Source organism: Bos indicus x Bos taurus, chromosome 8 (assembly GCF_003369695.1).
Source record: "Bos indicus x Bos taurus breed Angus x Brahman F1 hybrid chromosome 8, Bos_hybrid_MaternalHap_v2.0, whole genome shotgun sequence".
Taxonomy (NCBI): Eukaryota; Metazoa; Chordata; class Mammalia; order Artiodactyla; family Bovidae; genus Bos; species Bos indicus x Bos taurus.
The window spans coordinates 77,034,848-77,152,749 of NC_040083.1; the positions used below are offsets into that span (position 1 = coordinate 77,034,848).

The following is a 117,902-nucleotide window of genomic DNA, read 5'->3' on the forward strand; positions in this document are numbered from 1 at the left end:
TTTTAAGAGAAGGGATTTTTAAAAAGGTATAAACCCATAAAGACAAAGCAAACAGGAAAAGAGATCCCTGCTGAAGAAGGATGTCAACAAACTTAGGAACATGGAAACAGATGGATGAGTGATAACTAGTTTACCCAAACTGAGAAATTTAGTACCTAAGCTTTTGGGAGGGGTTTGAGCCAGCCAAGGTGAACCTTTTCACATCCCAGACCCTGGAAAGGCTCTGAAACTAGAGCTGCCCCCACCTCTGAAAGCAGTAGACTGGACCTGAAAATGAGAATATATTATGAGTTTTGTATTATGTATTATTGTGAAGAACAGTGGGATCCTTCTTACCCCCAGTCCCTATATCCACTCCCTGCTGCCTTAACTCTGCATTCAGGAAGTTTGCTTTCTGGAGGGTTTGACTCAGAACTCCTCTGGATACCAGGCAGAGCTGAGGGCAGGAGTGACTCACGCCTTAGAAAAGCAGAATTAAATGAAGTTGTGCATATTGAATTAGGAGACATATTCCCATCACCCCACCCCCACCAGTTTCTTTTCCAAATTCAGATTCATGCTGTGATACTGTCAGGGAATTAGAAGCTTCCTCTGGGTGGAGAACCAACAGGTCACAAGAAAAGGCACACAAATACTGATAATTGAGAATGGAGAATGTGGCTCTTCACCTCTTTACAGTGAAGCCCGACAGTAGACAAGTCTTAGTCCCACCCGCAGAGACTTTCATCAACTTTTAATCATCTCATTCTTAAACATGGGTGGAGTCAAGGGTCTCCAGCTATTTGAAGACACCTCTTTACATGAAAGAGCCTGAAATGAACAAACAGGAGAAAGAAAGAAAAATAGAAAAAGGCAGAGAGAGAGGCAGAGAACAAAGGAAAGAAGAAAAAAGAAAAGAAAGGAAATAGAACCAATGCAGGGAGCAGAAAAAGATGTCAAAGCAAAAATTTTCCTTGCGTGTGCTCAGGAATCTACTAGAGAGAGGTGTGTGCCAAGTTGCTTCAGTCATGTCCCACTCTTTGTGACCCTATGGACTGTACTCCTCTGTCCGTGGAATTCTCCAGCCAAGAATATTGGAATGGGTTGCCTTGCCCTCCTCTAGGGGACCTTCCCAGCACAAGGATCAAACCCGCATCTCTTATGTCCCCTGCATTGGCGGTAGGGTTCTTTACCACTAGCACCACCTGGGAAGCCCCACGGAGAGGTACCTCATCAAAATAAGGGCATAAACCAAGAAAACCTACCTGGTTTTCCTCTTAACCAGGAGCACCAGCAAAGGAGAAAGCAGGGAGAATTCCTGAGATAAAGGTGAAGGGAAGTTCGAGGATGACAACTGTGGAGCCAACCTGGAGCCAAACCATCTGCTCTGACACAGAGAATGGAGGGCTCCAGGAGGGATGTCTCCAAGAGAAAAAGCAGTGGCAACCGAAGCCCCCCACACACCATGATCAGTTTCCTAACGTGTTTGAACCTTATGTTTCACAGCTCTGGTGGAACATAGATGAAATGGTGATACATCTAGAGAAAACTAAGCAACCCAGGAAAGAAGGGACTATAAATTCCAGAGGAAAAAAAAACAAGTGTGGTGGACCGTATGACTGTTTGAGAATACCTGATGTTACTTCCCTGGAGGAGAATTATACTTCCCTACCCACTGATGTCAGACCTGGCAGTGTGAATTATGGTAACTAAGGAAATAGGATCACAGGTGAATATGTCACTTTGGGGCAGAAGCATTAGAGCCCTGTCTCTTAGCCTGCCACAAGGTAGACACGTGTTAGAGGCTGTCTCTGGCCGTCAGAGTCCCAGGTGCTGACACTCTAGCGTGAACTGCAACTGGCCTGCTGCTGACGTGCAGTGTACATGAGAAGTTACCCTTTATTGTTGTAGGCCACCGAGGTTTTTGTGGTAGTTTGTTAATGCAGCATTACTAACCTGTCTTGACTGACAGAACATGGGATGCGGTGGACAATGTATAAAATAGGGGTTAAACCTATACAGTAAACACTGAACAATATGATATATGTATACTGGGAAATTAGGAAAATGGCATAAAATGGCTAAAATGGAACAACTAAGACATGGCAGTGGAAGGATGCTCTTTAGAAACATGGAGTTAAATAGCAGGACAGCAGTCTCCTTTGGGAAGCGGGCATCAGAGTGATGGCCAATGAAACAGGGCCTTCTGTTTCTTGTATGAACCTTGTAATTATATGACTCAAACCGTATCACTGTCACATTGAAAAAATTAAAATTACATTTCTTTAAGAAAAAATTAATGCCAAGCAAGAAGAGGGAAAGGTTGTAGTTTTATTGTTTTTAATTCAGTTAGTTTAATTGTCTGATCATGAATCATCCCACAGTAATATTAAGATTGTGAGTAGAACTACTCCTGATTAATACTTTTAAAAAATACCTTTTCCAGGAGAATTAAATAAATCAAAGCACTAAAGGCTAAACTTTCTCATTCCACCTTCACACTGCCCGCTACAAAACTGAAATGTTAATACGGCTTTGATAGTATTTTGACTCAGCTACCTTTTTCCCTTGCCCTTACTGTGGTGTTATTTATAGTGTACTATTTATATGAAGTCAAATGTCACTAACTTGAAAAATGACCTACATGAATATGGAATTGTGTCATGAAAGGCTATTTTATACTTCAAATATAATTTTTAAAATACCCTCTCTCACACTAGACCCCCCAAAAATGTATTTTCCTCAGGAGCTTTGCTTGGAATCAATGTAATATATAAATATAGACATAGATATCACCTATTAGTTATTTGCAAATAATTAGTTCTACACTCACTGCAGATGGTGATTGCAGTCATGAAATTAAAAGATGCTTGCTCCTTGGAGGGAAAGTTATGACCAACCTAGACAGGATATTAAAAAGCAGAGATATTAGTTTGCCAACAAAGGTCCATCTAGTCAAGGCTATGGTTTTTCCAGTAGTCATGGATGGATGTGAAAGTTGGACTATAAAGAAAGCTGAGTGCCAAGGAATTGATGCTTTTGAACTTTGGTGTTGGATAAGACTCTTGAGAGTCCCTTGGACTGCAAGGAGATCCAACCAGTCCATCCTAAAGGAGATCAGTCCTGGGTGTTCATTGGAGAGACTGACGTTGAAGCTGAATCTCCAATACTTTGGCCACCTCATGCGGAGAGCTGACTAATTGGAAAAGACTCTAATGCTGAGAAAGATTGAGGGCAGGAGGAGAAAGGGACGACAGAGGATGAGATGGTTGGATGGCATCACCGACACAATGGACATGGGTTTGGGTGGACTCCGGGAGTTAGTGATGGGACAGTGAGGCCTGGCGTGCTGTGGTTCATGGGGTTGCAAAGAGTCGGACATGACTGAGCAACTGAACTGAACTAAATGGGTTTTAAACTCTCTTCTGGTATTTTGTACATCATCTGTATTGTCTAAAGAAAAAAGATTTTGGGCAGCAAATTAAACCAGTCCAATTGCTGTGTAAATTGCACAGAATAAATGCAACAGGCTTTCCATAGCCTTTCAGTTCTTTGGTATGGTCCTTCAGTGATTTCAGCCACCTTCCTATCCTCAGCTCCAGCCATCTCTTACATCCAGTGCTAAATTCAGTCACTCAGCAGACCCTTATTTGGAGTCTCCAATATACTAGGACAATTACTTCTCTGCTTACAGTTCCCTGAGTATATGATCATGTCTTAGCCTTTGCAGTGAGGTTTCTTGGTCTAAAATGCTATTCCTCCTGTTCTTATACCTTCTAAAAGCCAACTTGTCCACATACAACAGGCAGCTTCTTAGGGACGCCTTCCCTTACCCTTGAAAGTTAAAAGCCCTTTGTCCATATTCCCATTGTGCCCTCTCTCTATATTTTTTTTACCAGAGCCATTATATTCTCCTTTAGATTGTGAACCCCATTAAAATAGAAACCTGGCCTTTAACTCTCTTGTATGTCACTACACAGTGTCATGCTCCTTTATGCATTCAAATGGTCAAAATGTTACTGTCTTTACTCAGCAGACTATGTGCCCCTTGGTGGATGGATTTGTGATTTATCAAACTATGTTTTCTTTGGGCTTCCCCAATGGCTCAGTGGTTAAAGAATCTGCTTGCAATGCAGGAGACACAGGAGACTCAGGTTTGATCCTTGAGTTTTCTTTAGCACTTAGCACTTAGCATAAGACCTAGAACATAGAAATCAGTTGAATAAATTAGCTTTCTCTGTATCACCATTAATCTTTACAATATATAGCACTGAGGAATAAATAGAACGTATCCTCATGATACAGAGAGACAAGGTGCTGAGGATTGTTCCTTTGGTGTTTTACTTAAATAGGAAAAATACATGTGAACGACCTGAGACTATAGACAGCAAAAGCCAAATTACCTGCCTGTGCTCTATGCTCTTACCACTCACTCCTCACCTAGCAATAAGAAAAACAGAAGTAGTACTTGAAGGAATAATCTTAAAATAATCAGTTAAAAAGTTATCATCAACAACAATAAGTTGGATTTCTGCTCATTAAGTCAGTTTATGGGTGAACATTACCTAAGTTCCTTGATTCATGTGTTTCTAACCCAAATTTACTATTTGCCACAAATTGTGATCAATATAGAAAAATTAGTCATATTTCTACACACTATCAATGAAAAATCTGAAATTGAAATAAAGAAAACAAGCCCACTTAAAATAGCATCAAAAAGAATAAAATATTTAGGAATAAATTTAGCCAAAGAAGGGTAAGACTTGCACACTGAAAACTACAAAACATGGTTGAAAGACACTGAAGAAGATCTAAATAAATGAAAGATAGACCATGTTTAGGGATTGGAAAACTTAATATTGTTAAGATCTCTCCACATATGGCAACTGATTCAATGTACTTCCTATCAAAATTACAATAGGACTTTTTTGCAGAAATGGATAAGCTGTCCCTAAATTTATGTTCAAACTCAAGGGACCCCCCAATAGCCAAAACAGTATTGAAAAAGAACAAAGCTGGTAGACTGACACTTCCCAAGTTCAAAATTTACTGCAAAGCTACAGTAAACAAGTGTGGCCTTGGCATAAGGACACAAACCAATGGAATAGAATCAAGACTCCATCAACAAACTCAAACATGTATGGTCAACTGGTTTTTAACAAGGGTGCTAAGATAACTCAATAAATTAAAGACAGTTTTTTTCAATAAATGGTGCTGAGACAACTTGATATCCACATGCAAAAGAATGAAGTTGGACCTGGACCTCACACCGTATATAAAAATTAATTCAAAATGGACCCAAGGCATAAAGGTAATAACTAAAACAATAAAACTCTTAGAAGGAAAGATGAGTATAAATCTGTGTGATATTGAATTAGGCAGTGGTTTCTTAGATATGATAACTAAAGCACAAACCACCAAAAGAAGAAAATAAATAGAATTTCATCAAAAGAAAAAACTTCAGCAATGCAAAGGAGACCATCAAGGAAGTAAAAAGGCAACATAGAATTGGAGAAAATATTTTCAAGTCATATATGTGATAAGGGACTTACATCTAGAATATATAAAGAGCTCTTACAACACTGAAAACACAGCTCAATTTTAAATGGGCAAAGGGTTTGAATAGACATTTCTCCAAAGAACATAAACAAATGTCCAATCAACACATGAAAAAAAAATCATTATTCATTAGAAAAATGTAACTCAAAACCACAGTGAGATACCACTTCACATTCACTAGGATGGCTAAAATAAGAAGACAGACAATAACAAGTGTTGCTGAAAATGGAAAAACTGGAACCCACTGTAACTGCTGGTGGGAATGTAAAATGGTGCAGTTGCTGTGGAAAACAGTTTTTCAGTCTCTTCAAAAGGTAAACATAGAATTACCACATGAATCAGAAATTCCACTCTTAAGCATATAACCAAGAGAACTGAAAACATACTCACATAAAAACTTGTATACAGATGTTTATAGCATTCCATAGCATGTTATTCATAATAGCAAAAAGAAACAATACAAATGTCCATCGACGCGTGAATGGCTAAACATAGTTGTGGTATATCCACACAATGGATTACTATTCAGTCACAAAAAAGAATGAAACACTGTTTTAGGCTACATGAATGAATCTTGAAAACACCCTAAGGAAAGAAGTCATATGCTAAAGGATACATGAAATGTCAAAAATAGGCAATTCCACAGAGAGAAAGAGGTTAGTGGTTGCCAGGGGATGGTGGTTATTCAGTCGCTCATTCGTCTCTGACTCTTCGTGACCCATGAACTGCAGCACATCAGGCTTCCGTATTCTTCACTGTCTCCCTGAGTTTGCTCAAACTCATGTGCATTGAGTCAGTGATGCCATCCAACCATCTCATCCTCTGTCACCCCCTTCTCCTGCCCTCAATCTTTCCCAGAATCAGGGTGGGGAAAAACAGAAATTAGAGCTGATTGCTAATAGATACACTTTCTTCTGGGCATGATGAAAATGTTCTGGAATTAGTAAGGATGCACAACATAGTGAATATGCTAAAAATTACTTAATTATGTACTTTAAAATAGTAAATTTTATGTTACACAAATTACATATCTATTTTAAAATTTTTAAGTGAAATGTGATCCTGAATTTGAAATAAGTCCTAAGCAACTGTAGAGATCAAAGACTAGATCTAGAACAGTTCCTGTTTATGAAAGGACAAAATGGCTCAGCAAAATCAGTCAGTGTGCTGCCCCTCCCACAAAAACTGGCTAGATGTGATTTTTGTTCAGATGCAGTTTATGATACTTGCCCCTTTTGAGCATGCATGAATTAGGTCAATTGAAAAGCAACCTTTAAATCAGTGAGCTTACATCTAGTTTTCACAACTTTGTGTGTTTGCCTAACTCAGAAACAATTTCCATATTAAAAAAAAAAAAATCGTCCTTGATTCTGTTCCCTTACTCTGCTTTGTTTCCTCCACAGAATGTTGTCACCAGAATGTAACTACCTTGAGTGATAGAACTTTTAGTTCCCAGTTCTATCCTCAATAATAAAAGGTTAATAGAAAACATACAGCAGGGAAAATGCTTATAAATTAAATATCTACAGAAAATTTCCCTCTGTTGTCTGTAGATGCTTTTGTGATGTTTTCAGAATATGAGTCACTTTATCAGCTCACCCACCCTTTGAGAAAGGCATAGATTCTTCCCTAACATGAGAACTAAACCCTGGGGTACTGGCCTGGTTCTGAAGGGTGTTTTGGTTTGCTATAGCCTGGTGCAAGAGAGTAGGACACAGCTGAGCGACTAAGCACAAGCCTGGCCAATTAAAGTCACATATTCAGGTCCTTACATCTTGTTTCCCTTCTCAGTGACTAGTGAGATGTAGTAATAATCTTTGTAATAGATTTTTTTGTAATAAACCTTACTAAGAGGACCTCAGTACCCACTGAAGGTAACTCTTTCAGGAAAAGCATATGTTAGTATTCTTCCCCTCTGATTTATTTGTTCACAATCCACTGGAATACTTCTGATTGTAGGTTCCATTACTCTTAAAGTCTTGGCCTTCTCTTTGACTACTTGGCTGCACAGGTTATGGGTGCTTTGATCAAATTAGAGACAAAATATTCCTTAACATTGGCACAGATACTTGCAAACGAAGGGAAATGAACTTTCCTCAGGATATTAACAGAGAAGTTCACCATTGGTAATGTCAGATTTAATTTTAATATACTTCTCGTATATAGTAGTTAAGAGTATCAGTCCCTCAAAAGCCTGACTTTGCTGTTAATTTGATCACATACTTATTCACGTACCAAAAAATTAACTTCTTCAGTTTCCCAGAGTGAAAAATTGAGCTTAAAATATTTACCAAATGGAAGGCAGACTTTTCAGCTTAAGGAAGTTATTTTCTAGCCAGAGAGATCATCAATAACTCAAAAATGTAATTGTTACTAAAGAAATAAGTAACAAATAGCCCAAAACTGGTGGCTAAAAACCCAGAAAAAAAAACATATTTTTTGGTCATAAATCAAAGAAATAGTCATGAACTACTTCTTGTGCTGTGCTTAGTCGCTCAGTTGTGTCCGATTCTTTGCGACCCCATGAACTGTAGCCTGTCAGGATCCTCTGTCCATGGGGATTCTCTAGTCAAGAATACTGGAGTGGGTTGCCACGCCCTCCTCCAGGGGATCTTCTCAATTCAGGGATTGAACCCAGGTCTCCCACATTGCAGGTGGATTCTTTACTGTCTGAGCTACCAGGGGAGCCCATAAGAACTACTTCTTAGGCCTATAAAAATAGACAGCCAAATCTTTAAAATATTTTCTTGTGAGAATAGAATTCACACGAAATTTTCCACAGAATAGTTACTTCTGCTATTGCTAACATATATAATTAAACCTCTGAGAGTTTAAAATATTTAATATAAACAACCACATTTGTCCTAAAGTTATTCCATTTTGATAGTCAGCTCTATGGAAAACCTAATAATTATACCATAAACATATATGCTTTAGTCTTCAAAGGGCTTTTATATATTTAATTGATAAAGCAACAGGCTATTTACATATAGTAAAAATAGTAGTTTTGCTCCCCATTTATTAAATAGAGTTGCATTTGAAAAAAAAAAGATTTTGATTTTAAATGTAAGGAGCGACTCATAAATTGCTTTTTCTAAAAAAAAAAAAAAAGTCTATTTGGTGCTTTAGAAAATTATTTAATGTACTCCATTAATAAGATTATAACCTGTATCACTCTGATCGTGTTCTGGTCATCTTACAGCCAAGGGACTCCCAGTGCTGGCTGGGAAAATGTTCTGTAAAACAGGCTTAGTCTAGTCCCAGGGTTCTAATGGAACAATTCAAATGCTGCCTAATCTTACAATTTTAATACTTATAAATTACCAAAATTATCAGTCAGCTGAGTTCAGATTAATTCCTCACTCCTTTTCTGGGTGGATACTGCAGTGATACACCACTGCAGGCCACAAACAAAAATAAGTTCAGTCTCTCAAGGAAGGCTAATAGCTGATGGTTTGTAATCACGAATGGAAGCCTTTTTTTCAGTAGAAAATTTAGGGATATTTTAGCAGAGAAAAATTAAGCAAAATGGTTAAGTATTGTTTTATGAAGATGAATTCTGTAAATTCTGCCTCCAGTGCTTGCTTTGGGATACTATTTGTGGTTCTTTGGTGGTAATCATCTAAGTCCTAGTCTTCAGTTTGTTATGGCTGACAAAATTTATCCAAAATAATGTTTCTTATAATTCTCTATTGAATGGCTCCACAATTTCCATTCAGATTCTGGCTAGAGTGTCTTTTCACATAATCCTGAATAAACAGTATTCATAAGAAGAGGAATTGGTGTAAAAACCGGGATGTGTCTATTTTCAAATGGCAAATTCAGTACCAACTTGAGTATTCTTCAGGGTTTATTTAGAGATAGCCCATGATTGAAGTTAAAAATTTGTGTTGTTGCAAGAGAGATAAAATATATTCTCTCAAAATATTTCTGAAAATTCCTTGCTGGCCTATGGAATGCTTTAAAATAAAGCTCTTTTTTCTCCTGTTTTTATCAGAGCTTTTTGAATCCTGGAACTCTGTGGGGAGTGAGGGGTAAGTAAGCTATAATTTACCTATATTTTGTTGTTACTTGGGGTAAGGTTCAAAAAGTGGTTCTTTTTTTTGGGGGGGGCTACGCTGAAAGGCTTGAGAGATCTTAGTTCCTTGACTAGGGATCAAATCCAGGTCCTTGGCAGTGAGAGCATGGAGTCCTAACCACTGGACTGCCAGGGAATTCCCAAGAAGTATTTCTTTTAAGATATCTCTCAAATCAAATAATTTTGCACAATATTTACCACTTTGGACTTGAGAAATCATATTTTGCTTTCCCTGGTGGCTCAGTGGTAAAAGAATCTGCCTGCAATGCAGGAGATGCAAGTTCTATCCTTGGGTTGGGAAGATCTGCTGGAGAAAGAAATGGCAATCCACTCCAGTATTTTTGCCTGGGAAATCCCATGGACAGAGGAGCCTGGAGGGCTGTAGTCCATAGGATCACAAGAGTGGGACATGACTTAGTGACTAAACAACATATACTGTAATAAGCTTGAAAACACAATAATACAGTGTGCAAGTATTATTTCACTTCATTGATATATTACTTTTGTTCTGCTTTAATCACAAGTATTTTTAAATGTTTAGTTTTCTAGTCTTCTGTTGTGAATGGTTTTGTTCCTTGGGCATATAAGGATCTTGCTCATTATAACAAAGTGTGAGATTGTTGTATTTTTCTCTTCAGGTAGTACAGAGGTAACTCAGTAGTAGTGTGTTGTATAATAATTTACTAACAGAAACCAATACCTAAATCTAAGTCAATATATTTGGGTTCAATTAAATTACACTGCTAGCATTTCAAATAGTGGCTATTCTTTGGGATTCTGTTATTGGCTATTCTGTTGATGCACCGTGGAAATTCCTAGGAAAAGACATATTAAAAAGGGACAAGTAAGAACTATGTAAAATATCAAAAGCCAATACTAAATATCAAGTTTTGCCGAGCTTTCTTTTTATAATTTCTCGTTCTAATTACTGCCACATTGGGGTACTGTTGGGGTCAAAATGGAAATAGCATTATAAAAGTCAAACACTACTCCAGTATGTGGTGTCATGCATGCTCTGCATTCCAAAGCAAGGAATGGAAGTAGGCACCCCTGTTGCAAGCACTGAGGGGTGCATTATTTGGAGAGAATTTAAAACCAATAAAACTTATTAAAAGTCAGTCTACTTTTTTATTATCAGCATCAGGGAAACAATGACAGCAATAAAATACTTCTCCCATTAGACTGATGCTCCCATACACACTCTTTGAACACTACTGCCCAGATGAGCTCAAAATACTGCATACCCAATGCATTTGAAGTATTTATCATGGAAGGATCTCACTCAGCTTCACTCTCAATTTTTGAAAATATAAATGTTTTATCAGTACTAGTCAAGGGAGCCTGGTATATCTATAAATGTGAAATACACATGAGTACTTTAAAAGATTCCAGTGAAGTTGAGAGAGGAATTATGTACATGAGTGGACAATGAACTTTCATTATTAATACTCCAGTGTTTTATAAAAATCTTAAGTATATGCCTAAGGAAATAAATGAAAGAGCAAAACATGTCATACTTTAATGACATATGTCATGTCATTTAATGTGTAAGAATTTGTGCCTACAGAACCAAAATCCCATTAAGGACTTGACCCCTTAGCAATTCATTCTAAGACTCTGTATAAGACCCTTTGTTTTAAAATATAAGACGCCCATGCTTAAATTAGCATTTATTACTTTATTGACCTGGGCTGTTACAAACAAGCCAATGGCAATCAAGTCCACATTACAGAAGATCATATATATATATATATATATTTTTTTTTTTTTTGCTGACTTCTTGGTCCCTGACTTCATGAAGATATGAAGAACTAAGGGGGAAAAAACATTAGTAAAAGAAAACAAACATTAAAGCACAAAAGCACCTTCACTGATTGATGTTCTTGCTACTCACGGTTCCCATATTCACAGAGTTCTCCAACTCCGTTATCTACAACACTCTGGAGTTAGGGAAGGAACTTGTACTTTATGGAGGCAAATATGTTTCTTTCCAAACGCTGTTATAGGTGGAAAAAATATAATGAACAAAAAACCCCCCACATATTTCATACACATCCAAAAAGGCAAACACAATGACAAAATGTTCAGACTTAAGGACAGCATGTGAAATAAGAGTAAAATTTATTAGCGGTATATGTAAGAAAACTTGTACTTGCTTTTGGGGAGGTGCCTTAAATTTTTTTTTTTCTTTTGTAAGTGCACTGACTAAATAGAAAGACAGAAGTTTCATTCCTAGAATATATTATTCAGGACATTCTTAACATATGTGTGTTTGAGTATTTACATGAAATCCATCATAGCATATAAAGGATATATGTTTAAACAAAAAGGGGAAAAATTATATATTTGTTATTTAGAAGTCAGTTCACACTTGTATTATTAAATCTACTCATTGCTGGTTTAATATAAATTTTATTGTTTTGTTAGTGAGCTGGCTTTTAGAAAATGCATTTATATTTCCACAGGTAAAACAAGTATGTGTCAATTTCTTGGGCAGGCAGTAGAATTCCAAAGTCAAAATACATTCTTATATGAATTATTTCTAAATATTAATCTTATAAGGAATTTAAAATTAAGACCTTCATTAATAAACCTGTACTTATTATTAAATATATGATTGATATGCTTTTTTAAGACCTGGCCTTGTGCCATTTTATACACATATCAGGCTTCTCTGTGGCTCAGTGGTAAAGATTCTGCCTGCCAGTGCAGGAGATGTGGGTTCAATCCCTGGGTCAGGAAGATCCCCTGGAGAAGGAAATGGCAACCCCTCCAGTATTCTTGCCTAGAAATCTCATGGACAATGGAACCTGGTGGGCTACAGTCCATTGGGTCACAAAAGAGTTGGACATAACTTAGCAAAACAATACACATATATCACACATTATATATGGTATATATTAAGTATATATCATACGAACAAAGACAAAAAAAACCAAAACAAAACCTGGCTTAAAACCAGTCTGGCTTCAAATAGTCCCTGTTACAAATAAAATTTCTAACTTTGTTTGTAAATTTGCTGGATAAAGCAGTTTCTAATTGGCTGATATTATATATTATGGTTCCATTCCCAGGTAAGTCCACAGCAATCTATTTAATCCATAATTTAAATTATTTTTAATACCATACTTTAGAGATATAAAAACTATTCACCAATTTAGAAGTTAGTTTTCGTTTGATTTTCTTTTCCTATAAGAACTGGTTTTTACCAGTGGGACCAAGGAATCCTACTCCCTAGGGGCTAGAAATTAGAAGTCTTTGAGCACAGGGCAACAGTTTGGGTGCCAGGTAAGATGGTCAGCGTTGATAGCAACCGAGGAAAGAACAAAAGAAAAAATTAGCAGCATCAGATAAGAAAAATTGGAGTCAGTAAGAAAGTGCGTTACTCTAACAGAGCAGATTTCCGTAAATCAGGGTGGTTTTGCTGCTGTTCCACTCAAACATTAATTAGTTTAAGAAAAAGCTTTATTTTACAAGTGAAAGTGTGGAAAAGTAACAAAAATAACATAAGTAACAAAATAGTAAAATGGGATATTTTCTGTGATTGAAAAATATGAAAATGTACAAACTGTATTTGTTGGGCAAATCAGTATTTAGTTCTTAATTCCAAACTGAAGTTTATATTATATAATAATATTTAGAGCAAACAAATCTTGGAAGAAAACACACATTCACAGTATACAAAAGGATTCCTTCCTCCCCTTCTTTATCCTGAGAGAAGAGCTAGTGAACTTAAACTTTTTTAACAGGTTAGAAAAAGGAATTTTACACATCTTTTAAATTAAAGTTTTTCTTATTAAATGCCTAAGTTTTTAAGTCACTCACTTTCCTAGCTACTTCAAGGGAATCAGCAGTCATAGATCCGACCGCAACTCCAAGATTGGAACGTCGTAATGATAGTTCCAAGGCAGAAATCTGGCGTAACTCTTTGCGACACAACTTTACAGGTGTGACACCATGCAGCTGTCCCACATTTCCGACTGGCTGAATGTGGGATGATGGTCGACTGTTAGATTTTGTAAACTGATTTTCATCTATTTCGGTTTTGTCCTCATTGCTTAACAAATGCCCACTAGTGGGTGCTACAGAGCTATACATTGGAGCTAATTCTGGGCCATCTTCCCAGAGCTTCTGAGGATTTGGTTGTGTTCTTAAACTGCTTGTGGAACTGTCTAATGGTCTTTCCCTTCCACTTAATTTCATACTTTCAGTTCTGGATGCCCATTTTAATTCTTCTGAAACCATGCCGGCCTTTTCTGGGTTCTGAACTCCATCTCCAGCATCATGATCTAAAAGTAATCAAAAAAGCAGAAAAATAATTAGAGGTTTCCTTAAAAACAGGTATTTTAACCATAGTATATCGTGCAATATAAATTATGTCTTCCAGCTTGTGTTGTTAAGTGACTTAAGTGTAAAAATAGATTATTTCACTTAGAGGCATTTGCATGTGAATAACTCAGAATTCTTTATTAATGGAACAAAACTGAAAGAGTTTTCTAGAGATTTTGGCACCCATAGAAACATAGGAGTGCTTTCGGCCTCTGTGGAGCCCTTGCACACCTGCCTCTGCTGGGCTTGCCACTGGTGGATTACGTCCCAAATCCTGGTCATATTTCCAGGGAATCTTCGGACTTGGCATATATGTGTGAAAATCTAGTCTGGGTTGGGACTCCAATCAAGAGAGCAGGGTTCTTCCATCTGAGTGTACTCTGGGGTACATACCACAGCTCCCAGCATCAAAATGGAAATGACAGCATACCCCTCAGAGGGGACCATCGTGCTGGAATGAGTGATAGGAGTGAGTGAAGATAGCAAAGCTTGAGGCCGTCAAATCACAGAATCATCTAATATCAAAGACAAAACTTAAAGGAAGTCCATATAGTTACTAGACCTAACGCAAAGAAAAATGCCAAGTGTAACATATGTTGATGGTGCAATTAGTACACTTCTGGTCCTGTGTATATCAAGTTTAAAAACAGAAGGTGCACACTGGCAGCTCCAAAGCCAAATCTGGCCCACAGAATTGTTTTACTTAGCCTATAAAATAATATGTGATGGAAAATTTAAAAAGTGGAAAGTTTCACATAAAAATACAGATTTCCGGATTTTATAGAAAAAGGAGAGAAACTGACAATTTCTGCCTAGCAACAGCAGCCGGAGCAGAGCTGCCCCTGCCAGTGTGGATGGCTGTTGTAGCCCCACTGCTCACTCTGGCTTCCTGGCTCCTGCAGCCATTTTAGTTTGTATATAGGTTTTAAATATAATTGATTTTAGGTTTAAAATATAATTGATTTTCTATATAACCTTTAAAAATTGTGAATAACTCTGTTGTACACCTGAAACTAACATCATACATCAACTCTACCTCAATTGAAAAAAAAAGGATTGATTTTCTAGTTTTTAAAGTTCTCAAAAACAAAAAACCCGAACTGTCTAATGACATAGATCCTCAAATGGAATTAGTAGGTACAAAGTTGATCACAGTGGCTTCCAAAATTTGCTGCACATTAGTGTCACCTGGAAACTTTTAAAAGTCCTGATGCCTAATAACCTATAACGGGAAGGAATCTGAAAAAGAGTGTGTGTGTGTATATAAGTGATAGGTGAAAGTCACTCAATTGTGTCTGACTCTTTGCGACCCCATGGACTATACAGTCCATGGAATTCTCCAGGCCAGAATACTGGAGTGGGTAGCCTATCCCTTTCTCCAGCAGATTGTCTCGACCCAGGAATCGAACTGGGGTCTCCTGCATTGCAGATGGATTCTTTACCAACTGAGCTATCAGGGAAGTGTGTGTGTGTGTGTGTGTATCTGGATCACTTTACTGTACACCTGAAACTAACACAATATTGTAAATCAACTATATTTCAATGAAAAAAGAAATCCTGATGCTCAGGTCATAGTATTTGGCAGAGGAAGCCTGGCATCTTAGTTTTTAAAGATTGTAAGAGAAAGGGCAGAGATGGGTTCATTGGAAATGTTCACTCCCAAGCCCACTTAGATTCCTCACAATACAGTTTCCCTCTTCCAGAATTTCACCACTAATGGAACAGACTAAACAAAAGATTTAACTCATCCATAATTACACAGGCAGTAAAAGAAATTAGAATACCAACCAGATCTTCTGACTCTAATATCCTAACACATACAGTTTTATAAGTGACTTAAATTGATATGACGATACTCTGTCAATATCAATTGCACCAGGGTGGCCATCTCTTCCATGAAGCCCACCTTAGGCCCACTGAGGAAGACTATGGTCCTTAGACTTTAACCTCTGGTCAATCATTTACTGGCTCTGCTCTAGTTTACAACTGAACACACCATAAGACTATCAGCTCTCTGACAAGGACCTGAGTTCCATTCAGCTTTAGGTTCTCCATCACTCATAGCTAAGCCTATTAGATTTTTAATTAATGGGTGACATTTAAATTAATTAACTGATACAAGGATAATTTTAAATAGTTAAACAAGTACATAGATTGCATGTCCATATTAACTGATTTTATCCTCACAAAATGTTAGAAAACAGATGCACTGAGCCAGAAGCATGATCAAGAAGTAACCAAGATATTTTAGTCAAAAGAGTAATTCTTTGCTACTTGGAAATACTAAAAATATTCAAAGCACATAAAGTCTGGCAGGCAGGCAATGAAAAGATGACTACTGAAACCCAATCAACTGAATAGTAAAACAGTTATGTGTTAACTAAGATACTGATTATTAAACATGTAATACTTCATTCATATAGTTTATATATAGAGAGAGAGAGTTATATATATATAACTCTCTTTTTTTGTGGCATCTCTGTCAGGTTTTAGTATTAGGGTGATGGTGGCCTCATAGAATGTTTGGAATTTTACCTTCCTCTGCAATTTTCTGGAAGAGTTTGAGTAGGATAGGTGTTAGCTCTTCTCTAAATTTTTGGTAGAATTCAGCTGTGAAGCCATCTGGTCCTGGGCTTTTGTTTGCTGGAAGATTTCTGATTACAGTTCCAATTTCCGTGCTTGTGATGGGTCTGTTAAGATTTTCTATTTCTTCCTGGTTCAGTTTTGGAAAGTTGTACTTTTCTAAGAATTTGTCCATTTTTTCCAAGTTGTCCATTTTATTGGCATATAATTGCTGACAGTAGTCTCTTATGATCCTTTGTATTTCTGTGTTGTCTGTTGTGATCTCTCCATTTTCATTTCTAATTTTATTGATTTGATTTTTCTCCCTTTGTTTCTTGATGAGTCTGCTTAACGGTTTGTCAATTTCATTTATCCTCTCAAAGAACCAACTTTTGGCTTTGTTGATTTTTGCTATGATCTCTTTTGTTTCTTTTGCATTTATTTCTGCCCTAATTTTTAAGATTTCTTTCCTTCTACTAACCCTGGGGTTCTTCATTTCTTCATTTTCTACTTGCTTTAGGTGTAGAGTTAGGTTATTTGACTTTTTTCTTGTTTCTTGAGGTATGTCTGTATTGCTATGAACCTTCCCCTTAGCACTGCTTTTACAGTGTCCCACAGGTTTTGGGTTGTGTTTTCATTTTCATTCATTTCTATGCATATTTTGATTTCTTCTGTGATACCAAAACCTGACAAAGATGCCACACACAAAAAAACTAAATATCACTGATGGCCAATATCACTGATGAACACAGATGCAAAAATCCTTAACAAAATTCTAGCAATCAGAATCCAACAACACATTAAAAAGATCATATATCATGACCAAGTGGGCTTTATCCCAGGGATGCAAGGATTCTTCAATATCCACAAATCAATCAATGTAATACACCACATTAACAAATTGAAAAATAAAAGCCATATGATTATCTCAATAGATGCAGAGAAAGCCTTTGACAAAATTCAACATCCATTTATGATAAAAAACCCTCCAGAAAGCAGACATAGAAGGAACATACCTCAACATAATAAAAGCTATACATGACAAACCCACAGCAAACATTATCCTCAATGGTGAAAAGTTGAAAGCATTTCCCCTAAACTCAGGAACAAGACAAGGGTGCCCACTCTCACCACTACTAGTCAACATAGTTTTGGAAGTTTTGGCCACAGCAAAAAGAGCAGAAAAAGAAATAAAAGGAATCCAAATTGGAAAAGAAGAAAACTCACTGTTTGCAGATGACATGATCCTCTACATAGAAAACGCTAAAGACTCCATCAGAAAATTACTAGAGCTAATCAATGAATATAGTAAAGTTGCAGGATATAAAATCAACACACAGAAATTCCTTGCATTCCTATACACTAATAATGAGAAAATAGAAAGAGAAATTAAGGAAACAATTCCATTCACCATTGCAATGAAAAGAATAAAATACTTAGGAATATATCTACCTAAAGAAACAAAAGACCTATATGTAGAAAATTATAAAACACTGGTGAAAGAAATCAAAGAGGACACTAATAGATGGAGAAATATACCATGTTTATGGATTGGAAGAATCAATATAGTGAAAATGAGTATACTACCCAAAGCAACCTATAGATTCAATGCAATCCCTATCAAGCTACCAACGGTATTTTTCACAGAGCTAGAACAAATAATTTCACAATTTGTATGGAAATACAAAAAACCTCGAATAGCCAAAACATCTTGAGACAGAAGAATGGAACTGGAGGAATCAACCTGCCTGACTTCAGGCTCTACTACAAAGCCACAGTCATCAAGACAGTATGGTACTGGCACAAAGACAGAAATATAGATCAATGGAACAAAATAGAAAGCCCAGAGATAAACCCACGCACCTATGGACACCTATCTTTGACAAAGGAGGCAAGAATATACAAGTGGTGCTGGAAAAACTGGTCAACCAGTTGTAAAAGAATGAAACTAGAACACTTTCTAACACCATACACAAAAATAAACTCAAAATGGATTAAAGATCTAAATTTAAGACCAGAAACTATAAAACTCCTAGAGGAGAACATAGGCAAAACACTCTCTGACATAAATCACAGTAGGATCCTCTATGACCCACCTCCCAGAATATTGGAAATAAAAGCAAAAATAAACAAATGGGACCTAATTAACCTTAAAAGCTTCTGCATAACAAAGGAAACTATAAGCAAGGTGAAAAGACAGCCTTCAGAATGGGAGAAAATAATAGCAAATGAAGCAACTGACAACTAATCTCAAAAATATACAAGCAACTCCTGCAGCTCAATTCCAGAAAAAAAAAAAAAGACCCAATCAAAAAATGGGCCAAAGAACTAAACAGACATTTCTCCAAAGAAGATATACAGATGGATAACAAACATATGAAAAGATGCTCAACATCACTCATTATCAGAGAAATGCAAATAAAAACCACAATAAGGTACCATATTTCACTCCAGTCAGAATGGCTGCTATCCAAAAGTCTACAAGCAATAGATGCTGGAGAAGGTGTGGAGAAAAGGTAACCCTCTTACACTGTTGGTGGGAATGCAAACTAGTACAGCCACTATGGAGAACAGTGTGGAGATTCCTTAAAAAACTGGAAATAGAACTGCCCTATGACCCAGCAATCCCACAGCTGGGCATACACACCAAGGAAACCAGAAGGGAAAGAGACACGTGTCCCCCAGTGTTCATCGCAGCACTGTTTATAATAGCCAGGACATGGAAGCAACCTAGATGTCCATCAGCAGATGAATGGATAAAAAAGCTGTGGTACAAATACACAATGGAGTATTACTCAGCCATTAAAAAGAATACATTTAGATCAGTTCTAATGAGGTGGATAAAACTGGAGCCTATTATACAGAGTGAAGTAAGTCAGAAAGAAAAACACCAAAATAGTATAATAAAGCATATATATGGAATTTAGAAAGATGGTAATGATAACCCTGTATGTGAGACAGCAAAAGAGACACAGATGTATAGAACAGTCTTTTGGACTCTGTGGGAGAGGGCAAGGGTGGGATGATTTGGGAGAATGGCATTGAAACATGTATATTATCATATGTGAAATGAATCGCCAGTCCAGGTTTGACGCATAATACAGGATACTCGGGGCTGGAGCACTGGGATGACCCAGAGGGATGGGATGGGAGGGAAGTGGGGGGGGTGGTTCAGGATGGTGAACACATGTACACCCATGGCGGATTCATGTCAATGTATGGCAAAACCAATACAATACTGTAAAGTAATTAGCCTCCAATTAAAATAAATTTTTATTTTAAAAAAGAGCTTAAAAAAAAAACTCTCTATAGCTTCAGTTCAGTTCAGTTCAGTCGCTCAGTCATGTCCAACTCTTTGCGACCCCATGAATCGCAGCATGCCAGGCCTCCCTGTCCATCACCATCTCCCAGAGTTCACTCAAACTCACCTCCATCGAGTCAGTGATGCCATCCAGCCATCTCATCCTCTGTCATCCCCTTTTACTCCTGCCCCCAATCCCTCCCAGCATCAGAGTTTTTTCCAGTGAGTCAACTCTTCACATGAAGTGGCCAAAGTACTGGAGTTTCAGCTTTAGCATCATTCCTTCCAAAGAACACCCAGGACTGATCTCCTTTAGAATGGACTGGTTGGATCTTGCAGTCCAAGGGACTCTAGAGAGTCTTCTCCAACACCAAAAGCATCAATTCTTTGGCGCTCAGCTTTCTTCACAGTCCAACTCTCACATCCATACATGACCACTGGAAAAACCATAGCCTTGACTAGACGGACCTTTGTGGGCAAAGTAATGTCTCTGCTTTTGAATATGCTATCTAGGTTGGTTATAACTTTTCTTCCAAGGAGTAAGCGTCTTTTAATTTCATGGCTGCACTCACCATCTGCAGTGATTTTGGAGCCCCCAAAGATAAAGTCTGACACTGTTTCCACTGTTTCCCCATCTATTTCCCATGAAGTGATGTTAGGGAATTCAAAATTTGATAATATTTAAACAGCTATATTTTATAATTCAAACGGTCTCATTTAAAACATCTCATGCCAGGCCATACCCGTATCTGCAGCAGGTCTCCAAGGTGAACAGCCTCTGGCATGTTGGAATGTGGAGAAGGGTTCCATTATATTAGAGCAGCATTTTGAAATAGGATATAGTACAAGCTATTTCACCAATATGAATTCAAATGAATTTTCTTAAAGCATAAGGAGATAACTGAAAAGAATTATGCTGAAATATTAATAGTTTTGGGTAGGATTGTGGGTTATTTTTTCTGATTTTTTTTCTATATTTTCAAAGTTTTCTATAATGACTATATATTATTTTTTATAGCTAAAAAATAAAGATATTTAAGATAGTTCTAGGGGAAATAGCAAATTAGCTGAGATAACGTCTTCAACATCATTAAGACGTCTACCTCCAGGAATTCCCTGGTAGTCCAGTGGTTAGGACTTTGAGTTTCCAATGCCAGGGGCCTGGGTTTGATTCCTGGTCAGGGAACTAGGATCCTGCAAGTTACAAGGTCAAAAAAAAAAGACTAGACTTCCCAGGTAAGTTGGTAAGATATGAGTTATCCTCACTTTATACATCTCCAAGATTATTTAACTTTTTTTTTCATCTTTTTGTGTTTGTTTCATTAAAGAGCATGATGAAGATCTAGGTTTTTTAAGCCTGTTTACCACCATATACCACACTGTCATTTTAAGAGATGTTTAGTGGACTCAGGAGTATAAAAATGGGCCATTTAAACAGTAAACAGCTAATTTCAGATATCCAAAATTTGAAAGTATAATTGTGTCCGACTCTGTGCAACCCCACAGACGGCAGCCCACCAGGCTCCGTCGTCCCTGGGATTCTCCATGCAGAAATACTGGAGTGGGTTGCCATCTCCTTCTCCAGTGCATGAAAAGAGAAAAGTGAAAGTGAAGTCGCTCAGTTGTGTCCGACTCTTAGTGACCCCATGGACTGCAGCCTACCAGGCTCCTCCGTCCATGGGATTTTCCAGGCAAGAGTACTGGAGTGGGGTGCCATATGGGGTTACGCTAATTGCTTTGTTCCTACTTAATATCTGTTTACACTTTACTTTTTGCAGATAGCATTTCAAGTAAAAGGTTCAGCTATATGTCACAGGCAGAATTTCAAGTAAATGTTTTAGTTATATGAGTAAATACCTCTGTATTACTACCCTGAAATCAGAAAGGTTGGTCTCTTTGGCAGAATTGGTTATGTTTGTATTACATCTCTATCCTAAAATGGCTTTTTACTAGAACACAGAACCAGGAGTTAGAAGACCAGGGACCTCCGACCATGTTCCATTTACTGGTCTATTTTGGAGTCACTGGGCCACGCTAAGCTTTAATTTCCACATCTAAAAATGGGGTTAGCATATACCGGCTTACCGAGTTTAGGACTAAATAGAACTGTTTGGGAAAATGCCTATAAATGATATAAATGCCTATAAATGATACCTACAATAAATATAATGTAGCATTAGAACTACTTTTCTAAAATATTACTGAGTTTTAACCACAATCAGGTACCATCTCACGCTGGTCAGAATGGCCACTATCAAAAAGTCTACAAACAATAAATGCTGGAGAGGGTGTGGAGAAAAGGGAACCCTCTTACACTGTTGGTGGGAATGCAAACTAGTGCAGCCACTATGGAGAACGGGGTGGAGATTCCTTAAAAAACTGGAAATAGAACTGCCTTATGACCCAGCAATCCCACAGCTGGGCATACACACTGAGGAAACCAGAATTGAAATTCGAGACACATGTACCCCAATGTTCATCGCAGCACTGTTTACAATAGCCAGGACATGGAAGCAACCTAGATGTCTATCAGTAGATGAATGAATAAGAAAGCTGTGGTACATATACACAATGGAGTATTACTCAGCTATTAAAAAGAATGCATTTGAATCAGTCCTAATGAGGTGGATCAAACTGGAGCCTATTATACAGAGTGAAGTAAGTCAGAAAGAAAAACACTAATACATTATATTAATGCATGTATATGGAATTTAGAAAGATGGTAATGATGACCCTATATGTGAGACAGCATAAGAGACACAGATGTAAAGAACAGACTTTTAGACTCTGTGGGAGAAGGCGAGGGTGAGATGATCTGAGAGAACAGCACTGAAACCATGTATATTATCATATGTGAAATACATCTCCAGTCCAGATTCAATGCATGAGACAGCGTGCTCTGGGCTGGTGCACTGGATTGACCCTGACGGATGGGATGGGGAGGGAGGTGGGAGGTGGGTTCAGGATGGGGAATACATGTACACCCATGGCTGATTCATGTCAATGTATGGCAAAAACCACCACAATATTATAAAGTAACTAGCCTCCAATTAAAATAAATTAATTAATTTAAAAAATAAAATAACAGCAACAGAAAAATAAAATATTACTGAGTTTTAAGATTTAAAACTGTTAATTCTGCTTACATTATATATTCAGCACACATCTTTTCATTGTACACATGTATCATTCTCTACTGGACTCTATTTTTTATGGTTTCAGTTTTTATAATTATCTTTTTAAGTTGAAATATAATTGATATGTAACATTATATTAGTTTCAGGTGTACTCTTTACCTCTTGTAATCATCTTTAAGTACTGGGTTGGGCAAAAAGTTTGTTCGGGTTTTTTCATAAGCTGGTACAGAAAAACCTGAACGAATTTTTTTAACAACCCAAGTTTACAGGTACAAAATAGCTGTGTTCCTAAAAAAGACTGTAAAGTCAACTTTCAAAACTGTACTTAACTTATTAGAAGAATACTTTCTCTAAAGGAAGGCTAATTCTTTCATAAAAAGAGAATATATTATTTTAGAGATATGGGTTGCTCTCTACTGGTGGGCTTAAAGACAATATGTTTTAATCACAGATATATCACCTTCATGGCAGTTTTTGCTTTTGCAAAGTTCTTTGTCATGTTTTATCATTTCATTGAGGAAGGTGGTATTTCTACATATCTACATATAATTATGCAAGAAAACATCCTGGTCTCAACAATGGTTTTATTATATTTTTGAATTTCCAGAGGTCACAATATGAAAAACGTGAGTGATCTTAGAAATACATAGGATATTATTTTACCTTTACTTTTGTTATTCTCTATTTATTTTACTTTTTTATGATAATCAGAAGGCTTCATTTCCTATAAAACAGGAAAAAAACAGCTATCCTATATTTAGGGTTATTTTAAGAATTTTAGTGAGTCAGAGAAGGCAATGGCACCCCACTCCAGTATTCTTGCCTGGAAAATCCCATGGATGGAGGAGCCTGGTAGGTGGCAGTCCATGGGGTCGCTAAGAGTCGGACACGACTGAGCGACTTCACTTTCACTTTTCACTTTCATGCACTGGAAAAGGAAATGGCAACCCACTTCAGTGTTCTTGCCTGGAGAATCCCAGGGACGGGGGAGCCTGGTGGACTGCTGTCTATGGGGTCGCACAGAGTCGGCACGACTGAAGCGACTTAGCAGCAGCAGCAGCAGAAAATATAGGAACCCCTGGTACATGGTAGACAATCCAGTAAATGATCATTTCCTACACACATATACATTTGTTTTTTTATTCTTTTATCCAGTGGTTCTGTCTTACACATAGACTAGACAACTATTTTTGTTACAGAGACAGAATTCTAAATAATCCAATCAGTTGGGAGAGGCTCCACGGCAAACCGTGCTATGGTGTTGGCGCAACAGGTAATGCTAAATCTCTTACTTTCTGATGGTAGTAGTTGCCGCCGAATTGCTTCCCCTACCAGTTCCTTGAGTTTCTTCTTCAGATCTCTGCTGGTTTTCTTATAGAAATATAGATCTCTTTCCAGCTGATGGATTTTATCTTCATAATTTTTTAAAGTTTCCACAATGCCTTCCCCATCTCGCTCTATAAAACAGAAATTTACATTTAAAATCAGTTTAAAATAAATGACTGAAAATCCTAACAGCGCTCCCAGACTCTATTTAAAGGATGAGAAGTATGTTACAGGTGTCTGTTCCTTGAATGGATTTGTTTTCAGCTACAATATGGATTCTTCTGCCTGTAAAATGTTTTCAAAGTAGGATGAGCCCTTCCCCATCCTAACCCCTAAAACTATGTATTTTTCATGTTTCATAAGCACTTTTTGAGTGGTTACTAACTAAATTTATCCTCAGAACATCAGAAGTAAGGTCTACATTTGGAACCCTGTCCAGCTGCATCAGTGTCTTAAACGTTTGTATCAGGAACTGTGGATATATAAAAGTCATAAGCCTAAGGTTTATAGGCCCAAGAAATATACGACCAGGGAACTTCCCTGGTAGCACAGTAGACAGGAATCCACCTGCCAATGCAGGGGACGTGGGTTCAATCTTTGGTCCAGGAAGATTCCACATGCTGAGGAGCAACTAACACCATGCACCACAACTTCTGAGCACGTGCTCTGGAGCCTATCAGCTGCCACTGCTGAGCTGGTGTGCTGCGACTACTGCAGCTCCTGCACCTACAGCCTCTGCTCCACAACAGCAGGAGCCCTCGTGATGAGAAGCCTGCCACGTCACAATGAAGAGTAGCCCCTAATCTTCGCAACTAGAGAAAGCCCGTGCAGCAACAAAAACTCAGTGCAACCAAAAATAAATAAATAGATTAATTTTTTAAATAAATGCAATGCTTTAAGGAAAAAAAGACTGGGCATGGGTTCCATTCCTTGTCAGGGAACTAAGATCCTACATGCCTTGTGGCATGGCCAAGGAAATTGAAAATAAAAAAGAAATATACAACCAGAAAAACCAGAAACCTGTCAGAAGAGGCTGAAAGATTAAATTACAAAGGAAAAACCACCAGAAAAAGAGAAGTGGGGAAAAAGCCATAAGTAAACCTCTAGTTTATGCCACAATATAACTTAAAACTTCTAATTAATATTTAGTAATGTTTACAACAGTTCCCTTTGAGTTATGTTCTACAACAAGTAAAATTCAGTTTATTGATCTTCAGACCTACCCTCTCCTACTGGTAAATCTAGAAAATGGTCCTGAGCTCAGTTGCTCAGTTGTGTCCAACTCTTTGCGACACTATAAACTGTAGCATGCGGGCTTCCTGTCCTTTACTGTCTCCTAGAGTTTGCTCAAAGTCATGTCTGTTAAATCAGTGATGCCATCAAACCATCTCATTCTCTGTCACCCCCTTCTTTTTTTGCCTTCAATCTTTCCAGTGTCAGGGTCTTTTCCAATGAGTCAGCTCTGCATCAGGTGGCCAAAGTATTGGAGCTTCAGCTTCAGTATCATTTCTTACAATTAATATTCAGGGTTGATTTCCTTTAGGATTGATCTCCTTGCTGTCCAAGGGACTCTTGAGAGTCTTTGCCAGCACCACAATTCAAAAGCATCAGTTCTTTAGCACTCAGCCTTCTTTATGGTCCAACTCACACATCCATTTGTGACTACTGGAAGAATCATAGCTTTGACTATATGGACCCACCCCTTCGTCAGCAAAGCGATTATCTCCGCTTTTCAATAAGCTGCTTAGGTTTGTCATAGCTTATCTTCCAAGGAGCAAGCGTCTTTTAATTTCATGGCTGCAGTCACCATCCACAGTGATTTTGCAGCCCAAGAAAATAAAGTCTGTCACTGTTTCCATTGTTTTCCCACCTATTTGCCATGAAGTGATGGACCAGATGCCATGATCTTAGTTTTTAGAATGTTGCATTTTAAGCCAGCTTTTTCACTCTCCTTTTTCATCCTCACCAAGAGGCTCTTTAGTTCCTCTTCACTTTCTGCCATTAGAGTGGTATCATCTGCATACCTGAAGCTGTTGATATTCCTCCCAGCAATCTTGATTCCAGCTTGTGCTTCATCCAACCCAGCATTTTGCATGATGTACTCTGCATATAAGTTAAATAAGCAGGGTGACAATATACACCCCTGACTTACTCCGTTCTCAGTTTGAACCAGTCTGTTGTTCCATGTCCACTTCTAACTGTTGCTTCTTGACCTGCATATTGGTTTCTCAGGAGACAGGTAAGGTGGCCTAGTATTCCCATCTCTTTAAGAATTTTGCACAGAATGTTTCCTACATAAATATTTTCAGTTACAACTTAGTTATGAAAAACGTGTCCCAGCTATAGTAATGAATGATTTTTAAAATGTTCTCATTTGGCTAAAGCATGAGCTTTTTTGTAAAATGCCAATCACTTGAAAAAACATATTAAAAATTCTATTAAAATATCACTTTTAGAGATGTAAGACAGAATAACATGATGTAAAGAGCACGTGTTTGAATGAAATAACTTGTGGAATCCAGTCAAGGAAGTCCTGTCATCAGGCAACTAGTTGCTAATTAACTGGTTATAAAATTTAACTTACAGGCAGACTGCCTCAACACTCCAATGCATAGATTTTCCAATTTTCTGCTTACTTGGGTTGCTTCTTCCAGATCCCTTTTACCACATTTCCAGCTCTAGATTCATGAGAATGAAGACTCAACAGCTAAGCTGCCTGAACTGAAGTATTCCAGGCATTGAAGTATCGCCAGGCAGTGGTTCTGTTGCCATAGGAACTGTTTGTGTACCAGTCATAAGCCCAGGTATTGTGAAGACCAACTGCTATGACAAGTCTTTCCACACCACAGTTGACAGTTGAACTAAACTACTGTGTGCTAAGGAACAGTATGTGCCCATCGATGGTAGACTAATTTTGACCTAAGCTATAATCTTTAATGATATAACTAAAAGGAGAACTATAACCAGACATCTTACAGAACCTATCACTTTAATTTTATAAAGGTAAAGTGACTTAAATATCAAGGTTCTATATCCTAGAAATGGGGACCTTTTCAGCTATATATCACCAAGCCAGATGTCATCCCACATTCCTACACAGTAACTAGACAACTAACAGGATTGCAGCAGTTCTCTGTGTGTTGCTGGGGACAGGCAGACGAGATGGCATTTCAGGCATGAAGTGCCTTACGTCCATAGAGCTATCCCAGCATGTGGACCCAAACACACAAAGCACAAAACACGTGTTAGTAGTAATTATTTATGCATGTTAGGCTTTAACTGACCCAATTCCTCTCCTGATCCCCATCCTCTACATCATCTTTACACAGCTGATGAGAAGGGGCAGTTACCTTTGAAATGATGTAACAGCAGTTGCATTTTTTGCTCATGTTCCTTTTGCTGGAGGATCAGTCTCCGGTCACACTGAAATTTCAGATGTTCCAGTGCAGATTCTAACTCACGAACCATGTTATCCCGTTCCAGAACTTTCATTTTAATTTCTTCATTCTGTAACTTTAGTTTCCGTTCAACTTCTCGCAAATTAACCACCTAGCAAAGACATTTTTTGACCTTTTAACTGTCTTAGACAGCCTAATATAATAGATTAATTTACTTCTCCTTAGACTTCATAAAGATGAACGCCCTTAATCACCATGGTATAACTAGGCAAATGCTTTGTAACAAACCCACAAAATAACTAGCCTTTTTTAATTTGTTGGGATTCTGAATTGGTAACAACTTCATTTTAAATATAATGTTGGTCTAACCATCACCCCACCATCATTTCTTAGACATAATCTTTGTAGTTTACATTTGTAATCCTATAACTATTTTCCCGGTCTAAAATATCAAGAATTCTAAAGACTCTTGTAACATCTAGATAATTCTCATTTTTAACTCCAAAGTGAATGTTATAAATAAGTGACAGAATTTTTTCAGCTATAAACAGAGTTTGGCCTGAGACTTTACTTTTAGTTCAGTGGGTTCCTCTTTGCACTGATATAAAAACACTTCAGACAGTATCTGTGTCACAGTAATTGTTAATAACATAAAGACCTTCTCTCCAGAAAAATACTAATCTCTATAAAGGGTTCTTAAGATCAGAAAAATCCACTGACCTTGGCCCTTGCACTAAGACCACCACAAAAGAGTTATGTGTATCAAAGCCTCAGACAATATGCACCATCACTTCTGCCCTCCAAACACCCAGTGATGGGATGCACTCACATCAATGACAGAAATGTACTTCTGATAGTCATTATCCAAGAGGAGGGCTGTGTATAACACTTCTCTTAATTTGTTCATCTTTATTTCACTTGTCTCACAGAATTAGAACTTTATTTTAAAACTTCAGTGTTTTATTTTTCATTAATTGTCTATTATCTTAAACTGAATATATTTTTCAGAGAGCAAAAGTAATCTACTTGCTTAACATTTCATAATATATATCTTAAGAGAAGACATTGGAGAAAAGATGGATATAATTTTCAATGTTATGAAACATCTCTATCAGTAAACTGTCAAATCTGTATAAAATATCTTAATTTATATTAAGCACACCCAGGTTAATGCCAAAATCGATCACTATCTTTGTCACTGATGTACCATTTCATCTCTATTTCAGTTCATAGAGTATGATGAGAAAGTACAGGTACCCCTACCCAGCAATGAAGGAAAGGGAACTCAAACCTGGAGGGTCCCTTGCTTTTTCATGAATGCTAAGTAGGAACAACCAAATTTAGAAAACATCCAACTAATAGTGCCTGAAGAATACTTGGATTAAATTCTTTGGATTTTAAAACTATTTCAAAAAGCGTCCTCCTTTCAAGAAACCCTTCAATTTTAAGAACCTCACTAGAATTTAGGCCTACAATACTTGGATAAGCACAAAGATTTCAGATGACAACATTCAGTACTGTAAAGTCTTCATATATGTGAACTGTATACCCATCTTGATCCCTACTTATAAGAAAACCCTCTGTCCCTGAAAAACAAACCTTATTGAAATATCTGAAAAGAACAGCTCTAATCTCAACAGGACTCAGGCAAATTAGTTTTTCTAAGACATTTGCTTCACTATGAGAGAGGTTTTGAAATGAAGCTCTGAGCAAGTTTTGGCGACTCTGGATACTTTCGTTCTTGTATTCAATTGCGGCTTCCAAAGCTTCAATCCCTTCTTCAAGTTGGAAAAGAACATGTTCTTCCTAGATATAATACAATAGAAATCACTCATTTTAAATGAAATAGTATAACTTAGACTTTGTCATAATCTAAGATCTTACTATGCTATTTGGGTCTAATGGACATTATCATTCTTCTACTCTTCCCTTAAACCAATCCATGGTGGCTGCCAAGTAAGTATCATGAATTGTGCTGTATTTTCACCACAAAACATTACAGCATTTTTAGTTACAGAATTCCTCATAATAGAAACTCAAATGTTTCTTGAAGAACTGACCCTCTAGAATCCATATGGCCAACAGGTATATGAGAAGATAGATGCTCAACATTGCTAATCATCAGGGAAATGCAAATAAAAAACCACAGTGTGATACACACCTGTCAGAAGGGCCATCATCAAATAACAAATGTTGGTGAGAATATGGAGAAAAGTGAATTCTCATACACGGTTGGTGGGAATATAAATTGGTTGCAGCCACTGTGGAAAACAGTATGGAGGTTTCTCAAAACACTAAAAAAGAACTACTATATGACCCAGCAATTCTACTCCTGGGTACATATCTGGGAAGAAAAACTAATTTGAAAAGATACATGCACCTCAATGTTCATAGCAGCTTTATTTACAATTGCCAAGGTATGGAAGCAACCTAAGTGTCCATCAACAGATGAATGGATAAAGATGTGGTATATATACACAAAGAAATACTGCTGCTGCTGCTAAGTCACTTCAGTCGTGTCCGACTCTGTGCGACCCCACAGATGGCAGCCCGCTAGGCTCCCCCATCCCTGGGATTCTCCAGGCAAGAACACTGGAGTGGGTTGTCATTTCCCTCTCCAATGCAGGAAAGTGAAAAGTGAAAGTGAAGTCGCTCAGTCATGTCCGACTCTTCTCGACCCCATGGACTGCAGCCTACCAGGCTCCTCCATCCATGGGATTTTCCAGGCAAGAGTACTGGAATGGGGTGCCGGAATACTACTTGGTCATAAAAAAGAACAAAATTTTGCCATTTGCAGCAGCAACAAGGATAGACCTGGAGGGCATTATAGTAAGTGAGTCAGACAGAGAAAGACAAATGCTGTATCACTTATACGTAGAATCTAAAACTTACAACAAACTAGTGAATACAACAACAAAAAAAGCAGCAGACTCACAGATACCGAGAACAAGATAGTGGTTACCAGTGGCAGGGCACATAATAGGGGCTGGGGAGTGGGAGGTACAATCAACTGGGACTAAGACAGGCTATAAGGACATATTATACTACACAGGGAATATAGCCAATATTTTGTAGTAACTGTAAATGGAGTATAACCTTTAAAAATTGTATTAAAAAATAAATAAAAATTAAAAATGGACACTCTACCACTCTGCAAACACAATTTGCTCATTCCTATCTCTATGCCTTATTTAACAATGTTCTATCTAAAATGACCTTCTTTCTTATATCTATCAATACATACCATGTTTTTCATAATCCAGCTCAAGATTCTGATTCACCAATGCTGCCTTAATTCAATCTTCCACCAAATGATCACTGCATTGCTTTGGATAAATAATGTATTAAGTATAGCTTTATTAGGTTTCCCTGGTGGCTCAGTGATAGAGAATCTGCCTGCCACTGAGGAGGCGTGGGTTTAATCCCTGGGTGAGGAAGACCCCCTGGAGAAGGAAGTGGCAACCCACTCCAGTATTCTTGCCTGGGAAATTCCAGGGACAGAGTCTGGTGGGCCACAGGCTGTGGGGTCGCAAAAGATTTGGGCATGACTTAGTAACTAAACAACAACAAAATAGCTTTATTACATTATCTATAACTTGATTTTTATATTCATCAAGATTTAGAGTTTTCTCATCTTTCTGTCTCTTCTCAGATGGAGTAGAATTCCTCAGAAGCATAATGTTTTCTACTTTTTTGTTTCTTCCATAGGGCCCAGGAACTGTCCTGGGCACTCAAGAATTCCTTAAATGCTCAAATGTTTTGCTGAATTTTAGCCTCTCAGACCTTTAGATCTGCAGGGCTGGGAGTTGACTTTGACAGCCTTGAGGGGAAAACCTCATTCTGTGGTTCTTGGCAAAGCTACCCAAATTAAATTATAAAATAGGGCAGTAGAAGCTCATGATGTCACATAACCTCCAGTCAAGTTTGTCTTCAATTTCTTTCATCAACTCAATGAACAATGTCATTAAATCCTCTCCCCTGTTCCTTCTTAACTAGCCGCTTCAACTTCTCATACTTGCTCAAATCTAAAACACTACAAGATACAGCAAGGTGATTCCCAGCCACTTACTTTTTGTTAGTAATTTTCCCTTACTTTGGACATTGACCATAAATATTTGCAGAGAAAATCCAGGCTCAAAAGTTCATCTTTGTCTGATAAAATAATAAGTTATGGTTACCACTGCCAACTGAAATAAAATTTTGAAAAAAAGTCTGGGACAATTTGGGAGCCAATAAATGCAACACCTTTTACATAGTTAAAAAAATAATGATGAAGAGAAGCCACTGCTGCTGTTGCTAAGTCACTTCAGTTGTGTCCGACTCTGTGCGACCCCATAGATGGCAGCTCACTAGGCTCCGCCGTCCCTGGGATTCTCCAGGCAAGAACACTGGAGTGGGTTGCCATTTGCTTCTCCAATACATGAAAGTGAAAAGTGAAAGTGAAGTCGCTCAGTTGTGTCGACTCTTAGCGACCCCATGGACTGCAGCCCACCAGGCTCCTCCGTCCATGGGGATTTTCCAGGCAAGAGTACTGGAGTGGGGTGCCATTGCCTTCTCTAAAAGAGAAGCCACATGTTCCCTTAAATGAAAACTCCTAAAAGGTATTTCTATTGGGGGTTGAATTTTGCATATCTACTTGGCTAGAACTTAGTGTGGAACAATGCTCCCGTACTTTCTAAAACAACCCTTAATGCTCTAGGCCTTTGTTATAGATGATGAATTACCAAGTATCACACAAGAAAGATGCATAAAGAAAAGGTGCCCTCTTTAGAAGAAATGAGAAAAAGAGTCCCTCAAATCATTTTCTGTGTTCTGTGAAAACCTCAGCTGAGAAAGGCCATACTCAAGGCACGTGTGAGTCTCCCTATCCCTGGCAATGCTAGGAAGGGGACACATTCATGGACCTCCATGAGAGGACATCACAGTCTCTAGTCAAGCCTGGCTCATGGCACCAAACAGGTACCAAGGAAATTCAGTACATCTGACAAAGTCTCAAGGAAACAAAGTTGATCAGGTTTATCATTTTTATGTTTCGGTAACAAAGGTGAAGGAAATCATCCAAGTGATCCATCATACAGTACTTCCAGTTCCAAAGCATACTGACTTACTTCAGGTGACAACACGCTACCATTTTTAAGTTTCTCATCCACGCTGTTTCTTTGTCTCTGCAGCTGATCCTTTTCTCTCTGGAGGGCTTGTACTTGTTCTGAAATCTTTATTTTCTCCTCAGCTGTGCTGCTCTGGAGCTGCACATTCTTTTCAGACAACTCTTGGTCCAACAAGCTCAGGCGAGTTGATATTTTTAAACTGTCTGTGTTCAAAGCCTAAAAAGATAATCAACCAGACACCCTAAGGTCAATTATTAGAAATACAGACTATAAATAAATCAGAAAAAAAACAGAGAGAAAACTACTATGTGAACATATTTTTAGCTCTTACATTATTATTTTCTCCCATGGATTTTTTTGGGGGGGCTTCATTTTCTAAGCCTTAAGTTGAATGTCTTTTTTTAAGTGGAGATTTAAAAATAAAGTTTTTATTATTTATTTGGCTGTGCCTGGTCTTGGTATTTCATCAAAATAATTACATGTATATACTACCTTAAGGTTTATAATTTTTTTAAAAAGAAGTCTCCTACACCACCCTTTCTCTGATTCCTGCTCCCTAGAAATGACCATCTTTAACCTTTAAAGCTATGTCTTCTGGTTTATGTCCATGTTTCTAAATAACATTACCAATTTTAGATACTGTCTACTGGTTGTCTATTATGAAAGATAAGGATTTGGCACTCTTATGCCTCCTTGTCTGTATTTCCCCTCCTTGTATTCTCCCAACTTAAGTTGTATTACGGTTTTTATTTAAATCAATAGTTTACATGACTTTGTGAATATTATTCATAACTATCTAGGACAAAATGATCATATTTCCATCTGGAACAATTTTTTTTTGTTACCTTGTAACTAATTCTTTTCCAATAGAACTATAAAATTCCTCTCAACATTATTTTTTCAGTTGATCAAAACTTAATCAGGGAATATTTTCATTCTCTTCTCTTCTGGAAACATTTTGCCTAGAGTCTCCATCCTCCTGCTCCAAACTAGACTATAGTTGTTCCTGGACTTCCTTTGGTACTACTGAAAATCTCCAGTTAGAGCACATTTTCTGGGTCCCAAGTCTTTCTTTTCCATAGCTTGTGTCCTCATATTTAAGGAGCACATCCTCTAGTAGTTTCCTGAGACAGGCTAGGCTATAGATAATTTTTTTCACCTGAAAATGTCTGTATTCTACCTTACCATTTCATTTATAGTAGTCTAAAAAGAGAATCTTTGTTTGGATACCATTTTCCTTATGAGTTTTAAGACTGCTTCAGGTCTTCTAATGAAGAAGGTTGAGAACTCCAGTGCCATTCTGACTCTCAAGATTTATACAATGATATGCTTTTGGTAGTCTTTGCTATACCCTTGATAAACTATTTCAACCCAGAATTTCATATCTTCAGTGTTGGCAATTGCTTGTAATATGTCTTTGATAATCTCCTCTTCTCCTGTTTCCTCTGTTTTATCTTTCTGGAATTCCTGTTACTTGGATGATAGACTTTGTGTGTTTATCTGTCAATTAAATTTTATTCCTCTTATTTTCTATTTATTTTTTATTTACTTTTTGAGATGTTTCTTAACATTATCCTTCAGAGCTTTTTAATTTCTAAAAGTTCTTTCATGTTTTTCATAGCCTGCAGTTCTTGCTTTATGGATGGAGTATCAGCTTTTACCACCTTGAGGACATTAGGATTTTTAAAGTCTTTTCAGCTCCTTGTTCTATCTTTAATTTTTCTGATCATCTTTTTTTTTTTTTTTCTTTTGTTTTGGCCTCCATCTTTAATGTTAGTAGCATTCCTGAGATCTCCATCATACTTAAGAGTCAGGTATTCAAATGCTGAAATTGTGGTGGGTTAAGATTTATGACAGTACGAGATACCTGGAACCTGGACACTTAGTTGGGAGCTCCCAAATGTAAATTTTTAGGCTATTTTTTCCTGGGACTGTTTCAGAAAAATCTACCAATCTTCTGCTGGGAAGTATAAGTCTGGCTGCCTGCATTTTGGGATATATGAAGGGGTTAGGAAATGGGTATCTCAGGATTCAGACTTCCATTCATTCCCTGTTTATTTTGACATACCCCAGCCCTCTGCTGTACCTGGTTCAATCTTCAGAAAATAAATCATCTAGTCCAGAATTAGAAAAGGATGGTTTCCGAACCATGCCCTGTTTTCATTCTCAGGCCTCACTCCTCCCTTCTAAAATTCATGGTCCCTTCATTTCTGAGTTTTTTTTTCATGTTTATGTGAATTATAGCTTGTGAAGCTGTTACTAAGAAAGCTAAAGATAAAGGCTTGACTCTCACTGGTGTCCCTCATCTAGGCACTTGGATTTCAGCTTTTTCTGCTCTGCTAAGCCAGTAACCACTTATCTATCTGCTTTCCAGCTTACATTTTTTTGGTAACCTTTTGTCTTCTGTTATCTCCCCTACTGTTTTTTCCCTTTATGTGTTTATAGGTTTTTTTTCAGTAATAGCTTTACTAAAATATAGTTCATACACATCAATTTAAAGTGTATAATTCAATGGTTTTAAGCATATTTGCAAACTTGTACAACCATCACCATAATCAATCTTAGAACATTTTCATCAGTCTCTCAGAAGAAACCCTATGCCCACTAGCACTCATTCTATTTCCTCGCCAAGCCCTGATCCAGTTCTAAGTAACCAGTATTCTACTTTCTGTCTCTATGGAATTGTCTACTATGACTGACTTCTTTCATTTAACATTCATTTAACATGTTCTCAGGGTTTATCCATGTTGTAGCACGTATCAGTGCTTCATTCCTTTCTACTGTTGAATAATATTCCATTATATGAATGTGTACCACATTTCGCTTATACATTATCAGTTGAAGGATACTGGGTTGCTTTCATTTTTTGACTATTACGAATAATACTGTTATGAATATTCATGTACAAGTTTTTGTGTGCACTTATGTCTTCACTTGATTTGAATGTACACCTAGGAGTGGATGCTAGTTCATTTTATGTTCAACATGTTATCCAAAGTAACTGCACCATTTTACAATCCCACCAGCAATGTGTAAGAGTTCCAATTCCTTCACATTCTCACTAAAATTATTTTTCTGATTATAGTCATCCTAGTGGGTATGAAGCAGCATCTCATTTAAATTTTGATTTGCATTTTCAGGATGACTATGATGTTGAGCATCTTTCAACGTGCTTAACGGCCATTCGCAAATCTTTGGAGAAATTTCTATCTGAATCCTTTGCTCGTTTTTAAACTGGGTTGCCTTTTTATTACTGAGCTTTTAAAGAGTTCTATATCTGTTCTAAATACAGACTTAATGATGTACAAACACCTTCTCCCATTCTATGGGTTATCTTTTCATTTTTTGAATGGTGTTCTTTATATTACAAATGCTTTTAAAATTGATGAAGTCCAATTTATCTAATTTTTTCTGTTTGTGTTTTAGGTGTAATATTCAATAAACCACTGCTTAACCTAAGGTCACAAAAAGTTATACTTATGTTTCTTTCTAAGATGTTTATAGTTTTAGCACTTATATTTAGGTCTTTGATTCATTTTATTTGTATATGGTGTGAATATAGACTTTTTAAGATAAATCTTTTTTTTTAATTTACTTTTGGCTGGGCTGATGGACTTTCCTCTAGTTGTAGTGAGAGCGGGCCACTCTAGTTGTGGAGTGCGGGTTTCTCACTGCGGTGGCTTCTCTTGTTGTGGAGCACGGGCTTTAGCATGTGGGCTGCAGAAGTTGAAGTTCGTGGGCTACGGGGTACAGGTTCAATAGTTGTGGCAAACAGGCTTAGGTGCTCCACAGCATGTAGGATCTTCCTGGACCAGGGATCGAACCTGTGTCTACTGCATTGGCAGGTGGATTCTTTACCAATGAGCCACCAGGGAAGCCTTGAATATAGGCTTTTTTATACTATGTTTCTTGTCTGAAATGCATACGATCACATCTTATAGTATTTCTTAAATACTGAAAAAATATGTAATATGCTTTGTTTTATCCTTTATAATATCCTTTGTCCAAAAAGAACCCTGAAATATGTCTCAAGTTTCTCTTCTGTTTAATTAAAACTATCTTCAAAGAATCAATTTTGCTATGATCTACTGTGGGTTTCATTTATTTGTATTCTATGCTTACCTCAGTATGTTCTTACTTCCTAAATATTACATCTCGTTGAAACTGGAAAACACCTATTTTCTTTTCTTTGTTTTTCCTGCATCATAAAGTAAATGTATTTCAGGAATAAGTGTTTCCTTCTCACTCCTTTCTTTTTGTCCTTTTTTCTTTTTTGATACAGAACATATCATAAAGGTCCCAGGTATTTTCTTCTATTTATTCACTTGATACATTGATTTGTAAATCCTCTTTGCTGTCATTACATCTTTCTTTTTTGTGGGGAGAGGGGCAGCATCTAAAACCTGACCCTGACAGCCAGTGTGGACAAGCTACCTGGATGGAGCAACAGCAACTAGGCTGGTTAGAAGGGCTGCCCCTACCCCAGTGTCCAATAGCCTGCTGCTAAAAGCTATCTTGACGTGTTTGGGAAACAGAAGACAGAGGAGAGCTAAGTGCAGATCTTGTCCACATGTTACAGTAAGGTGGAGAAGTTAAGAACATGTCACCATCACCCCAGACCTAGTGGTACATCTATGCTGGATGAAAGGCAGGTTTTTTTAATAAAGAGGCAGAGCTTATTCCATGATTCCATGACTGACCCAGACTCAAGGTCAGCTGGAGGCAAAGGTTTGCGCAGAAAGTCTTTTTTTACAATTTTTAAAAATTGAAGTATAATTGATTTACAATGTTGTGCCAATCTCTGCTGTATAGCAAAGTGACTCAGTTATACACATATATACATTGTTTTTTATATATTCCATAATGGTTTATCACAGGATATTGAATATAGTTCCCTGGGCTACACATTAGGATCTTGTTGTTTATCCATTCTAATGTAACAGCTGGGATGTACCAACCCCAGGCTCCCAGTCCATCCCTCTCCCTCCCCCACTCTCCCTTGGCAAACACAAGTCTATGAGTCTGTTTCTGTTTTGAAAACAGGTTCATTTGTGCCACATTTTAGATCCCACATACAAGTGATATCATATGGGATTTGTCCTTCTCTTTGTAGAGAAAGTTTTCTTAAAGTCTAGGGCAAGTCAGCTTTATTTTCAGACGCTATTATTGCTACTGCTATTATCAAAAAAACTTCTCCTGGTCCTTATAATACTTCTACAGTCATTTTTCAAAACCTGAAACTGAGGCAAAGTCCTTCATAAAACCACTTATCTGAATGGCTCATAAAACCCAAGTCCTACAACAAAAATTTTTGTAAAGATACTCAACTCTTTATAAGTATAAAAATAAACAAATCTGTATTATACAAAGTCTTCTTTCTTTTATAGGAATTGTGATTAATAGTATAGTTAGATCATTTTCAAGTCTATTCTTCCACATTACCAATGATCACTCAACCTTCACCCAATGTTCACTCTCTAATGGTACAGATTATTTTTAAAATGTCCATTAAGGCTAATAATAGAGGCTTCCATAGGAAATGGCAAGCAAACTATTCTAAATGGTTACATAGTTTCTGTTTGGGATAATAAAAAGTTTGGAAATAGATAACAGTGATGGTTGTAAACACTGAATGTAATTAATGCTGCTGAGTTGTACACTTTAAAATGGTCAAAATGGTAAATTTTATGTTATGTATAACACACTACAATTTTTTAAATACCACCAAAAGTTAATAATAGATAACTCATACTTGGTAGAACACTGAACATTTTACTTCAAAACTGCAATAGATTTTACTGATGGTCATTAAGTAAGCACTAATAAGCCAAATACACTGAAAACCAGAAAAGTTTTCTTTTGGTTTCTAACTTCACAGTGGTTTGATTTACCTTATAGAAAAATAAATATCAATTTATGGCTTACAACCAGAGTCAAAGAGCGTATTAAATAGAATACCTGACTAGATCGCAACTTCTTACTTTCCAGGTGGCTCTTCTCCTGTAACAGGGCCTCCTTCTTTGAAACTATGGCCTCCCGTTTCTTTAAGTCTTCTTCCAGCTCCTCTAATTCTTGGCGTTGGTTCAGAACTTTCTCTACTTCTTCATCTAACCATTTCTTTTGCTTATCCAATTTCTAAATTAAAAATCCAAAGAAATGTTACAATTTGTTTTTCTTCACCATAAAATTTATATGGTAATAATATAACTTCAGACTGACTAAACACCTTAAATGAACAGCGAGAATGACAAAATAGTGTCTGTCCAAAATTGTCAAGAAGTAAGTGGTTCTAAGTTAACATCTTCCTGTGTTGTTTTATAAGGAGTTAAAATTTATTCCTTGAAAATGCTTGAGTCTGGGATTTTTAAGGCTGACAATTTTCTTTATATATACTGACAGTCAATTCTGAGAACATGCTGGAAATCTTGTCTGTTCCAGAGGTGCTTACCTCCATCTCAGCACTAATGAATGAGCTCCTTGCCTGACTGCAGGGACAAAGCTTTTTGCTTCTCTAGCCCCAGTGCCTGCTATACTGCCTTGCCCATGATTGACTTTCAATAAAACGTTATATGAATGACTGAATGAATTTCTGATTCAATTAACCAATGAGGTGAATAAATGAATAGCCATAGTGGAAAGACATAGGTGATAAGGCATGAAAATCTACTCTGCATTATAACCTGTCAACATCAAATAATTACAAAATAAATTGAGCTGTAAAGATTTCCAAAACAAGCATCTCAGTATTATCTTAAGCTAAGGGTACCTAGAAATAAGTACAAACAAAAATGTGAATGGAATAACTGTCCAAGATGGACTCTACCAAGTGCCCATCTGCACTGCGACAGAGTAATGAAGCAATGCTTCCTAAATAACAAAAAAAACAAATCAATATAGTACTATTTTCCAGTTCTTCTCAAACTTGATTAAAAAAAAAAAACCTGTTCCCAGAAACCTATATTAAGACAGTAAGACAGTGAATATGCACGAGAAAAAATGAGCAAAGTGGCCAAGGCAAAGTGAGATCCAGAGTCCAGAGCTCCGTAGTTTTTCATCCAGACTTAGATAGTATGGTCCTATAAGCAACAGCGCATGTGAATAATACTAAACCCTAAAATAGCAGCTCTACAATCACTAGAACAGTAAGGATATCCCAGAACAACGATAGAAATACTTTAGTTTTGTTATATCCAGTTATATCTTAGAAACTCCACACATGAGACCCTATGAAGACTAGCAACTAAAACATATTCTACAAACATTTCTTGACTGAGTGGGGTTTGAAAGTTAAGTAAGAGATCTTCTGTAAGCTCCATTCCAATCAAAGAGAAACCAAAAAATGATGACTGTTGATAATAAATGTTATTATATACAGCTAACTCCTAGGTATATGTATGCAAAAATGGAGAAAGGGATTGGTTCTGTCTGAGAAATGGAAGTAACATCAATGCCTGCCTCAGAGTAGGCAATACTTCAGCTGTGCTTTGAGGACTGGGTGCTGTGCTGTGCTTAGTCACTCAGTCGCGTTGGACACTCTGCGTCCCCATGGACTGTAGCCCGCCAGGTCCAGGGAAGCCCTTGAGGATTGGGTAGCAGTCTGCTAACGTAATAGGTGTTTTAGAGAAACAATAATAAATGAGTGAATTTTCCTGCCCCGGAGATAATAAAGTTATGATCCGTGCAATTCACAGTATCTTAGTAAGTTTTCTGAAAATGTCTTACTTTGTCTCTTCTCTCTTACAGTAAATAGTCCTACCACACAGTGCCAATTTTAAATACTTTCTTCTTATAAAAGAGTTTCATATCAAAACAAGGTCCTATTATAAGCTTTTTGGATAGTCATATTGATTAATTTATAATCTTATTTAGAGTCAAATTCTGGAAAATGTTGTTTTAGAACACTAAAAAGCAGGAAGGTTAAAAAAAAAAAAGCAGGAAGCTTTGTTTGTTTATTATTATTTTTAACCCAACAAAGTCAATGCAGGCTGTGAGAACCTATTATTGTATTCATTTAAATTTAGATTCTTAACGTTTTGTAAAGCTGCGCTAACTATTCTATGCTTTCCTACCTCTTCTACTCCTTCACATACCCTTCCACCCAAAAATATTATTACCAGGCATGTCAGAGAGAAAGCTCTTTAACTAATTTCTAAAAAGCACTAGTAAAATAACTGAGAATACATGCATGTCCTAAATCCTACTGTTAAAATATTAATATATAAGATTTAAGAAGAGCAAATAATTTTTTCAGAATTAGGTTGATGCGTTTGCATTTGAGGGTAATTCTAGTTTTAAGTACAGTAATTTTTAAGACTTTTAGTACTGCCATTCCTAATTTACATAAAATTGTTTCTTTGAACTTTAATATTAATTTATGAATTTCATTTTTTAAATGTGGCATTAAGACAACAGCTTTTTAATATATTACATATTGTGCATATACAATTTGGTTGTGTTTGAGTAGAAGAGAGCTCTTATCTTTAGAAATATATCTGTTTCCAAGGGAATAAACCAGTCTTGACATAAGGATAAACATAATCTAGTTTTCATGTTTACATTTCACAACATTCAAATAAACTCATTTCTACTGAAGTAAGAATACAGCATTCATGTTGATGTTGGGTAGAAACCAACACAATACTGTAAAGCAATTATCCTTCAATTAAAAATAAATTCAAAACAAAAGTACAGCGCATTTCTAGATGAGAAATTACTTTTTAATAACAGAAAAGTTTCAGGAGAAATATTAGAAATTTTGTACTCCAGCAGTAAAGTTTAGTGTTTGAAGATTTTATTTAGAGTCCACCTCTTTTTACCTCTACTTAGACAACCATCACATGGAAAAGAAACCAGCAAACACTAAATAGAATCGACAAACCTGGAGTTGGTCTATACTTCCAAACGAACCTTTTCTCCTTTTCATCTTAAATGCATCAAGGTCCTCAGCTTTCAGTTTTAGATCTTTCTGTTCTGTTTTTAACTGTAGTTCCTATAGAAAACAGGAATTTAAATCACCTTATTGCTTTTACTACATGGCCATCAATAAGTATTTATGCAGATAATCATTTTAATATTTACTTTCCTAGTTGCAAAGAGAAAGAAAACAAGTAGATGAAGCTTGGGGCTATTAAGGAAGAAAATAATGTTAGCCATTCAAGCAATAAAATCTCACAGCAAAAATCAGAAAAGCTAGGTATTTTTTTTCATTTTTCGCCTGTGTTACAAATGAGAGTAACAAGGGTAAGAGTATAAAAATTATAAATCCACTTTTCTCTTGCCTTTCTGAGTTCATTACCTTCAGTGAGTCCACCCAAGGTACCCATCTGCAACAGGGATATTAGAATTTATCACAGGAGAAATGTAAAAAGAAAAGTAATACTCAGGTTCCAGCATTCAAAACTCAGATTTTTCAGCATGAGAATCGTCTTTCAAGACTGATCATGGTCCTCTGCAGAGTATTTTCCAAATTCCTTCAGTTTCCATTCACATCTTAAGAGTCAAGTCAAGAGGGCCCATGTGTTCTACTGGGGTTTAGAGACGATGTTACTGTCCACCACCAAAGCTTAGCAAGAATCTGGAAGGAAGCCATGAACTCAAAGTGGGCTGGTCTGCACTGCTATTTCTTACTGGTCCATGATGGATAAGTACAGAAATTAAAAGTAAGTGTTTAGAACCTTTTACAACAATTTAACAGAATAATTTTATGTCTATTGAATCTAATAATTAAAAGATAGACTTACTGTATATTTTAATTTTTATTTCATTTTTCTACTAGTTCTTGTTTTACAAAGGTCTTGGGCTCTGACAAATTCATAATAAAATGAAAATTGTACCTTGTGTGTGTGTGTGTGTGTGTGTTAGTTGCTCAGTTCTGTCCAACTCTTTGCAACCCCATGGACTATAGCTCACCAGGCTTCTCTGTCCATGGAACTTCCCAGGCAAGAATACTGGAGTGGGTTGCCATTCCTTTCTCCAGGGGATCTTCCCCACCCAGCGATCAAATCTGAGTTTCCTGCATTGCAGGCAGATTCTTTACCATCTGAGTTACCAGGGAAGACCCCCAAATTGTACCTTTTCCATAGGGAATTTTGGAAGTACTGAAAAAAAGGAAGTAAAAGGGAAGTCTACCATTTTCCAGGTCTGGAAATGGCCGAAAAGAGGAAAAAGAGAGTAAGAAATATGTGTATCCCAGTTTTACTCTTGAGTTTTGACCTAGGAAGGGGATGATAAGTAAACGTGTCACTGAGGGCAGAGAGAATGGGGACTGCAGTGCAGAGGCTTCATACCCACCATAGGTCCATGCAGTCTTGCTGAAAGAACAGAACTATGATCAGGGAACAGCAACTAATTGGACTCCTTGCACTTGGAGAATGAGGATGATGAGTTGAGGACAACTAGGGAAAAGAGATGAAGCCAGAGCTCCTCTACACTCTACACTGAAAGTGAGACCAGTGTGTAGACTATACTGGCTTCACACCAGGGGCCAGGCGGGAAAGGTGGACAAGGGAGAGCAGATTCCAGCCAGTCACAGGAAAGAACCAAGTGAAACTCAGGGAGTCCCTCCTCCTCAACTCCATGTGATGCAATAAAGCTGCACAATGGAACACCACATACACTGGAGCCTATATTCGAGAAGCATGGGGAGGAAAAAATGGAATATTCTTATTCAAGAGAACTGAGAATTATTTGAAGGAAATGTCTAAACTATCAGAATAAGGTTTGAACAGATTGAATATTTGGTTAGTTCCTATGATATTTCCAGCAATTATTATGACATGGATTGGGCTGGGCAGGGTGGGAGGAGTGTCATAAAGAACACGAGGCTACTATAGATTCAATAAAGAAATTTTCTATGCCCACTTGAGTTGAATTATGAGTGAATTTAGACCCTCTTATATTTACTAACCATTAATTTTTCATGCTTCCCTATTGTTTGTTCACAGTTGTAATTCAGCTCCTGTCACAGTCACAGTGACTTTAGGATGCTGAAATAAAGGCACCTTATACCAAGGCTGCCTCTCTACTATTCGTTTTTCTACACATGCTTTCAAAGTATGTAACAGGTGATCTAATTCCCTCTTCTGTATGTTGCTCTAGAAATTATTACCTTTACCATATATTGTAATCCCTAACATAATATTAAAATAGCTGTCTACCAGGTACTGTGCTATGCTTTTCACATCTATTTAATTATCCCATTTAACCCTCACAATAATCCTATGAAACAGATACCATTATAAATCCCATTTTACAGATGAGGAAATTGGTGCTTAGAGAAGTAAAAGTCCCATATCACACACTGATCCACAATTTCAGGGGTTCCCATATCTTTTCTTTACTATTTCAGTTAAGAACTGCTGCTCTAAGAAGAACCTATGCAGAAGTCCTAGTATTCACTGGAAATGGTTTAGTCAAGTGAAAAATGAAATGTTAGAAAGCTAGTTCCACAACAGCAAACAAGATGTCCCTTAGGACTCTGAGCAGATGCTGTTTTTGCATGAAGTAATAGAAATTTCAATATATCTTCAGGGAAGACTGTTTCTTTTCCTGGAATAGTGAGAGAGATGGCTAGAAGGAACAAAATTACCCCAGATAAGAAAGTGCTAAGTTTTAGTTACCAGAAGAGTTGCATTTCAGCAGACTATGTGTTCTACTCAAAAGCTTCTTTCTTTTCCCTAAACAAAGATTTAGAGAGTGCTATGTCTTGTTGGTTTAAGCCAGGGTTCATGAGAGATGAGAAGCTGAGACCCAAAGACCACAGGACTAAGAGGTGGGCCTGCTCCTCAGACTGGAGGAAGGACCGCAACACACAGACCAGGCTGTTGGCAATGAAACAAGAACTGACATCAGAAGATTCAGCCTGTACAGCTTTTTGGTTCACTGGATATGGGTAAGGAGGAAGACGACACAGTCAAGAACGATTGATAAATTTCTAGTCTACTCAACTGAATGCACTGAAATGTCATGTAAAGTACACTGGAAAACTTTACTTCCCCCCCATTAAGGGAGCAGGGAGGAAGAGTAGTGAGGAGATAAGAAAGATCCTGAATTCACCTATAAGTCAGTCAGGTCAGTTGCTCAGTCGTGTCCGACTCTTTGTGACCACATAGACTGCAGCACACAAGGCCTCCCTGTCCATCACCAACTCCCCGAGTTTACTCAAACTCACATCCATTGAGTTGGTGATGCCATCCAACCATCTCATCCTCTGTCGTCCCCTTCTCCTCCCACCTTCAATCTTTCCCAGCATCAGGGTCTTTCCCAGAGTCAGTTCTTCACATCAGGTGGCCAGAGTATTGGAGTTTCAGCGTCATCATCAGTCCTTCCAATGAATATTCAGGACTGACTTCCTTTAGGATGGACTTGATGGATCTCCTTGCTGTCCAAGGGACTCTCAAGAGTCCTTTCCAACACCACAGTTCAAAAGTATCAGTTCTTCAGTGCTCAGCTTTCTTTGTAGTCCAACTCTCATATCCATACATGACCACTGGAAAAACCACAGCTTTGACTAGACAGACCTTTGTTGGCAAAGTAATGTCTCTCCTTTTTAATATGCTGTCCAAGTTGGTCATAACTTTCCTTCCAAGAAGTGTCTTTTAATTTCATGGCTGCAATCACCATCTGCAGTGATTTTGGAGCCCCCCAAAATAAAGTCTGCCACTGTTTCCACTGTTTCCCCATCTATTTGCCATGAAGTGATGGGACCAGATGCCATGATCTTAGTTTTCTGAATGTTGAGCTTTAAGCCAACTTTTTCACTCTCCTCTTTCACTTTCATCAAGGGGCTCTTTAGTTCTTCTTTGCTTTCTGCCATAAGGGTGGTGTCGTCTACATATGTGAGGTTATTGATATTTCTCCTGGCAATCTTGATTCCAGTTTGTGCTTCATCCAGTCCAGCATTTCTCATGATGTACTCTGCATATAAGTTAAATAAGCAGGGTGACAATATACACCCTTGACATACTCCTTTCCCAATTTAGAAACAGTCTGTTGTTCCATGTGCAGTTCTAACTTGCTTCTTGACCTGCATACAGATTTCTCAGGAGGCAGGTCAGGTGGTCTGGTATTCCCATCTCTTAAAGAATTTTCCACAGTTTGTTGTGATCCACACAATCAAAGGCTTTGGTATTAAGTATTAAGAAGAGGTGGATGAATACACACAAGAACTATACATAAAAGATCTTCATGACCCAGATAATCACAATGGTATGATCACTCACCTAGAGCCAGACATCCTGGAATGCAAAGTCAAGTGGGCCTTACGAAGCATCACTATGAACAAAGCTAGTGGAGGTGATGGAATTCCAGCTGAACTATTTCAAATCCTAAAAGATGAGGCTGTGAAAGTGCTGTACTCAATATGCCAGCAAATTTGGAAAGCTCAGCAGTGACCACAGGACTGGAAAAGGTCAGTTTTCATTCCAATCCTAAAGAATAGCAATGCCGAAGAATGCTCAAACTACTGCACAATTGCACTCATCTCACACACTAGCAAAGTAATGCTCAAAATTCTCCAGGCCAGGTTTCAACAGTACGTGAACCGTGAACTTCCAGGTGTTCAAGCTGGATTTAGAAAAGGCAGAGGAACCAGAGATCAAATTGCCAACGTCCACTGGATCATCGAAAAAGCAAGAGAGTTCCAGAAAAACATCTACTTCTGCTTTGTTGACTAAGCCAAAGCCTTTGACTGTGTGGATCACCTATAAGACAACCCAATAAAGATGCCAATGGTTGGATGTGTGAATCCATAGCTCTAATGGTAAATCTGGTATTAAGGATTAAACCTGGGAGTTGTCAGAGTTAAACTGTAGTCATGGGAAAAGAGACACCCAGGCCAAAGTATGGAAAATAAAGAGGACATAGGCTAGAGTCTGGAGTAATTCCCGTAAGTAAAGAAACGATAGTGTAGGATAAGCTAGCAAAGACAAAGAACAAGCAATCAGAGAAGAAAAACAAGGTAAATATAACTTCACAAATGCAAAGGGGAAAATATCTCAAGATGGAGGAAGTACTTAACTATGTTGAATGCAATGTTAAGGACTTCAGTCACAGAGAGAGCACTGATGTTCTTCTCAAGAGCTTTGAAGTGAATGGTACAGCCAAGACCCAGAAACCAGGCTGGAGAAGACAAGAGAACAAATGAAAAGAAAAGAAACAGAATCAAATATAGTAAACTTTTCCAAGCAGTTTGGTTATAAAGAGAAGAAGAGAGAGAGACAGAAGTATAAAGTTGATGAAGAATAATTTTCAGATGAGAAAAATCTAAGCTGTTTAAAGAAAGAATCTAGCAGAAAAAGAAAAGCTGGAAATATAGGAACAGACAAAGACATAAATGAGATAAAGCATGTAAGTGCTTAGCACAGTATTGAATGAAGATAAATAATAAATTTTATTTATTTTCTATAAATAATAATTATCACAATATTAAGAATGAGTAACTCAAGAGTATTAAGAAAGCAATTCCATTTACAGTAACATCTAAAAGAATAAAATATCTGGGAATAAATTTAACCAAGAAGGTAAAAGACTAGCACACTAAAATTTTTAAAATACTATGAAAGAAATTAAAGAAGAAATGAAAAGACCACCCCAGGCTTCTCCCATGGCTGGGTGGTAGAGTCCACCTGCCAGTGCAGTAGACACAGGTTCAATTCCCAATTCAGGAAGATCTGACATGCTGTGGAGCAACGAAGCCCCTGCAGAACAACTACTGAGCCTGTGTTCTAGATCCCAGAAACTACAACAACTGAGCCCAAGCACTGCGACTAATGAAGCCCTTGTGCCAAGAGCCCTGCTCCCCAATAAGAGAAGCCACCGCAATGAGATGCCCGCTCATTGCAATGAAGAGTAGCCCTTCACTTACCACAACTACAGAAAAAACTCCAGAGCAATTAAGACTCAGCATAGCCAGAAAATGAAATAAATAAATAAATAAAATGGAGAAAATATTAAAAATAAAAAAATACACCCCATGCTCCTGGATAAGAAAACTTAATATTGCCATGATGCCAATACTACTCTTGAGACCTACACAGTCAACACAATCCGTATCAAAATTCCAATGACTTTTTTCCCAAAATGGAAAAGCTGACCCTTAAATTCATATGGAATTGCAAAGGTCCGAATAGCCAAAACAATGCTGGAAAAGTACAAAGTTGGAGGACTTAATTCCCAATTTCAAAATCTACTGCAAAGCTACTGTAAACAAAACAGTGTGTACTGGCACAAGGACAGACACAGAAACAAATGGAATAGAACTGAATGTTTAGAAACAAATTCATAGATCTATCGTCAACTGATTTTTGACAAGGGTACCAAGTCCATTCAACAGAAAAATAATTGTCTTTCAGTAGATGGTGCTGGATTTCCACATGCAAAAGAATGAAGGTGGTCCCCTACCTCACACCACATACAAAAATTAACTCAAAATGGCCCAAGGACCTAAACACAAGAGCTAAAACCATAAAACTCCAGAAGACAACACGGGGTGGGTAAGTCCTTATGACCTTAGATCTGGAAATGAATTCTTAGATATGACACTAAAAGCGCAAGTGAAAAAAAGGAACAGAAAAGCGCAAGTGAAAAAAAGGAAACAGATGAACTGGAACATCATAAAAATGTAAAACTTTGGCACATCAAAGAATATTATCAAGAAAATGCAAAGATAATCTACAGAATGGAAAAAACATATTTGGAAGTCATGTATCAAAGTTTAACGTCCAGAATAGAGTGAATTCCCACAACTCAGTAACAAAAGACAATCCAATGAAAAAAGACAACTTCAAAAGACTTTTCTCCAAAAAAGATATACAAATGGCCGATAAACACATGAAAAGATGCTCAATATCATTAGTCAATATGGAAATGCAAATCAAAATCATAATGACATTCCACTTCACATGTACTTGGATGACTATAACAAAAAAGAAACAGAAAATAACAAGTGTTGATGAAGATGAGAAGTCAGACCCCTCAAACATTGTTGGTAAGAATGTAAAATGGTGCTGTCACTATCAGAAACAGTTGGTAGTTTCTGAAAAAGCTAAGCACAGAATTAGCATATGACCCAGCAATTCCACATCAAGGTATTTCAAGTCCAAATTGAAAGCAGGGACTTGAACAGTTACTTCTATGCCAATGTTTATCACAGCACTATTCAACAGCCAAAAGGTAGAAACAACCCACGTGTCTATCAGATAAACGTAGAAAAAAAATGTTGTATATGCATGTAATGGAATATTACCCAGTCATAAAAAGGAATGAAGTTCTGATATATACTACAACATGGCTGAACCTTGAAAACTTTATGCTAAATGAAATAAGCCAGACACAGGACAGATATTGTATGATTTCACTTTTATAAGATGTTGAGAATAGGCAAATTCATAAATACAGAAGTAGATTAAGATTACCAGGTGCTGGGGGAAAGAGGGGGAAAAGGACTCACTGCTTAATGGTTACTGAAGGTGATGAAAAGGTTTAAAAAAAGATAAGGGACGATGGTTGCACAACACTGTGAATGTAATTAATGCCATTGAATTATATGCTTAAACAAGGTAAAAATGTTCAATTTCGTATTATATTTTACCACAGTTTATAAAAATCAATAATGTAATATACCAAAACTCACTGAACTATACACTTTACATTGGTAAACTGCATGATATGTGAAGTATATCTCAATAAAAGTGTTTAAAAAAAAAATAAAGAATCAGTAACTTGGCTTAAATGCTCTTTAAGTTCCCTTCCGTGTCTAAATTCTGTCATTCTTTTTTCTAAGGTCTGAGAATATGTTACTTTCCTAAGTTTAAAATCTAGGAAACCTCCAATTACGTCCCAAACCTTTGGTTCGGCTTAACATTTCAATAGAACAGAGCCTGATACACAGTGCTAGATAAGTGTTCGTTATTGTTGTTATTATGATTATTATCAGCCTCCTTTTCTTCAGAAGAGCCCTACTGAGGCAAGTATGATAAGGATATTTAAGAATTAACAGACACAGAGAGGGTAAGTGATTTTCCCAATAAATGGTCTAGCCAAGAATGAGAGAGTTGGGATTTGAACACACACTAGCCAAGCTCCAGAGTCTGGGCTGATACCACTAGTTCCTCCCAGCCTACAACTGCTAGGCACACAGGTCTGACCACTTTTCTGCACACTAGGAATGAAATGGTACCATCATTTTTACCTTGTACTTTTTCCTATGCTGACACCTGGACAAGGCATGTCAAAGCACTTTGAAAATGGGAAATCCTAGTCAAATGTTAGATATTTTTTAGAAAGTCAGCTTCATAAATTGATGTTTTTGACAGCCTCAACTGAAGTTAAGGTCCTAGTTAGAGAAATTATCATTGCATTTTCTTTTGTGAAGTCAAAGCCTTCAAGACAGTACTCAGAATTCAATAAATAGCTTTTACTATGTAGATCAACAAAGTTTTAAGGTGAATGGGAACAGCAGCCAAGGACAGGCCAAGGTTAGATACCTCACAAGCCAACTGAATCAAGACCTTGGTTTCATTAGCTCTGAGCCATTGAACATTTCATATTATGCTTAGCAGGAAAGTATGACAATATTACTTTGATTTTTTGTTGATCCCGCTTAATTTCTGCATCCAGTTGTTTCCTTTTTTCGTTTTCTTCTCGAAGTCTTTTTTGCAGCTGTACCTTTTGATATTTCATGTGATCTACATTCTGCTCTAGTTCATTAGCACGTTTCTCATTTTGGATTGACAGTGATGCCAATTTCTTACTATTTTGATGCTTCTTCTGTAAGACCTGGATCACATGGAATATTTAAAAATAAAAAATTGCATTTCTCATATCCTTCCAGTGAACTTAAAACTTTTCATTTAATTACACATGTCATTTCGATATTTGGCAAAACCAATACAATACTGTAAAGTTTAAAAATAAAATAAAATTAAAAAAAAAAGAAACAAAGAAAAAAAATAAAATAAAATGAATTAAAATTATTTTTTTAATTTAAAAAATATTCAATTAAAATGTGAAAAATGCCTTTAAACAGTTTTTTATAATCTTTGAATATTTCATATCAGTTACATTATTTTTACTTTGAAATTTATTTCAACAATTTTAAGGGATTTCTATCATCTATTTGTGTATATATATTTGCAATATGTGAAACGTGATAGTCAAACTTGTATGCATTTCTTATTAATATACTTGATATTTCTACAAAAAAAAAATTACACATGTTGGCATTTCTTCCTAGATTTTAATTTATTCTTGACAGTTTCACAATTGTTTTCTATATTTCTACTTTTACAATCAGTCAACTATCATAATTTTCACAAGATGTAAAGAATGATGAACCTTCCTGGTGCTGGCAGCCAAATAGAACAAAACCAACATTGCTGCTTCTTTTTTTGAGTGTTTTAATTTAAAAATACTTTATGTACATAATAAAAATTAAAACAATACAAAACTGAACTTATATTTAAAAAGACTCTAATCTACCTGTCCTGCTTCCTGAAACAAAATTACCAATTTCTTAAGTATTCTTGAAGAAATAATTTATATGCATATAAATAACTTTATGTATATATATTCTAGGTAGACTATTCTCCACCTCCTTTTTTTTCTATATAATTTATCTTAGAGGTCTTTCCACATAGATTTGTTCTATATGACTGCATAGTATTCTATTGTACTCATATTTAAAATCCAGCTATAGCCTAAATCATTAATCCCTGAGTTAAAATGACCAGAAATTATACCATTTTCCCAGACAGTAACCGTTATAATTATTATTTTAATTATCATAAGTAAAGCTTTTGCTCTCTAGCAAAAGTTATCCATAGACAGCACTAAAAATCTGTGAACATCTGTGAAGAGCTTACTATATTAATATAAAATACCAGTGTTTCAATTTAATCTTGATCAAACAAACAGATTTGTATTAAATACTTTAGCATTGCACTAAGTACATCTTACATGAAATAAAGTTAAGGTGAGGTTATTTGTAAGTTATGTAGATTACAATTAATTATATCTTTTATCTTGGCAATAAACTGCTGGGGGGAAAAAAAACACATTTTGTTTTAATTAAATTAAGTATTCACAGACGCATTGTAGCTTAGGAGCAGGGTTATTCAAAGGGTGGTCTGTGGACCAGTACCAGTCACAGACTGCGGTCAGCCTGCACCATGAAGGTCATTATTAGATTCAGCTGATGGTGTTTCCATGCAAGACTTTTTTTGATGAGGGAAGCTGTGCTCCTATTTACCTTTATCCCGCTGCAGACCAATAATGAATAATCTGCAGTGGACTGCTTTGAGTACTACTAGCTTGGATGCCACAGGACTCTGCAGTTTCCCAAGCCTGAATTTGGTCCCTGGTTTTGTCACTTATTTTTGACAGTAATTGCAATATTGGAGCAAAAATGTTAATATTAGTACTGTAGTGCCTTTTCCACATGATATTGAAAACATCAGTATAAGTACTGATAATCTTATTTACAAGTGAGATAGGTTGTCATTGTCTTTTGTGCTTATTCCACAGATGCTCAAATGTGGAATGTGTACTCTATTAGCATTAAAATATTAATACAACATATAATGCTATATATATATCCAAAGGCAAAGAACACAGATTTCAGATTTTTTAATTAATACAAATTTAAGTTTTAAAAACTAAAATAACTTCATTATACCAATAAAACAACTAGTATTTCAATATTTTTAAATGGTATGAACTGTTAGTGTACCAAAAACCACTTTTATCATCACAATTATATGACGATGAGTAAGTTATTTTACCTTCATAAACCTGTTTCCTCATTTGTAAGCGTGTAAAAATACACACTTCAAAGGATTAAATAATGATTAAATAATACATATAAAACATCTTGTGTGTATAGAGCACTTTGTAGACACTTAACTATCACCCTCCTTCTTCTCCCTACCACCATCCTTGTCATCTTGAGCATCCGCAGCTGTGCATGTATATGGCAAAGGTACAGAAATTTCTACAACTACAAGGGAAACTTATTTCAGTCCTTGGCCTATCAGAATTTCTTTTGAACTTAAGTAAGTTCTTTCCTTTCCTTATCAGTACTTTCAGCAGAAAAAGTTACACAACAAGAAACATGGAAAACAAAAAAGGACATGATAATTCACAAACACTGTAAATAATCCTTCATGTAATCTTTTAATCTCAATCATAAAAATAATCTTTGCTAAATCCACAAATAAGGCTTAAGCTATAGATTTATATGGCAAATATAATAACCTCCATAGGAAAATAATAATTTTGGCTATAACCTACTTAGAAAAATAATAATGTTGGCTATCTCAAGAAAATTGGGAAAAAACACAAACACATGAAGACTAAACAATGTGCTACTAAGCAACCAAGAGGCCAACAAAGAAAAGAATCAAAAGTACCTTGAGACAAATGAAAATGGAAACACAACTGTCCAAAATCTATGGGACACAGCAAAAGCAGTTTTAAGAGGCAAGTGGACAGTGATACAGGCTTACATCAAGAAACATGAAAATCTCAAATAAACAATCTTCTAACATTACACCTAAAAAAACTAGGAAAAGAACAAGCAAAGCCAAGAGTTAGTAGAAAAAAGAAAATAATAAAGATCAGAGTAGAAATAAATGAAATAGAGACTAAAAGAAAACAACAGAAAAGATCAATACTAAGAGCTGGTTCTTTGAAAAGATAAATAAAATTGACAAGTTAGCCAGGCTCAGCAAGAAAAAAAGAGATAAAATCAGAAAGGAAAGAGAATTTGTTTCTGAATTTGTATTGTGATGCCACAGAAATGCTGTGGTATGAAGAGTCTTCAGAGTCCCTTGGACAGCAAGGAGAGCCAAGCAGTTCATCCTAAAGGTAATCAGTCCTGAATATTCATTGGAAGGCCTGATGCTGAAGCTGAAACTCCAATACTGTGCCTACCTGATGCGAAGAACTGACTCACTGGAAAAGACTCTGATGCTGGGAAAGATTGAAGGTGGGAGGAGAAGGGGACGATAGATGAGATGGTTGGATGGCATCGCCAACTCAATGAACATGAGTTTGAGTAAATGCTGGGAGTTGGTGATGGACAGGGAGGCACAGCGTGCTGCAGACCATGGGGTAGCAAAGAGTCGGATATGACTGAGCAACTGAACTGATCTGAACCACAGAAATACAAAGGATCATAACGGACTATGATCAATAATTATAAACCAAAAAATTGGATAACCTAGAAGAAATGGATAAATTCCTAGATACCTACAATCTTCCAGGACTGAATTATGAAGAAATAGAGAAGCTCAGTAGATTGATTACCACGAGACTGGTTCTTGTTGATTTTGAGTATAAAAATTACTATCAGTACTAAAAGTAGGATATAAACCTATGAAATTATTAATCTCATAATAATCACAAAGGAAAATTCTTAATTGTTTTGTTCTATTAATGTTTTGTTAAAATGAGTACTTTGTTAGATATCATAGCCTTAATTTAAGTGGCTGAGAAATAAAAAAGAATTGATCCCAAGACTCTCTGAGGTGAACTGCTAAGGGAAAATATGTATTCAAAAGGAAAGTGCAAAGTGTCAAGTCATGTTATTTTAACTTGGTGTTGACTTGAGGGCTACTTAAGTAAAAAGAACCTTTAATGGCAACATCCATATATTTGAGGTAGCATTAAAAACTCTAGAAGGAGGGACTCTTGCTCTATTCACTTTTGCATCCCCATCTAGAATAGAACCTGGTACACAGGAGGTGTGCAATGAACACTTATCTTGTTTAAAGAATATAACTGTGGCTTTTTCGGTAAGCGGCCTGAGGTGACCCCTAAAAATGGTGCGCTGTTCACTTGACCCAGAAAACCCCACAAAATCATGCAAATCAAGAGGTTCAAATCTTCGTGTTCGCTTTAAGAACACTCGTGAAACTGCCCAGGCCATAAGGGTATGCATATCCGAAAAGCCACCAAGTACCTGAAGGATGTCACTTTAAAGAAGCAATGTGTGCCATTCCGTCGTTACAACAGTGGAGTTGGTAGGTGTGCACAGGCCAAAGAGTGGGGCTGGACGCAGGGTCGGTGGCCCAAAAAGAGTGCTGAATTTTTACTACGCATGCGCAGAAATGCAGAGAGTAACGCTGAACTTAAGGGCTTAGATGTAGATTCTCTGGTCATGGAGCACATCCAAGTGAACAAAGCCCCCAAGATGCGGCGCAGGACTTACAGAGCTCACGGTCGGATGAGCCCCTACAGGAGCTCTCCCTGCCACACTGAGAGGATCCTTTCTGAAAAAGAACAGATTGTTCCTAAACCAGAAGAGGAGGTTGCACAGAAGAAAAAGATATCCCAGAAGAAACTGAAGAAACAAAAACTTATGGCCCAGGAATAAATGCCGCAAAAAATAAATGCAAATAAAAGTAAAAAAAAAAAAAGAAAGAAAATAACTGTGGCACAGTTAAAAAACAGACAACTAATGTGCTGACTAGGTTGACTACAATTTCATTCTACCTACAGTGGAAACAATATGAAAGCAACAGATTATGAATCAAAAGAAATGGAAAAGGCATTTTAGCAAATTCACTATAAGCAGACTAACAAAGCACTCTGACCATACCAAAAGCATTTGGGAATAACTTCATACACAGTAACTCTCTGTAATGGAGTATTTCTCATAGAATATAAGTCTTTAGCTATGTTTGAGGTTGTAGCAAAGTCCAGCATTAGGAAATTAAGAATAAGATGCAGTAATACTCGGTAGGCTTCCCTGGTGGCTCAGAGGTTAAAGCATCTGCCTCCAATGTGGGAGACCCGGGTTTGATCCCTGGGTCGGAAAGATCCCCTGGAGAAGGAAATGGTAATCCACTCCAGTATTCTTGCCTGGAGAATCCCATGGATGGAGAAGCCTGGTAGGCTATAGTCCATGGGGTCGCAAAGAGTCAGACACGACTGAGCGACTTCAACAAGCACAACTAGTATTCAATTATTAACCTTTCTTAAACCAATCACTTATAATTTCAGTAAACTATCTAAAAGGTATCATTGTTGAATGTCAAGAAAGTGCTATATACATACCAGATATTTTATATATGATTATTTAATCATTAGTTAATTTTTATCCTTCAGAAAATAACACTATTTCTGTGGTTATCTTCATTTATAATCATGTAGTTTTGATAAAAAGGTTAAAATACACTTCTTGAATGAAGAAATATACTACACAGACAAACTATGCAAACCCACCAGCATACTGGAAAAGAAAGCTTGCCTTCCAGTTCTTCCAGTAAAAACTGAATCCTACTTCTTTCCTAACTGGGTATAAGAATCCTCAAAAGCAGGAAGCCTTAAATAAGTTTTCTCAATTACATTTTTTAAATTACCTGGACTCTTAGCTTAGCGGCATCCATCTTTCTACGAAATTCCTTCTGTAATTTTACCTTCAAAGCAACATCAGAAAGATCTTTGTTTTCCAGTTCCTGTAGTTGCTTTTCTGTTTCAGTTAATTCCACTTTTGCCTGTTCTGCTTCATGTTCAAGTTTTGTTACTTTCAGAGAATACTGCTTGCTTACGGACTTGGCATCATTACCTTCATGATAATAATAATAGTAATAACAATTGTAAATTATGTTTAAAAACTAAGTAAAACACCAAAAACATAAAATTTCCCTACTCTTAAAATGCTGGCCATGTAACTATTTAAGGCATAGCATTAAAAATCTAGCTGTCCCTTCACATCCCAAACACAACTTGTCATCTGGCCTCTTGAGAATTAGACCCTTAATGACTGTCCCCATCTGGTGCCATTCAATCTTCTTTCTGGTTCATCTTTTGTTCTGAATTTGCAGTTTACCTATGCAGGCATCAAACTCCAGTTAGAAAGGTATTTGGGGTGACTCTTCGGCCCCTGGCTTACTATAATTTGTCTTCCTACTACTGATAATCTATCTCTGAATTCTCTTTTTTTCACTATTATGAAAATTTTTCAACATACCAAAAGTAGGAGAATAATCCTGATAATGAATCTCCATCACCCAGATTCAAGAGTTACCAAGATTTTGCCACTGCTTTTTCATCTATGCCTTTTTTCTTCTTTAATTTACTTAAAACTTTAAAACAATTCCAGATGTCATAACATTACCTATATATATTAATACTTTAACAAGCACTTATACAGATTATGGAAATAACCAAAAAGTCATTATCATACCAACAATGTTAATACCTACCAGTCCCTATTCAGACTTTCCCAATGGTTTCAAAATGTCTTACAATTAGCCTATTTTTTTTTTAATTAGTCTATTTTAATCACAATCCAAATAAGGTCACAATACATCTTATTGTTATATTTCTTAAGAATCCTTTAATCTAGAGCTGGCTCCCTCTCCTTTTCATCTCATTTGAACTTATTAAAGATAAATTTTTTTGAAATGCTTTTCTTTTGAATATTTAGAACATAGAGAAAAACAGAATATAAATATTATTTCTGTATCTCTTTTCATTCTAAGTCCAGCTCAGTTCAGTTCAGTTTAGTCCCTCAGTTGTGTCCGACTCTTTGTGACGCCATGAATCACAGCACGCCAGGCCTCCCTGTCCATCACCAACTCCCGGAGTTCACTCAGACTCACGTCCATCAAGTCAGTGAAGCCATCCAGCCATCTCATCCTCTGTCGTCCCCTTGTCTCCTGCCCCCAATCCCTCCCAGCATCAGAGTCTTTTCCAGTGAGTCAACTCTTCACATGAAGTGGCCAAAGTACTGGAGTTACAGCTTCAGCATCATTCCCTCCAAAGAAATCCCAGGGCTGATCTCCTTCAGAATGGACTGGTTGGATCTCCTTGCTGTCCAAGGGACTCTCAAGAGTCTTCTCCAACAGCACAATTCAAAAGCATCAATTCTTCAGTGCTCAGCTTTCTTCACAGTCCAACTCTCACATCCATACATGGCCACTGGAAAAACCGTAGCCTTGACTAGACAGACCTTTGTTGGCAAAGTAACGTCTCTGCTTTTGAATATGTTATCTAGGTTGGTCATAACTTTCCTTCCAAAGAGTAAGCGTCTTTTAATTTCATGGCTGCAATCACCATCTGCAGTGATTTTGGAGCCCCAAAAATAAAGTCTGACACTGTTTCCACTGTTTCCCCATCTATTTCCCATGAAGTGATGGGACCAGATGCCATGATCTTCGTTTTCTGAATGTTGAGCTTTAAGCCAACTTTTTCACTTTCCTCTTTCACTTTCATCAAGAGGCTTTTTAGTTCCTCTTCACTTTCTGCCATAAGGGTGGTGTCATCTGCATATCTGAGGTTATTGATATTTCTCCCGGCAATCTTGATTCCAGCTTGTGTTTCTTCCAGTCCAGCGTTTCTCATGATGTACCCTGCATATAAGTTAAATAAGCAGGGTGACAATATACAGCCTTGACGTACTCCTTTTCCTATTTGGAACCAGTCTGTTGTTCCACACCCAGTTCTAACTGTTGCTTCCTGGCCTGCATATAGGTTTCTCAAGAGGCAGGTCAGGTGCTCTGGTATTCCCATCTCTTTCAAAATTTTCCACAGTTTATTGTGATCCACACAGTCAAAGTCTTTGGCATAGTCAATAAAGCAGAAATACATGTTTTTCTGGAACTCTCTTGCTTTTTCCATGATCCAGTGGATGTTGGCAATTTGATCTCTGGTTCCTCTGCCTTTTCTAAAACCAGCTTGAACATCTGGAAGTTCACAGTTCGCGTATTGCTGAAGCCTGGCTTGGAGAATTTTGAGCATTACTTTACTAGCGTGTTAGATGAGTGTAATTGTGTGGTAGTTTGAGCATTCTTTGGCACTGCTTTTCTTTGGGATTGGAATGAAAACTGACCTTTTCCAATCCTGTGGCCACTGCTGAGTTTTCCAAATTTGCTGGCATATTGAGTGCAGCACTTTCACAGCATCATCTTTCAGGATTTGAAATAGCTCAACTGGAATTCCATCACCTCCACTAGCAGGTGCCCAATATGCTACTGGAGATCAGCGGAGAAATAACTTCAGAAAGAATAAAGAGATGGAGCCAAAGCAAAAACAATACCCAGTTGTGGATGTGACTGGTGATAGAAACAAGGTCCAATGCTGTAAAGAGCAATATTGCCTAGGAACCTGGAATGTCAGGTCCATGAATCAAGGAAAATTGGAAGTGGTCAAACAGGAGATGGCAAGAGTGAACATCGGCATTTTAGGAATCAGTGAACTAAAAAGGACTGGAATGGGTGAATTTAACTCAGATGACCATTATATCTACTACTGCAGGCAGGAATCCCTTAGAAGAAATGGAGTAGCCATCATGGTCAACAAAAGAGTCCGAAATGCAGTACTTGGATGAATCTCAAAAACGACAGAATGATCTCTGTTCGTTTCCAAGGCAAACCATTCAATATCACAGTAATCCAAGTCTATACCCCAACTAGTAACGCTGAAGAAGCTGAAGTTAAATGGTTCTATGAAGACCTACGGGCTTCCCTGGTAGCTCAGCAGTTAAAGCATCTGCCCGCATTGCAGGAGACCTGGGTTAGATCCCTGGGTTGGGAAGATCCCTTGGAGAAGGAAATGGAAGACCTACAAGAAGGAAGACCTACAATACCTTTTAGAACTAACACCCAAAAAATATGTCCTTTTCATTATCAGATCAGATCGATCAGATCAGTCGCTCAGTCGTGTCCGACTCTTTGCGACCCTATGAATCGCAGCACTCCAGGCCACCCTGTCCATCACCAACTCCCGGAGTTCACTCAGACTCACGTCCATCGAGTCAGTGATGCCATCCAGCCATTTCACCCTCTGTCGTCCCCTTCTCCTCCTGCCCCCAACCCTTCCCAGCATCAGAGTCTTTTCCAATGAGTCAACTCTTCGCATCAGGTGGCCAAAGTACTGGAGTTTCAGCTTCAACATCATTTCTTCCAAAGAAATCCCAGGGCTGATCTCCTTCAGAATGGACTAGTTGGATCTCCTTGCAGTCCAAGGGACTCTCAAGAGTCTTCTCCAACACCACAGTTCAAAAGCATCAATTCTTCGGCGCTCAGCCTTCTTCACAGTCCAACTCTCACATCCATACATGACCACTGGAAAAACCATAGCCTCGACTAGACGGACCTTTGTTGGCAAAGTAATGTCTCTGCTTTTGAATATGCTATCTAGGTTGGTCATAACTTTCCTTCCAAAGAGTAAGCGTCTTTTAATTTCATGGCTGCAGTCACCATCTGCAGTGATGACTGGAATGCAAAAGTAGGAAGTCAAGAAACACCTGGAGTAACAGGCAAATTTGGCCTTGGGATACAGAATGAAGCAGGGCAAAGACTAATATAGTTTTGCCAAGAAAACACACTGGTCATAGCAAACACCCTCTTCCAACAACGCAAGAGAAAACTCTATTCGTGGACATCACCAGATGATCAACACCGAAATCAGATTGATTATATTCTTTGCAGCTAAAGATGGACAAGCTCTATACAGTCAGCAAAAACAAGACCGGGGGCTGACTGTGGCTCAGATCGTGAACTCCTTATTGCCAAATTCAGACTTAAATTGAAGAAAGTAGGGAAAACCACTAGACCATTCAGGTATGACCTAAATCAAATCCCTTATGATTATACAGTGGAAGTGAGAAATAGATTTAAGGGACTAGATCTGATAGATAGAGTGCCTTATGAACTATGGATGGAGGTTCGTGACATTGTACAGGAGACAGGGATCAAGACCATCCCCATGAAAAAGAAATGCAAAAATGTAAAATGGCTGTCTGAGGAGGCCTTACAAATAGCCTTGAAAAGAAGAGAATCGAAAAGCAAAGGAGAAAAGGAAAGATATAAGCATCTGAATGGAGAGTTCCAAAGAATAGCAAGAAGAGATAAGAAAGCCTTCCTCAGCCATCAATGCAAAGAAATAGAGGAAAACAACAGAATGGGAAAGACTAGAGATCTCTTCAAGAAAATCAGAGATACCAAGGGAACATTTCATGCAAAGATGGGCTTGATAAAGGACAGAAATGGTATGGACCTAACAGAAGCAGAAGATATTAAGAGGTGGCAAGAATACACAGAAGAACTGTACAAAAAAGATCTTCATGACCCAGATAATCACGATGGTGTGATCACTCACCTAGAGCCAGACATCCTGGAATGTGAAGTCTAGTGGGCCTTAGAAAGCATCACTAAGCCCAGCTACTGACCCTGAAAATTTGATTCTGATTTATTCTGAATAGTCAGCTATTCCTGGACTAGCAAACCCATGGCAGTGGGAAGTAAGAGTCTAGAGCTCATAGAAGGAATAATCATAGGGTCCAGTTGTTATATTGGTATCCTGAAAGTCTCTTAATTTTTAATAAAAGTTTATTAATTTTAATAAATTAAAATCTCTGAATTTTAAAATAAATCTCTGAATTTTAAAATTCTTTAACTTTTTAATAAAATCTTTTAATTTTTAGTAATTTTTTTCAAGTAGCAACCTAGATGTCCATCAGCAGATGAATGGATAAGAAAGCTATGGTACATATACACAATGGAGTATTACTCAGCCATTAAAAAGAATACATTTGAATCAGTTCTAATGAGGTGGATGAAACTGGAGCCTATTATACAGAGTGAAGTAAGCCAGAAGGAAAAACACCAATACAGTATACTAACGCATATATATGGAATTTAGAAAGATGGTAACGATAACCCTGTATACGAGACAGCAAAAGAGACACCGATGTATAGAACAGTCTTATGGACTCTGTGGGAGAGGGAGAGGGTGGGAAGATTTGGGAGAATGGCATTGAATTATTAATAAAATTTAAAAAAAAATAAAAATAAAAATAAAAACAAAACAAAATTTCAATAAAAACCTTTTAATTTAAAAAAATTAATTAATTATAAATAAGTACATGTAAGTTGTCTTCTGGCTCTACATTTCTGATTCTGACTAACTTTAAAATATATATGACAATGTTTTAGTGACTCTAAGTCCCAAAAATTGTTTAACACACCAATATTTTATGAACCACTAAGAAAAACTACAGTACCAATTACACCATGTTAAATGCTGAAATGCCACTGATTTTTAAGATGCATTCTGATTTCAGAGATATTATAATGTGAAAAAAGTATATATTAAAACTGATGAATAATTGTCATTGTTATTCATTTTGGCTGAAGTAGCTACTATTTGGGGAAGTCTTCAGGGAAAGGGCTTTGAAAAGGAAGTACACATTGACCCTTCTGCTAAACACCATCTCTAAGGGTCTTCAGGAAGCTCCAAATTGCCCTCCATTCTAATGAGCAAGAAGAGAACCTGCTCAGTTTAAGTGCAGATATCCTCTATTTTAAGGCAACCAGGATGGGTATGCTGCTGCTGCTGCTGCTAAGTCGCTTCAGTCGTGTCCAACTCTGTGCGACCCCATAGACGGTAGCCCACCAGGCTCCCCCATCCCTGGGATTCTCCAGGCAAGAACACTGGAGTGGGTTGCCGTTTCCTTCTCCAATGCATGAAAGTGAAAAGTGAAAGTGAAGTCACTCAGTAGTGTCCGATTCTTAGCGACCCCATGGACTGCAGCCCACCAAGCTCCTCCATCCATGGGATTTTCCAGGCAAGAGTATTAGAGTGGGGTGCCGGATGGGTATACCAGGCTACAAAAGTGTGCTTGCTAGACATCTCATGGTGGGATAACCTATCTGAAAGAAAATCATTTATTTTAGAGCAGTAAATATCCTCAAGTTCCCTGCACACTACCCTGAAATCATGGGAATGCAGAAGCCATTTAAACTTCTAAACTGTTTCCTAGATTCACCTAAGGGAGGTTTATTGGCATCGATCCTGCCTACGAGGAAGGAGCACAATCAAAATCAAACACGTGAAATAACTGGAGCTGGAAGGATGCACTGCCAGGAATGAGAAACAAAAATGCTTTGGACAGCATCTATGTGTGTGTGTGTGTGTGTGTGTGTGTGTGTGTTTGCGTGTGTGTGCGCGCGCGTGCACGCGCTCAGTTGTATCCAACTGTAGGGGAAAGGAAGTTGAGAAAGGAAGACTGACAGCTAAAAAGCTAGACTTCAAGAAAGAGGAGGGAGAGCGAAGCCAAGTTTCTCCTTGCTGGCAGAGGATCTGGTACCCATAATTTGTGTAGTCTGAGTGTGATTATAGCCCTGGGCTTGAAGAAGAGGAAGGTATTAGTAGTATCTCCTTCAGTTCCCCCAGGAGACCAGAGAGTTGTTCTGCATTGGAACTGGGAAAAGAAATGTTAGTGGTCTAATTCCTTCAATTCTTTACTGAATTTCATAGTAGTCAAGGCTTATACTTTGATATTAGTTGGGGGAACCAAAAAAACTTGAGGTGTGCATTTTAGAGCAAGCCTAATGGAGCTGGATGGTGAGGAAAGGTGGTGGTATATACACCCAACCTGGTAGAATCTGAGACTAAGGGGAGGAGCTGAAAGCCTGGCTCACTCAAGAAGACAGCTCTCAAGGACAAATCCTTACATCTTCAGAAAAACAAAAGTTATCTACAGTTAAAATACAAAGCTTGTAATTAATGTTAAAAACAAATTATTCAAGAAAGTAAAGATCAATAATTTAAAATAGGTATTTACTAAAATGAGTTAGGAAAACATCTTGGACATCTTATTTCCAGATGCCAAGAATAACATTTCTTTAAAAAGTGACAAAAAACATTAAGGGCCACAGAGATTCAGGACAACACAGAGTTTACACTGGTTAGGACAATTCATAGATAAAATTGAACATAATAAAATTCTTTTGATAATTAACCTCCACGTATTGGCTTTAGAGCCCACCTTGCTATACCAAATTCCAGACTGACGTGGATAGTCCTGAGCATCAGAAATTAAAATAAATGTTACAACATGAGAAGCACCTTTAGAACCTTTTCTTTCTCATAAGTTCACTAGATACTATTACCTGTTTTAATTAATTCTTTAATCAGATCTTCCTTCATCTTGATGTTAATAGTAAGTTCTCTCATTTTTTGTTTAGCTTCAGTAAGTATGAGTTCTGAATTTCTTAATTTTTGCAAATTTAACTCTTGACTCTCCTGGAGACATTCAATCTTTAAATCTTCAAAATAAAAGAAACAAAGCTGAGAAATAAAACTATCTGCTCAGAAACATTTAACAAAAGTAGAGTTTAAAAATAAAAAAAGCAGACACAGAAGCAGTCTAGAAGTACCAGAGGAAGGGACAGAGAAGGAAAAAACATGGCAATTGTGATTTTAGTTTTCCAGCTTACAGTGAGTTTTCCTTTCCTTAAAACATGTATATGCTCTAGTCATATCCTGCAGGTTCCGACACAGTTTCTCATTGCTCTTAGATATTCTGCAATTTGACTTTTTCTTTAATCTGAGCTACTTAAAAAAGCTATTAAATCTCCAGATGGGTAGAGGTTTTCATTTTTTTCCTACTAACTTGTAGTTTTACTGTAATCAGAGAATGCATTCTATTCCAGACTAATCAGAACAGGGCCCATACTGTTTGTTACTGTCTTGTACCAGAATATAGATCAATTACCTCACTGTTTTAGTTCAGCTGAGACTTTTTTCATAGACTTCCTCAATGAAGGAGTTGATGCACTGATTTACATTCTGATATAAGTTTCTTACCTGGTTGTAGACCAGTGACAAATGGTTCAAGGATGGTGACTGTAGCACTTATCTATACTACTATACACTTTTAAAATCTATTTTCGTTTCATGTTTTAATATTACATGCCTAGGCTCTTAAAAAAGATGCTATTTTCACAGTGTAGGACTTATTTATCATGTTATTTATATTCTCTGTATTCTTTGTGTTTCACCACTCATAAGCCAAGAAAAATGAGCTAAAATCTCCTCATACAGTTTTTGCAACATAAACATCTTTTATGCCATTTTTTAATGCATAAAATTCTCATCAGTTGTGAACATTACAAGCATCTGCTAGACTAAGTTGGCTCTAATATCAAATACACCACTAATGGTAGGCATGGGTGCCAGTGAAGCAGTGAAGAAACACCCAGTAAATTACTTAAGATGGATTTTAAAGAAGGCAAGAGTGGGAAGTTAAACTCAAGTTTGAATATCAAATCCCCATTCTGAGAGATTTAGCCTATAACTCTATCTAGAATTGACTGGTGAAAAAGCTTTACTAAGGAGTAAAAAGAACAAGAAATCAGAGCACAGAGCAGAGAACATAAAGGAAAAGCCAGGAAAGCACTCCAAACCAAGTTTCTGTCTCTGAGAATCCCTAGATGCTTCTTAAATTATTGCTTGAAGAAAAAGAGAAGTGTCTTATAAATATTAGATCTAAAGTACTTGAGAGAGTCTGTGTACCTTCATTCTCCAATCCTGACTTTTGTGTTTGATCCTGAATATCATTCAATTCAACAAGTGAACAAACAGAGCCTGGCTTCTGAATCCATGAGCAACTTCTATGTCTAAAAAAGGAAAAGGCCAGGACCAAAGGTAACTTGTCTGTTAGTCATTTTTAATCTGCCCTCAAATTAGTTTTCGCCCAAATTACTCTTTAAATTATGGCTTACATAAAATAAATGGAATTTACTAATATTTCACCAAGTAAAGAGATACCCCCCACAATGTTGGACCCAATGGAAAATTCATCATGTTTTTTGCCACTGTGGCAGCAGAATTAGGAAATCCAAAATCTTTTTCTCTGAAAATTAAACTCCAATCACCATAAACATTCTAAAAACACAGGTATTTTATAGTTGTTAGACTGACGTGTTCAAATACTGGTTTTGAAACACATTAGTTGACAGTATATGTAGCAAAAACCACTTAACTCTTCTACTAAAATTTTTTTAATGTAAAAAAACCCCTATTTCTGTATATATTTACTGTACCATGTAATTATGCTTATTAAATCAGTCAATATTAATATATATATTAACATACCTAATTTCCGATTTCTCTTGGCCTTCTGACTCTTCATCATCACTGTTATCAGAAAACTGGCACTGGAGAACTTCATCCTGTTCTTCTAAGCGACCCAGAAGCATCTGACTTCGTGTTCGAAATCCCGCAACTAGTCGATCCAGAGAGTATACAGAAGGACTTGTGTGGACCTTACAAGTGATTCCCCCACCCAACAACAAAAAAAAGTGATTTTTTTTAAGTGTCTATTTTTATCATATTGCTGAAAATGTGTTTTCTAAGAGGTTATTAGACAGGTACTCTTAAAATAGCCAATCACTGAAAACATACATTTCCCTCCCCGTACTGCCTACAAAAAAGTCAACACTCATTTCACAATACTATTGTGTCTCATGGGTATACACTTCTTTCAGAATCTACACAGTTCTTCTTCTTCTAGAAAGCTCTTCTGGTTTCAGTTATAGCTTCAGAGAAAAACAGCACTCAAAAAGAGGCATGAGTGAAAACATCACAGCTCTTGAACATAGCTCAGGCACTTCCCAACCAATGTGAAGCCCATACACAGTGTAATAGGGCACAACTGTTGCCCTGCCCCCAGCCTTCCCAGTTCTGAACACTTGGAGAATTGCAGTGTTGTTAAGGATCTGCAATTCCCCCACTAATCCAAATCCCACCACATGAATAAATCCAGAACCACTGCAACTTGCTCTGCCAGGGTAAGATATTCCTGATTTGGATTCAAAAGTATAGACTCAGACTTCACATGTGGTAGTCAGGGATAGTTGATTAATGGCCCTAGTGACATACCTAATATCTATCATGGGATAAGGAGATTTTCATGGACTGCCTGTAACTTTCTATATTATAACATGCTTCTATTGACCTTAAGTTCTCAAAAATTCACCTTGGAAAACAACAATGAATTAGAAATTGCCTGTATTTTCATTTCTGTTACCAAATGTTTCCTTTCTAACCATGTCTCTATAAATGAAAGTGTTAGTTATTCAGTCATGTCTGACTCTTTGTGACCCCATGGACTGCAGCCCACCAGGTTCTCCTGTCCATGGAATTCTCCAGGCAAGAATACTGGAGTGGGTTTGCTATTCCCTTCTCCAGGGATCTTCCTGACCCAGGGATCAAATCCAGGTCTCCTGCATTGCAGGCAGATTCTTTACCATCTGAGCCACCTATCTGTCACTATAACCAAACCTCAAGGCAATTTATCCAAAAAGGTAAACAATAAGATCTCAAAGGAGGCATTCAATTTATTAATGTAAATTATTATAAGCTATTAACATTACAACATAGAGTAAAAATGTATATACCATATGGTGTTCAAGAGTCAACTGATGTAGGTTTCTTACACATCCCCTCCCAGAAAAGCCTATCTGATACTGGATATCTCTTAATACCTGATTTTTGTGCCTCCACTGTTGGTCACCTAATAAGGCCATGTGTCACATCAGCACCATGATGAATAGGGGTAAAGTTTTCTAGGTGGCCTCCCAATTCTGGGATATGGGGGAGGGCAAGGGAGTTTATTTACAGAAGAACCAACTCAAGAAGTATTTATCTAACAAGCACATTGTACCAAGCACGGCCATTTGCATTATAACCCACAGAATTCAAGGTTTCTCTTTGCTGGGGGTGTGGGTCGGGGGCTGAGGAGGGGTTTCAGGAGCAAATAAAACTTTTTGTTTAGAATCATGTTTTGTTCTCCAGGATTTCAACTTGCTTTCAAATGTTCTTTTTACAAAGAACATCAAATGACCCAGCTTAAAATATAATGAAACAGGTTTTGCCATAATGAGTAACATTCAGAAAATTAATTCCTTAGCAGTCATTCCACACAAAAGAATGGTTTTTAACCCCTTCTGGCTTATAAAGGCTTATAAAGCCTTCCATAATCTGTCCCCTTGCTACCTTAAGTGCTGGGTTCTGTTTTCTTTAGTTGCTTCTGCACTCCCTGCTCCCCAAAGAATATGCTTGCATTTTCAACCATATCCTAAATAATACTGGTTATAATGTAAGTACTCAATAAGCTGGGTAATAATTCAGATAATTGAGGTGTATCCAACTAGAAAACAACTTTTTATTCTAATTGTGTTTTCTGAGAATTACACAGCAACAGGACTGGACAGAACTTTAAAGAGTAGAGTTCAACTCATCCCAGGTTTAACTCTTCTCTGTAATACTGGAAATTATCATTTAGCCTCTGCTTGAACAAATTCACTGTGGGAACCCTATTAAGCCCTGAGACCTCTAATATTATTTTGAGAGTTTTCACTAATAAATCCCTCTTTATATTCCCTTAGCACTGCTTCTCACTGGTCCTAGTTCTAGAGACAAAAGTCTAACAATAATGATAAGCCTTCAAATACCTAAACACAGTCATTATGTCCCCTATAATTTGGACTAAATCTAGAGCTACTCCAAGATTTTCCCCAAGGTTCTATAACTTGGTTGTTTTCCAAAAATAATCTAATTTGACTTAAGGTGTTGTACCCAGACTTGAATGTAATATTCTTGATCATCATACATTAAGATAATCTCTTCTCACTAGTGATGCATTTGATTGTGTTTCATTAGATGTGCTGCAACTCATTTACCATAGATTGTGGCTTTCACATATTTAATTTTGTAGTTGAATTTGAAAGTTCCACAAAGGTTCATGAGATGCAATTTGTCATTTTGCTACTATGAAGTTGGTGTGTTTTGCTGGAATGAGTGTTTAGTTGGCAAGGGAACCTTCCAAGAGAACCTCTGCAGACACATCTCACACAGCTCTGCTTCATCATGAGCAACCATGTATGCAAAAAAGTGATTAAAAAGCAAAATTAATTATTTGGGGGGGAGGAAATGGCCATTGTGTGAAAGATAAAATCTTAGTGAAAACTAAAAAGGCAGCTGACTTCAGTGTAAGGGATTTAATGCACAAGAATTTTGTGACTCAATAAAAATGTAATTCATTCAGGAAAAAGAAAAGATTATACAGGTATTACCACTGTTGTGAATTTGGAGATTCCACAGGTTTTAAAAATATATCCCTTAAGAACATTCCAGTTGGTTTTCTTACTATACAATAATGTCAAGTACTGAAAGTGATATTATTTACCTACTGCTTTTATTTCCTTTTCATAATGCCATATTTCATCTAAAATGTCATCAACTAAGACACATCACTATTTTTAAACCATCAAGAAGAAAAGCTATCATCTATGAAATACCATCAACTGTAAAACATATCCTACCATCATAGTTGATAAAATGTGAAAAAAAAAAATGTGAGGCTTATAATCAATGAAAAATGGTAGCATTATCAGCACATGTGGTGTTATTTTAAACTTATGTAATGACTGGTACCAGCTTCGTAATTTTTTCCTTCCAAAGTACCATTTTGGTGTGTATAACAGTGGCATTTGGCTTTAATTATATCATATTAATCATATTAATCTTAATATATCATATTAAGAAAACAGAAACCTCTGTTACATTTTTTCCTTAAGTTTAAATCTAGGTCAGTTTTACATTTCATTAGATGAGTTTCCAGTATCTGTTAAATGAGCCCCTTACTCTTTTTTTTTCTATTAATTTGATGTTATATTATTATATTTAATTGTAAGGGGTAGTTTCTTTAGGATTTCTACTTAAATAGATAAATCCCAAAATTCCATTTTGGTATTAAACCTTTTAGATTAAGAGATGGTTGAAAACAAATGAGTGACAACAGAAAAAAGTACAAAATGACATGCACTCAGAATGTTATTACCCATCAAAATCATGATATATTCCAGAATATTTAATGATTGTCAAGTGTTTGTGATACATTAGGTGAGAAAAGCTAGCTATAAAAGTATATATACAATTATCCTTCAATTAAAAAATAAATAAATTTTAAAAAGTGTCTCAAGTAGGTGCATCTAAATAGCAATTTAGTATTAGCAAACAAAAATATGTGTGTGTGTGTGTGTGTGTGTGTGTATAATAGCACTGACATATATACACTGCCATGTGTAAAATAGATAGCTGGTGAGAAATTACTACATAATACAGAGAGCCCAGCTTGGTGCTCTGTGATGACCTAGAGGGGCGGGATCAGGGGAGTGGAGAGAGGTTCAAGAGGGAGGTGATATATGTATAGTTACGGCTTATTTGCATTGTTGAACGGCAGAAACCAACACAACACTGTAAAGCAATTTTCCTCCAATTAAAAATAAAATGTAAAAAGTACATATATATGTATACATACACACCTAAGTAATATGTTTTTTAAAGAAATATTTATTTATTTGGTTGCACTGGGTCTTAGATGTGGCATGTGGGATCTAGTTCCCTGACCAGGGATCGAACCCAGGCCCCCTGCATTGGGAGCTCAAAATCTTAGCTACTGGACCACCAGGGAAGTCTCAGTAATATGCTTTTAAAATAAATAAGATCCTTTCACTGTTTCCCTCCAATATATCCCTTGTAGCTCAGTCGGTGGGCTTCCCTGGTGGCTCAGACAGTAAAGAATCCGTCTCCAATGAGGGAGACCTGGGTTCGATCCCTAGGTTGGCAAGATCCCCTGGAGGAAGGCATGGTAATCCACTCCAGTATTCTTGCCTGGAGAATCCCCATGGACAGAGGAGCCTGACGAGCTACATCCCATGGGGTCGCAAAGAGTCAGACACAACTGAGCAACTAAGCACAGCACAGCACAGCTCAGTTGGTAAAGAATCTCCCTGCAACACAGTAGACCCAGGTTCGATTCCTGGGTCGAAAAGATCCCCTGGAGAAGGAAATGGCAACCCACTCCAGTATTCTAGCCTGGAGAATCCCATGCACAGGAGAGCCTGGAGGGCTACAGTCCATGGGGTCCAAGAGTTGGACACAACTTAGCGACTAAACCATAGGAAATAAAATCAGACTCTCTTCGTAATCAATTTAAAAACTTACTCAAGGAGTTCCCTGGTGGTACAGTGGATAAGAATCCTCCTGCTAATGCAGGGGACATGGGTTCAATCCCCGGTCTGGGAAGATTCCACATGCCATGGAGCAACTAAGCCTGTGCACCATAACCACTGAGCCCACACTCTGGAGCCCACAAGCCACAGCTACTAAGCCTGCATGCTGCAACTACTGAAGACTATGTGCCAAAACCTGTGCTCTGCAATAAGAGAAGCCCTGCTCACTGCAATTAGAGAAAGCCCAAGTATAACAATGAAGACCCAATACAACCAAAAATAAATATTTTTAAAAAACTGATTAAGTCATTGTCCCCCTTTTTCTTTGAGAGAATTTTAAGTTGAGGAAATATTTCCCTTGTCAGATTGTTTTTACTTCAAGAAAATAGTAGAGCTAAATTTCAAAAGAAAATATTAGAGCTGGAGAATATTAGCCCAACTTCTGCCAAGGAGACAGAAACCCAGGGAAAAAATGAAATAGTGTTTCAGATGTCTTCTTTAGCTTAATTTAGCTAGTTTTGGTATTCAATATGAAATCCTCCTCTCACTCTAGAACAATGTAACAGGAAACAAGACTTGAACAAGGCTTGGTGTGCTTTGTATTTTCCCATACAAGCCTTTGTGTCTGCTGCAGCACTCTAAGCAACAGAGGGGCCAAGAGTCCGGGACACACAACAGGAGAAAGAGAACTCTCAAAACTGCTGGTTATATTACCTTTGCATTTTCTCCCTTTCCCCCTTCTTTTAATGGCTGGAAGCCACTAAATTTTAAAAACAAAACAAAAAAGTTGCTAATTTGAATACATATGTCCATCCATAGTGAAGGAAACAGCACCGGGAATAAGTGTTTCCCTTTGTCAACATCAGGGGCTGTCTCTGGTCAGGATCTTTTCCTTCCGTGTCATAGCAATCTTTTGGCAAATTCACTGGTTCTTTCTTCCTGTTACATTTTAATCCCACTTGGTCACAAGCAAACTTGGAGATCACCTGTAACCACAGAGGAGCTACAAGTCTTAGTGTATCTGCCCTCTTCTAAGCTGTGGTAATCACACACAATATGTTTTCCAAACTAGAACCCTCGAAAGTGAAAGGGGGTAATAAAATTAATTAAAAATTTAAAAAAATTTGTTAATTTGAAATAATAACTGTGGAAATCTTTATTCCAATCATGGCTGCTTCAGGTCTAATTAAACAACTAGAGATAAGAACAGAGGGGCCTAGCTCCTTCTCAATACCCTGTGGAGCTGTCTCCTCAAAGAATGTGTGTCCAAGTGTGTGTGTGTGAAAGTCTAGTAAAAAAGAGAAAGAAACAGACACTGAGAGAGATTAATAAATGTCTAACTTCTATAATCAGAAAAAAATGTTATTTTTATAAAATAAAAGAATGCACAGAAAGAGGAAATTCACATTACTAGCCAAGAGTAAAAAAATTATTAAGTAGAATTAATAGATATCTAATTTCAATTCTATAAAGAACTTATCTTTCTTAAATGTTCTATGAAAATTCACCATACATTCAACCAAAAGAAAACATCAATAACTCTAGAAAGTTCAACTGAAATTAATAGCAGCAAAAGTTTAAATTTTAAATCCAACCAGTCAAAACTGAAAACTATACAGTAATAGTAGCATCTGTCTTACTCACTCTGAGGCACAGAGCCTGGGACACAGGAGAGGTACCCCATAAACGTGTATGTTATAGGACGCAGCGTGCCAGGCACGTTTGGAGTCACCATCTCGTGTAAGTCCTCCCTATACCCCTCTCACAGGTCCCCCATTCTGACAGATAAGGAGCCTGGGGTTCACACAGGTTTAGTCATCCCTCCAGGCCTACATCATAGAGCTGGTGTTCATGCCCAAGCTTGCCTGACTGCAAAGTCTATGACACCTCTCACATTTCTTTTCCCTTGGACTGTATCCAACATATCTCAAATAAATCATTTCCTTTCCTAAAATTAATAAACAGAAACCAAAATTCATGAGTCTGTTAATTAGTCTTTTCCACGGTAGAGATTCCTTGATTTTGATTTTTCAAGAGAAATCTGTGCATCCACATATGTATACACATTTTATAAATAAAATTTATAAAGTAAAATTTAAAAATTAAATGAAACTTCATACTGATTTTTATACAGTCTTAATTAATTGTCAGAGGGAGAAGGAAATGGCAACTCACTTCAGTGTTCTTGCCTGGAGAATCCCAGGGACAGAGCAGCCTGGTGGGCTGCCGTCTATGGGGTCACACAGAGTCGGACACAACTGAAGCAACTTAGCGACAGCATAGGCAATTATATCAGACAAGACTGACTTAATACATGGATATCATTTTGAAAATAGACAGACCAAATAAGTCAAAATAAATACCTCCAACCTCATCAACTTGGTGTGATTAAAGAAAGAAAAAAATTTATGAAGATATCGGACTTAGTCATACCTGAAAATATTAATATGATGGCAAAGAGTAGCTTTTTCTTCTCCTTGATAAATCTAAGCATTATCTTCAACTCTTCCTTTCAAATACAACTATACCTTCTCTTAATCATTAATTTTATTGAAAAGAAGCATGATTATAAAGAGACTATACATAACAGAAAAAGAGTATACACAAAAGTCAACAGAAAAAAAAAAAAAAACCTGCTAAGACTATATAAATACACTGTGATATTATATTGTATACAATCTCAAAAGAAAGAAACTAATGCTTAGACTTTACCTTCCTGGAATCCAACCTTGCTGGACCATAAATATAATGCCCCAAACGAGTATCAAATGGTACAGTGTATGGTCTCTTTTCAAGTATCCTGGTATCTGGCCCATCTCCACAAGTTTCCTTTACTGAAGAAGTCATTGACAGGTTAAGTTTTGTTAGTTCTTCACTCAGTTGATCCACAAGAAGTTGTTGTTCTATTATTTTTTCATTCTTTATAGAAGAAAGAGAAGAATTTAAAAAATGGAGAGACTCAGTATGGGTTAATGATTAAAAATAAACTGTACATTGATCACAAAATCACAACTACCTTAACAAAACAATAAAACCTAACTTATCCAGAGACTAGCCTTCTGGGACTTCCCTGGTGGTCCAGTGGCTAAGATTCCACAATTCCACTGCAGAGGGCATGGGTTCAATCCCTGGTCAGTAAACTAAGATCCCACATGCTGTAAGGTGCAGCCAAAAAAAAAAAAAAAAAATTCTAAAACCAACCAACCAACCAAAAAAAGCCCCAAAGACTAGCCTTTTGCTGTTCACAAGAATTTAGGATTGTCCTGAGTGTTAAAAACTTTTGAATAGTAAGCAGGAACAAATACAGCTAATGAGTTAGTACAAGACACTGCCCCATACACTGTGATTGGTTAGCTTGCCCACCTGAAGCACTATGATTAGCTGATCTTTATAAAAGTCTGAACTTTCAGAGTGAAATCCAAGAAGTAACAAAAGACTAGAAAGTTGAAAAGTATAGAAAACGGCAAACAGCTAAGATGACAGCAAAGGAGACAGAAAGTGGTAACAGGTGCAGTGAAGTGAAAGCCTTTATTCAGTGAAAAAGAAAGCCACAAACACAGAGATAGAAGATAGGCAATTTAGAGTCGTGGGAGAAAGAACTTGGAAATCAAAGGCAGAATAAGTTGTTTATGGGTGCTTGGGGGACAGAAAGAGAGACACTATGTGTGGTTTAGCTTTCTGTGTATCCTCTAAAGAAAAATTTTCAAGTACATAAGCTTTGTTTTATAAGCACAAAATTATATAAAAAGAAAGGTCATTCATCTTAAATACTTCACATGTACTATAATGTTTAGATAGGGAAAAAAAGCAAACCCTAAAGTTTCACTGTGTTAATGCTGAACTACAAAATGTAACTTTATTTTAAAAACCACATATTCAGATAATTCAAATATAAAACAATAGCATATAAGTTGAAGGGGGATACTAAATGGAGTCCTTTTATTCTCCAGGGAAAGGGTAAAAATACCAATTAATATCAGACTGTTTTAAGTCAAGGGTGCATGGTATATACTCTCCAGGATAATCACTAAAAACAGTGAAAGTACAACTTTTAAAGCAATTAAATTCAAAGAAAGGTAAGAAGGAAAGAAAAATGAATATAGAGCAGATAGGATAAGTAAAAACCACAATGGTGGGATTATAACCAGACTATAAGAGTAATTATATTAAATTCAAAAATGAACTCGCAATCCAGTTAAAGGATTAAAAACTACAAGAACTATCAAATTGTCTAACCTGCTAATTGCAAGAAACATAACTAAAATCAATAAAGAAAGATTAAAGGGAAGATGGAAAAAGAGATACCATGTAAATATTAATCAAAAGAAAGCTGGTATAGCTATGTTAATTAAAATAGACTTAAATGCAAAAACTGTTGGGAGATAAAATGAAGTTAAAAAAAGACTAAAAAAAAAAAAGTCAATTCACCAGGATGCTGTAACAATTCTACATTTCTATGTACTTAATAACCCAGATTCAACATATATAAAATGCAAAAATTGTATTTGCAATACAAATCCAAAAATTATAGTAAGAGATCTTAATATTCCTCTAAAATACTGATAGGACAAAAAAAAAAGATCAAAAGAGGAGTAAAAATATAGATTTGAGTAAGAGGATTAACAGAATTAGGAGAACTCAATGATTACAGAATACAAATTCTTGTCAAGCATATCTGTAATATCTACAAAAACTGGCCTTATGCTGAGCCATAAGGCAAGTCTCAACACAAAGAACTGAAGTCGTATGGACAACAATGCAATTAAGCTAAAAATTAATAAAAAGAAATCCTTCATGTGTTGGAAATAAAATAACTAATTATATAACCCACAGGTCAAATAAAAAACTCACAATAAAAATTAGGAAAAATCTGAGCCAAATGAGGAATGCAGACAAAGATAAGCTTAGGAGGAAACATATAATTTCAAATGCATATATTATAGATGGTTAAAAATATATAGACAGGCTAAAAAATCAATGAACTGAGCACCCATCTAAACAATTTAGAAAGATAGCATAGGAGTCTATGCCCCTAAAAACAGCAGAAAAAAACTAAATAATAAAGATATGGGTAGAAATTAATTAAATAATAAACAAACATATACCAGAGAAGATCATCAAAGTCAAGAATGGCTCTCTGTGGGCTTCCCCCAGTGGCTCCATGGTAACGAATCTGCCAGCCCATGTAGGAGATACAGGTTGGATCCCTGATCTGGGAAGATCCCACATGCTGGGGAGCAACTAAGCGCACGAAACATTAACTACTGAGCCTGTGCTCTAGAACCCGGGAACTGCAACTACAAAGCCCAGGGGCTGCAACCACTGAAGCCCATGCGGTCTAGAGCCTGTGCTCGAAAACAAAAGAAGCCACTGCAACGAGAGGTCTGTGCACTAGAGAGTAACCCCCACTTGCCACAACCAGATTGAAACGCTGGAGCAAAGCAACGAAGACCCAGCACAGCCATAAATAAGTAAATAAATAAAATTATAATTCTTAAAAAAGAATTTAGTCTCTGAAGAGACTAAAAAAATTTGAAACCTCTTGTGAAGTTGATCAAGGAAAAAAAAAAAGAGAGAGAGAAGGCACAAATAACCAGGAATGAAAAACGGGATGTCATTACATGTCTAAAAGCATTAAAGAGGTGAGATTATTATAAACATTTCAACATATTTATTGAAATATGAAACAGCTGTTACATTCTTAGAAAAACAGACCTTACCAAAAAGGGGGCAAAAGGAAAGTGTGACTGAATTCATAATTAAACATTCCACAGAGAAATTTTCCAGGCCCAAATATTTTTCAAGTGAATTCAACCAAATATTTAAGGAAGAAATAACACCAATTCTTCACACACTCTTCCCAAGTATAGAGAAGTATCTGACAAGAATATTTTGAGAAAAGAAAATATACCCATGAATAGACATGCTAAAATCCTAAACAAAATAATTACAAACCAAATCAAGGACATTTGTAGAAAAGAGTAAATTAACACAGAAGACTTGACTGCTATCCTTTGAAGGACCTGCATACGAGGTTGTTCATTGGCTGGTGTCTGGGAACTCGGATCCTAACAGGGTTCCCAATACCCTATTGAGTGAGAGTGGCTCACTGTGCTCAAAGTGTTCGTGCAGACAAGGTGGTTTATGTTGAACACCTGCTTTCCTTTCCTTCCACTAGTCTGGAATTCTGTAGATGGTGGTCAGAGAATGCCTTCATGGCCAGTTCTCAATAAAACCTGAGTCTCCTCAGTAGACAACACTTCACGTGAGTTGTCACAGTCTTTGCTGGGGGAGTTAAGTACATGTGGGTGACTCCACTGGGAGACAGTTCTTGGAAGCCTGTGCCTGATTTCTTCTAGACTTCACTCTATGTCCCTGTTCCCTTTGCTTTCTTTTATCAGGCCCATGCCTAGTAAGTCTAGTCAAGGCTATGGTTTTTCCAGTGGTCATGTATGGATGTGCGAGTTGGGCTATAAAGAAAGCTGAGCACCGAAGAATTGATGCTTTTGAACTGTGGTGTTGGAGAAGACTATTGGGAGTCCCTTGGACTGCAAGGAGATCCAACCAGTCCATCCTAAAGAAGATCCGTCCTGGGTGTTCACTGGAAGGACTGATGTTGAAGCTGAAACTCCAAAACTTTGGCCACCTGATATGAAGAGCTGACTGATTTGAAAAGACCCCGATGCTGGGAAAGACTGAAGGCAGGAGGAGAAGGGGACAATAAAGGATGAGATGGTTGGATGGCATCACTGACTTGATGGACATGGGTTTGGGTGGACTCCGGGAGTTGGTGATAGACAGGGAGGCCTGGCGTGCTGCAGTTCATGGGGTCACAAAGAGTTGGACATGACTGAGTGACTGAACTGATGAGCACAACTCTATGCTGAGTCCTCCAAGTACAGCCTCCAACCTGAAGGTGGTCTTGGGGACCCCCAGCATAACAATACATCATGACCAAAAAAAAAAAAAGGTTTATTTCAGGAATGTAAGATTGGTGTAAAAATTGGAAAAATCACTACAATTCATTCACATTAACAGAATAAAGTGGGAAAATCATGATAAACAAAAATTTGATAAAATGTAATATCCATTCATAATAAAAATTCTCAGCAAAGAATTTTTCCTTGGTTTGATAAAGAATAAATTAAAAAATACCTACAGCAAACATGATACTTAATAGTGAAACAGTGAAAGCTTTTCTTTTATAGTTGGAAACAAGACAAGAACATTTTCTATCACCACTTGTATTCAATACTGTATTGAAGATCAAAGTCAATGAAGAAAGGTTAAAAAAAAAAGAAGGCATAAAGATCATGAAGGAATAAAAATATCATCATTTGCAGATGACACAATCATAAATGAAAATCCAAAAGAATTTACATAAAATATCAGAATTTAAAAATGAATTTTATCAAGTTGCTTGGTATAAGCTATCAATATTCACAAACCAATACAGTTACATATACCAACAAACAATTAAGAAAATGGAAATCTGAAGAGATTCCATTCATAGTCACATAAAAAAATAAAGCACCTGGGAATGAATCTAACAAAAGATGTTCAATACATAAACATAAACCCAAAAAAGTCATTACTGAGACAAACCAAAGAAAACGTGAGTAAATGGAGGAATATACCAAGTTCATGGGTTAGTGATATACCTAGACTTATCAGGAATCTACAATAAATAAGAAATGTGACACTGGTCCAAGGACAGGCAAGCCAATGGGGTACAACAGAAGTCCCAGAAATACACAATACATTCATGCATGAATGAACCCTGACTTATGACAAACAGCACTCAGAATAGTGGTGAAAAGATGGCCTTTTCAACACGTAATGCTGGAATAAATGGATATCTACCTGGAAAAAAACTGAAATTTGACCTTTACTTTATCCCACATACAAAAATCAATTTTAGGACTATAAAGCTTAAATGTGAAAGGCAAACTTAATAATGGAAGACTTAGTCCAGTAGGAAAACAAGCAAGAGACTTGAATGAGTATTTCACAAAAGAAGGTACCCAAGGACTTCCCTGGTGGTCTAGTGGTTAAGAATCCACCTTGCAATGCAGGGGATACAGGTTCGATCCCTGGTCTGGGAAGATCCCACATGCCATGGAGCGACTAAGAACGTGTGCCACAACTACTAAGCCCAAGTGCCTAGAACCCACGCTCCGCAACAAGAGAAGCCACTGCAATGAGAAGCCTACCCACTGCAACAAAGAACAGCCCTCACTGCAATGAACAGTACACCCTGCCGCAACTAGACAAAGCCCAGGGGCAGCAACGAAGACCAGTGTGGCCAAAAATAATTTTAAAAAAAGAAGGTACCCAAAGACCAAAAAAAAAAGAAAAAACATGAAAAAGTGATCAACTTCACTAGCCATCAGGGAAATGAAAATTAAAACCACAATAAAATAACATTACATACCTGCCATACACAACTACGCACCCGAGAGCCCAGGCTCTGCAAAAAGAGAAGCTACTGCAAATGAGAAGCCCACACACTGCAACTATAGAGTAGCCCCCACTCTCCACAACTAGAGAAGCCTGTGCACAGCACAAAAGACCCAGCCCAGCCCAAAATAAGTAAATAAATAAATATCTTAAATTAAGAAATACATTTTTAAAAACACAATAAAATAACATTACATACCTACCAGATTGCCTAAGATCTAAAAAATTCACAATAACAAATGCTGGCAAGCAAGTGGAATAGCAGGAATGCTCATACAGTGCTGGTGCAAGTTTAAACTGGAAAACAAGTTTGGTATTATTTACTAAAGTTGAAGATTTGCCTACCCTATGTATGACCTAGCAATTCAACGTCTAGGCACAAATCCAAAAGAAATGCATGTGTGTGTGCACCAGGGGACATGTATGAGAAAATTCATAGGAGAAAAAATCTATCAACAGGAAAAAGAAAAATAAATTGTGAAATAGTCATACAATGATATCCTATACAGCTATAAACTAACCAAGCTACAGCTTCACACAAAAACGTGGATGAAGCAGAATAGACAAAATATTCAATAAAAGCAATCAGATACTAAAGAATGTATATTGAATGATTAAATTTATTAAATTTTCAAAACTTAAATTGCAGAGTTCAAGGATACATAGTAAAACCACAAAGTAAAGCAAGGAAATTATCACTATCAAAGTTAGGAGAGCAGCTCTCTCTGAGGAGAGACTAAGGGCTTCTGGGGCTAGCAGTTTGCTGTTTCTTGAACTGGTGGTGGTTACATAGCTGTTCTCTCTGTGATAATTCACTGAACAACTTCCCTGGTGGCTCAGAGGCCTGCCTACAGGGCGGGAGACCTGGGTTCGATCCCTTGGTCAGGAAGATCCTCTGGAGAAGGAAATGGCAACCCACTCCAGTACTCTTGCCTGGAAAATCCCATGGACGGAGGAGCCTAGTAGGCTATAGTCTATGGGGTCGCAAAGAGTCGGACACGACTGACCGACTTCACTTCACTTCACTTCACTGAACAACATATTTTAGTTTATATACGTTTTCAGACAGTAAAGAATCCGCCTTCAATGCAGGATACTTGGGTTTGATCCCTGGGTTGGGAAGATCCCCTGGAGAAGTGAATGGCAACCCACTTCAGTATCCTTACCTGGAGAATCCAACAGACAGAGGAGCCTGGCAGACTCCAGTACATGGGTTGCAGAGTCAGACACAACACAACTGAATGACTAACACTACTTTCGCTATGTTTTTAAATTAATTCAGAGATAGAATGGTTAAAAAAAGAAGAAGAAAAAAGTAATGTCAAAATCAAAGTCTAATTTTTCCTGGATCGATCATTATTCAGGACAGTAGTTCCTCCCTGATAGGAAGCTAAAGGCTTTAAATGAAATGAACTGTATGGGGGATGGGAGGGTTCACAGCCAGGGTGTATAATATTCGGTTGGCCCAAAATATCTTATGGAAAAACCCAAACTAAATTTCTAGCCAACCCAATACTTAGCGACATACCATGTTACACTGCATGTTAGTACAGAAAACCTAAGATAGAGAATTTAAAAGATTTGGCCAAACCGAATGAGCAAATCATTGATGGCGTATAAAATAGTAATCTAACAAATCAAAATTTTAAATGATGTGTTTACCTTCCAACACTTAACAATATCCCATTGCCTATTACTCTGGCAAGTAACAGAAGGGAAAGTATAAAGAAAGGATAACTACAATACGACTTGCAAATTAAATTCCTGGGTATTAGGCTCTATATTTGTGAAATATAAATCAAGCTAACAATAAAAATGTTTTCCCTTCACACCAATTTAGGGGAAAACTCTAATAACTCTTTCAGGTGCTTGTGTTCAGAACTCTTCAACTGAAACCTATTTTTGCAAACATTCCTACTTATCATTTACAATGCTATTTTAGTCAGGTACTGTTCCAGTGCAATACACAGAGCAAGGTACATTAACTCTACCTGCAATCTATTCACTTTTTGTGCTTCTTTCAAAGAAACAACATGTCCTTTGTTTTCCTGCACCATCATTTGCACTTGATTCTTTAGCTCCTTCACCTCCAAGTCCTTCTGATTAAATACTACTTCATCAGCAGCAAGAGCACACTGGGAGAAGGGAAAGAAAGCACAAGAGAGAGTCACCATGGAAAATATTCAAAAGAAACCACATAATACCACAAAAACTGTGGTTTAATGACAGCCTGACAATGACTCTTAAAATCTTCTTAACCTTTTTTTCTTGTTTCTCTATTATAAGGAAGGCAGAAATAGCTGAAAGGACCTATCACTGGTATAACGTAAGAATTAGTCACCAAAGAGATAGAAAGGCAGTCCTTATTTTTATTTCTTGTATTTTAAGACTGAAGCCAGTTATTCAAAGTCTATAGTACATTCAATAAGGCATTTACAAGTTTTCTAGAACTGCCATGAGATTTTTAATGTGGGTCTTCAGAAATCAAAAAGGTCACATTTCCCAAACTGACCTATATAGTATAAGAATGTTCTATATTTATTATGGATATTTAAAAGAGGAACTTTTGCTAACTTTGCACCCTTTCAGTACAAACAGATATATTTTGAAGATGTTTGGAAATATGGTTAAACATATAGTTTTCTTAGTTCCTAGTGAATTATTCCTGTCACCAAATAAACTTGGAATATGCAAATAATACTTTAAAATTTTGAACTAAATAGAAAATCAACATTGGTCAAGGGCCTACTTTATACTAGATTGTAACTCGGGATTTTAAAAATATCTCATTGAAGAAATTAAACATTTTCATGAAGAAACTAAAGTTTAGTGAGTGAACACCATTCCAGGACAACACAGTGGATAAATCAAACTTCTGACAGTCAACCTCAGGGCCTGTCTGGATCCAAAGCCTGTGCTCTTTCCACTAAGACACAGGAAGAGAGAAGAATGAGTAGCTGATTTACGAACAAAATTGCATTCTCAAAAACACAGCACGCACATGACTCCTCAGGTGGTGGCATGGAGATGGACAGGCCTCTCCACTGGGAACCCATGGACTGAGGCCAGGCTTGACTTTGCCACAGCCTTCCCTTGGGGCTTTGGGAGAGTTCCTTCTTTTTTCTGCTTGGGGTGTTCGAATGACCAAATAGGACAGGATGCCTGACCCTGATGGTCCTTATAACCCTGTTTATGTGACCTTTATGACTTTTCTCTTTTTAAAATAAAACATTCATTGGCCCATATCCTCTGCTCTGGGCAATTAACTGTCAGTCTGAGAGCTTACAATGTAATTGCTTTCCCAGCACTTCATATGGTGCTGTTATATATACTTTATAAACTACAGCTTTATTGTTTATTTTTTATTTAAAAGTGTTTTTAAAAAGTGTTTATCTGTAGAGTATATTCATGTTCACATACTGCTCCTGTGTTCAAATCACGGAGGAAAAAAGCAACAAAGTCCCTTAAGAGGTATTTATGAGAGGATGGAGAACCACTTTAGAATATCCTGATGAAGCAATAAAAATGATTTTATTAAATCTCAGCACATGAGCATTTTTTTCAGTATTCTATGTGTCAAAATGGGCAGGCATAAAGTAGTTCTTCTGTATACTGAAGGGTGAGTACAAAAAAAAAATCTTGTACAATTGTTGAGTTACAAGCTAAACTAGCCACATTTTTCATAGGGTGCTATTTTTACTCTAAAGAACAACAGATAAGCTATTCACACTTGGGTGTGTGACATCATTTCAAGGAAAACAACTAACAGTATTTACTGCAAATGATAAAATTCAAGTTTCATACAAAAATCAGAATTTTGGAAAACATTTCTGCTACTATAAACTTGCCAGCTCCCAATACTTAAAGATTTTGCAGGAGGTGAGATCAGAGGTGATATTAATGTGATTTTTTAATATTATATTTTGAATATGTTAACACTGAAAAATCTTCATAACTTAGTAAACAAATATTTATCAAGTGTCCAATGCATGCTGATTCAAAAATCACGTTTGGATAAAAGATCCATTCAAAATGTAAGATAAAAATCAGTGAACTTTAATATAACAAAATGGTTTCAAATCCCACATCACAAGTAACCTTTAGGAAATTTCTACTTGTTGAGTTTTGATGTAATATCAAAGGATATTCACAATTACCTGAAAAAATCACTAATATATTCTTCCCCTCCAATTACAAATCTAGATGAGGCTGGATTTTCTTCACACACTTCAACTAAATATATTGCAATAAATTGAATGCTGAGAGATATGAGAATCCACCTGTCTTCTATTAAGTCAGACATGAAAAGATTTGCAAAAATATAAAACAATTCCACTCTTACTAAATTTTTTGTTTTGGAAAATAATTATTTTTCATGAAAAAATGTTCCTTATGTTAACATTAACTGGGTTATCATTTTTAGTACTGAGTGAACTAGTAGTTTACATTTTTTGTTTTAATTCTAATATGGTAAATATGAGTAGATACAAACTACATCAACAAAAGATCTTTAGGGGACCTCAATTTGAAGAAAGTAGCCTTGTGAGAAAAAAGTTTGAGAATTGCTGTAATAGAGGTTTCTTTCTAATACACATTAACAAAGATACTGAAGAAAGATTTCTAACTAGAAAGCTATCTTATTACCTATATGTTTTCCTATTTAAAAAAAAATGGTGGAATATCCATTTGCCTACCAGAATGCAAATGCCACATAAGCATGAATAGATATGTCTGTTCTCCATTATTTCCCCAATGACACATAATCTTTAAATAATAAATGTCTTTATGAATGAAAAGAGAAATGTAATTCTTAGTTTAGACATATATATAATATGTATACATGTACATAGCTATATTCCTTAAATATTATCAAACATGATGATTTCTCTAAAGAATCAAAACTCCAAACTCAAGAGATGAAGTATTTTTCTTTCAAAAAGCACTGACCTAAAGAGGGATTAAAAACAAAAAAATTTAACTTAATTTTGTTTCTGAAACTGTGTTTTTTTTCATTCTCTAAATTAATAACCAGGTTCACAAGAGTCTACTTAATAAATACAACAAATTAAAATATCAAGAGAAAAAAAAATATCAGGAGAAAAGAAGAGGAGCTAAGAAAATGAAGAAAAGAAAACAGAAAAAACAGGGTAACAGGAAAAGCAACAGGCAAAGAAAAGGGAGAAAAAAACAGAGAAAAGGCAAATGAGATTTTACATATAACTCTTTAAAAAAAAAAAAAAGACCAAAACTTCTGAAACCCCAAAATGACTCTTACTTGCCCAAATAAATTTAGTCTATGAACAAGTTACCTACTAAGGTGGTGTCTACGTACCTGGCATTTCTTAAGCTCTCGCTTCAGCTGGAGAACTGTAATATGCTGTGGTCCTTCTTCCAGGTTTCCAATGCCCCTGTGTCCTCTGAACAAGGTGACCTCCTGGGTCATGTTAAACCATTCCTGCAGTTTATGTTGCTGCTTTTCATTTAGTCTCACAGAATCTTTTAAATCCACCAGGAAGGTAAAGGCTTCCTCTAAACAGTTTTGGTAACCCAGACATTCTCCTTGTAGCTGAGTGACTTGCTCCTCAAGAGAATGGATCTTATTTTTATCAGGAGTCCCCTCCTGATGGATCTGGCTAGTTTGGCTGCTACTAGCCTGCTGGCTTTGCAAAGCTTCTCGAAGCAACTTAATCTCAAATTCCATTTCGTCCATACGGTCTGACTCGGGGCTAAAGTTTAAGGTGGGTTTGTTTCTAATGTTGCGTGCTCTGTTGGCATATTTGAGGGAATTTAAGGACTCGTCAAAATCTGAGGAGGATGGGCTGACACAAGTGATCATGACAGTCTTGGCACTGCCTCCCAGGGAGTCTTTCAGAAGCCGGGTAATTTTAGCATCCCTGTATGGAATATGTGAACTCTTCTTTCGTGGGTCCCCAAGAGCGCTTATTACATTTCCTAAAGCCAGCAACCCACTGTTGATCTGAATGGATTCTTTGAAACGTTCGCCGGTATTCCCCGTTTTGGTGACTCTTTCTGATCCAGCCAAATCCACAAAGTGGAACTTTGAGACAATATGCCGATGGGAATGCCATGATCCATCTTCAGCTGTCTTTCTATTTTTGTCCACTTGACAAAGGCTGATGGTGAAAATCGCGTGTGATCTACTGGAGTGCTCATTCATTTGGGTCGTACCCGTATGCCTGGCTGCATTTCCCATCTCCAGGAGACTCATCACTTCATCTGCACTCTCCACCTGGCATTCCTTGGCCCCAACAATCACTTAAAAGGGCAACAGCAAGTTTGTAAAACAAGTTTTAATCAAAATACAGTAAAGTTAACCACATAACAATTTTCATTTGCTAAGCTGCCCAGCTGAGAGGCCCTTTGAAAAAAAAAATCAGTATCTGTATTTAAAATGGATAACCAACAAGGACCTAGTGTAGCAGATGGACCTCTGATCAATTTATATGGCAGCCTGGATGGGATCCAGGGGAGAGAATACATACATGTATATGTATGGCTGAGTTCCTTCCTTGTTCACCTAAAACTATCACAACATTGTTTATCAATCAGTTATACTCCAATACAAAGCTTTTCTAAAAAAAAAAAAAATCAATAGCATTAAAAGAAAAAAGTAACATTAGCAACATCATTAAATAATTTTAGATAACCTTCTAACAGGATTATTTTAATAGATGGCATTCATTTTGATGTTTAAATTCTAAAAGATGTAATAATATGCATGTATGTTTTAAACAATTTGGGTTTTTTTTTTTTTTTTGGAATCACATTCAATTCTTTAAGATGGCTGACAAAAGAAAAATTCTTGATTCCAGTATTTTGATCTGTAGAGCCTAATATACTGATTAAAAGATTATAGATTAATTAGCTATATAACTCAAAAGAATTAATCAGTAGTAAATTAATTGAAAGAAATTAGTCTCTTTTGAGTTTCTTTAATATTCAAGCCATCCTAAGGTTTAAGGTTTTTAGCACATACCCCGTGATAAATGAATGCTATGCTAAGTCACTTCAGTTGTGTCCAACTCTGTGTGACCCCATAGACGGCAGCCCACCAGGCTCCCCTATCCCCGGGATTCTCCAGGCAAGAACACTGGAGTGGGTTGCCATTTCCTTCTCCAATGCATGAAAGTGAAAAGTGAAAGTGAAGTCACTCAGTCATGTCTGACTCTTAGCGACCCCATGGACTGCAGCCTAACAGGCTCCTCCGTCCATGGGATTTTCCAAGCAAGAGTACTGGAGTGGGGTGCCATTGTCTTCTCCGATATTTCAGTATAAATAAAGCTGGTTATTCATTCCAAAAACAGGTTTCCCCTATGTAACATCAGTGTGCAAGGCAACTCAAAAAAAGCAAAACAGCTTCTATTTCAATGGCAGAATAGAACCCAAAATAACTGAAGCTTACTACATGCATTATCTGTTTATATCCAAAAATATTTCAAAAAGGACTAGGTAGATTTGGGATTTGAATCACAGCAATAAATCTGTGCTCAAGTTACAGCATCATGCTTCCTCTTTAATCAGATCCTAACATGTCACTCTTTCCTGAAACAATATTCACCTTTTTGCCTTGTTTTCAACATGACAACTCTTCTTAACAGCCCAGTTCATTTAAATTTCTAAAGTACCTGTACTATAACAGGGAGTGCTAAACTATGGTGATTATAAAATATGACAATGTAAACATAAATCACAGCATGACTTTTAAAAAGTTTTCTAATGCTAGGCTATAGCTTGGCACTAACTATGGTCCTCAAACCCAGCTGAAAATCACCTGGGACCTTTATAAAAGGGAAAGTACCAACACCCATGCCCTATCCTATACTACTTCATCAGAATTTGTGAAAAGTGGGGCCCAGAAATCAATATTTCTTAAAAAAACTTCCAAGGTGGGACTTCCCTGGTGGTCCAGTGGCTAAGACCCTGCATTCCCAATGCAAGGGGTCCATGTTCAATCCCTGGGCAGGGAACTAGATCCCACATGTCACCCTTGCACCATGACTAGAGAAGATTACATGCTGCAATGAAGACCCAGCACAGTCCCCCAAAATTAAAATGCTTGAAAAAAAAAAAGAAAACTTCCAAGGTGATGTTAATTGTGTAGCATCCAGGCTGGATACCAACTACCACTTGACACAGAGAAACTCAATACATATGTCAAACAAATGCATTGGGGTTGTGAGTGGGACATTTTATAAGGTAAGCAGCAATTTGTCTTAAGACTTACATTCTACTAACATTTTTGCAGGATTGCTATAAGTTATGAAGTATTTTGATCATTAAGCTTATCAGGAGTTACAGTGTACACTTCTGTACTTTCTATTTTACAACAAACATGTATTATTTTTTTAACTTTTAATAAAAGTTAAAAACATTCAATAATTACATTTTATAAGATACAGAAGCTCAAAACATCAGTCTGAATTTTGTCTAGAAAAGATAAACTACACAAAATTATCTAATAAGGCCACAGAGTACCATGTATGTTTTCTTTCTAAAAAAAAAAAACAAAAACCAATTCCTTCAAACACTCAGGAATGCCAGGGCTGCAAAGACAGGGCTTACAAGGAGCCAAGCTTTACTGCCCCCTGCAGGCTACTGAAGGAGCTAACCATCTTATTTTCCTAACTGCTAGGAAATCCCTCAGGCATGATCATTCCTCTGGCAGAATCCTTTATCTCCAGCAAGATTCTACTAAATGTGTTTTCTAGCAGAAGACATGCAATAACACTTACTGTACTAATAATCGGGAAAATCCAAAACTTAAATGTCCAACAACGGACTGTTAGTCAAATAGATTATATATTCAGAGGATAAAATTACCACATAAAGTCATAAATTTGAAAAATATTTAATGATGTGAAAATTCTTACAATATAAATATTAAGTAAAAATATAAGATATAATATGATATGTGGAGTTGCAAGTCTAATTTTTTAAAATAAGAGAAAGAAACAGAGAAAGAAATCTGGAAGAAAACACACCAAAATTGAGTTCTGACCTTTAACTTTCTTCCTTATACTTTACTATGTTTTCTAAATGTTTTATGTTGAACATATTACCTTTTAAAACAAAAAAGTGGAAAGTATTATTCTTTAAAATACTTGTATTTTGACCTTCCCATTCTCACCTTCTCCTACTTCCAAACAAATAGACATTTAATGGTATTAACAAGTTGACAGCACAGAAAGTCAGACCTTGAGAAGCACAACAAAGGACAGATAAATGTCAGTATGAAGGAGCAAACACAAAAACTCTAAATTAAAATTTTTTTAAAAAAAGAGGAAGCAACAGGTGTGCTGGGACAAAAATTAGAAAGGCAAAAAGGACAGTTCTAGATCAACTTGGATGAACACAAAAGGGAGAAGCCATCCCCAATCTCAGGGTAACTCTGTGAGAAAAAAAAAAGTACAAAACTAATTTAGCCTATGTCATAGTCTTTCTTAAGGTCAGACCAGGAAGGGGGCAGATTATTGGAAATAAATACAGTTGGTCCTTGAGCAACATGGGTTTGAACTGTGCAGGTCCACTTACACGTGGCTTTTTTTTTCAATAGTAGCATATTACAGTACTACACGATCTGAGGTTGGTTGAATCCACTGATGCAGTACCATGGATACAGAAGCCGAGTGTAAGTTATACTTAGATTCCTGACTGCACTGGGGCCCAACACCCCTAACTGCATACCCCCTCCACATTGTTCAAGGGTCAGCTATATTTTGAATTACAACTTAATAACTTTATCATACCAAGTGGTCTGAACTTCTACTTTTCACCTAGATGAATTAGCTGCTACTGATAATCAGTAAGTTAATCCATTTAAAAGTAAAAACAAATTAATTTTGTTTCTATGTCTATTTTTAAAGAATCCTTGGAAAATGTCCAGAAACTGAACTAGATCATATTCATTTGCTAATGAAGGCTATTAATTAAGTAGGCTACTTCACCTGTGTTTCCTTTTTCATCTTCTCGGATGTGAAGATCTTTTACTGATGTCTCCAATTCTAGAAGATCTCTTAGGTCTTCCTTGTATACTTCTATATAAGATACTTTTATATTAAAGTCAATGCTAGGCTTTCCAGAGATGTTTTGAAATATTTCTTGGATAGCACGAGGAATAATACCTTTTTGACCCTCCACAACTGAAGCTGAAAATTTAGAAAAAGAAAGCCCATCTGAAACTTAAGATATAAGAAAAGCTACAAGCAATAAATTTACAATCAGGGAGCTCAATCTAGAACTCTGTGACAACCTAGGGGGTGGGAATAGAGTGGGGAGAGTGGGAGGGAAATTCAAGAGGGAAGGGACATATGAATACTTATGGCTGATTCACACTGCTGTATGGCAGAAACCAACACAACACTGTAAAGCAATTATCTTCCCATTCAAAATAAATTTTTAAAAATTAAAAAAAATTACCATCAATAAATTTACTTTCTCAAATTTCTATTATAAATTTTTAAAAACCGTAACTATAAAATTCAGAAGCAAAAGTTTTCACATGCGTGCGCTTACTCAAACTTCATTCATGCATTCATTAGATATTTATATAGTACCTACTATGTGCCAGGCAGTATTCTAGGACCCCAGGAACCATCAGTGAACAAATCAGGGAAAAGATCCCTGCCCTTATGGAACTGTACTAGGAGAGACAGACAACAGCAAAAGAAGAATAAGTGAATTATATTGTATATTAAAAAGCATTAGGTATGCCTGGAGAAAAAAATACGGCAAGGTAAGGGGGACTGGAAGTGTAAGGGTATTTGGGTGGAAGGCGATTGCAACTTTAAACTGGAAAGTCATATTGTGGGCATCACAGAAAAGCTGATATTTGAGGAGAAACTTGAATGAGGTGGCAGAGGAGCCATGTATATATCTGAGTGTCCCAGACAGAACAGCAAGGGCAAATGTGCTAAAATAGTGTGATCCAGAAACAAAGGAAGCCAGTGTAAGCTGGAGCAGAGGGAGCAAGGGGAGACAGGCAGGGTACAAGGACAGAGAGGTGACAGAAATCAGAGCATGTAGGTGCCTGTAGACCACGATAGGTTTTAGGTCGTATTCTGAGTGACATGAGTCTCACTGGAGCAGAGCAGTAAGTTGGAATTCAAAAGAGACCACTCGATCATAGAAGGGCAGGGGTAGAAATGGAAGACCACTTAGGAGACCAGTGCACTAACCCAAGAATCTAGAGAGTTCAAGGGAGAGGAGGACATGATGGTGACACAAAGTTGGCAGCAGAGAAAGATGACAAGTGACCAGATTCCAGATTTATGTTGAAGGGAGAGCCATTACGATTCCCTGACAGACTGGACGCAGAATGTGAGAGAAAGTGATGGACAATGAGAATGTGAGAGAAAGTGATGTACTTGGAGTCAAGGACAACTCCAAGGTTTTGTCTCGAGCAAGTGGAGCTGTCATCAACTGAGAAGGGGAAGAGTGTGTGTTGAGTTAGTTTAAGGGAAAAATGGCAGAAGTTCATTTTTTGATTTATTAAGTGTGAGATATCTATTAAGGATACAACTAAGAAGGGTGCAGTTGGATATACAAGATAAGAGTTCAAGACAGTAATCTGGACTGGAGGTTAAAAATTGGAAGTCAGGTAGCTACATATAGATGGTATTTAATATCATGGGGCTGGATGAGATCAAGAGGAAAAGCTGAGAGTCAGAAGAGAAGAGCACCAAAGACTGAGCTCTGGGCATTTAACCATTTGTGGGTTCACTTAAGAGGAACTACTAGCAAGAGAGTAGGAGGAAAACTATGAATGTGATAACCTGAAATCCAAGTGAAGAGTATGTACCAAGTTTGCTGAAAGGCCAGTTTGACTGGAATGACCAACGAATTTAATAAAGTGAAGGTCATCTGTGATATCTTGACAACTGCCGTGTCAGATGGAGAGAACTGACACCGTGAGTCACAGATGAATGACACTTTCAAAGTTCTACTACACAGAGGAGCAGAAGTGGGGTGGTGGATGGCAGGTGGAGTGGGCAGAGAAGAGGGGAAGTGGGCAATGCTGTTAATTATTTTAAGATACAGTAAAGACTGAACTACCCAGCATTCTCTCAATTATTAACACTAGAATACTATTAAAATCACACTGTTGTAACTGATGAAACTGTATTCACAATGATCTGATCATTATGATTATTCACTGTTTAAAAGACCATGTAAGCAAAGATTTTTTTAAATTGATTATGCCCCATTTCCTCAAGGTGAGCAAATTGGTCCTCTAAAACACAATGAGAATGTAAACTCAGGACAGCTTTTTTGGAGAACCATTAGTTTCAATAGTATCAAAAGTTGAAACCATAATCACTCTCTGATTCAGAGACAGTTCTATGGAAATACATGTACATACAACCAAATGTGTTACATAAGGACTAGCAAAGATGTCTTGTTTCTGCTTTATTGACTATGCCAAAGCCTTTGACTGTGTGGATCACAATAAACTGTGGAAAATTCTGAAAGAGATGGGAATACCAGACCACCTGACCTGCCTCCTGAGAAACCTATATGCAGGTCAGGAAGCAACAGTTAGAACTGGACATGGAACAACAGACTGTTTCCAAATTGGGAAAGGAGTATGTCAAGGCTGTATATTGTCACCCTGCTTATTTAACTTATATGCAGAGTACATCATGAGAAATGCTGGGCTGGAGGAAGCACAAGCTGGAATCAAGATTGCCGGGAGAAATATCAGTAACCTCAGATATGCAGATGACACCACCCTTATGGCAGAAAGTGAAGAAGAACTAAAGAACCTCTTGATGAAAGTAAAAGAGGAGAGCGAGCAAGTTGGCTTAATGCTCAACATTCAGAAAACTAAGACCATGGCATCCGGTCCCATCACTTCATGGCCAATAGATGGGGAAACAGTGGAAACAGTGGCTGACTTTATTTTTCTGGGCTCCAAAATCACTGCAGATGGTGACTGCAGCCATGAAATTAAAAGACACTTACTCCTTGGAAGGAAAGTTATGACCAACCTAGACAGCATATTCGGAGAAGGCAATAGCAACCCACTCCAGTACTCTTGCCTGGAAAATCCCATGGGCGGATCCCATGGGCGGGCAGTCCATGGGGTCGCTACAAGTCGGACTCGACTAAGCGACTTCACTTTCACTTTTCACTTTCATGCACTGGAGAAGGAAATGGCAACCCACTCCAGTGTTCTTGCCTGGAGAATCCCAGGGACGGGGGCGCCTGGTGGGCTGCCGTCTATGGGGTTGCATAGAGTCAGACATGATTGAAGTGACTTAGCAGCAGCAGCAGCAGACAGCATATTAAAAAGCAGAGACATTACTTTGCCAACAAAGGTCCATCTAGTCAAGGCTATGGTTCTTCCTGTGGTCATGTATGGATGTGAGAGTTGGACTGTGAAGAAGGCTGAGCACCGAAGAATTGATGCTTTTGAACTGTGGTGTTGGAGAAGACTCTTGAGAGTCCGTTGGACTGCAAGAAGATCCACCCAATCCATTCTAAAGGAGATCAGTCCTGACTGTTTATTGGAAGGACTGATGTTGAAGCTGAAACTCCAATACTTTGGCCACCTGATGCGAAGAGCTGACTCATTTGAAAAGAGCTGACTCATTTGACTCCCTGATGCAGGAGGAGAAGGGGACAACAGTGGATAAGGTGGTTGGATGGCATCACCGACTCAATGGACGTGAGTGTGGGTAAACTCTGGGAGTTGGTGATGGACAGGGAGGCCTGGCATCCTGCAGTTCATGGGGTCGCAAAGAGTCGGACACAACTGAGCAACAGAACTGAACTGAAAGATGTCTTGTAATTGAGAAAAAATTCCGAACACTAACAAATCCATTAGTAGGAGAATGGTTAACAATGGTATATCATGCATCTATTTTTAAACAGATATCTAAGATCCACAAAGTAGAAAAAGAAACTGCAGAGCAAATTTCACTTGGGTAAAAGAAAACATATATACATATCTATGTGAAGGGTACTTGTGAAAAATTCACAAAAAATGGTTACCTCTGGGGAGTTAGGACAGGGAGAAAAAAGAAAGGAAAACTTTCATAGTTGTAATACTTGAACTTTTACCTTCAGAAATACACATATAGTCTAAAAGTTTTAAATATAGATTATAAAATAAACTAAAGATTCTGTACAGAATTGGAAAAAGCACAAAACAAAAATCTGACAACCAAATGACAAGACAACAAAAACCTAAATGATACTTATGTAACAGTTTAAGGCAAAAATAAAAGATTTAATAAAGAAACACTGAAAGCCCCAGGAATGCAACAGGCATAACTGGTGCCTATGAAGTTCAAAACAGACAGAGGTAGTAGAAACTAAGCCCAGGTTAGGTCAACTTATCTCACAGTCTGATGCACTAAAATATCTCTATTTAGACTATTTATTATAATCCAGGTAGACTATTTATTATTGTATTCCAAATGAATGGAATGCAACTCATTTATGTTAGCAAGAACCCTTTAAAAAAATATATTGAAAATAAAATAAAATTTAAAAAAAAACAAACAAAAAAATATATTGGTGTCATATTTCTTGACACTTAGCCAAAAAGCACATTTTGAAAAAAGCTTGAGCTTTTTTCCCCTGGTGGTTCAGAATCCACCTGCAGTGCGGGAGACCTGGCTTCGATCCCTGGGTAGGGAAGATCCCCTGGAGCAGGAAAATGGCAACCCACTCCGGTATTCTTGCCTGGAGAATTCCATGGACAGAGGAGCCTGGTGGGCTATAGTCCATGGGGTCGCAAAGAGTTGGACACGACTGAGGAACTAACACCTTCACTTTCATGGAAAATACATTCCAAGCTACAAAAAAATGGCTTACAAATGAACCTTAAAAACAACGTGCTTCCAAGTTGAAGATTATCAATGTTCAGATTTTAGGCAACAGACATCCTGAAAACCTGAGCCAAATTAACCTGGACAGTCATTCACTTAATTCAAGATGCAAGACAGGGGAACTCCCTGGTGGTTCAGTGGTTAGGACTGCGCTTTCACTGCCCAGGGCACCACCAGAAAACCCGAAAAAGATGCAAGATCACCATCGTGTGGCAAGTGAAGGAAACTGCAGGTTTTTCCAATACAAGAAAGTGAAAATTCCTTCGAGAGCTTCCAGGAACTAGCCAATAGCACTATTTATAAACTCCAGCATTATATATGCATTCTAGCTTAGCCAGAATATGAGGCTGATCAGAAATAGCTCATTCACTTCCCATTTCAACAGATAACAAAGCACAGCAATTCAAAAGATGTATCAAAAAGCTGAATTACAAATAATATTTATAATTAAAGCTTCAAAATGTATTCTGGTAACTGAAAGATTACATGTTCAATGTCACACTTATATTCCTGAAACAGACTATTTCAGAAAGGAACTATAAAGTTTTATACTTCAACAGCCATCATTTAGCTTTTATACACTATTTAAAGAGTATGCAAATGAAAGTTTTTAGACATTATGCTTGGTAAAAGTTGGTAAATTCAAGGTTCTGAAAAGCAGGAAAATGAGTGTGACTTTCAATAAGTATTACACTGAAAAATAACAGATTTTCATTTTACCCCAGTGCCTAACATGGTACCCTGTGCTGTGCTTAGTTGCTTAGTCCTGTCCGATTCTTTGCGACCCCATGGACTATATAACCCTCCAGGCTCCTCTGTCCATGGGGATTCTCCAGACAAGAATACTGGAGTAGGTTGCCATCCCCTCCTCCAGGGGATCTTCACAACCCAGGAATTGAATCCAGGTGTCCCACATTGCAGGCGGATTCTTTACCATCTGAGCCACCAGGGAAGCCCTGCTGCTGCTGCTGCTGCTGCTAAGTCACTTCAGTCGTGTCCGACTCTATGCGACCCCATAGACGGCAGCCCACCAGGCTCCGCCATCCCTGGAATTCTCTAGGCAAGATCACTGGAGTGGGTTGCCATTTCCTTCTCCAATGCATGAAACTGAAAAGTGAAAGTGAAGTCGCTCAGTTGTGTCCGACCCTCAGCGACCCCATGGACTGCAGCCCACCAGGCTCCTCCGTCCACGGGGTTTTCCAGGCAAGAGTACTGGAGTGGGGTGCCATCACCTTCTCCGTGGCAAGCCCTAGCCACTGCAAATGCAATCATTTATTGGAGAAAAAAACAACATTATTTGCATGGTCAATAATCAAACAGTAGATGGCTGACCTAGAACTGGTGTTCTATAGGTAGCCTGGGAAACTGAAAATGCTATTTTCACAAATACATCAAGAAATGCAACTTCAAACAAAGTGTAATTTTTCACCTACCAGATGGTGAGAGAAATATTTTGAATTTATGAGTTCCTGTGATTGGCAAGAATAGAGAAAATAAATGGCTTTCATATATTGGTAGTGGAAATATACACAGGTACAGTCTTTTTGGAGGATAATTTGTCACTATTCACATTTTAAATGTACACACACATAGCACTAGTGGTAAAGAACCGGCCTGACAATGCAGGAGACATGAGAGAGGTAGGTTTGATCCCTGGGTTGGGAAGATTCCCTGGAAGAGGGCATGGCAAACCACTCTAGTATTACTGCCTGGAAAATCCCATGGACAGAGGAGCCTGGCAGTATGCAGTCCATAGGGTCGCACAGAATTGGACACGACTGAAGCAAATTAGCACACACCCATTACTCAACAAATTTACTTTTAGGAATCTATTCTACAGAAATACTAGCACATGGATCCAAAGTTAAATGTAACAAGATACACACTGCAATGTTTTTGGGGGGCACCTAGAAGCTTGTGGGATCTAAGTTCCCTGACCAGGGACTGAACCTGGGCCATGGTGGTGAAAACACCAAATCATAAGCACTAGACCACCAGGAAACCCCTTGCAACTTTTTATAACAGTAAAAATCAAACCTAATTATTAATACTGTCCCTTAATGCTGGAATGGATGAACTATGATCCATTTAAACGATGGAATATTATATGTGCAGTCAAAAAAAAAGTTGAAATTCTATGACCTAAACGGGAAAAAAATGAAATGATACTTTATACTGTTAAATGAAAAAAGAAAGTTATAGAATTATAGGTATAAAATACCTCATTAAACAGACAAATAACAACAAAAAACAAAAACTACATGTGTGAATACTTGTAATAAGCCTAGAAAATGTCTAGAGGACTCTAGACAGCAATGTACACAGCAAGCTGTTATTTCCTAGGAATGAAAGAAGCTTTCATTTGTTCAATTTGATTTCTTAAGCATCATATGCAATTCTTTTTACAATGAACATTAATTTTTTTAACTGGGGGGGGGAATCAAAAACTGTTCCTAATGGTGATATTTCTTCTGGAATGAAGTATTTTAGACCAATTTAAATGTTTTAGGACAATAAATAACTTTAATAACTTTTTCCCTTAAGGAATTAAAATTGGATTCATGGCCTTTTAAAAAACAATTTAGCTGTATGTCACCAAGCTGTGAAAATTTTATAACTCTTATTAGTATAAGGCATATACTGAGTCTTTTTTTTTTAATATACTGAGTCTTAAAGAACATAAAACATTTGCCAATCAAAAAAAAACAAAGCTAAGTCCTCAAGAAAACCCACAACTTGTAGTAGAAAAAAAATTGAATTATTTATCATGAGACCCTAAAATAATCTAGTATCTTTAATCTCTTAATTGTATATCACTGTGATTCTAAAAAATGGGAAGGGGTAGGAGATATTGGGCACTTATGACTCCTCCATTTAATCTTGGAATAAGAGCTTCACTGGACAACACAGCTGCCCTCTAACTCTCCCTACCAGTTCCTGCTTATAAAAAGAGATGTTCCTGAAAGTCACGTATTTAAGTGTTTGAGAAGCATCAAAGCAAACACACTGATAATCATTACACATAGAATATTAACAATAATTTTAGACTATGATACATATGCACAACATTCAAAGTTTGTTTTTAGTGGGGGAAAGAAAAAACCAATAGAGTAAACGATCTTAGCAGAGAACCTAGCTTTCAATCTCAGCTCCATTACCAGCCACCTAACTGAACAAGCCCTTCATTGCTCTTTGGCTGGAGCCAAAGAAAGAAAGAGAAACTATTTTCAAGGTTCCTTCCAGCTCTAAAGAAAATCCTATGATCCCACCTTTCTCAACTAGAATTACAAACAAGAGAATTTCTATCCAAAAATATTCAGTTCTAAAAGTAAAAATTTGCTTATACATGAGGTGATGGATATGTTAACTGGATGGGAGGAATCCTTTCATAATGTATACATTTATCTAATAATGATGCTGTACACTTTAAATATTTTACAACTGTATTTGTCAATTATACCTCAATAAAGCTAGAAAAATAAAATAGAAATCTGGCTAGAAAATGTTTAAAAAACACTTTACATAATACATTTCTCCTACTGCCCCTAAGTCTTGTACACTTTAAATATTTCACAACTGTATTTGTCAATTACACCTCATTAAAGCTAGAAAAATAAAATCGAAATCTGGCTAGAAAATGTTTAAAAACACTTTACATAATACGTTTCTTCTACTGCCTCTATGTCTTAGCTGCAGGACCCTCAACATTTATAATACTAAAAGATGCAAAATCTGATCATGTTAACTCATTTCTCTCTTATTTTAAATTCTGTTCAAAACGAGAACGTGTTGCCAGAGGCCAGGGTTGGGAGGTGGCGAAATGGGTGAAGGTGCTCAAAAGGTAAAAACTATGAGATAATTAAGTTCTGGGGATGTAATGTACAGCATGGTGACTGTACTTAACAATATGTATTGTATATTTGAAAACTGTTAACACAGTAGAACTTAAAAGTTCATATCACAAGAAAAACATGTAATTACGTGAGGTGACTAATGTTAAGCTATATCATTCTGCAATATATAGGTATACCAAATCATTATGCTATATACTTTGGACTAACACCATGTTACAAGTCAATTATATCTCAAAACTGTGAAAAAATGACAAAGAGCTGAACACTGAATATTGTCTTAAAGGTCTTTTCTCAAGCAAATATAATGATGAATTAAACTGTTTAATGAAACTTCAATATTGAAAAACAAATCTTTCAAAACTGATCTTATGAATACATCTAATTATCCTATTCATTATTTCATTCAATCAATATGCTAAGCACCCACTATGTGTCGGGCACTGTAGTATTTCAACTTCTTTCTACTATCTAAAATAAAAGTCAGAGTACGAGAATCTTACCAACATGGCCTCCTCCGATGGTGTATGTCTTCCCAGATCCAGTCTGTCCATAGGCAAAAACAGTTGCATTATAGCCCTCAATGAGTGACAACACTAATGGCTTTATACAGGTATTATAAACTTCATCTTGAGTGGAATTTTTGCCAAAAACAAAATCAAAAGTAAAGATTCTATCTCTCCCAATGATAATTTGTTGGGTGTTTGGAATAACTCTCACACAAGCTTGATGATTATGAAGAACTTCTTTGCACAGCAGAGGTCTAATTCTTATAGCAACTTTAACTGGTATTTCTTCCATGGCAGCTTAGATTTTACTAAATAGATTTTCTACTTAATATCCATCATCTAGTGTGAGACACATCCATTTTACGTAAGATCTGGACCCCTGTGTATCAAAATAAAAACAAAATTTAGTTATTGACTCTTCTTTCCTAATACACTAACCATCTTCTAAAGCAAAGTCAATTAGAGCAGGCTTTATTCCAATATAAGATAGCTACAAAGAGTAAATCTGTCTAGAAAAAGTATACCTATATAATTTATAAATGAAACAATACAATGTCCAGCTTTGCAGCAAAATAATTTAGGGGGTGGGAGCCATGAGTTAGTAAATGATAAAGCAAAGTGATAAGTGAATGGGATTCAATCATGCCATTCTTTCTATAACGGTTAATATGTTTCCCAGCTCATTTATTTAAATATTGAATAACTGGGGAGTTAGAAACATACGGCAAGGAAATAACTGGTAATTGTACATATGAACGCAAGTAGTACAAAGCAAACCCTTATATTAGACTTCACAGCTATGTACTGAAAAATAACATCTCCCCTTTGTCACAAATGTTAGAAATTAATCCATGAAAACAGTTTAAAGGATTTCTATAAATCAATGTAAATTTTAAATGAAACTTTTTATTCAAAGATAACCAAAACTAACAGAAAAACTGTTGTTTCATTCATAAATTATGTGGTACTTTTTCTAAAATTCTCTGGTAGGATTAACACACTAAAAATTAAATTGGTAGCTATATTTACAATGAACCTGAAAAATAAATTAAGAAAACAATTCCATTTACAATAACATTAGAAAGAATCAAATGCTCAGGAATATATTTAACAAAAGACATGTAAAACTTACACTCTGAAAACTACAAAATATTGTTGAAACTAAAGAAGATCTAAATAAATGGAAAAACATCTCCTGTTCATGAACTGGAAAGCTTAAAATGGCAATATTCCTCAAACTGCTCTCAAGATTAAACAGAATGCCTATCAAAATCCCAGCTGACTTCTTTGTAGAAATTGAAAAGCTGATTCTAAATTCAAGGAACACAGAATAGCAAATACAATACTGAAAAAGGACAAAGTTGGAGGATATACTTCCCCAATTTCATAACCAGGCAACAGTAATCAAGACAGTATGGTACAGGAACAAAAACAGAAATATAGATCAATAATTGGATAAACTGCTCAGAGATAAACTCACCCACCTATGGTCACCTAATTTCTATGACAAAGAGGGCAAAGACATACAATGGAGAAAGACAGACTCTTCAATAAGTGGTGAGGGGAAAACTGGACATCTAATGTAAAAGAATGAAATTAGAACACTCCCTAACACCATACACAAAAATAAACTCAAAATGGATTAAAGACCTAACTCTTAGAGAAAAACATAGGCAGATCACTCTGACATAAATCACAGTAAGATCTTTTCTGACTCACCTCCCAGAGTAATAAAAATAAAGAAATGAGACCTAATTAAACTTAAAAGCTTTTTGCATAGCAAAAGAAACCATAAACAAGACAAAAAAACAACCCATAGAAAGGGAGGAAAGTATTTGCAAGTGAAGCAACTGACAAAGGATTAATCTCGAAAACTGTATACAAACGGCTCCTGCAACTCAATTAAAAAAAAAAAAAAAAAAACACAACCCAACCAAAAAAATGGGCAGAAGATTTAAATAAACATTTCTCCAAGGAAGATATACAGATGGCTAAAAAACACAGAAAAGATGCTAAATATCACTAATTAGGGAAGTGCAAATCAAATAAAAACTACAACAAGGTATCACCTCACACTGTCAGAATGGCCATCATCAAAAAATCTACAAACAATAAATGCTGGAGAGGGTGTGAAGAAAAAGAGAATGCTCTTACACTGTTGGTGGGAATGTAAATTGATATGGTCACTATGGAGAACAGTATGGAGGTTTCTTAAAAAACTAAAAACATAAGTACCATACTTGATCCAGCAATCCCACCCTGGGCATACACTTGGACAAAACCATAATTCAAAACGATATATGCACCCCAATGTTCACTGCAGCACTATTTACAACAGCCAGGATGTGGAAGCAATCTAAATGTTCATCAACAGAGGAATGGATAAGAAGATATGGTACATACAAAATACAATGGAATATTACTCAGACATAAAAAGGAACAAAATTGGGACATTTCCATAGATGTGTATGGACCTAGAGACCTATAGAGTGAAGCAAGTCAGAAAAATAAATATCATATATTAATACATATATGTGGAATCTGAAAAAATTGGTATAGACAATCTTATTTACAAAGCAGAAATAGAGACACAGACAGAACAAACATATAGATACCAGTGGGAAGAGGGGTGTGTGGGATGAATTGGGAGACTGAGATTGTGATTGACATATACACACTATTGAAACTATGTATAAAATAGATAGTTAATGAGACCCTACTGTACAGCACAAGGAACTCTACTTAATGATCTGTGGTGACCAAAATGGAAAAGGAAACTAAAAATGAGGGGATATATGGCTTCCTTGATGGCTCAGTGGTAAAAAATCTGCCTGTAATGCAAGAGATATGAGTTCAATCCCTGAGTTGAGAAGATCTCCTGGAGAAGGAACTGGCAACCCACTCCAGTATTCTCACCTAGGAAATCCCATGGGCAGAGGAGTTTGGCAGGCTACAGTCCACTGGGTCACAAAAGGGTTGGACACAATGTAGTGACTAAACAACAAAACAGCTGATTCATTTTGCTGTACAGGAGAAACTAATACAACATTGTAAAGCAAGTATATACTACAAAAGCCTTAAAAGAAAACACAAGGGTAATTCATTGTTGAATTGAATTTAGCAATGGTTTCTCATTTATGTCACCAAAAGCAAAAGCAATAGCAAGAAGTGGTAAAAGGAAAAGTAGATAAAATGAACTCAATCAAATTAAAAGTTTGTACCCCAAAGGATACTACCAAGAAAATGAAAAGATAGCCGCCCTATTCACAACAATCAAGACATGGAAATAACCCAAATGTTCATCAACAGATAAATGGATAAAGAAGATGTGGTATGTATAGACAATGGAATACTACTCAGCCATAAAAAAGGAAAATAATACCATTTGCAGCAACATAGATAGACTTAGAGATTATCATACAAAATGAAGTAAGTTAGAAAAATACAAGTACATATGGTATCACTTGTATGTGGAATCTAAAATATGACACAAATTAACTCATCTACAAAACAAAGACTCATAGACATAGAGAACAGATCTGCAGTTGTCAAGGTGGAGAGAGGATGAGGGAAGAACAGAGTGGGAGTTTAAGGGTTGCTGCTGCTGCTGCTGAGTCGCTTCAGTCGTGTCCGACTCTGTGCGACCCCATAGACGTCAGCCCACCAGGCTCCCCCGTCCCTGGGATTCTCCAGGCAAGAACACTGGAGTGGGTTGCCATTTCCTTGTCCAATGCATGAAAGTGAAAAGTCAAAGTGAAGTCACTCATTCATGCCCGACTCTTCGCAACCCCATGGACTACAGCCTACCAGGCTCCTCCGTCCATGGGATTTTCCAGGCAAGAGTACTGGAGTGGGGTGCCATTGCCTTCTCCAGTTTAGGGTTAGTAGATGCAAACTATTATATATAGAATGGATGAACAACAAGGTCCTACTGTATAGCACTGTAACTGTATTCAATATCCTGTGATAAATCATAATGGAAAAGAAAGTGTGTGTGTGTGTGTGTATATATATATATCTGAATCACTTTGCTATATAGCAGAAATTAACATAATACTGTAAATCAACTATACTCCAATAAAAATTTTAAAAAGGAATATAAAAAAAATACAATATTGATAACAGAAAAAAAAAAAAGTGAAAAGAATTTAATGTTACTGTTGTTTAGTCGCCCAGTCATGTCTGACTCTTCTGTGACCCCATGAATTGGGATTCTCCAGGAAAAGAATACTGGATTGAGTTGCCATTTCTTTCTCCAAGAGATCTTCTTGACCCAGGGGTCGAACCTGCATCTCCTGCATTGGCAGGAGATCCTATACTGCTGAGCCACAGGAGAAAATACTTGCAAGTCATATATCTAATAACCATTTGTGTCTAGAATATATAAGGAACTATTACAATTCAGAAGGAAAAAAAAAAAAAAACAAATTTAAAAGTGGGCAAAAGATCTGAAAAGAGAGTTTTTCAACGATGATATAAAAATGCCCAGGGGGCTTCCCTGGTGGTCCAGTGGTTAAGAATCTGCCTTGGAATGCAAGGTACTCGGGTTCAATCCCTGGTCCAGGAAGATTCCACATGCTGCGGGGCAACTAGGCCCATGTGCCACAATTACTGAGCCCTTGGCCTAGAGCCCACAAGAGAAGCCACCGCAATGAGAAGCCCTTGCACTGCAACAAAGAGTAAGTAGCCCCAGCTCACCGCAACTAGAGAAATCCAGGGCAAATCAACAAAGACCAAGCAGAAAATAAATAATAAATAAATAAAATTATGTAGTGTAGTGGTTAGTTGCTCAGTCATGTCCGACTCTTTGAGATCCCAAGGACTGTAGCCCACCAGGCTCCTCCGTCCATGGAATTTTCCCGGCAAGAATATCGGAGCAGGTTGCTGTTCTCTTCTCCAGGGGATCTTCCCTACCCAGGGATCAAACCTGGATCTCCAGTTTTGCGGGCAGATTCTTTACCATCTCAGTGACCAGGGAAGACCATAATAAATAAATTTTATTTATATAAAATTATATATATATAAACACAATCAGATATCACTTTATACCCACTGACATAGCTATAAAAAAGATCACGTAAGTGTTGGCAAGAAGGTAGAGAATATGGAACCCTTATGGGAATACACCGGAGAAGGCAATGGCACCCCACTCCAGAACTCTTGCCTGGAAAAACCCCATGGACGGAGGAGCCTGGTGGGCTGCAGTCCACGGGGTCTCGAAGAGTAGGACACGACTGAGCGACTTCACTTTCACTTTTCACTTTCATGCACTGGAGAAGGAAATGGCACTCCACTCCAGTGTTCTTGCCTGGAGAATCCCAGGGACAGGGGAGACTGGTGGGCTGCCGTCTACAGGGTCACACAGAGTCAGACACGACTGAAGTGACTTAGCATAGCATGGGAATACCAATGATACAGCCGCTTTGGAATAGTCTGTGTGAGTGTGCAAAGTTGCTTCAATTGTGTTTGGCTCTTTTTGACTCCATGGACTGTAGCCTGCCAGGCTCCTCTGTCCATGAGATTCTCCAGGCAAGAATACTGGAGTCGGTTGCCATGCCCTCTCCAGTGGGAACAGGCTGGCGCTCAAAATGTTAAACACACAGTTATCACTTCACCCAGCAATGCTACTCTCAAGTGTATTTCCCAAAGAAACAAAAACATATGTTGACATAAAAAGTTGTAAAAGAATGTTCACAGTCTTGTTCGTATAAAAGAGAAAAAGGAAGTAACAAACAAGTTATCTATGTTTAAATGCAGATGAAAAGTAATCAATTTGGGGTGGGGCTGAGCCCTATGGAGAAGGGCTTTCTAGTAACTGAGCAGACTAATGGACTAAAATAATATTTTCAGCACTACATGCAATGAAAATGCTAATTAAGACACATTTAGTATTCACTAGCCTTTAAAAAGAACTCTGCAGTAGTACTGTGCATTTATAATTCGGGGAGTGGACAGTCTGAAAAGGATCACAGTAACAAAAAAACATTTACATCACTGTACTAAGAGCCCAATGAGAGTTAAAATAGCCCAGCTCCCTTGGGCTATAAAATCCCAAAACAGAGTCAACAAACTATCCTTAATGGCCAAAGAGATGCACTTAACCTTGGCAGTTTTAATCATTCTAGTCAAATTCTGCACTGAAAAAACAAATACTCATAAATATGGTGAATCTTTTCTTGGATAATAAAGGACTATAGAACATTTGGTATTGGAAAATTTTCCAAAGAAACTACAGGGATGTAGTATGATTTAGTTCTTCCAAATGTCTCTGAACACCTATATTAGGAGTTTTTATCTCACAGATTAGTTTTTTTTAATACCATCACATTAAAACAAAACAGTCTATGTTAAGCTAAACCTAACTACTTCCAATAAAATTGCTAATAAAAGGTACAAGTGTAATTGAGATGTTTTCACTTTATTGATTTTTTAAATAGGAGTATCTATAAACAATCTGAATCTAAAGGCCACAGAAATCCACCTACTATAATCACTAAAAACCAATAAAGGCCCATAAAATATAGCTAGCCAAAAAAAAAAAAATCAGTATAAAAGAATTTATTTTTCTTTTTTTAAAAATCCATAGTACTCATACTTCTTTAGATACTGATCAAATACAGCCATCAGAAGCATATATATTATCTCACCAATAAATCTGAAGAAAGGTAAAATATGATTGGCTGGTGATATTTACGCACACTCAATGGAGTTCTGAAATATGAGCAAAGGAAGGAGAAATGTTTGATTACTGATGCCGTTACTGATTAGAAAAGTGTCTCCAAATACCGTAGTCATCTTGTGCCTCTGGCTTTTCAACAGTAGTGATTATCTAGAAATTGTAGTTTGTAAGTAATAAATTTTTTCGTAAAAAACTTTCTGGCAAATGAGTAGTGAGTCTCATAAGGATCTCAGAAAAGGCCGCAAATGCGTAAAGAACTAGACGAAGAAGACAGGAAGCAAAGATAGGGAAACTACGAAGCTTTTCAAACTGGGAGGGGGCGAAGTTTTCTTTTAAAAAATGTTTCAAAGAAAGAATTTGGGCACCCTTACTCTCTCAAGTATCTCCTGCTGTAAGGGAGAGGGCTTTCAGACTTCTGCAGAGCTTAGAATGCAGCAAAGTTCCAACAATGGAAAAAAGGAGGCCTGTGACAAAACGAAACTCCCAAGAAGAGTGGGCCTTTCCCGTCCCTCTTCAGATCCCACAGCTGGAAGTATGAACACAAGATAATACACAAGATAATACACAAGATCCCCCCGTGCGGCTCGGTCCGGGGTTCCCGCGCGTCCCTATTCCTCAAGCCCCTCTATCTCACGGGGCACCCAAGTTCCCCGGCCACTCGCCGGGGGACCCCAACAACGACCTCAGGCCCCTCGGGCGCCCTCCTCCGTCCTGCTGACGCCCCAGCCGCCCACCCCGCCAGCCAAGCCTCGGCGGGTCCCAGTCCCTCTCCTCCCAACGGCCTGCCGAGGACGCCGGCGCAGAGGACGCGCTGTCGCCGCACCAGACCCGGACCTCCAGCCCGGCCCGGACCGCCTGCCACTCACAGACCGGTTCGAGAAAGCCCGTCTCAGGCGGCCAGCGCAGCGCAGGACTTCTGGGCTTCACTTCACTCGGCCGCGCCGCCGCTACCGCCGCTGCCCGCGCCTTTTGTTGTTATGGGTTCTCCCGGCAACCGGCGAAGCTCGTGCTGACGTGCCCCCGCCCGTCAGGGCGTCGGCGGCTCCCGGGCCCCACCCCTGTCTCCCAAGCTCCGCTCCTGGACCCGCCCCGTGAGGGAGGAGCCAAGAACCGGCCGCCTCCCAGATTCACTCCAAAGTAAAACCCACTGAACCCTCTCATAGTGATCAGGCAAAGTAACCCTCCACGAGTTTATAAGGTGATTACGAGAAAGATTCACATTGCTTTCAGTATTTTAGCTACCAATTCTGTTTATTTTTATTGAAGTTAATTAAGTTCATAAAATGAACCATTTTATTTATTTATTTATTTTGTATATAAACACTTTTAAAATGGAAGAATTAAAAGCATACAATTCTATCTGAACTAAATTAAATACATTTTTAAAAATTTACCAGAATACATTTATTCATAAAATAACATTTGTATGGCTTATGAAATTCATCTTATGAAATTCTTTGATATCATTTCACGTATTTCAACAAACTGAGGAGAAAGTTTTTTTTTTTTTTTTCATGTTTCAATGCCATTCTCCCAAATCTTCCCACCCTCTCCCTCTCCCACAGAGTCCATAAGACTGTTCTATACATCAGTGTCTCTTTTGCTGTCTCGTATACAGGGTTATCGTTACCATCTTTCTAAATTCCATATATATGCGTTAGTATACTGTATTGGTGTTTTTCCTTCTGGCTTACTTCACTCCCACTGTTGGTGGGAATGCAAACTAGTACAGCCACTATGGAGAACAGTGTGGAGATTCCTTAAAAAACTGGAAATAGAACTGCCTTATGATCCAGCAATCCCACTGCTGGGCATACACACTGAGGAAACCAGAAGGGAAAGAGACACGTGTACCCCAATGTTCATCGCAGCACTGTTTATAATAGCCAGGACATGGAAGCAACCTAGATGTCCATCAGCAGATGAATGGATAAGAAAGCTGTGGTACATAAACACAATGGAGTATTACTCAGCCATTAAAAAGAATACATTTGAATCAGTTCTAATGAGGTGGATGAAACTGGAGCCTATTATACAAAATGAACCATTTTAAGGTGTACAATTCAACGGCATTTTAGACATTCACAGTGTTGTACAACCATCACCTCTATTTCCAAAACATTTTCATTATTCCAAAAGGAAAACCCCATACTGGTTAGCAATACTCCTCCTATTCCTCTCTCCCCCAGTCACTGGAGACCACTAATCACCTTTCTAAGGATTTACCTGATTTGGGCATTTCATAGTCATAGAATCATACAATTTGTGGCCTTGTGCTGGCTCTTTTTTTTTTTTTTTGCTAAAAACAATTCCCAGGTTTACTCCTGTAGTAGCAAGTATCAGGACTTTTGTTCCTTATTGTGGCTGAATAATATTCCGTCATGAGGACATACTACATTTTATGTATCCATTTATCAATTAATGGACACGTGGTTTATTTCCACTTCAGGAATACTATAAATGATTCTGCTATGAACATGATATACAGGTATCTGTTTAATGTCTTTCAGTTCTTTAAGGTATAGACCTCACAATAAGAGGTGAGGTCTTAAGAGGCCTCTTAAGACCTTCTCTCTCAAGAGGCTGTAAGAGTGACCCAGAGAGTCTAGGGAAATGGCACCAAGTGGAAAATGGCCTTCTGGTTGGACACGACTTGGGGAGGAAGCTGTCTGTATCTCTAGCCTGAAGCAAAGTAATTGAATGGCAGCACAGGGAGGGCCCTGGAGTGGAACAGCCTACACTACCACCATTTGTTAGGGTAAGAACCTGTGATTTTCCTGTTTTCCATCTTGCCCTCACAAATCCATCCTGTACACCTGCTATGCAGGACACAAACCTGACCACAAATCTGCCTTTTGCCTATACTGTTTTTGCAATGTTATGGAGAATATTACTACTTAGCAGCTGGAATGAGAAATCCATGTATGAAGAGGCACAATTTTGCTGAGAAGATGCTTTGTTAGCCTACACCCAGGAGGAAGTTATGGAGAAGGCAATGGCACCCCACTCCAGTATTCTTGCCTGGAAAATCCCATGGATGGAGGAGTCTGATAGGCTGTAGTCCATGGGGTCGCTAAGAGTCGGACACAACTGAGCGACTTCACTTTCACTTTTCACTTTACTGCATTGGAGAAGGAAATGGCAACCCACTCCAGTGGTCTTGCCTGGAGAATCCCAGGGATGGGGAGCCTGGTGGGCTGCCGTCTATGGGATTGCACAGAGTCGGACGAGACTGAAGTGACTTAGCAGCAGTTAGCAGGAGGAAGTTAAGCCTCCTGAGAGTGACTTGGTAGGTATTCAGGCTTCAGAGAAGAGGATGGTGATGCTCATATGAACCTAGAGAGGAATTATTTGACTGTTCTTGAGAAGGAATGAGAAAGACTTGGAGGAAGCCTGAGATGTCAGGAAGAGGCTGAGAGGATGAATCAGACAGGAAGGAAAGGCTAGCTGATAAAGGAATTCCAGGGAGAACAGACATGGCTAAAGGGGATCTTTAGGTTGTATAACCCCTTCCTCACTCTCCCCTGCAAAATATTCAGTGAAGTCTACATTACTAACCAAAGTATTTGTGACACAAATTGTTTGTAACAACTTGAGGATCTGCCAGCCTCTAAGTCAAGTCTGGTGTTGGACAAAAACCACATGAACCTAGAAGGCAGAGAAGAAAGCTGAAATCTGGCTTACATGTCAATGATGTTTTACTTCACTAATAAACCAAAGCAATGTAAATTAAAATAATAAACCATTTTACCTATAAAATTGGTAACAACTTTTTATAAGTAACAGGCAAGCATTCAATGAGACAGACTTTTTTTTAAACCTTTTGACTACGCCACATGACTGCCCTACTCGACTTATGTGATCTTAGTCCCCACCAGGGATCAAACCCATGTCCCCTGCATTGGCAGTGAGCAGTCTTAACCACTGAACCACCAGGGAAGTCCCCAAGATGGATTTTTATACATAATCCCACCTCTTGTCATTTCTCCAAAGAAAATAAAAATATAAATAATCATGCAGAAGGGTATTCATTATGGTATTATGTGTAACAGCAAAAACTTTGAATCAGTTACATGTATGTTCAAGGAAAGGTATCCCTAAATTAACAATAGTACATTTATAAAAGAGAATGTTATGTACATATTGAAATTCAATTTTACAAGAATTTGATATAGGAAAATGCCTACAAATTAAGCATATAAAATACTATCTAGTGTTCTCATCTGAAGAATTGGAATAGAAGTCATCCCTACTTCATAGAATTGTTGTAAAGTTTGAAAGGTGGAACTAATTGTAAAGCAAGGACTCAAAAATTATTAGGTACCTAGAATAATGGTGGCATTTTTCTCAAACTTGTTCAGGGGAGAAACACACACATATATATACATATATAAAAACAAGAAATAGTTAAAATGTTCAACAAAGTTCATCAAAATAACCATCATTAAAACTGAGTTAAAGGTCATTTTATAATTTAATCAACTAGGGTCTTGATTCAATGAACAAAACCCAATTCTGGAATACTTAAGAAAAAAAAAGACTTCATTGAAAAGTGTATCACTAAAATGCTTTATGTTACAAGTAGTGGCAATGCCAAGTCATATCTTGACTTTATATTTCAGTTCATATAACTTGAAATGAAATATGAAAAATCAGTCTTAGAATTGGTAAAATAGAACATATTCCTACATATTCATGAGGACCTCTATTCTGTGGCATTAATTTATTATTTCTGCACCAATACCGTACTGCTTTAATTACTATAACTTTGCCCTATATTTTGCTGATAGGGGAAGCTGTTCCTCATTATTCTAACTTTTTTTTTTACTATTCTTGGCATTTCTCCTCCAGAAGAACTTTTGAATCAGTTTGACAATTTCCAGAAGAAAGTTCCATTGAGATTTTTTAATTGGAATTTCAATTAAATTTTAAGAACCTATAACTTTACCTTTATAAATGGCTCTTTATGAAAAAGATAAAATGCTTCTCATGATAAAGTCCACTCTTCTTGACATGATATACAAGGCCTTTCATAATCTACTTTTTTCTTACCTTTCTAGATGCCCTGCTATTTCTAAATTTCTTTCAAGAAGATATAGTAACTTATTTATATTTATTTTTAAAATTTTGGCGGCACTGGGTCTTCTGTTGCAGCACTCAGGCTTCTCTAGTTGCAGCACAGGAACTTACTTCCCTCTCAGCATGTGAGATCTTAGTTCCCCAACCAAGTATCATACCTGCATCCCTTTCGTTGGAAAGTAGATTCTTAACCACTGGATCACCAGGGAAGTCCCCCGGCTATTTCTTGCCTCACATTTTAATTCTCCAGCATCAGCAGAAACTATATATCATTCATTTTTATGTCATTTATTTTTTATTATCATTTATTTATTTATATTTTATCATTGTTGAGCATAGTCAGCATTTAATACACAATAAATACTAAGCTCATCTCAGAGACACAGTAAATATTTATGGGAATTAAAAAAAAAAGAGAGAGAGAGAACAAGTAATTTGCTCAAGGCTACATGGTCAGTAAGTGGCAGAAGCGAGACTGAAGCCTATACGTGGCAGTTGACAAAGTCAACACTGCCTCCTCAGAGACTGAGGTCAGCTATAGCTTTCTACATAATGCACGGCACGCCTCTCTCTTTCTCTCTGTGTCTTTCTCTCTCCCCTATTTACTCAAATCAGGATCCAAACATGATCCACATGTAGCATTTCGTTGACATGTTCCTTAATTCTCTTTTAGTCATTCGCCACCTTTTTAAAAATTATGATTAAATACACAATAACATTGGGCTTCCCTGGTGGCTCAGAGGGTGAAGTGTCTGCCTGCAGTGCAGGAGACCTGGGTCCAATCCCCAGGTCGGGAAGATCCCCTGGAGAAGGAAATAGCAACTCACTCTCGTACTCTTGCCTGGAAAATTCCACGGACAGAGGAACCTGGTAGGCTACAGTCCATGGGATTGCAAAGAGTCACATGTGACTAAGCAACTTCAGTTCTTCACACAGTAACATAAAATTTATCATCTTGACCATTTTTAAGTATGCAGTTGAGTAGTCTTAAGTCCATTCACATTGTTGTTCAACAATCTCCAGAACTTTATATCTTGCAAAATTGAAACTCTATACCCAGTAAACAATTCCCCATTCATCCCTTTTGCCTCTGGAAACCACAGTTCTACTTGTCTGTATGAATTTGACTACCCTAGGTACTTCATATATGTGGAATCTTATAGTATTTGTTCTTTTGTGACTGTCTTATTAATTTAGCATCATATCCTCAAGCTTTACCCATGTTGTAGCATATGTCAGAATTTCCTTCCTTTTTAAGGCTAATATTCCATTGTATGGATGTAGCATATTTTGTTCAGAGAAGGCAATGGCACCCCATTCCAGTACTCTTGCCTGGAAAATCCCATGGACGGAGGAGCCTGGTGGGCTGCAGTCCATGGTGTTGCATAGAGTCGGACGAGACTGAAGCTACTTAGCAGCAGCAGCAGCATATTTTGTTAATCCATTCATCTCTTGTTGGACACAGGTTGCTTCCAGTTTTTGGCTATTGTAAATAATGCTGCTAAGAACAAAACTGTACAACTATTTCTTCAAGATCCTGGTTTCAGTTCTTTGGGGTATATACTCCAAATGGAATTGCTAGATCGTGTGGTAGTCCTATCTTTAATTTTTTGAGGAACTGCCAAATTGTTTTCATAGCAGCTCTACCATTTTACAATCCCATCAACAGTGCACAAGGGACCCAATTTCTCCACATCCTCACCAACCCTGCCACCCCACTTTTTAAAATCACTTGCCTGTTGAAGAAACTGTGCCATTTGTCCTTTAGAATGTCTCACATTATAGATTTGGCAATTGCCTCTTTGTGTTACCATTTAACAGGTTCCTCTCTTTCCTACATTTCCTGTAAACTACATTTCCTGTAGATCTAGATTCTTGATTAGATTCAGGCTCAATTTTTCTGGCAAGAATAATTCATAGACAGAGCTGTGTACTTCCCTATTCAACACATCAGGAGGCATATAATGTCTGAGTGTCCCACTTCCGGTGATGTTAAGATTACTAGTGAGTTCAGGTGCTTTCAGCCTAATCCATCCATTTAAAATTTCCCCATCAATATTTTACCTAACGGTTTTAACAACCATTGATGATTATTTTACAGATCCATTATTAGGAGTTCATTAGGAATTCCAAAATGGTAATGTTCTAATATTCTTTTTTGCATTTATTAGCTAGAATTGTTCTATAAAGAAGTTTCCCTCTATCAAATTATCCTAAAATGCAGTTAGTAGAGGACCCATGCTTGATTTTTTTTCTCTTCTATTTATCCATTTTGAGAATAATGAATTGATCCCTACCAAAGTAGACCAACAGGGTTTCTTTTTTTGGATTCAGTAGGAGTGATTATCAACTCATAGAATTTTATACTTTTTATTTGCTTTCCAAATACCATTTTCACCCTTCAAATATTTTTAGACTTCTTATTAAGTACCACTGTGACTTACTGTTTCTTTTCATTTGAATCCAGGCTTCATGAATATTGTCAAGTTTTAATCATTGAATTCCATTCCTACAACCAAATAATATTAATTCATATCCCAACCAACCCTCAGTCTTCCTGAGAATGTTGAAATAGAAATGGCAAGGGAAGGGAGAGAGTTATTATATTATTTCCAACTCCATTAGGAAATTCAGTCAGTTCTTTCCTTAGACCAACTCAGAATATAAGACTTACTTGTTTCCTAGCTGTTCAACGGTTCCCAAATTGAAATGATCCCCACCTGGTGACAAATTCTGATTACACAAAGGTATAGAAGATAAAGTTGTTTGGACTGCCTACCATCTCTTTTCCTTTCTATAAGCAGACCTCCCCTATTTATTCAAGAACTACCCCTATTCCTTGGCTCAGATGGTAAAGGATCGCCTGCAATACAGGAGACCCAGGGTTCCAGAAGGTCATGGAAACCCACTCCAGTATTCTTGCCTGGAGAATCCCATGGACAGAGGAGCCTGGCAGCTACAGTCCAGAGGGTCGCACAGAGTCAGACACGACAGAAGCGACTTAGCACACACAGATGTACCCCTGCAAATTCATTGGAAGGACTGATGCTGAAGCTGAAACTCTAATACTTTGGCCACCTGATTCAAAAAACTGACTCATTAGAAAAGACCCTGATGCTGGGAAAGATTTAAGGTGGGAGGAGAAGGGGACAACAGAGGATGAGTTGCCTGGATGGCATCACTGACTTGATGGACATGAGTTTAAGTAGGCTCCAGGAGTTGGTGATAGACAGGGAAGCCTTGACAGGAAGTCCTTGAGGTCACAAACAGTCGGACACGATTGAGTGACTGAACAGAACTGAACTGAATGTATCCCTACTCCACCTGCTAGGCCAGCCAATCACTTGGCTCTTACCCCAGGCCCCAGGCAGGGGACCTGGGACTCGAGCCAGGCTAATTAGCCAGCTACAGAGTTTTTTGTATGGACTATTGGCAAAGATTTGCACTCTGTTGCCTGTGCTGCTGCTGCTGCTGCTAAGTCGCTTCAGTCATGTCCAACTCTGTGTGACCCCATAGACGGCAGCCCACCAGGCTCCCCCCAGTCCCTGGGATTCTCCAGGCAAGAACATCACTAGCTATTAGAGTCATCTCTTCCAACAGAGCAAAAATGTGTAATCTTTGTGCATTTTAATCTATTGACCATAACTGGGCATTGCTAAGGCCAGCTCTTTCCCTGGATTTATTTATTTTTCTTAATCATTATATTTCCTTTTTCATTAAACTAGTTTGAGTCTGGTTTTTTCCACTCAAAACTAAAACACCCTTAACCCAATGGGAGAAATCAAAACAGAAAGGAAAAGAAAAGAAAAAGGAAAAGAAGGGATATAGTGAATGGGAAAAAAGAGAAACTTGGATGAATGCCACTATAATAAATTCTCCAAACTTCCAATTGCTTTAGTCAATGAGTCTTATACCTGAAAGGAATCATACAAATTACTTAGCCCCATTATATTTTATTAATTTCTTACTTTATATTTGATATCCCTAAGTTAGACAAAAATTACTTTGCCATATTATTTATTCATGCTTGTATTAGGGTCCTCCAGAGAAACAGAGCCAATATATTTACAGAGAGATAGATGTAGATCGAAATTTAGACCTATAATCTATATGTTTGTCCATCCATCCATCCAATCATTCATCCATCCATTCATCTATCTAGAGAGAAAGAGAGATGTATTTTAAGGAATAGGCTCATGTGATTGTGGGGGCTATCAAGTCTGAAATCCATTGGGCAGACTAGCAAATTGTAACTTCAGATGAGTTGATGTCTTGAGTCTAAAATCTTCAGGGCAGAGCAGCAAGTGGGAAACTCAGACAGGTTTTCTATGTTTTAGCCTTGAGGCAGAGTTGTTTGTTCCTTCTTCTGGAAAGCTCAGTCTTTGCCCTGAAGGCCTTCAACTGATTGGTTGAAGCCCCTGCATTATGGCGTGTAATTGCTTTACTCAAGTCTATTGATTATAAATATTAATTATATCTGAAAAATATCTTCACAGCAACATCTAGACTAATGTTTGACCAACCAGCTGGGCACCCTTGCCTAATCAAGCTGACATAAAATTAACCACCACAGTGTTGTCCTACCTCAACCGGTAAATAACTAGAGACATGCATATATTTTATAAAATGATACAAAAAGAAAATTAGAACCAGAACCAGAGACTCAGACTATCCTCCTGCCTATGTAAATTAAATAGGCATAAAGATTTTAACTGATTTGTTCAAAAGCTGATAATAGAACCAAGACAATGAACATATGATGATTCTCCTTAGGACAACCCAGACTCTTGGATCTTAACACTAGGCATTTTATTCTGTGGAGAACTCACAACTCTGGACTTCCTTACTTTGAGGGTGATTACCTCCCATGGTTTGAGAGCAAATAAAAATGTTACCTACGCCACAACAGCCTTTTTTGTTCCCAGTGAACACACAAGCGCATTAAGAAAGGGCTGATGATGAAAACGTTGAATTTTGGCTGCGCTCTGTACTTTTGAAAAATAATGACAATAAGAAACTCCCCCAACTTTGTTTTATGAAACCCCCTATCCTTTTGTGTTCTGGGAAACAGTACCCAACAGGATCACCCTTCTTTGTGTGACTTAGATAGGACTGACAACTCTGTCTCATGTCTCCCTTGTTGACTTGTGACTGTGACAAGACCAAACATAGATCTTTCCCCTTTCACCTAAACCTGCTAACAAGGCCAGACACACTCTCCAATTCCTCCTTGTCTCATGAATGATTAGCTGAGATTAGAATTGTTGGTCTGCCTCAAATTAGCTAGACACAAAAGTAAACATTTTCTGTTCAGCCAACTTACTGAGATGCCTCATGACTGCAGAACAACCGCCTATGAATCCCTCACCTGTAAAACAGTAGGGTAATACCACCTGCCAAGAAGCTCTAATCTTGGCATCTGGGGTGTTCTCCATATTGTAATTAACTGGATGAGATCAATTTCCTCACTTGTTCAGGTTTTGTCTTTGGCAATAACATCCATCAAAGGGCTGAAAATTTAAAAAAAAAAATTTTTTTTTTTTAAAAAGAGGGACTTCCCTGGTAGTCAAGCAGTTAAGACTCTGTGCACCCAATGCAGGGGACCCAGGTTTGATCCCTAGTCAGGGAACTAGATCCCACATGCCATATGAGATCAGGGCAACCACATAAATAAGAAAAAGGGAAAAAAAGGGGTCTAAACACATGGGGAGACAGCTGGGTCATAGTTACAAAGAAGGGGAAGGTGTAGTTGCTTCAGGTCATATACTGTGGCTCATTAAACCTGTACCTCCTCAACCGAATTATCAAACCACTACCCATTCGGCTTCAGAGGACCAGTGAAGGAGTTCATTAACTGATTTCTGGATTGAAATCAATGAAATCTATTCATTTCTTTAGTGCTAATCAGGGGAAAGTTAAAGGTTGAGAAAGGAACAAAAGCAGCCCCTGACACCAGCTGGCCTGGCATTCACAGGGTATTCTCCTGTATGTGTGTATATATATATATATATATACACACACACAATCTCAGGAGACCTTAAAGTGAGCCAAATAAGGCCACAGGTTAGTTTGGCCTAGGCCACTGTGCCACACACACAGTACCAAACATCCTGCTATCTTGGTTAAAATGAGTGATTGCTGCTTCTTAACCAATTTCAGCTTTTCCTTGCTTTAGTCTGCCCTCCTTATAGGTAAGATTTGAGATAGCCAAAGGTAGAGCTGCTAGAGCCTTTCTGCAACTCTTACACTCTTCAACTTCATATCTTCTTCAATCCTGTCGCATAGAATGCAGACATCTTAGATCATGAGTCCAGGCTACACTCAGTGGAACAAGAGAAAAGACAGCTGTGTCTTGGACATCAAAGAGCACCATACAGTCCTAAACTGCCTTCCCTGTCTTTTACATGATGAAGTAAACGTGGAAAGCAGGAAGGCTAGAGCTGGCTGAACCTGGAGGAAGGAAGAAGGGGACAAGAGTGGGGAGGAAGGAAAGGGGAAAGACAGGAAAGGAAGAAAAGGGTACAGGGTGGGCAGGAGAAGGAAAGGAGTAGGAAGGGACAGGATGAGGAGTTGGGTTAATCCCAAGGTCTAAGCAACTCTTTTGCTTGTTGTTCCTAGAGCCTTAAAAAGAGCGGGTTTCATTGGAAATTATTAACTATGATACTTTCTACAGAACACTAATTCAAAATGATGGCAATAATAAGGTGCTGTGTTCATCATGTCAGGGATGAAAGCCAGAGCTAAGTTTGACTCAGGCAGGGCAGGTACTGCAGGGCTCTGGCTTCACACAGTGGTTACTACACCTTCAGGTATCACATTTAGACAGAACGTTGCTCAGGGGAAGAACAGTGATCTCCTTCCATGGCCCTTTCTTAAAAGTGAAGAAACCTTTTGCCATATGCCTCCCTGCAGACTTGCCCTTCAGTGTACTAGCCAGAGCTAGATTATATATCCATTACTAGAGCAATAACAGACAGAGAATAGGATTACCATGAATAATAAACCATTCTTATTAACTTGGGTCCACTCCTAGAACTAGGGACAAGATCATCTTCCCCTTAGTCACAAAGGGGAGAGACAGATACAAGACCACTACTTCTAGGGTGTGAGTTTTTTAACTCACTCACAAAAAGGAACAAAATTGTCCCATTTGCAGAGATGTGGACAGACCTAGAGACTGTTATACATAGTGAAGTGAGTCAGAAAGAGATAACAAATATTGTATATTAACACATATATGTGGAGTCTAGAAAAGTGGTACAGATGGACCTATCAGAAAAATGGAAACAGAGACACAGATGTAAAGAACAAATGTATGAACACCAAGCAGGGAAGGAGTGGGATAAATTGGGTGATTCGGATTGATGTACATATGCTGTTGCTGCTGCTACTGCTAAGTCACTTCAGTCGTGTCCGACTCTGTGCGACCCCATAGACGGCAGTCCACCAGACTCCCCCATCCCTGGGATTCTCCAGGCAAGAACACTGGAGTGGGTTGCCATTTCCTTCTCCGATGCATGAAGGTGAAGAGTGAAAGTGAAGTCACTCAGTCATGTCCGACTCTTCGAGACCCCATGGACTGCAGCCCACCAGGCTCCTCCGTCCATGGGTTTTCCAGGCAAGAGTACTGGAGTGGCGTGCCATCGCCTTCTCCGGTATATATGCTACTATGTATAAAATAGATAACCAATGAGAACTTACTGTATAGCACAGGGAACTCTTACTCAGTGCTCTGTGGTGACCTAAAAGGGAAGGAAATTTAAAAAGGGGATATACGTAAACATATGGATGATTCACTTTGCTGTACAATATAAACTAATACAACATTGTACAGCATCTACACTCCAATTTAAAAAAAAAAAAAAAAGGGCAGTATAGGACTCA

The 117,902-nt window shown here is 37.5% G+C and overlaps 1 protein-coding gene and 1 pseudogene across 9 annotated transcripts; one reads left to right on the forward strand and one right to left on the reverse strand.

Moving 5' to 3' along the window:
• Window positions 1–13,063: 13,063 nt before the first annotated feature.
• Window positions 13,064–105,975, reverse strand: KIF27 (kinesin family member 27). 9 transcript variants are annotated; one of them, XM_027550103.1, is made up of 19 exons: window positions 105,810–105,965; window positions 105,311–105,465; window positions 98,255–98,639; window positions 89,011–89,211; window positions 84,378–85,321; window positions 81,037–81,180; window positions 73,298–73,504; window positions 65,664–65,833; window positions 65,082–65,185; window positions 63,677–63,832; window positions 56,138–56,343; window positions 50,355–50,552; window positions 41,656–41,766; window positions 38,736–38,912; window positions 32,778–32,993; window positions 29,269–29,475; window positions 27,622–27,820; window positions 24,238–24,402; window positions 13,064–13,905 (listed from the first exon to the last, which is right to left on the reverse strand). In XM_027550103.1, the coding sequence occupies exons 3-19, from the start codon at window positions 98,550–98,552 to the stop codon at window positions 13,421–13,423; spliced, it is 4,188 nt and encodes a 1,395-aa protein (XP_027405904.1). In that variant the 5' UTR covers window positions 98,553–98,639; window positions 105,311–105,465; window positions 105,810–105,965; the 3' UTR covers window positions 13,064–13,420. The 9 variants fall into 9 exon arrangements, with proteins under 9 accessions (XP_027405904.1, XP_027405905.1, XP_027405906.1 ...); XM_027550104.1 differs by having other exon boundaries at window positions 105,806–105,965; XM_027550105.1 differs by lacking the exon at window positions 105,311–105,465.
• LOC113897397 lies at window positions 53,960–55,149 on the forward strand (annotated as a pseudogene).
• Window positions 105,976–117,902: the final 11,927 nt, after the last annotated feature.

What these genes read in the sequence shown, in the direction of transcription:
- KIF27 (XM_027550105.1), bottom strand. Translation starts at nt 98,552, where the DNA reads ATGGAAGAAATACCAGTTAAAGTTGCTATAAGAATTAGACCTCTGCTG. An exon ending in TAAAGAATTAATTAAAACAG is followed by an intron (nt 56,344 to 63,676) that starts GTAATAGTATCT and finishes ATTATCATGAAG; the next exon opens with GTAATGATGCCAAGTCCGTA. An exon ending in GAAGTATAGACCAACTCCAG is followed by an intron (nt 38,913 to 41,655) that starts GTTTGTCGATTC and finishes TTTTTAATTTAG; the next exon opens with AAATTGGATAAGCAAAAGAA.